General features: G+C 54.0%; 1 protein-coding gene across 2 annotated transcripts; it reads right to left on the reverse strand.

Moving 5' to 3' along the window:
* Positions 1–8,075: 8,075 nt before the first annotated feature.
* On the reverse strand, positions 8,076–73,755 carry NCS1 (neuronal calcium sensor 1). Of its 2 annotated transcripts, none has more exons than XM_028834722.2 (8): positions 73,432–73,755; positions 44,588–44,612; positions 26,762–26,900; positions 24,896–24,974; positions 22,312–22,400; positions 21,895–21,972; positions 19,047–19,162; positions 8,076–11,724 (listed from the first exon to the last, which is right to left on the reverse strand). In XM_028834722.2, exons 1-7 carry the CDS (start codon positions 73,493–73,495, stop codon positions 19,064–19,066), a joined length of 573 nt encoding a protein of 190 aa, XP_028690555.1. In that variant the 5' UTR covers positions 73,496–73,755; the 3' UTR covers positions 8,076–11,724; positions 19,047–19,063. The 2 variants fall into 2 exon arrangements, with proteins under 2 accessions (XP_028690555.1, XP_077824033.1); XM_077967907.1 differs by lacking the exon at positions 73,432–73,755 and adding an exon at positions 44,954–45,157.
* Positions 73,756–103,242: the final 29,487 nt, after the last annotated feature.

Here is a 103,242-nt window from a genome sequence, read left to right on the forward strand (position 1 = left end):
GTAAGAGGAACAGCACAGGGGAGCGGTGGTGGCAGAGCCAGGGGCCAGGAGGGGCTGAGAGCCGGCCGTGAGCATGGCAGTGACCACAGCGGTGGCAGCAGCAGCGCGCAAACCATGGGTCCGGGTACAATCTGCCAGGTAACGCCGTGCACAGGGAGTCCCACGGGTGCCCCCCCCACTGCAGCTCCGGGTGTGCCCAGGGTGAGGGGTGCCTGAGACCCTGCCTACCCACACTTGCCCTCTCCATTCCTGTGCCCTGGGGACCTCTGCCTGGGGCACACCGCATCCTGCCCCCAGACTCAGCACCCCCAGCCTTTGCCCACAGTCCATACCTGAGTAGCCACCCCCCTGGGAATGGGGGGGCACTCTCGGGATCCAGTGCCCCCAGTGCCTGGCAGGCTGTGGAAGGGACCTCCTTCCTGGGCCCAGACCCCTGCCCCTGCCTCAGTCTCACTGCCTCCCTCAACCCACCTCCGAGCCGCTTCTCCCTCCAGACACGGGGCCCCCAGCTGAGGGATCTCAGTGGGGCATGCGCCTTCCCCTGCAGACCTCGCCTCCCCACGCGACAGGCATCTGGGAGGGACCAGGGCAATAAGCCGCTGCCGGATCTGAACTGAACAGAAGCAGTCTCCCCAAACTCCCTGTGTCTGACCAAAGACAATGTCGTCGGAGCCTGGAAGACCCTCACGGACAGTCAGACTGGAGTAGCCCCTTCACCCTGGGCCTCAGCGACCTCTTCTGCAAAATGTGGGATGATAATACCAGCACCGGCCTCAAGGGGCGCTGCTGCAAGGATTAAATGCGATAATGCGGGTGAACCCTACACACTGCAAGCACTCCGCTTCCGTTGCTATAATCATGCTCGTTCCTGTTATCACTTTGCTAATCATTAAAATGGGCGGAGTTACAGAGAACAGCCGTTCTGCGGGGCTTCCCAAGAAGCACAGAAAGGCGGGCCTCGGTGCTATGTGCTCAGAGCGCCCAGACCTGTGCCAGTCAGCGTCGATTCTTAAAAGGTGACCTCGTGCCTCTTCTTTCTGTGTGGCTTCATCCACTGGAAAAATCTACTGTCTTGTCTCATTGCCATGGAAGCACCTGCCGTTAACTCCTTTGCATTCCTCTCTTCCGCTGTGTCGATTTCCTGCAATCCTTCCTCTGCACCTTTGCACCTACTGTTCACTGCCTGGAATGCCCTTCCCTTTCCTCCTTGCCCATCTAGATCCTGCCATCCTTTAAGGGCAGCTCAAGTTTCCCCTTGTCCAGGGAGGCCCGTGGGGACTTAGGTAGGGAGAACAGCCCAATCCCCACCCCACAGTGCATCACTGGCCTGGCACTGCCCATCTGTGGCTGGTGTCCATAACCTTCCTGTGTGTGCTGCTGCTGCTGTTGCTTTTTTTTTTTTTTTTTTTTTTAATTTTTCTGAGACAGAGCCTGGCTCTGTCACCCGGGCTGGAGTGCAGTGGCCGGATCTCAGCTCACTGCAAGCTCCGCCTCCCGGGTTTACGCCATTCTCCTGCCTCAGCCTCCCGAGTAGCTGGGACTACAGGCACCCGTCACCTCGCCCAGCTAGATTTTTTGTATTTTTTAGTAGAGACGGGGTTTCACCATGTTAGCCAGGATGGTCTCGATCTCCTGACCTCGTGATCCGCCCGTCTCGGCCTCCCAAAGTGCTGGGATTACAGGCTTGAGCCACCGCGCCCGGCTTTTTTTTTTTTTTTTTTTTAAGACAGGGTCTCACTCTCTGTCACCCAGGCTGGAGTGCAGTGGCACTATCACGGCTCACTGCAGTCTCGACCTCACTATGCTCAAGCAATTCTCTCATCTCAGCCTCCTGAGTAGCTGGGACTGGAGGTGAGTGTCACCACGCCTGGCTACTTTTTTTGTACTTTATAGAGATGGTGTTTCACCATGTTGCTCAGGCTGGTGTCGAACTCCTGACCTCATGATCCACCTGCCTCGGCCTCCCAAAGAGCAGGGATTGCAGGCATGAGCCACCATGCCCAGCCTTCCTTCTTGAACCAGGTTACGCATTCGTCGCAGGCTGTGGCAGAAGCCTGGCACTGTGGCTGCCCAGCATATACACTCCGGGCTCTCATTCGTCCCTGTAGAAATGGGTGAAGGACTCTGGTTAGCTTTAGTCTTCTGCCTAGAAATCACTTAAGCAGCAACCAGCGTTGTGTTAGTTGGAGTCTTGTTCTGTCACCCAGGCTGGAGTGCAGTGGTGTGATCTCGGCTCACTGCAGCCTCCACCTCCTGGGTTCAAGCGATTCTCCTGCCTCAGCCTCCCGACTACCTGGGATTACAGGCACACACCACCATGCCCAGCTAATTTTTGTATTTTTGGTAGAGACGGGGTTTCATCATGTTGGCCAGGGTGGTCTCGAGCTCCTGGCTTCAAGTGATCCACCCGTCTTAGCCTCCCAAAGTGCTGGGATTACAGGCGTGAGCCACCATGCGCGGCTTGGGAGCTCCGTTTCTCCCTCCTTCCAGACCAGCCCTTGCACCTTCACCTGCAGGTCCCAGCTCTGGCCTCTGGCATTGCACAGACCTGCCCCATCTAAGGGGGATGCCCAACATTCATATGTTGATGCCCAACATATGAATTGGGTCTTCAGAATCCTCGAAGAATAAAGTGGGCCCTCCACAATATCACAGACTTCCCCTCACCTCTGGAGCAACCAACAGTCCAGTGACTAAAATGGGACCTGCTCTTAGTCACCTGACGATGATACCATAGGGACTCTTCCCACCCTTTTCCCTGACTCTCTGAAAAAAAGCTGTTTTACTCTTTATCATACTTTTTTACCCCCAAGATCTGCTCATGTGGATGGCTTATTTCAGGTTTCTGGGAGGAAGGGAGCAATTTCTGAGGCAGGGGATTATAGAGACAAGAAAAGGTCTAGTCCCCAAGTCTTGAGGCCCCTGCCAGAATCCCTCCTGAGCTCAATCCAAGGCTAGCCTGCCCATTCCCCTTCCTGTGGTTACCCAGTGAAAACCCAACTGGCCCGGTCCTCAGGGGCTGCCCTGGGTTCCCCAATAACCTAGAGCCTCTAGGTCCCTAGTCCTTCTGCAAAATAAAGTCTTTCCCAGAGGAGTCCCTCTGGCTGGGACCCTCAGTCCCCTGAGCCCTTGGAGGAGGAAGGCATAGTGGGACAGGAAGAGGGAAAAGGCAGAAGATGGGGTGGAAAGGCATGAGCAAGCAGTAGTTACACCAGCACATGGCACTGTACAGTTGTTTATTAAATCACTTTGGCAAACATTGAGAGTTTAGATGCAAACATTTGCAGGTGGCATCAGGTCATTGAAAGCGACCCAGCAGATCACTGGGTACATTAGGGAGTACCTAAATTGGGCTGTTGACACAGAGACCCAGGATGGCTTAATCAAGATAAAGGTGTGTCTCTCTTCCTCCTAAGAGCCCCAGCATAAATGGTCCAAAGCTGGTGTGGCAGCTCCATGGGGTCAAAAACCCAGTTCTCGGAATGCTTGTTTCAGAGTCCTCCATCCAGCCAGCCGGAAGAGGGAAGAGAGGGAAAGTTATGCTCATCATTCTCATCCTGTTGGATAGAACTGGGTCACATGGCCACACTCAGCCACAAGGGAGGCTGGGAAATGTAGTCCTTTGTTCCACATGGCCTTGTGCCCAGCTAAAGAGAGATAAGGGGAACAAGTAGAAAGCTTTTCCATACTTACACAAGCTCATTTTACCTAAACTCAGGGGGCCTTCCCAGTCCCTTTCCATGCCCACTGTCCTGAACCAGTTCCTCCAGACCGATGAACCTGGAGGGTAAGTTTCTGCCTCTGTACTACCTGGGCAGGAAGATGGCAGGGAGGAGGGGGCCACTGTAGGGCAGGGATCCACACTGCATTCCCACTCCCAGCCCAACCCCCTACTCTTCTCCCTGTCATCTCCTCTCTATGCCTGGGGATGCCCCGAGCTGGGCTTTGGGGAGTACAACTTAGGGAGATAGTTTCTAACACGCAGGTATGAGTTTGGGGCTTGGGAGGGTCAGTGGGGACAGGGTGGAAGGCCCAAGGTGGGGAGAAATGGGACCTCTAGGATGGTCCCTCTAGGAGGACTCACCAGCGCTGTCACACCCAGGGAATAGCAGCCAGTCTGAGCCATCCTGGTAAAGCAGGTGGCCAGGTCTGTGCCTCTACTGAGCCTCAGCCCACAGTAAGCCATCCAGTGCAGGCTGGCCTGGGGGTGAGTCAGCACAGGCTTTAGCCTGACCCAGAGTGGAGCAAGGAACCATGACCCAGCATGTGCCCTCAGCAACATGGTTTCTGAACCATGTCCCTGCAGACACCGCAGCCAAGGCTGCTGGAAAAGACCTGAGCTTCCTCCACCAACAGCTCACCCCCATTCAAGCTCGCCCTTTGCTGAAACATTGCCCCTGCTACCCTCACAATGACCCTGAACCAGAGGTTGGTATTTCCAAAGAAAGGTGCCCATGCACAGATTTACTTTCAATGCTTCGGTGGAAACAGGACGTTGTGTGGGCTTTTAAATTACCTCCGATCTCTGCCTCAGGGAGAGCCCCCAAGTGTGTGAAACAGTCTAGTCAGGAATCAGCCCTCCAGAGGGTGTCACATTAGCATTTTAAATATGTACTTTTATTAAAATCTGCACCACAGAGTTTGTCCACACAAAGGATGTTAGAAGTCCCTTTTTATAGGAGAAGTATAATGTGGTGAAGACACATGCTTGGCTAGAAGGATTCTCGGAGCTCAGCCCTGTACACCACGAGGGAAGACTGGCAGCCTGCTGCTTCAGGACTGTGCTGAGGGGTAGGACCTGGGGTCCTGGGGCCCCCACCCCCTGGATGGACAGGTACAGGAGCCTGTCTTTGTATCTACCTACTAGTGAATATCTGGACTTCTGGCAGAATTTTATCTAATACCTGCCTTCACTGCAACATTCCACCTCTGGCGAGGTTGTAGGGCAGGGGCTGTCAAGTCATCACCTGCCTGTCATTGAGGGTCCATGGTTTTTTTTTTTTTTTTTAGATGGAGTCTCGCTCTGTTGCCCAGGCTGGAGTGCAGTGGTGCGATCTCGGCTCCCTGCAAGCTCCGCCTCCCGGGTTCACGCCATTCTCCTGCCTCAGCCTCCCAAGTAGCTGGGACTACAGGCACCCACCACCACGCCCGGCTAATTTTTTGTATTTTTAGTAGAGACGGACTTTCACCATGTTAGCCAGGATGGTCTCGATCTCCTGACCTCGTGATCCGCCTGCCTTGGCCTCCCAAAGTGCTGGGATTATACGCGTGAGCCACTGCGCCTGGCCGAGGGTCCACATTTTTACCAGAAGAGCCTGTCCGTTAGAACACACACCCAGCGTCAAGTGGTAGAGCCTGGCTGGGAACCAGCTCTGATTCTGCGTCTGTGGCCCCAACCACCGTCCCACACTGCCTTTCCACGCTGCCTTTGGAACCCTCTTGAGGGTCTGGGGAGTTCTGGTATCTTCACTCTAGGACCCGCCAGAGCAAGGCACAATGCTGGATGCCCGGCATGGCCACAGAGGGTGACATCGCTGCATCCACTTCTCAATGGTTGCTTCAACCCCGAAGCGGAAGTCACGTCGGGCCTCCGGCTTTGCCTGGAAGGTGGTGGCGATCTGATGGTTCCTTTCACTCTGAAACGTGTCTGAAACGTGGCCTGTGTTTGCAGGCGGTGTGGTTCATTCTAACATGGGCTGCTTGATCTCATCAATCTACACGCTTCCTGCGTCTTTCAAGAGCTTTTGGCCAAGAGCAATGAATTCTAACTGGCAGTGACGCTCCTGAGTCCACGCTGGCTTTTATTGCTCTGTGAATTCGTGTTCCTTTAACAAGCTATGACAGGGAAAACCACCACCTCTTCGGATCCGCCTCTCCCCAGCACGGCACGGCCTATGCACACTGAGCAAACACGGGGAAACTTGACCACAGCGGGGAGAGGAGGGCTCTCCTCGACCCCAGGTTCCAGGCCAAGGGTGACTCAGGGCGGAGGGGGCAGCCACACAGACTGCCACCTCTCGGGGTGCCTGCCAGGAGCTTACACAAGAGTTCCTCATCTCCCCACCTTCCCTCCCGACGCAACCCTCCATGTGGCCAGCAACCAACCTCTAGGCCCTCCACGCCTGGCCCATCACAGGTGCAAAAGTCACATGGGGTGAATGAATCATTAGCCTGAATCCCTGAGCCAATGGAGGTAGGACCCAACCGGACACACTGCAGTGCACACATCTCCCAGGGGTCCTCAAAGTGTGATTCCCAGACCCGCAGCAGCAGCGCAGCCCAGGAACTTGTCAGGAATGCAGATTTCCAGGCCCCTGCCCAGACCCTCCTAATCAGAAACTTGGGGGCTGGGCTGGCAAGCTGGGTTTGAAACAGCCTCCAATCCCGGTGATTCTGAGACACACTTGACCTTGAGAGCCACTGGTCTAGGCCAATGGTTTTTAGACATTTTTAAAGCAGCAGCCAGCCTCTCCAGATGAAACAGGCAGGACAGGGGATGTCGCGGGTGAGGCAATGGGCGGGACCTCACCCTGCCCAACTCTTGGCCTCACAGAAACACCCCTGCAGATTTTTCTGGTTTAAAAGTATACCCGGCCGGGCACGGTGGCTCAAGCCTGTAATCCCAGCACTTTGGGAGGCCGAGACGGGCGGATCACGAGGTCAGGAGGTCGAGACCACCCTGGCTAACACAGTGAAACTCCGTCTCTACTTAAAAATACAAAAAACTAGCCGGGCGAGGTGGCGGGCGCCTGTAGTCCCAGCTACTCAGGAGGCTGAGGCAGGAGAATGGCATGAACCCGGGAGGTGGATCTTGCAGTGAGCTGAGATCCGGCCACTGCACTCCAGCCTGGGCGACAGAGCGAGACTCCGTCTCAAAAAAAAAGAAAAAAAAAAAAAAAAAATATATATATATATATAGACCCAAGGTTCTCACTCTGCACATTCTTTCCCTCTCTCTCTCCCTCTCTCTCTCTTTTTTTTTTTTGAGATGGAGTCTCGCTCTTGTCACCCAGGCTGAAGTACAATGGTGCGGTCTCAGCTCACTCCAACCTCCACCTCCTGGGTTCAAGCGATTCTCCTGCCTCAGCCTCCCAAGTAGGTGGGATTACAGGCACCTGCCACCACACCCAGCTAATTTTTGTATTTTAGTAGAGACAGGGTTTCACCATGTTGGCCAGGCTGGTCTTGAACTCCAGACCTCAGGTGATCCGCCCAACTTGGCTTCCCAAAGTGCTGGGATTACAGGCGTGAGCCACCACGCCCAGCCTACACATTCTTTCTCTTCAGGAAACAGGGAAGACAACACCCAAAGCCAGAGAAAGGGTGCTGCAAGGGGAAGAAACCTAAAACGAAACGGAAAAGAAAGAATGGAAACAGACAAAGCAACAGGCCCACACAGGGAGGCGAGGACGAGTCCAGGAAGCGTGTTTAATTGGCGTGACATGGACGACATACAGTAGGAACTCGGGGAGGCCGGGGCATGCTACACGGCCCCTGTCCACCCCTAGGCCTTGCCTTGACCTGGCCCCAGAGACACACACCGGCAGGTTCAGACAGGACAGCACCCCAAAAAGAGACTCAAAGGGGGCTGGGAAGGCAAGCAGGAAAGAAAATAACCACAGCCAGAAGACACTGCCTTTTGTTTGTTTTTGCAAGCATTACACCAATTTCTCTCCCAAGTGGCAGGCTCCGGGTGGGAGGCAGCAGCAGTCCAAACCGCTACCCCTGGGCACGAGCCTCTGCCTTTTCGACGGGCTTTGATGATGACACTCACATTCGGGTCTCACCAGGCCCCTGTGAGGCAGGCCCAGCAGAAACTCTTGCTCCCATCCAAGGGATGGGGAAACTGAGACCCAATGAGCAGAAGTGACTTGTGCAAAGTCCCGGAGGAAGCCGGCCACTGAGTCAGACTGGGAGTGAGGTGGGCCTCCCTCGGGCCGGGGACCACTGCAGAAACAGGGACAACGGGGGACTGTGCAGGCTGGGGAGGACGACCCAGGGCTACACCATCCTGGAGAAGGGGCAGAGCCTGAGCCTGGATGCTAAGATGCCAAGACAGAAGATGGGACCAGCTGTTTATTCAACAAAAGCCTTTTATTCATTCAAAAATTAACCATTGGGTTTATTCCGCAGATATTAAAAAAAAAAAAAAAAAGAGGGGGGGGCAAGGCTTCCCATCACAGTGCCCTTAAGTTAATTCACTTGCTATCCAGGGATGGCCTAGCAGAGGGGTGTCTGGGAAACGCTGCCAGAAATGTGGTGGCCCACGGCCTCTGAGGACTCACAGCTCCCTCCTCACCTCCCCACTCCAGCCTCCCTCCGGACCACCCGTCCAGTGGGGTTGCAGCCCCAGGTGCGTTGGCGGCTTACCAGCACCAGGGGGCGCGCCGCGCTTCCTTAGATCTCTTAAAATCAAACGCTGAAACCGCGCTGGGGACACGGTGACTTTCTGCCTGGCGGGTGGGCAATGGAGGCTTTTTCCAGAGAGAAGCTGACTCTCCAGGAAGGGATCCCAGGCATCCTGACCTCCCCACCAACCCCCTCCCAAAAGAGACAAAGTTCCTGAAACCCCAGGTGCACTTGTCTAGGAAATGGGCTGTCAAATTGAAAAGCATTTCAGGGGAAGAGATGTCAGTACAGAGGATGACACGTACGCTTGCCTTGATGTTATTTTAAACGTGGCCTGCTTAGATCATGGAAAATCGGAACATTCTTCTAAGTCAGCATCAACACAAAGTGAGGAACAGACGCTACGAGGAAGACGCCAGGCCGTGGTCGACTGGCTGCCTGGGGCTGGTGCCTGCCCTGGCCCCAGTGTGAGGCTCTGCAGAGGGACTACGGGCGTGCCCTCTGCATCAGAGCATCTGAAGGGAGCCGCATTGGGTGGCAAACGCCGCTGTGGAGAGGCACACGGGCTGCTCAGGAGGCACCTGGCTTAGGATTCTGCAGCATCACTGCAGCTAGAGGCCTGGGGAGAGGAAGGGGCAGAGATCGGTCCCTGCCGGGCAACCTCCAGTGAAAATGGCCAGTGTCCAGCACCCTGCCAGGGCCGGGAAGGGTGGCCCTTCCGGCAGTTCTGGGCTGGCTCGGGGTGGGGACCCACCAGCACGCTGGGCTGCGGTTGGCAAGGATACTGTCTGCTAAGCTCAGAAGCCACACTTGTGGCTTCAAACCAAAAGGCCAAAGGGCAGGATGATGGAGGAAGGCCGGACACACCGAAGGGGTCCACATGCTTAACCCCAGACACCCTCAGCCACAGGCCAAGCTGTACAACAGTGTCAGTCCCATTGGACCAGAGAGGCAAATCAAGCCTCAGGCAGAGGCCAAAGAAAAGTAATTTGACCTGGGAAAGTCCTCCTTCATCCTCTCAGCCCCGAATCACCATGTTCATCCCCTGCCCCAGACCCCAGGTCAGAGCCTGGCTGAGAAACTTCAGCCATTGGTGCTGAGTCCCAGGTAGCCCAGGCCAGTGGCTGAGCAGGGAGCCGACCGGCAGGGGCCTCAAAGAATCCACCCTTCAAAGTGGCCTGTGAAGGTGGAAGCACTGACCCCATCCCTGCAGGATGTTGGTGGGGGAGGGGGGTTACGGTGGAGCCAGCATGCAGCCCTAGAGGGCTGCCAATAAATGCCTCAGGGGTGATGCTGGGGTTGGCTGAATGCTCCAGCCAAGGGGAACAGCCACGCAGCCCCACATAGCAATGTCGCTCCAGCAGAGGCCTTCCTCGGGCTGGAGACCTGCTTGCTGAGGGTGGGAACCGAGGACCAAAGTGTCCCCTCTAAAACATGGGATGATAGGCTGTTGACTTTGCAAAGCAGCAGCAAGAATTCTAGACCCAGGCCTGGCCCTGACAGTCTGAGAAGCTGCTTCTCACCTCAAGCCTTCCCTGGGCAAGGACTCCTTCTGGGCCCAAAGGGAGCTCAAGGGCCGGCGGGGGGGTGGGGGTGGACCAGGAAATGCTGCGGGAAGGGACAAGGTGTGCCATATGACACATTCATCTGTTGGAACAGACCCCACACACCAGTAGCCATGCAATAGGGGCTACGCTGTGACTCAGACAGTCCCTGAGGCTGTTGGGGTCGAGCAAACTTAACCACACAATCACCAGCCACGGGAAACTGAACCCCAGGCCTAGAATTACACCATGTCAGCATGGAAAAGGGCCTTCAAGACCAACCAGCCCAGGCCTCCTCGCTCTGCAGATGGGGCAACTGAGACCCAGAGAGGGCAGGAGGCTGCCCACAATCAAAGAGCAAAGGCTGGACCTCGGGCTCCTACCTCTGACCCAGGGTGGCCTCACATTCCTGGTGATGGTCCTGGGAACGCGCCTGCCTCAGTGGCAGGCAGAGCTGGAAGCCTCCGTGAAGACGTGTGGGCCACAGCCCCAGGAGTAGGGACTACCTTGATGGGATTGCCTAGAACTCTTCTCTCCTTTCCTCCCTCCCAGCCTTTGAGCCAAGAGAGGGCCAGGGAAGGACGCCATGCAGTTTACTGGAAAAAGCAGATAGGAAGGCGGGAAGGCAGAGCAGGAGAGAGTCATGAACTATCTTCAAATCCCTCCCCAGCCCAGGTAGGCGGGCGTCCCCTTTATTTCTGCTAACTTGACTTCGAAGACCACCTCTCCCGACTCTGCCTGGGTACCCAATGCCCCTTCTTCTGGCTCCCAGCCTTAGGCGCTCTGTTTTCCATGCTGCAGCAAACACCAAAGCAAGAGTTGAAAAACCTAAAGATGTCCCCTGTTCATCCTCGGAAAAAGTGTTATGGACCCAGAGGAGAACAGGGATGGGGGGATGGAGGCAAAGGGGTTCGGCAGGAGGCATTCGGGCTGGAGGGAACAGTGCATTAGCCATTTAGGAATTTCCACCTCTCCCCTCTCCAAAAATCAAACACAGTATCTGAAAAAAAAAAAATTTTTTTTGGCTTCTTGGCCGCTGCAGGCCACCATCCTCCCAAGTCAGCGTGGGCAGGTGGGTCAGGGCGTGCACATGTAAACGGTGGGCCTGCAGCCCTGGGGAGCTGAGGACACACCAGGCAGCAGCAACAGTTAACAACCAATAAATAAAAGATATCAATTATATATGTATATATATAAAAAAAAAAAAACCTCACTTTCCCCACAAAAAGCACAATACTGTTATCACAAAAAAATCATCATCCTCATAATTAATCATCCTACCCACAGAGGTGGTTTTGCTGCTAAAAGATGGGACGACAAATAACGTTGACCAGGCAGAACCCCCAGACACCCTCAGCCCACCTACAGCCTCTCCGGCTGCCGAAGGACGAGGGACGAGGGCAAGGCAGAGTTCTCTGAGGTCCCCAGGCCTTCGCCCCATCTGTCAGTCTGTGTCTTCTACGACAGAAGGTAGTTGTTTTTTTTCTTTTAAAACGTCTGTTCGAAATAAAAAACAAAAGCACACACGCAAGAGAGCAGGAGGAACGGAGAGGCTGCCTGCAAGGCAGCCAAGTCCTTGGTTTTGCAGAGGGCTGTAGCCTTTTCCGTTTTGTGTTGTCGTTTTCCGGACAAGCAGAGGTTGCTGGCAATTGGAGCCGGTGGCTTCAGGCGGGGGATGGGTGCAGGACAGGGGAGAGGAGAGCCGGCGCCTCCCGGGTCAAGGGCAGCCGGCTGTGTGTGGACACGGAAGAAGGCTGGGTGGACGCACGGGGTTGGTATCGGGGCTGAGGTGGCCTCATGGCACAGAAGGAGGTGAGTGGTTCCCAGGCATCTGGAAGGCACAAGGAGGCAAGATGGGTTAAGATCCAGCCACAGGGGATACGAGTTAAGGTCTGGCCACAGAGGATAGGCACACACAGCTGGCAGGAAGGTCGATAGAGGGCAAGGTGGCATTCTATGTCAGAAGTCCTAAAAATGTGCATAACATCTGAGGCACCCATTGGGTTCTTCTTTTTTTTTTTTTTGAGTTGGAGTCTCGCTCTGTCACCCAGGCTGGAGTGCAGTGGCACAATCTCGGCTCACTGCAAACTCTGCCTCCCGGGTTCAAGTGATTCCCCTGCCTCAGCCTTCCAAGTAGCTGGGATTACAGGCGCCTGCCACCATGCCTGGCTAATTTTTTTTTTTTCTGTATTTTTTAGTAGAGACAGGGTTTCACCATCTTGGCCAGGCTGGTCTCGAACTCCTGACCTCATGATCCACCTGCCTCAGCTTCCCAAAGTGCTGGGATTACAGGCGTGAGGCACTGTGCCCACTCTATATTTATCCTTAATAAATAAATGTTTACCACTGCATTATCTGTAATAGCAGAAAACAGTAAACAAAAATGGAAGCAGAAAAAACAATCTAAGTGTCCAGTATCAGGGGAGTGGTGGAATACATTAGGACATACCCATAGGATAAAACAGTTTACAAGCCATTAAAAACAACGCATAGAACAGTCAATAAACACATGAAAAGATGTCCAACATCCCTAGTCATTAGGGAAACACACATCAAAACCACAAGGAGAGCCAGGAGCAGTGGCTCAAACCTGTAAATCCAGCACTTTGAGAGGCCAAGGCAGGAGGATTGCTTGAGACCAGGAGTTGAGGACCAGCCTGGCCAACACAGTGAAACCCGGTCTCTACCAAAAATACAAAAATTAGCCGGGTATAGTGGCACGCATCTGTAATTCCAGCTGCTTGGGAGGCTCAGGCAGGAGAATGACTTGAACCTGGGAGGCGGAGGTTGCAGTGAGCCAAGATTGCATCACTGTACTCCAGCCTGGGAGACAGAGTGGGACCCTGTCTCAAAAAACAAAAACAACAACAACAACAACAACAAAAACCACAGTAAGGCAACCACTTCACACCCACTAGGATGGCTATCTTTTTTTTTTTTTCATGGAAAATAACAAGTGTTGGCAAGGATGTGGGGAAACTTGAACCTCTGTCCATTGCTGGTGGGAATGCAAAACGCTGTCACTACTTTGGAGCTCAGTTTGGTGGTTCCTCAAAAAGTTACACATAGAGTTAACCATATGACCCAGCAGCTCCACTCCTAGGTATATACCCAAAGAACCCAAAATCGATACTCAGGCCAGGTGAGGTGGCTCACGCCTGTAATCCCAACCCTTTGGGAAGCCAAGGTAGGCAGATCACCTGAGTTCAAGAGTTCGAGACTAGCCTGGCCAACATGGTGAAACCCCGTGTCTACTAAAAATACAAAAATTAGCTGGGCGTGGTGGTGCGTGCTTGTAGTCCCAGCTACTCAGGAGGCTGAGGCGGGAGAATCGCTTGAATCTGGGAGGCAGAGGTTGCTGTGAGCCGAGATCACACCATTCACTCCAGCCTGGGCAGCAAGAGTGAGACTCCATCTCAAAATAAATAAATAATAAACAAAATTTAAAAGGCTTTTTTTCTGAGATAAAATCTCACTTTGTCACCCAGGCTGGAGTGCAATGGTACAATCTCAGCTTACTGCAGCCTCAATCTCCCTGGTTCAAGCAATCCTGCTGCCTCAGCACCCCTGAGTAAGTGGGACTACAGGCATGTGCCACCACACCCAGCTCATTTTTGTACTTTTGGTAGAGACAGGGTTTCACCATGTTGCCGAGGCTGGTCTTGAACTCTTGGGCTCAAGTGATCCACATGCCTTGACCTCCCAAAGCGCTGAGATTACAGGTGTCAGCCATTGCACATAGCCTAAATAAATTTAAGAGACCTATCAACCAATTGCAATGGGTAGACTTTATTCTGAGTCTGATTTCAGTTTAAAAAAAAAAAAAGGGTGAGATAACAGAAAACTAGAATAGCAACTAGAGATCAGAGGATATTAAGGAATTATCGATTTTTTGCTTTATGAATTTTTTAAAGAATCTTTATCTTTTAGAAATACACTTTGAAATGGATTGAGTATGAAGATGTCTTGAATTTGCTTCAAAATAACAGGAGTGGGGGTGGGAGGGGGAGGGCACAGATGGTACAAGATTGGCAGGGAACTGGGGATTCGGAAGCTGAGTGATGGGTACAAAACATTACACTTTTTTTTTTTTTTTAAAGAGATAAATTCTCACACTGTCACCTAGGCAGGAGTGTAATGGTACAATCCTAGTTCACTGTAGCCTTTAACTCCTGGGCTCAAGCTTCCTGAGTAGCTGGGACTACAGGCATGTGCCACCACACCTGGCTAATTTTTATACTTTTTGTAGAGACAGTCTCTCTGTGTTGCCTAGGCTGGACTCGAACTTCTGGCCTAAAGCAATCCTCCCACTTTGACCTCCCAAAGCACGGGGATTATAGGTGTAAGTGACCACTTGCACCTGGCCAGCATTACACTATTCTCTCTACCACTGTGTATGAATGTTTCCATAATAGATAATTTGTTTTGTTTTTCAGACAGAGTCTTACTCTGTCGCCCAGGCTGGAGTGCAGTGGAATGATTTTGGCTCACTGCAACCTCTGCCTCCCAGGTTCAAACAATTCTCCTGCCTCAGCCTCCCAAATAGCTGAGATTACAGGTGCCCACCACCACATCTGGCTGATTTTTATATTTTTTGTGGAGATGGGGTTTCACCATGTTGCCCAGGCTGGTCTTGAACTCCTAACCTCAAGTGATCCATTTGCCTCAGCCTCCTAAAGTGCTGGGGTTACAGGCATGAGCCACTGTGCCTGGCCCATAATAGATAATTTTTTAATATCTTCTCCAAATTCCCAACAACCTGAGTGTCCAACATGGTGGAACTGGTTAAATTATGGCCCAGCCATGTGATGGAGCATTACACAGCTATGAAAAATGATGGCTCAACATTTAATGATGTGGAAATAAACCTCATCTCAGTTTCTGAATAAGTCAATGACTTACATAACTGCAAGTGATCTAGGAACTATGAGCTATCAGGAACCTGAGGAGGCAAATAAATCATTAAAATGATAGAACACAAATTGGATATAATTACTACAGCGTAGGCACAAGGAACAGCCCTATAGAAGAAAGAAGGCCATTTCCCAGCAGAGCTAATAGAAAGGGGGATCACATCATGGGAAGGCTCTTGTCACTTTGACAAGCTTGTCATGGAAATAACATGACGTGGTGATTTGCAAAAGGGGACTGTGAAAAATTAGACAATGGATCAGCATTTACCATGGGATGTGTCAAGGTACACGTCAAGCATTTATATGATGGAAATATTGGCCGGGCACAGTGGCCCATGCCTGTAATCCCAGGACTTTGAGAGGCCAAGGCGGGTGGATCACCAGGTCAGGAGTTCGAGACCAGCCTGTCCAACATGGTGAAACCCCATCTCTACTAAAAGTACAAAAATGTGCCAGGCGTGGTGGCGAGCACCTGTAATCCCAGCTACTTGGGAGGCTGAGGCACAAGAATTGTTTGAACCCAGGAGACAGAGGTTGCAGTGAGCTGAGATCACGCCACTGCACTCCAGCCTGGGAGACTCCATCTTGGAAAAAAAAAAAAAAGAAAGAAATATTAATAACAGTGATAGTTCGTTTATAAATTGGTTTTAATTATATGTTTCTGTGTGACTCAGTTTACTGCGTGTGAAGTTTTGTAAGTGTTCAATTATTTTAAAATCACTCTGGACACTAAAATGCTCACTGTGATTATATCTGAGTCATATATAAGGTATTTTTTGAAAATAAACTTTTTAATTGAGGTTTTCTCATAAAGCATATTTTCTAATGTCTCTTCAGTGAAAAAGGATTTCTTGTGAAAAATAATAATAATAATAATAGACGCTTCAAAACAGTGTAGGCCTGGCCAGGCATGGTGGCTCATGCCTGTAGTTCCAGCACTTTGGGAGGCTGAGGTGGGTGGATCACCTAAGGTCAGGAGTTCAAGACCAGCCTGGCCAACTTGATGACCCCATCTTTACTAAAAATACAAAAAGTAGCCAGGCGTTGTGGTGGCAGGCGCCTATAGTCCCAGCTACTTGGGAAGCTGAGGGAGAATTGATTGAACCCAGGAGGCAGAGGCTGCACTGAGCCGAGATCCCATCACTGCACTCCAGCCTGGGTGATGGAGTGAGACCCTGTCTCAAAAAAAAAAAAAGAAAAAGAAACAAAAAAGCCGGGCGCGGTGGCTCACGCCTGTAATCCCAGCACTTTGGGAGGCCGAGGCGGGCGGATCACAAGGTCAGGAGATCGAGACCACGGTGAAACCCCGTCTCTACTAAAAATACAAAAAATTAGCCGGGCGCGGTGGTGGGCGCCTGTAGTCCCAGCTACTCAGGAGGCTGAGGCAGGAGAATGGCGTGAACCCGGGAGGCGGAGCTTGCAGTGAGCCAAGATCGCACCACTGCACTCCAGCCTGGGCGACAGAGCGAGACTCTATCTCAAAAAAAAAAAAAAAAAAAAAAAAGAAACAAAAAAAACAGTGTAGACCTCCTAAACAAAATGCCAACAAATCAAACTTTAAGATACATAAAAAGATAACACATCATGGCAAAGTGGAGTTTATTCTAAGAATGCAAGGTGATTTAGCACTCAAAAACCAATCTATGGCTGGGTGCAGTGGCTCACACATGTAATCTCAGCACTTTGGGAGGCCGAGGTAGGAGGATCACTTGAGGTCAAGAGTTCAAGACCAGCCTGAGCAACGCGGTGAGACTCTAGCTCTACACTACAAAAAAAAAAAAAAAAAAAAAAAAAAACCCCACATTTTTAAAAAATTAGCCAGACATGGTGGCAAATGCCTGTAGTCCCAGCTACTTGGAAAGCTGAGGGCTAAGATGGGAGGCTCGTTTGAGTCTGGGAGGTTGAGGCTGCAGTGAGCCATGACCTGGTGACTGGGTGACAGAGTGAGACCTGGTCGCAGGGAAAAAAAAGAAAGAAACAAAAAGAAAAAGTGATGGATGTCACTTCCAAGATTATGCTATAAAAAGATAGTGGCTTTTATCCTGGCTCTTTCTCTTTTTCTCTCTTGGAAAGCTCTGAGGGAAGCTGGCAGCCATATTGTGAGGCAGCCCTGTGCAGGTGTCTACATGGCAAGGGAACAAGGCTACCAAACCACATGAGTGATCTTGGAAGCAGGTCGCTGCCAGCCAAACCTTCAGATGAGACCACTGCCCTGGCCAATGGCTGACAAGTATCCCAATTTTCCCAGGACTGAGGAGTTTCCTAGAACGTGGAACTTGTGCTGCTAAATCCAGGATAGACCCAGGCAAACCCTAATGACAGGTGAGTTGCATACTCCTGAGAGTCCTTGAGCCAGAGGCACCCAGCTTAACTGTGCCAAATTCCTGTTTGTTCTTAAGCTGCTGTTTGTGATAATGTCATATGTAGCAACGGATAACTAACCTAGCACGTCACAAATGAGCACATTAAAACGGGTGATACACTTATAATAAGGCATTCAATGTCACTGCTCATCAGAGAAATGCAAAGTAAACTTAGAACAAGTTATTAGTCCATACTCACAAAAATGGCTAAAATTTGAAAAGACAGAAAATACCCAATGTTGGGGAGGATGTGGAGCAACTGGAACTCTCATACACTACTAGTGGGACTGTAAAACAGCACAACCACTTTGGAAACTGTTGGCTAGTAACTACCAAAGCTAAATATTACACACACCCTATGTCCCCGCAATTCTACCCTAACATATATACCAACAGCAGGCATCCACTGGCTCACCAGGACGTGGACAAGAACGTTGATCTCTGGACAAGACCTTGGACGTTATTCACACCCACTCTCTGCAGACAACATTGAACACTCCACAAACAATACGCAGGAAAAGAGGGGAGAGGGGAGGAGAAGGCAAGAAGGGAGACAGCTCTCTACCAGCAACAGGGTCCTCTGCCAGGTGTGCTATCATTCTGTGACAGCTAGGAGCTTAGGTCTTCGACTGGCTGCTCAGAGAGGGATAAGAAATTGCTCTCCCAGGCCCTTGGCCCTGGTTGGGAACTGATTCAAAGTGTCTTCCACCCAGGACACTTATTTTCTTTTTCTTTTTTTTTTTTTTTGAGACGGAGTCTCGCTCTGTCGCCCAGGCTGGAGTGCAGTGGCCGGATCTCAGCTCACTGCAAGCTCTGCCTCCTGGGTTTACGGCATTCTCCTGCCTCAGCCTCCCGAGTAGCTGGGACTACAGGCACCCGTCACCTCGCCCGGCTAGTTTTTTTGTATTTTTTAGTAGAGATGGGGTTTCACCATGTTAGCCAGGATGGTCTTGATCTCCTGACCTCGTGATCCACCCATCTTGGCTTCCCAAAGTGCTGGGATTACAGGCGTGAGCCACCGTGCCTGGCTTCTTTTTTTTTTTTTTTTTTTTGAGATGGAGTCTCACTCTGTCACCCAGACTGGAGTGCAGTGGCACAATCTTGGCTCACTACAACCTCCACCTCCTGGGTTCAAGCGATTCTCCTGCCTCAGCCTCCCAAGTAGCTGAGATTACAGGTGTGCACCACCACGCCCGGCTGATTTTTGTATTTTTAGTAGAGATGGGGTTTCACCATGTTAGTCAGGCTGGTCTTGAACTCCTGACCTGGTCATCCACCTGCTTCAGCCTCCCAAAGTGCTGGGATTACAGGCGTGAGTCACTGTGCCTGGCCCACCCAGAAAAATTCTGTTCAAGCAAACTCACAGGCTGATCTGGGTCTATAAAAATGATCCAGGCCAGGCGCGGTGGCTCACACCTGTAATCCCAGCATTTTGGGAGGCCGAGGCGGGCGGATCACGAGGTCAGGAGATCGAGACCATGGTGAAACCCCATCTCCATTAAAAATACAAAAAAATTAGCCGGGCATGGTGGCGGGTGCCTGTAGTCCCAGCTACTCGGGAGGCTGAGGCAGGAGAATGGCGTGAACCAGGGAGGCGGAGCTTGCAGTGAGCCGAGATCACGCCACTGCACTCCAGCCTGGGCGACAGAGCGAGACTCTGTCTCAAAAAAAAAAAAAAAAAAGATGATCCAAACATTGGAGCTCTGACCAATTTGAAGGCCCCCCTTCCAGCCTCCTCCTCCCAGCTATGTCCTCACTGGGTTGCCCCAACACCCCCAGAGACCCAGGTAATTACCTGCCAAACCTAGGTGTCCTGCTGCTGGCTTTTCACCCCTGACCCATCCCAGACCCACCCCAGGCCCCAAGTCCGTACTCACCCAGCTCCGGCCCGGGACTATACCAGCCCGTCGTAGAGGGACAGCGCCTGCACTATGGACGGGTCTGCCTTGGACCCCTCCTGGAACTCCTGCAGGGTCAGCTTCCCATCGGCATTCTGTGAGCAGAGAGAGGTGGCTGAGGGTGCAGAGCCTCCCAGGAGAGGGCTCTGGACAAGCCCAGACAAGGGCCGGTCCCAAGAGCCCTTCCAAGGTTAGATCAGGAGGGAGGCAACGTGGCTCAGGGCCTACAAGCAGCCAACACCAGACAGACCTCGGCACTCAGGGCAGGGTAGCCTTGGGCCGTGGCCCACCTCTCTGGGCATGTTTCTTCACCTGGGGATGGTGGGTAATTACCTGGCTTCCTCCAGGCACTGGGGTGACAGCTCTGTGCTTGACCAACTGGAAGTACCCCGTAACTCCACACACGTCATGGTTAATGCTATTAACCTCCATCAGTGTGAGTAATCGACAAGGCTGAGAGCCTCATGCAGTTCTCTGGGGTCTCTCTTGGGAGGGCATTTAAACTGCCCCTGGAACAGCCCACATTGGACCCTGGGAGACCCGGCAGGGGCTGGACATGGCTCAGAAGGAGGAATTTTAGTGGGTCTCTTGGGGAGGGGACGGTTTGGGCCAGAATCCCTTCCCAGGACCATCTCTCAAGGAAGCCCGTGAGACCACAAGAAAAAGGCCACGGAGACCTCCTACTCGACCCCGGGTTTCCAGAGAGGGCAAGCGCCGACCACAGTGCGGACGAGCACAGCCCAGCCATGCTTGGGGATCGCTGGCTGCGTACACGACACACACCAAGCACAGCGCAATCCTCAGTGCATGGAACCCTGATGGCCAAGCCAAGAGGAGGGTGCTGCTCTCATCCCCATTTACCAGGGAGGAAGCTGAGGCTCCGTCACCTACCCAGGCCCCAGGGCTGGGAAATGGGGAAGTCAGATTCACACGCCAGTCAGTGTGACCACAGGGTCTGTGCTGTTTCCCAAAATGAGGGAGGTGCAGACAGGGGGACGGTAATGAGTGCGTGGCCTTGGCCTTAACCACGTGGAAGCACACCACGAGAAACTTATTATTCTGTGCTCCACACACTGCTGATAAATCTTTTTTTTTTTTTTTTTTTTTTGAGACGGAGCCTGTCACCCTGGCTGGAGTGCAGTGGCTCGATCTCGGCTCACTGCAGCCTTGGCTTCCCAGGCTCCAGCCATCCTCCCACTTCAGCCTCCCGAGTAGCTGGGACCACAGGTGCACACCACCATACCCAGCTAATTTTTGTATTTTTTGTAGAGACGGGATTTCATCACGTTGTCCAGGCTGGTCTCAAACTCATGAGTTCAAGTGATCCACTTGTCTTGGCCTCCCAAAGTGCTGGGATGACAGGCGTGAGCCACCACGCCCGGCCATTTTATATTATTTTGCTGAAGGCATGTAACACCTGGATTTCCCTAATGTCATTATTTCAAATTTACATTTAAGTTATTTTAGTTTTAAAAAAGTTTGATTTAAAGACGGATTCCTTACTTTTTTGGAGTCCCTTTTTTTAGGTTTTTATTTTAGGCTCAAGGATCCATGTGCAGGTTTGTTATATAGGTTAATCCTGTGTTGTGGGGGGTTTGCCATACGGACTATTTCGTTACCCATGTGATAAGCACAGTACCTGATAATAGGAGGGTTTCCAGCCTCACCCTCCTCTCACCCTTCACCCTCAAGTAGGCCCCAGTGTCTATCGTTCCTTTTTTTTTGTTTTTTTTAATTTTTTTGAGACAGAATCTCGCTCTTGTTGCCCAGGCTGGAGTGCAGTGGCATGATCTCTGCTCACTGCAACCTCCGCCTCCCAGGTTCAAGCTATTCTCCTGCCTCAGCCTCCCGAGTAGCTGGGATTACAGGCATGTGCCATCACACCCGGCTAACTTTTGTGGTTTGTTGGTTTGAGACTGCGTCTCGCTCTGTTGCCCAGGCCGGCATGCAATGGCGCGACCTCCGCTCACTGCAATCTCCGCCTCCTGGATTTTTTTTTAAGTAGAGACAGGGATTCACCATGTTGGCCAAGCTGGTCTTAAACTCCTGACCTCAGGTGATTCACCCGCCTCGGCCTCCCAAAGTGCTGGGATTACAGGTGTGAGCCACCACACCTGGCCTTTGGTTCCCTTTAAAGATGGGTTTCTTAACCTTGAGCCTGTGAATAGAAGTCAGCAGGTCTGTGAACTTGGGGGAAAAAAAAATCAGTCTTTCTTTTCACTAACCTCTAACTGAAATGTAGGTTTTCCTTTGATGGAAACCTAGGTGACGGTCCCCAACAGGACCTGCAGTGCCTGTGATCTGTCGACAGTAGGGGTCACAGGTCTTTTCATAACACACCCCAGTTGCTGCAGATACGACAGCTCGCAATTTCGGGGGTTGTTGGACTCACCACCACATCTTAGTGAATGCATTAAGAAAGCAGCTCACAGAATGCTACATCACAGATTCTTTTTTAAAAATACTCTGACAGCTGTTTTCTAAAATAATCAGCTTCCTTTTTGATCTTATGGATTTTATTTTATGCACTTAAAGCCATTATTCTGAGAAGTCTGTAGGCTTCTCCAGAATGCCAAAGGGGTCCACGGCAAACAAACGAAAAAAAGGCTAAGGACTTTGGTTGATTAAAGAAAACATGCTGAGCAAACTGACTTAAGACTCTGGACACTGGATAGGGCTAGCTGCTGAGCCTGGATATGACACATACCACCTGCCGTGAACCATGGAAGGGGCTGGCAGCAAAGCCAGGCCCAGGCTGCAGGGACTCCAATTCCTGCCATCGACACCTTGCCTCCCTGGTCCAGGACCAGCCCCGCCCCCACCTCACCTTGTCCATCATGGCAAAGATCCGGTCCACCCTCTTCTCAGGAGTGTTCTCCTCCTCTGGGAGCTCCACAGTATTCCCCTGCAGGGATGGACAAGGCGGGGCTGGGCCCTGGCACTCTGGGCTTTGGGCTCTTGGCCACACATTTGACCCCAGACCTGGCAGTTTCCAGATGAGGGCCGCCCCCCTCTTCTTTCCCCTCCCCATCCCTGCCATTCTGCCCTGGAACGTCCCACACCCCAGCCCCACTATCTGCCGGCTCCTGCCTGCCTGCCCAGGCAGATACATACAGAACGGCTCAGCCAGTGACCCCTGCTTCCACCTGGGCAGAAGCATGGCTGCACAGCTGCTCGCTCTCTCTCTCTCTCACTGGCTTTGCCCCTCTTGCCACCCCTAACCACACGGGACCCAGCCTCTCACCACCATCTGGTAAATGGCGTCCACAATGTCCAGCATCTCGTTCCTGGTGATGTAGCCATCGTTGTCCAAGTCGTAGAGCTTGAAGGCCCCTGTAAGCAAGTGGCAGTACTGAGTGATCCTGGGCTGGGGCAGTGGGGAGGGGCCTTCAACTCGCCCCTCCTCTCCGCACGCCAACATGAAGTCAGTGACTGAATGGCCCATTCCTAATGATGTAACTAATATTTACATCAGGATAGACGGGGACAGACACACACACACACACACACACACACACACACACACACACCATTGCAACTAGGCTGGGCACGGTGGCTCACACCTGTAATCCCAGCACTTTGGGAGGCTGAGGTGGGTGGACTGCTTGAGCCCAGGAGTTCGAGACCAGCCTGGACAACATGGCAAAACCCCGTCTCTACAAAAATACAAAAATTAGCCAGGTATGGTGGTGCATGCCTGTAGTTCCAGCTACTTGGGAGGCTGAGGTGGGAGGATGGCTTGAACCCAGGAGGCGAAAGTTGCAATAAGCTGAGATCAAGCCACGGCACTCCAGCCTGGGTGACAAAGCAATTCTCTCTCTCTCTTTTTCTATCTATAGTATATATAATATATATTATATATTTTATATATATATATATATATATTTAAAAATAACAGGGCCAGGCACAGTGACTCACCCCTGTAATCCCAGCACTTTGCGAGGCCGAGGCAGGAGGATCACCTGAGGTCAGGAGTTCGAGAACAGCCTGGCCAACATGGTGAAACCCTGTCTCTACTAAAAATACAAAAATTAGCCGGATGTGGTGGCAGGTGCCTGTAGTTCCAGATACTTGGGAGGCTGAGGTGGGAGGATGGCTTGAGTCCAGGAGGCGCAGGCTGCAATAAGCCGAGATCAAACTACTGCATTCCAGCCTGGGTGACAGAGCAAGACTTTCTCTCTCTCTCTCTCTCTCTCTCTCGCACGCTCTCTCTCTCTTTCTCTCTGTGTGTATATATATATAATTATATATATATAATATATATATATTAAATATATAAATATATAAATATATATATAAAAATTTAAAATAACAGGACCAGGCACGGGGGCTCACACCTGTAATCCCAGCACTTTGGGAGGCCGAGGCGGGTGGATCATCTGAGGTCAGGAGTTCAAGACCAGCCTGGCCAACATGGCGAAACCCCATCTCTACTAAAAATACAAAAATTAGCTAGGTGTGATAGTGCGTGCCTCTAATCCCAGCTACTTGGGAGGCTGAAGCAGGAGAATTGCTTGAACCCGGGAGGCGGAGATTGCAGTGAGCTGAGATCATGTCATTGCATTCCAGCCTGGGTGACAGAGTGAGACGCTGTCCATAAATAAATAAATAAAATAAAATAAAGGGATGGGGCATTGGGCTTCCAGGGCTGAGGCCTCAGTGGCTGGAGCTGAGTGCGTGGGAGAGTCGGGGGCCTGGGATGTGGCCCAGAGGAGCTCCCCTCTCCTTTCCCCGACTCCAGTCCCCGCCTCCTCCCCACAGTCCACTCTGATCCCACAATTATGGTGTGGCCCGCTACAGTCAACATTAGAAAATAAAATAGTGCATCGGGAGGAGGAGCTTTTGCTTTTATTTCTTTTAAAAAAAAAAAAGAAAGAAAGAAAGAAAAAGAAACTGCAGGGTCTTCTCCCTGCCGATGGAATGAAGTGTGAAAGTCTTACCCAGCAGGGAGCTCTGGCCAGCTGGTTTCCATCTTCCCTCCCCTCCATGCACCCTGCGTTCCTGCTAATGCCGCCAGGGGCATGCACAACTTCCCCTCCCATCTCCCTCTCAGCCTCCCTCCACCGGGCCTCGCACACGCGGGCCCCCTGACTGGAGCCTTACACCCCCTCCCCAGCTCCTCTCATCCCCAGCTCCACGCCTGCCAGGCAGGTCCTCTCCTGCTCATGACTCCCTCTCTCCTCCTCACCTGCAGTTGCCTGAGTTTTTTTGTTTTTGTTTTTGTTTTTTTTTAAATCCTGCTGCCACTGTAGACTGATCGCCCTGAGAGCAGGGACCCGTCTATATTGTCTATCTTATCCCCCAGTGGATCCCTGGTACCAACACGTGGCTGTGTTCAGACGTTATTTGGTGAATGAACGAGTGAGTAAGTGAATGAGTGTAAGCAAGAATCCAAGCAATGGCTACGAAAGAGGTGGGTCCGGCACTGAACCTGGGTCTTGGGTCCTCACTGCCCCTCCTGCTGCCCAGGTCTGCACCTGCCCGAGTGCAGCCAAGGCTCCTGCCAGCCTCTGCCCCCAGCCCGCCCTGCCCACCTGCCTCAGCGAGCCTCCTTCTGCTGCCGGTCGCCTCCAGGAAACCCTCCCACTGGAAGCACAGATGTCTGTGCTGCTCTCTGAACCCTGGACAGTCGGCCTGGCCTATTATGTGGCTATGTGAGGGCCACCTGCCCACGGCCCAGGCCTGCCCTCTGCAGACGCAACTGGGATGCCATCTGTGGTCACTACGGTGGGTGTCTGGCACCCCTGCCTGGTGAGGGCCGAGGGCTGCCTCCCTCTGACCTGGGCCCTCCAGCTGCTGCCCCACAGGGCCAAGGGGGCAGGACTTACATCGCAGCTTCTCATCCAGGGTTCCCCGCGAGGTCACCGACAGCGCCTGGATGAACTCGGAGAACTCGATTCGCCCGTCCTGACCAGAGAGAGAGGGGATGGCCTCGGTCAGTGCCAGCCAGGCCACTGGGTCAGGCTGTATCTCGGGGACGGGCGAGGGGAAGTCGCAGGCTCCAGACATCGTGGCCAACGGACAGTCAGGTGGAGAGCACAGGCTTGAAGGAATGGGGGGCGAGAGGCGAGGAGAGGGTAGGGAGCAGAGGCTGGGGGACTGTGTCGGGGGTTAGAAGTGGGAGAGGCCAGGCAGGAGGCACAGGAAGAAGGGCTGAGGCTGAACGGAGAGGCTAACTCCACTCCTGATGGGAGAAGGTGCCCGAAGCACCAACGCCTGCGCTCCTCTCAGCAACAGCCTGGAAGCCCCTCGGCCTAGAGCTGTGGGCTCACGGGCTTTTGCAGAGGGCAGGCCGCTGCAGGCTGTTTAATTCCACCTCTTATTTGCAAATGAAGAAACTGAGGCCCAAGAAGGGAAGAGCCCTTCCCAGGGTCAGGAATGTGACTCCCAGCCTGGGGGTACCTGGGAGAAGCTGGGGGTGGGATAAAATAGAAACCTCCGTGGTGCCAGCAGCAGGGGGTACAGAGACAAGTGACAGTAAATCCACCCTCAAATGCTACTGCAGGACAAATCAGGGTCAACGCAGACAACCCAACAGCTGTGGGTGCAGCCGCTGCCCGGAGATGACACAAGCTACCACATGGTAAGTCTTGAAAACATGATGCTGGGTGGAAAAAGCCAGGAACAAAAGATCCTATAGCTTACGATTCTCAGAGCCTCAGTTTCCGGACCTACAAAATGGGTATTAAAATACCCAGCTCCCAGGTGCTTGTAAGATCTCATTAAAAATAATCCATGTATGGCCGGACACGGTGGCTCACACCTATAATCCCAGCACTTTGGGAGGCCAAGGCGGGTGGATCATCTGAGGTCAGGAGTTCGAGACCAGCCTGGGCAATACGGTGAAACCCCATCTCTACTAAAAATAAAAAAAATTAGCCAGGTGTGGTGACGGGCGCCTGTAATCCCAGCTACTCAGGAGGCTGAGGCAGAGGAATCGCTTGAACCCGGGAGGTGGAGGTTGCAGTGAATCGAGATTACAACATTGCACTCCGGTCTGGGTGACACAGTGACACTCTGTCTTAAAAAAAAAAAAAAAAAAAAAAAATCCATGCAAACAGCTTACACATAGTAAATGTTCAGGAAATATTTCTTATTATTATTAATCCTGTTATCATGGGAGTTACTTGCATTTTATGCTTGTAAGAGAAATGTCAGGGTGTACATGTGTATACATGCATGTGTGTGCACTGTATACATATGCATGTGTGTATATGTCTCTCTGTGTGTACACGTGTGTGCACCTGCAAGTCCATGCATTGTGTGCATATGTGTGTGTGTGCACTGTATGAATACACAGGTGTGTTCGCATGTGTGGCTGCATCTCCATGTATGTGTGCTCACATGTGTGCATGGTATTCATCTGCATGTGCATATACACATCTGTGTGAGAGCTTGGATGTGCATGTCAGTACATGTGTGGGTGTACATATGTGTGAACACGTGTGCATGCATTTGGATGCATCTGTGTTTATTGTGTGTGTGCCTGCATGTGTACATGTGCATGTATTTATGTGCGGCTGTGTATCTGTGCATGTCAGCATGAACTTGTGTGTGTGTTCCTTCTCTAGAAGGGAACATCGGCAGGAGAGAGTGGGCGTGGAGGCGCTGCGGGTACCCACAGGAGCTGAGCCAGCTGCCGCAGGAGGGAAAAGGCTCTGGGTTGACGCAGGCCCCATCAATCCCCAGCTCACCTTGTTTTCATCAAAGACGTTGAAAACAAACGTGGCAAACTTGGTGGGGTCTCCAAATGGAAAGAATTGCTTGTAGATCTTCTGGAAGCCCGCCGCATCCAGCTGCCCACTGGGGCAGTCCTTGATGAAGCCTTTGTACCTGGAGGCAGCAGACCAGGCCAGAGAGGGTAAAGGAGATGCCAACATCACCCACCCACCAACATCGCCCAGGAAAGGAAAGCTGTGGCTCCTTGTCCAAAGAGATGGTGCCACCTGGGGCCGTGGGCACAGACCTGGACTTGATAGGCACAGGCGCAGTCTCACCTCTGCCTCTCACTAGCGGAGTGACCTTGGATACAGACTTCACCTCTCCTAGCCTCGTCTGCATAAGGGGGTTACGAACTGACAAAGGAATTAACCCAGATACTGCACACAGAGTGAGCACTTGGCCACCCAACCCTGCGCTCCACCCGAGGGGGCTAAAACGAGAGTCACATGAACGGCCTCCCCGAAGCCGCAGGCCTGCACGAGACCCTCCCACCTCCCCAGCTTCTCCGCTGAGCCCCTCCTGGCATCAGGCTGGGCGGGCCGCTGCTGGTGCTGGTGGGTAGACCACCATATGGAGCCGGCAGGTGGCTCCTCCCACATGCCCACACCCCACCCCTCAGCCTCTGTTCCCAGGGAACTTAGTAAACAGCATGGGGGACCCTGGCTGTTCCAACTGGACTTGTCCACCCTGCAGCCCTGGTGCCCAGCACAAAACCCTCCAGATTCCTAGGCGGCTGATGCTGGAAAGGCTTTGCACTCCCAATCCCAGGCCAAATCTCTGCCATTCACTCACTGTACAGCCTCGAGCAAATGCCCTCGCCCGTCTGAGCCTCAGTTTCCTCATCCATAAAAAGGGGTGGTTCTCACACCCCTCTTGTTGGTATCAGGGGACACGGTGCATGTAACCACAGGCTCAGCACAAAAACGAGGCAAGAGTGTGATCTTTAGAACTGCGAACTTAAAATATGTGTTGTTCTAAACCAATTCACAAGCTGGGTCCTGTAGGCAGTTTAACCGCCCCTCCCACCCCACCTCCAGGGAAACACGCACTCCTCCGAGGACGACTGCTTCCACAACAGCAAGCCAGAGAGAGGTCAGCTGTCAGCAGCACCAGCTATTACCTTTGCAGGGCCTGACCCGACTGGGAACTCTGCACACGTTATTCTCCTAGAATGGCCCTAACAGCCCTATGAGAAGGTACTATGAGGAAGCTTTTTTTTTTTTTTTTTTGAGATAGAGTCTCACTCTGTCACCAAGGCTGGAGGGCAGTGGCAGGATCTCGGCTCACTGGAACCTCCACCTCCTGGGCTCAACGATTCTTTGGCCTCAGCCTCCCGAGCAGCGGGGATTACAGGCATGCACCACGACACCCAGCTAATTTTTGTAGTTTTAGTAGAGACAGGGTTTTGCCATGGTGGCCAGGCTGGTCTCAAACCCCTGACCTCAGGAGATCTGCCCACCTCAGCCTCCCAAAGTGCTGGAATTACAGGTGTGAGCCACAGTGCCCGGCCGAGGAAGCCCATTTTACAGCTGAAGAAACAGGCTCAGAGAGAGGAAGACATTTGCAAGTCCTCGAGCCCAGACGACAGCTGAGGTGGGATCGAAGGTGAATGCCAAAGGGACCGATGCTCAGAGAAGCCAGATCACCGAGACTTTCACACAGTCCCACTGTCCCCCATTTTAATGTGACTCACACAAAGCCTCCACCCTTCCTTCAGACATTGGAGAGGGTTCTGGGAGAACCGTGCATGGTGTGTGCGGCGCTGTGATTAGGGCCCATACAGAGAGGATGCACATGGAAAAGCCACCGTCCACCTCCCCAGTGAAGAGGAATCTAAGGGACTGGAATGGACCCTGGGCACACGAGGACCTGAAGGGACATGTGGGGCACCCAGGGGTGGCACCCTGAAAATTCTGCGGCCTGAATGGTGAAGCTCAGGTACCCAACCTCCTGCCAGTACTGTGGCTGCTGCTGCCGGAGTGAAGGCGGTTGAGGGGAGGAGGAGGATGGGGGAGGGCAGAGAAGATGGAGCAGGATGTGGGAGGAAGGGCAGTTGTTCTTGAGTCAGACCACAGCAGGCTCATGACCATCCCAACAGCGCCCACAGCCAGCAGGAGGCCATGGATAGGCCAGCCCTCTGCACCTTTCCCTGTCCCCACCCCAGAACACCTTGAAGGGCACTAGAGGCCCAGGGTGGTAGGTCCTGGCTCAGGAACCACAGGCCTTTGTAAGAGCCCATGACAGCAGCCCAAACCCCGGCACTGTGCTGACAGGGTGGTTCCCTTGGCAGGTTGGCCCAACCATCCCATTTCACAGATACGGGCACTGAGGCACAAAGAGATCAGGTCCACAGCAACGCGTGAGACTCGGAGCCCACCCCGCCTGTCCTGTCCTCTGCCCTGCCGGCCGGTGTGCGGCCCCAGCATCCATCCCTCCCATGCATGTGATGTCCGCAGGCCCACCCCGAATGCCTGCAGCCTGGCAGGACTCTCGGGGTCTACCGGCCTCTGCTCAGCCCTAAGGTCTGTTCTGAGCCCCTGCTTGGATCGGCCAAGCAAGAAGGAAGCAAAGCACATGGATCTCAAGTCCCTTCCCACAGCAGGAGGAAGGGACACAGCCACCCCGCTCCTGGCCCTTAAAGTTGCCTTCTCCCTGCTTCTTTTGAGTTTCTTCTGTTTCAGCCTGGCCCATGACCCCAGACCCCCAGGCCGAGATGGGCCCCTGGGCAGTGGAGGGAACATGCCTGGCACCAGGACTTAATGACCCATGTGGGGGCACACCCAGCTGTCAACAGACCTCTCTGGATGCCAGGTGGTTCCTTCCGCTTCGTGCAAACCTTCTAACTTATCCACAATGACTCTGTGTTACTTGAGTGATTCTAAAAGGTTATTAGAAACAATAAAGACGAAACAAAAGGCACCCAAAAGCCTCCCTGCGGATGGCTCACAAGGGACTGCTCTAAGGAGACGGAGGCTGTGCACAGCGCCAGCACAGTGAGCAGCTGTGGAAGGCTGGCAGTGAACGTCTTTGCAGAGGGAAACCGGCTTCAGTGGGGAGCCTTTGGGGGCCTATCCGGTTACCCCTGCAGAGGTTATCACTGTGGGGCCCCAGCTCCCTTCTGTGCCATTAGCAGGGGCCCCAAGAAGCCCCCCACGAGGCAATGCCCATGAGAGGGTGCCCAGCCTAATGTTCCAGCTTCCTCCTTCCAAACACCCCATACTCCGCACCCGGACTTCAGACAGGCTCCTCTGTCTCCTTGACAGGAAGAGAAGTCCTTCTCTTCTCACTTGGCCTCGACCTGTCCCCTGGCCCCTGCCTGCCTGGCCCAGCTGTAGCAAGAATCCTAAGTCGGTGTAGCCAGAATCCCCACCCCCACAATACCTGATCAAGTTCCTCGTCCCCGCTTCATGTGTGAGTCCTCGTCCCGCCTCCAGCATCAGCCTGACCAGTCAGTTCAGCAGGAATCGGCTGCCCTGGAGGCCTCCTCTTAGTTTCCATCCGCTGACCCCTCACCTGTTCATTGGCTGTGAAGCCTCACTTTTCCTCGCATTTGGAGCTGAGTCCACTCTCTCCCAGGTTGTGATAGTCCTGACACCTATTGCGAGAGTCCCGAACGAAGCCTTCCTGGCCATTTTAAGAAGCGTCGGAATCTCGCTTTCTTTAACATGGGCCCATCCGCTGTCCCGCCAGGCCCCAGCTTAGATGCTGCTTCTTTCAGAAAGACGGCCCAGCCCCAGGTCTGAGGCCTCGGGACCTCTTCTGCACCCCTGCCCGCTCGTCCGTCCCAGCAGAGCGTGGACCACGCTCTACCATATGTGCCTCCAGGTCAGTCGCCCACCGGAACGTAGGCCCCCTGACACCGCCGTGCCCTGATGACCCCCATGAGGCCTGGCACGAAACATGGACCTGGGGCATGTTTGTCTGGTGAGGTGAATGAATAAACACACAAACTGCCAGGCAGGGGCGGAGGGAGCAAGAGCCCAGTTGGTGTCTGGCTCCTTCTTCCGGAGACCCATGGAACAGGGACATCCAGAGACCCTGGCAGAGACCTAAGAGCTCTGTGGGCACAGTTAGAAAACCACTGATGTGTGGCCAGGCGTGGTGGCTCATGCCTGTAATCCCACCACTTTGGGAGGCAGCGGTGGGCAGATCATTTGAGGTCAGGAATTTGAGACCAGCCTGGACAACATGGTGAAATCCCATCTCTAATAAATATACAAAAATTAGCCAGGCCTGATGGCAGATGTCTGCTGTAATCCCAGCTACTCGGGAGGCTGAGGCAGGAGAATCACTTGAACCCGGGAGGCGGAGGTTGCAGTGAGCCGAGATCACGCCACTGTACTCCAGCCTGGGCGATAAAATGAGACTCCATCTCAAGAAAAGAAAAGAAAGTCAGTGATGTGCTCCCACCCTCTGTGTATGGAGATAGGCCCAGAGAGGGAGAGAGACAGGTTGAAAGTCACACAGCAAGTCACCAGCAGAAACAAGGCTCAGACCCAGGGCTCCTGCCTCCCAGGCTCCCGCCCTGCCTCACCCACCCCTCCGGCAAGCCAGGCTGCACCGCCCCCGTATAAGCGCATGGGTAAAGCGACTGCTACCCAAACATTACGTAACCCCCTCTTCATCATCAGAAGGTGGAGGAGGGAGCCTGCCTCAACTGGAGCAGAGAGACGGGATGGGGGGGTCTGAACCTTCCCAGACACCCCAGACGCCCCCAGGCCTCTACCACCCTGCAAATCACAGCTCTGAGGCTGGGATTTCATGCCATGGTCCCAGCCTGACGTGCCACCCATCTGCCACCGGCTGGCTGAGTCAGGACCCCCTGAAGCAGCCGCACAGCCCCTCTTGCAGTGAGCACCCGAGTGAGATGCTGGCTTATGATGAAGATCATGCCCAAGAATTCTGTCCCCCGGATGCCTGAGATATGTGACTGTATCCCCCACCCCTGGTCCAGGGTCAGATTCCCACAGGCCCGGGCCTCCTCCCTCCCCTCCTGCCAGTCCCTCCCTCTCTCTTTCAGACAGGCTGCCGCCAGGCCTGCTCTGGTGCTGGGACACGGGCCTGTGCCCCTGGCCTGGCCCTAAGCTGTCATGCTGGGGGAGGACCCTAAGCAAACTCCTTCCCCACAGCACCCCTCAGTTTCCCTGTGAGTAAAGTAAATGGCTCATACCAGATCAGGGTTCCCCACCCCAGCACTCCTGACATTCAGGGCCAGGTCATTGTTGTGGAGGCCTGTCGTGTGCATGGTAGACGTTTAGCAGCATCTCCAGCCTCTACCGGACAGATGGCAGTAGCACCCCCTGCCCAAGTTAGGACAATCCCAAGTGTCTCCAGACATTGCCAAATATCCCCTCGAGGGCAGAACCATTCAGGTTGAGAACCACTGGACCGGATGGTCTCTGGGGACGCCCACGAGCTCCGGGGATCCGCCATAAGCATCTGTGATTCTAACAGCTATTCAGGAGACCTGAGAGCCAGGCACCGGGCTGTGTGCTTTCCAGGCATGATTCTGTCCCATCGTCCCATCGTCTAGGAGGCGAGGCCAATCCCGCCCACTTTACCAATGGAGAAACTAAGGTTTCTAGAGGTGAAGGCCCCTCCTGGCTCAGGGTGTCCATGCGGATGCCTTCCGCGTGGTCTGCTCCTCCCCCTCCTCCTCGCCTGCCTGACTCCGCTCACCGCTTCCTTCTCAGCACCACAGCATCTCCCTGAGAGAAGCCCCCTCTGACGACCCCAGGCTGAGTCACACTCCAGGACACACTCCCAGCACCCCATCCCCTGGCTGGGCCTTGGTGGCACCTCGAGCAGCTGTGCCTCAGGAATGATTTGAGTGACTTGTGTAGTGACAGGCCAGTGCCTCGTATGGGCCGTTGAGGCAGGAACCCTATCTTCTAGTTCACCTCCAAACCTGCACCACCCACTTCTGTGCCTGGCAAACATAGTAGCTGCTCCGTTAATGTCAGAGTCACACAGCTAGCCAACGAGGTGGCCGGGACCAGAGCCCAGACTCCAGAATGGAAGCTGCCTCTGAGCTTGGTATCAGGAAGGGGAGAGAGCGGTCGGCTCTCCTGGCCCTGCCCACCTCTCTGACAGCTCAGTGGAGGCCGAAAGTCCTCCTCAGGCCTGTTTTCTTCCATATCTTCTGCTTGATTCCAGACCCACAGTGGAAGGGACAGGAGTCCCAGCATCATTGCTGGCTCAGGCCAGGCTGGGGCAGGGGAGTAGAGATGGCACCAGGAGCAACCTGTTATCCTGAGTCTCCCTGCAGACTGGTGACTCAAGGTGCTCAGCACGGTCAGGGGTTCAGGGCAGGATCTCGGAGACCAGCCCCAGCATCTCCAGGCTCCAGAGGATGGATGGCTCTGAGGGTCCACCATGCAGGCCCCCAACTTCAGACAGGTGCTTCATGTGTGCAGGAGACAGGGGTGGCAGAGGGGTCCCTATGACTATCATTATGATTGGGAATCTCCGTGATTATTTTCACTGGTGGTATGGGGCATGCAGGAACTCTGTAATATAAAACAGGAGGTCGGGTGCGGTGGCTCACACCTGGAATCCCAGCACTTTGGGAGACCGAAGCGGGAGGATCACTTGAGCTCAGGAATTTGAGACCAGCCCGGCAACAAAGCAAGACCCCATCTCCACACACACACACACACACACACACAAAATTAGTGGAGCCTGGCACAGTGGCTTGTATTTGTCCTCCTAGCTGCTTGGGAGGCTGAGGGAGGACGGTCCCTTGAGCCCAAAAGTCTGAGGTTGAGGTGAACTATGATTACACCACTACACTCCAGCCTGGGCAACAAAAGGAAGGAAGGAAGGAAGGAAGGAAGGAAGGAAGGAAGGAAGGAAGGAAGGAAGGAAGGAAGGAAGGAAGGAAGGAAGGAAGGAAGGAAGGAAGGAAGGAAGGAAGGGAGGGAGGGAGGGAGGGAGGGAGGGAGGGAGGGAGGGAGGGAGGGAGGAAGGAAAGGAAGGAAGGAAGGAAGGAAGGAAGGAAGGAAGGAAGGAAGGAAGGAAGGAAGGAAGGAAGGAAGGAAGGAAGGAGAGAGGTGTTTAATTTTTTTTTTTTTTTAAGTTTAAGAAACTGAAAAAGAAGGGCTCAAGCTTCAGTCCTGGCTTGATCCTGCCCCACTCCTGACCTGTGTGTGACCTGGGGCAGGTGACGATTCCCCTCAGAGCCTTGATTTCCTCATCTGTGAGGTGACAGCCAACCTCACACCTTTCTTTCAGGCCCCTGAGTAGGCCTGGACCAATAAGCTGAGACTGTTAACACCACAGGATGTCCTGAGCACTGGCCATGCCCCAAGCCCTGATCTATGATCTTCCGCAACACCAGAGCCAGCAGCCGAGGACAGCCCAACCCCTGTTACCTCGTCCCACCAGCTGTCCCAAGGGGAAGGTTCCACCATACCCTCCCGAGTCCCCCACTCTGGCCCCATGGGAAGTCCTTCCGTTTTCCAAGACGGAGTCTCACTCTGTCGCCTAGGCTGGAGTGCAGGGGTGCAATCTTGACTCACTGCAACTTCCACCTCCTGGGTTCAAGCAATTCTCCTGCCTCAGCCGCCCGAGTAGCTGGGACTACAGACACCCACCACCACCACGCCCAGCTAAGTTTTGTATTTTCAGTAGAGACGGGGTTTCATCATGTTGGCCAGGCTGGTCTTGAATTCCTGACCTCATGATCTGGCCTCCTCGACCTCCCAAAGTGCTGGGATTACAGGCATGAGCCACCGCGCCCGGCCAGGAAGTCGTTTCTAATACCCAATCTCCTAGTACATGGGCAGAGAAGTACCAAGATACGTCATTGCCCCTCCCCACCCAGTAACTCAGTCCGAGATGCGTATGCAGAGGTCACACCTCACACAACCTTGTTCATGAACAAGGTCTTAACTCTTTGGGGTTCAGAGATCCCCTTTGGGGATTAGAGAAGAGCCATGGCGCCAGGCCTCAGAGGCAGGCCCAGGCTGTGAAGAACGGGGCCTGCGATCCCCAGCCACAGGAAGCCGAGGTTTCTGATACAGTTGACTGTGTTTGGGAACCAGCTCTTCAAGACAGGGTAGAGATGAGAAAAGAAAATCCTAGATTTAACAACGGCGTTCTTACACTTCTTTAAAAGGGAAGGGGGAAGGGAAGAAAAGAAATCTGTCATTTCATAAAAATCCTGAAAGCTGACTGCCACGTGCAAAACAGTTCCCACTCCAGCACTGGGGCTCCTCCCACACCTCCCACCTTCTCTTCCCCACCACAGCGCCAGGCTGGGTGACTGCCCTCGTCCACCAGGAGACTCCAAGCACCTCGCCCCCCTCCGTCCCTGATGCCCCCCAGCAACCAGCACTGGCCTGGCATAAAGTAGGTGCTCAGTAAAGATGTCCTGAATGGATCAGTGAACAAATGAATGAATGATTGAATGCTCCCAGAACACACGGGTCCAACTCCAGTTTGGCTTCTAGTTCTCTGAGGGCCTGAGCAAGCCCCCCCCACTGCCAGACCTCAGTCTCCCAAAAGCCCTGGTCCTCTAGGACTTCCCCTGAATTCGCCACTCTCAGCTCCTGCAGGTTCGTGTCCTCTGGGATCCTGCTGGGAGGCCAGCCCTGCATCTCCTGCCATGCTGATGATACTGCGGCAGCTGCTCTCTGCAGTGCAAAAGGTGGGACAGAGATTGCTAGACAGATAAATCATAAAGCATAACTCCAAGCTGCAATCAGCCAGGCGCAGCAGGGACGGGCGCAGCGGCAGGCTCGGCAAATTATTCTCCCATTATCTCTTCAAACAACTCCCTCCAGGGGCATGCCCCTCCCCGCACTCCCTCGAGACCTGGAGGAGGGTCCCAAACAGCCATGAGATGGTTCCTCTTCCTTTCCCTTCCCCCCAGTAGCCTCCGGTTTTACGGGTTTCCCAGAGCAAGAAAGCAAGAAGCCGGCAGGTCTAAGCCCCAGTATTCGGGACCACGGAGGCAGAGCGAGCTGGACCGAGACTCCACACACACACACAGAGCTGTGTGACCTGGGCAAGGGTCTCCACCCTTCAGAGCCTCAGTCTCTTCATCTGTAAAATGGGGCTGCTCCTCGGATTTCCACACGGCCCCGTTCCATCAGCACAGTGCCTGCCCGCAGGAAAGCCCCCAGTGTGTTGCTGAGAGTCTGTCTCCACGCCCACACTGCCTGGGGCAGCCCAGAATCAACAGCTTGCCCTGTTGATGTGAGTACACCATTCCTCTGGCTTCCACCCACTACTTTTGCTATCATATTGCTAGGATATTTGGTTATTATAAAAGTAATAAAAGCCATTGCAGAGCCAGGCACGGTGGCTCACGCCCGTAATCCCAGCACTTTGGGAGGCTGAGGCGGGCAGATTTCCTGATGTCAGAAGTTCGAGACCAGCCTGGCCAACATGGTGAAACCCTGTCTCTACTAAAAATACAAAACTTAGCCAGGCGTGGTGGTGGGCGCCTGTAATCCCAGCTACTCGGGAGGCTGAGGTAGGAGAACCGTTTGAACCCAGGAGGCGGAGGTTGCAGTGAGCCGAGATTGCACCACTGCACTCCAGCCTGGGCAACCAAGTGAGACTCTGTCTCAAAAAAAAAAAAAAAAAAGTTGCAGAAAATTTGGAAAATAGGACACATAATCCACCAGAGGACACCCGCCCCCCCACCTCACACACCCACGACCAGCCTCAGCCTGCGTCCATCCCATCTTTCTTCTCTGCCTACATTTTTTCCATCACGGACTGGTGCCCGATGATGGTGTGTACCCTGCTCTCTCCACTCAGGATAACGTCCTCATCACTTTCCAGGTGATTACAGAGCTCACAGTCACCTTTAGAGGCCTGGGACCTGCCATTTCTTAAGCAGCCCTCATTGTGGTTCCTGATGTCCCACCATGGTGAATTGGGCTCAAGTGAGCCGGAACTAAGATAAAGAACAAGGGATGGGGAAGCGGGGGATACCGGGCTGACTGCAGACCCGGAAGCTGGCTGTGGACACCAATGCTGGCTCTACCTCTCAAAGCCTCCAGCTTCCTCCCTCTGCCAAATACAGACAACGGCACCAGCAGCTCAGAGCTGGGAGGCACCGAGGAGCTGGCACCATGGGACGCCCAGTACAGAGCCTGGTGCAGGGTAAGCGTGCCCAGTTGGCCTGGCCCGGGCCTCCTATTGCTGTGCCCTGGCCTGTGCTCTCCTGGGGGACTTGTGAGCCGACTGGCACTGGACCCCGAGTTCTAGTCCAGGCTCTGCTTCTACTGACTTCGCAGCCCAAGACAAATCACAGAATCACTTAAGGCTCTGTATGGGGCCGGGCACGGTGGCTCAAGCCTGTAATCCCAGCACTTTGGGAGGCCGAGACGGGCGGATCACGAGGTCAGGAGATCGAGACCATCCTGGCTAACACGGTGAAACCCCGTGTCTACTAAAAATAACACAAAAAAAAAAACTAGCCGGGCGAGGTGGCGGCGCCTGTAGTCCCAGCTACTCGGGAGGCTGAGGCAGGAGAATGGCGTGAACCCAGGAGGCGGAGCTTGCAGTGAGCTGAGATCCGGCCACTGCAGTCCAGCCTGGGCGACAGAGTGAGACTCCGTCTCAAAAAAAAAAAAAAAAAAGACCCTGTATGGCAGCTGCTATATGTCAGCACAAACCCAGATGACCCTAGATCGTACAGGAAAGACAGGGACCTCCTCTCTGAGCAGCTGACTAGGGGTGAAGGTATGACTATCAAGACAGAATGAGCCATGCTGAGACTGGAGGCCAGTCTCCTTAGCAAAAGAAACGGTAGGCACAGAGGCTCTGAGGCGGGATGAGCTTGGCACAGGTGAGGGACAGCAAGTGTGGTCAGTGCACGGCGACCCAGGGGAAAAGTTGAGGTCAGAGACCTCAGGGAGCCTTGTGGGCCACGCAACATGCTGGGGCTTTATTCCAAGTGCAGTGGGAAGTCACAAAGGGGCGGTCCCAGTTTCCAAAGCTCTAGCAGAGGCTGTACGGGGCCAAGAACAGCAGAGCCACCATAGGCAGGCAGCAGCCCCGCGAGGCCAAGGCCGTGGCACCACTGCAGACCAGGGGCTCAGACCCGTGTGGCCAGGGGCTGGGATCAGATTCAGGATCTGCTGTCTAGGGGAGGCAGGCTGGCCAGGCTAAGGAGTTGGACATGAGGCAAGGGAACAAGAGGGCTAGTAACGTGTGCAGAGAAAAAGGGAGCCACACACAAGTGATGAAGGAAGAGAGACAGGAGGCCATCGAAGCCGCTTCCCCGGCTGAAGCTGCCCCAGCGCTTCAAGTGGGAGAGGAAAACCATGTCCACTGTGGCCCACTGCTCCCTAAATGTCCCTCCCTCCTGCTGCCGCTCCCACCCCAGATGGCTGGGCCCTGCACTGCTTGTTGCCCTGAAAGCCTGGGCTCAGGAATCCCGAGTTTTCCCAAAAGAGAGGCAGGCATGGGTAGAGAGTCTCTGGCTGTCGGGTGTCCTGAGAGTTGTTCAGAACAAGAATGGGGCCGGGCGTGGTGGCTCACACCTGTAATCCCAGCACTTTGGGAGGCTGAGGCGGGTAGATCACCTGAGGTCAGGAGTTCAAGACCAGCCTGGCCAACATGGTGAAACCCCTATCTCTATTAAAAATACAAAAATTAGTTGGGCATGGTGGTGGGGGCCTATAATCCCAACTACTCGGGAGGCTGAGGCAAGAGAATAACTTGAACCCAGGAGGCAGAGATTGCAGTGAGCCGAGATCATGCCACTGCACTCCAGCCTGGGCAACCGAATGAGACTCCATCTCAAAAAAAAAGAAAGAAAACAAGAACAAGAATGGTGCCAGCGGGAGGCCGTGCTGAAAAAGGGCCCTCTGAAAATGGGCCAGGGTGTTTAGGATGCAGGTGGTCACCTCATTTGCCTTCTGTGCAAAGGACAGAGGGGACAGTGGGCCCAGTGGATCTAGCCTGTGAGTAGGCAGGCTCATGCTTCGGTCCCGGGTTCACCAGTAAGGTTTAGGACAATCGAAGAATAGCAAATTGGTTTATTTTGTGCGGTAACAGCAGTTCCGCTGGCTCCCAGAGCACAGAGCAACATACTCTGTGATCCATTACTGATGTCTGCCATGGGCACAGGAGGGCAGAGTGTCACTGTCTGACCATCCCCGGTCTAGCATCGCCCCAAGGGGATGGGACCATTCTGGAATACAACAGTGAGGTGGGTGGTGGGCTGACTTAGGAGAGCCAGAGAAAGGCATTGGTTCAACCATTTCCTAGCCTTGAAGGTACTGCCAAAATGAACCATAGGATATTTACTCGAGACACACAGAAATTTTCTCTGCCAGAAGGCAGAGAAAATACCACCTATTTTCTTTTTTTTTTTTTTTTTCTTTTTTAGGACAGGGTCTCACTCTCTCACCCAAGCTGGAGTATAGTAGCACAATCAGAGCTCACTGCAGCCTTGATCTCTGGGGCCCAAACGATCTTCCCACCTCAGCCAAGTAGCTGGGACCATAGGCATGCGCCACCATGTACAGCTTTTTTTTTTTTTTTTTGTAGAGACAAGGCCACCTTATATGCCCAGGCTGGTCTCAAACTCCTGGGCTCAAATGATCCTCCTGCCTTGGCCTCCCAAAGTGTTGGGATTAAACGTGTGGGCCACCGTGCCCAGGCTTTTTGTTTGTTTGTTTGTTTGTTTTTTGAGGCAGAGTCTCGCTCTCACCCAGGCTGGAGTGCAGTGGCGCGATCCCAGCTCACTGCAAGCTCCTCCTCCTGGGTTCACGCCGTTCTCCTGCCTCAGCCTCCTGAGTAGCTGGGACCACAGGCACTCGCCACCACGCCCGGCTAATTTTTTGTATTTTTAGTAGAGATGGGGTTTCACCGTATTAGCCAGGATGGTCTCGATCTCCTGACCTCGTGATCCGCCCACCTCGGCCTCCCAAAGTGCTGGGATTACAGGCGTGAGCCACTGCGCCCAACTGTTTTGTTTTGTTTTTAAGAGACGAGGTCTCACTCTATTGCCTGCAGTGGGGCAATCATAGCTCACTGCAGCCTCGACCTCCTGGGCTCAAGCCATCCTCCTACCTCGGCCTCCTGCATAGCTGGGACTACAGGTGCATCCCTAAAGCAGGTTGCTTTTTTCTTTGTGAGCTCTTTAGGGGAAGTGCCCCCACAGTGAGGACTGGGCCTCACACAGCTGAGGGTCCCTGTTTTGCTGTGAGAGCCTCCACACTGCCCCCTCAGGCCAGCCTCCTTGGCTCCCTGCTGGTCCTCTAATTCGCCAGGCTCATGTCCCCCTCCCAGCCCTTGTCCTCGCTGTTTTCTATGCCTGGGTGGATATGACCCAGGTTCCACCACCGAGTCCTTATTGTCTAGGTTGCAGCTCAAATGTCAGAATCCCAGAGCAGCCTCACCTGACCTCTCCCTCCTAACGAGGCCCCTACCCCGCCGTGCTCAAATCTTCAATTCCCCACAGGACATTTCTCAGCCCACAGTGACCCTGCTCTATACTCATGTGTATATCGGGGCCTGGGGTTTTATCCAGTTCGTGGTATGTCCCCAGGGTGTGGGACAGTGTGTGGCACAGGGAGCACACTCTATTGATGCTTGATGAGTAAACAAAAGTCACTCACCGCCCTGGACCTCAGTTTCCTCATCCACCTAATGCGGAGAAAGTCCTCAATCTCAGGGCTCAGTGGGTTTCACTGATGATCTCAGGACCATGATTACTACCATTACTGACACCAGCAGAGAGAATGTTTCCTAGGCTCTGTTCCAAACGTCTTCTATGAATTAGCATATTTATTCTTCACACTACTCCTAGAAAGCTTTACTATGATCACCCTCCTTTTCCAGATGGGGAAACTGAGGTCCTAAGAAGTCTAGTCATTTGTCCAAGGTCACTCAGCCAGGAAGTGGGCAAGGCAGGAAGTCAAGCCCACAGCCGGTTGCAGTGGCTCGCACCTGCGGTCTCAGCTACTCGGGAGGCTGAGTCAGGAGGATTGCTTGAGGCCAGAAACTCAAGATAAGCTTGGGCAATATAGTGAGGCCCCCAGCTCTACAAAATTTTTTTTTTTAATAATTAGCCAGCCATGGTGGTAAGTGCCTGTAGTCCCAGTTAATCAGGAGGCTGAGTTAGGAGGATCTCTTGAGCCCAGGAGGTCAAGGCTGCAGTGAGCTTTGATAGCACCACCACACTCCAGCCTGGGCGACAGGGCAACACCCTGTCTCTGAAAGAATAATATTAATAATAATTTAAATATATGTAATCCCAGCACTTTGGGAGGCCGAGGAGGGCAGATCACTTGAGGTCAGGAGTTCAAGACCAGCCGGTCCAACAGGGTGAAACCCCATCTCCCCTTTAAAAATACAAAAATATTAGCCAGGCTGGGCACCTGTAATCCCAGATACTTGAGAGGCTAAGGCAGGAGATTTGCTTGAATCCGGGAGGCAGAGGTTGCAGTGAGCTGAGATGACACCAGTGCACTCCAGCCTGAGCAACAGGGCAATACTCTGTCTCAAAAAAAATTAAAGAAAAAAAAATTTTTTTAATTAAAAAAAAAGGATTCGGCCGGGCGCGGTGGCTCAAGCCTGTAATCCCAGCACTTTGGGAGGCCGAGACGGGCGGATCACGAGGTCGGGAGATCGAGACCATCCTGGCTAACATGTTGAAACCCCGTCTCTACTAAAAAATACAAAAAACTAGCCGGGCGAGGTGGCGGGCGCCTGTAGTCCCAGCTACTCGGGAGGCTGAGGCAGGAGAATGGCGTAAACCCGGGAGGCGGAGCTTGCAGTGAGCTGAGATCCGGCCACTGCACTCCAGCCTGGGCGGCAGAGTGAGACTCCGTCTCAAAAAAAAAAAAAAAAAAAAGGATTCAAGTTCAGCCTGCCCGGTTCTGGAGCCCAAGATCTCAGCCACTCTGCCGCCTGCGGCTCCAGGAGAAGGCCCAGGTGTGGGCAGGGGAGGACGCCGGGGAATCTCAGGCAGGTCTCCGTGTCTTCATCTGTGATACGCCGAGGGGCCACGATGGAGTCGTCTCCTCTGGGTCATTGTGAGAATGAAATGAACGAGGCTGTATCTGAGAGCCTGCCTGGCTCCCAGCGGTGCTTGGGAAGCATCCCCATCTCTCAAAGACAAATCTCGTCCTCTTCCCTGCCTGGAAGAGGCCCAAGCAGACAGCTCCTGGTGTCCCCTCCTCAGCTCCCAGGCCCCTGAGACCCCTGGGGAGGTGCCTTGGTTATGAGCTGCCACAACTGGGGCCAGGGCAATGGGAGGGGGGGCGGACAGCTGCTCACGTCTGTCCCTTATCGGCCAACCAGCAACTCTAACTACTGCCCTCCCCTGCCCTCGCCCTCCTTGGGAGATGCTGAGTTTTCTCATGGTCCCCAGAAGACTCCTTGTTACCCACTCACTCATCCCTCATCCAGATATTCACACTGGAGGCTGGGCACAGTGGCTCATGCCTGTAATGCCAGCATTTTGCGAGGCCAAGGCTTCAGCCCAGGAGTTCGAGACCAGCCTGGCCAACATGGTGAAACCCCGTCTCTACAAAACAGAGAAAAATTAGCCAGGTAGCAGGTGGGCACCTGTAGTTCCAGCTACTTGAGAGGCTGAGGCAGGAGAATCGCTGTAACTGAGCTGAGATGGCACCACTGCACTCCAGCCTGAGCAACAGAGCAGAGAGACTCTGTCTCAAGGGAAAAAAAAAAAAAAAATATATATATATATATGTGCGTGTGTGTGTGTGTATGTATATATACACACACATATTTACCCTGGAGGCAAAAGTTCAGTTTCTGGAGTCTAGATGCCTATGGTTCATCCCAACCCTGCCACCTCCCAAATGGACTTTCTCTGAGCCTCAGTTTCCTCATCTGCCACATGGAGTGATGAGCTCTGTCAATCCCCAGTACTGCTCCCAGAAGTCAATGGCAGGCCGGGTGCAGTGGCTCACTCCTGTTTAATCCCACCACTTTGGGAGGCTGAGGCAGGTGGATCACTGAGGTCAGGAGCTCAAGACCAGCCTAGCCAACATGGTGAAACCCCAGCTCTACTAAAAATACAAAAATTAGCGGGGCGTGGTAGAGCACACCTGTAATCCCAGCTACTCGGGAGGCCGAGACAAGAGAATCGCTTGACTCCAGGAGGCAGAGGTTGCAGTGAGCTGAGATCATGCCACTGTACTCCAGCCTGGGTGACAGAGGGAGGCTCTGTCTCAAAAAAAAAAAAAACAAAAAACAAAAAACAAAAAAAACACATGGATTTGAAGCACCAAGGGCGAGCCTGTTGGGGGCCGAGCACCCACCGTGGCCAGGCCCTAGGGACACGGCCATGAACAAGGCCAAGCCAGCGAGTCCTCAGAGCCCCGGTGGGACACAGAGAGGGACGAAATGCTTACCTGCTGCATTTCATCCATCATTGGCTGTCCCAGGGAGGCACAGGGCAGGGGAACCCAGATGGGGGGGGCGGGTTTCAGTGGGGGAGGGGGAGGGGCGAGGAGATAACAGCCCAGCAGGCAGGGGGAGCAGCCTGGGCAAACATCAGGAAGCCCCCGAGACAAAGGTGAGTTCAAGGAACAAACAGCAGTTCAGGCTGGCCAGAGGGTAAAGGCCAAAGGTCAAAGGGCAGACGACGCCAGACTGCAGGGGTCAGCAGGGCCAGACTGAACCAGGCCTCGTAAGCACATAACTATATCAAGGATGAGGACTTCACCCCAAGGTCCAGGGGGGGTTTAGCTGACGCCTGGCATGGTCAGGTTTTTGTTCAACAAAGATCCCTTTGGCTAGCGTGTGTGAAGGCAGGGAGAACATGTACGGATGGGGAATCAAGGGAGGCTTCATGGAGGAGGTGACTTGGGCTGAGCCTTGGGAGGGGCAGAGTTCAGATGGCCCAGCAAGGAAGGCAGGCATTCCAGGAAGCAGAGCCACAGGGGTGAAGACCTAGAAGGAGGGCGTTTCTGGGACACTCACCCAGGGAAGTGTAGAAGTGGAAAGTGAGAGCGGAAACTCAGCCGCAGGATGGGGCACCTCCCATCGAGGGCTCAGCAGAGCCAGGCGAGCCAGCATAGCTCTGCCCCATCTGCAGCTTGGACTTGAGGCAGGGAGGTGTAGGGAGTGGCCCTGGAGGCTCCTGGGGGTGCCTGGCCCTGCCAGCCTTGACTGGAAGGTCTCCAGGCTCACCGCCTCATGTCCCTACCTGCCGCCCCTGCAGCTCAGCCACCTTACAGGGTGAGCCTCCTGTCAGCTCCACATTCCACAACAACAGACTACGCCGCCCTCCTCCCCCAGGCCCAGCCCAGGCACCACTCATCCATTACAGGCCCCACTGATCCCTCACTGCCACTTTTCCATTTGCTTCATGACGTACGGCCTCGGAATCCTTATCACGGCCCTCCAGGCAGCTACGACTGATGAGAGCTGGCATCCAAGAGCAAACCCATTTGCCATCCCTGATCCAATCGAATCGATCATTTCATAGAAGGGGCGATGGAGCCCCAGCGAGGGGAAAGGACCTCTCAAGGTCACAGAAGGACTTTCCTATCCAAACCCTTCTCTTTGGTGAGCAGGGCCTGGAATCAATCCTTCAGGCCTTGGTGGTCCCTAAAGACGCAACTCAAAGTAAGGACCACCACCAACAAACACCCCAGCGCCACCCCCAACCCAGTTCCACTGAAACCACGTCAGTCCCGCAAGGACAAGGGCCACTGAACAAAGGCTGTCCAGATCCCATGCTCAGGGGCCCCTCCAAGTGCCCCCGTCCTGGGCAGCTGGACTGATGTCCCCATCAGCACAAAGCCCACACCCCCAGCCCCTCCACGGTTTGAGAAAAAGCAGCTACTCACCACTGCTGGACCTCCTTCTCGGTAACTGCAAGAGAAAAGAGAAAAGCAGGCTTTTAGCTCAGGGAAGGTGTCCCAGGAGATGGGCACACATTCACTGGGGGGCCTCCCCTCCAGCCCTCCCTTCCCCATGGGCCATGTCCCTGGGCACCGGCCTGCTCTGGATGAAAAAATGCTCCCTTGGTGAGCAGTCCCAGCCAGGGGCTCTGCACCCACCACCCCAGCAGGGGACACTGGCCCCACCCCTTCCCAGTGCCCACGTGCTGCCTGCCACTGCCACTGCTGGGAGAGCCCCCAGGAACGCCCTGTGGCATTCAAGGGTTCGCTTCTCCCACAGCCCTTGCTTCCAGGCCAATATCTAAGACTTACTCTTTCCCATCTCTCAATCCCTGGGGACGGGATGTCAGGGAAGGCCCCGGCTTCCCCAGGCACTCAGCTGCCCCGCCTGTATGTGGGGGGGGGGGGGGCGGGGAGGGGCTGAAAACGGGCAGCTCTCAGCAGAACGGTGGACCACCCTCCCCTACATTCCCTCTCCGTGGTCAGCCCGGGCTCTTTCCCTGGGAAGACACGAACAGAGACGTGAAGCAAAAGCTGAAAGAGGCCACACAGAGCGGCTGAGCCTGGAACCAAGCCCACGTACCCATTCTTTACTGAGCCGTGAAACAAACAAAAATGGTTTTTCTGAAAAGCACAGAATCGTTTCAAGTTGGAACCAAATCAATGTTCTCTCTAAAGTCACCGAACAAGAACATCAAACCACCACCAAGGCCACCCTTGCTCCCCGCCTGTGTGAGCGCGGGACGGCTCCTCCTGCACTCCCTGCCTCGGGCGCCTCATCTGTAAAGTGGGCATCATAGTATCAGCGCCTGCCCCACACAGACTTCTTGTGGGGACTCGCTCATAAAGGCACGGAAGCTACTGGATCCCTGGGGATGCCAGACACCTGGAAAAGCCAGGCCTGGCATCAAAGAATGCAATTTTCCAAGAGAAAGTTTTGGCACAGGGTATGGGGTAGGGCCCTCAAATGTGCTCGATACTGACTTGTGAAATGAATGAATGAATGAATGAATGAATGAATGAACACATGAACAGACAGGAAAGGGGTGTCAGGTGGAGTTCAGATGAGTAAAGGAACTGGAATCTATTCCCAGGGAAGTGGGAAGGAAGCCCAAAGAGGTGTCTCTGAATTGTTTGTGCCTGACCAGACTTGAGGAAGCCGCTTTTCAAAAACCACTCAAAGCAAGCTCGCAACAGCTGCCAAATACCAAGAGCCTGCCGCAAGCCCGAATCTGCGCCCAGGGCGGGCCTCTGTGCTTTGGCTCAGCGGCTCTTATGACAGCATGGAGGGAGGATGGCGCGACTCTGCCCTGGCTCCAAATGTGGAAACTGAGGCACAAAGAGATCAGGAAGTGGCAAGGCAAGGGTCTGACCTTAGGTCTGTGGCTCAGAACCTGGCAGCCAGGTTCCTGGGCAGGTTAGACGCCTCCACCCCCATGCTGGTCAGCCCTCTCCTCCCACAAGCCCAAATCAGAGATGGAGGAAGAGACCTGTCTGCAAGCAGGCCCCGGATAACAAGAGAAGAGGCAGGCCGGGCGCGGTGGCTCACGCCTGTAATCCCAGCACTTTGGGAGGCCGAGGCAGGCAGATCACAAGGTCAGGAGATCGAGACCATCCTGGCTAACACAGTGAAAGCCCGTCTCTACTAAAAATAAAAAACATTAGCCGGGCATGGTGGCATGTGCCTATAGTCCCAGCTACTCGAGAGGCTGAGGCAGGAGAATCGCTTGAATCCAGGAGGCAGAGCTTGCAGTGAGCCAAGATCGCTCCATTGCACTCCAGCCTGGGTGACAGAGCGAGACTGTCTCAAAAAAGAGAGAGAGAGAGAGAAGGCAACAGTGGGAGATGCCGGTTACCCAGAGGGCCTGGACTCAAAGAAAGCAATTTTCTGAGATAAAGTTTTGGCAAAGGGTATGGGGCAGAAAGGGGTTCAGGATTCGGCATGGGGGTGGAGAGGGAAGGTGTCCTTGGTCTGATCCAGGCTGGTTGCCTGGACCTCCCCCACACCCGCTATGATGGCAGCTGTGGCCGTGGGGCGGATGCTGGAAGCTCAAACCTGGATATACAGGCAACCCATCACAGTACCACCAGGAGCTCAGGGCCACAGGTGCTGAAGCCAGACCAGACCGCCTGGGTTCAAATCCGGCCCCACAGGGCACTGTGTGTCCTTGGGCAAATTGCTTCCCCTCTCTGAGCCTCAGTTTTCTCATCTGTGAAATGGGGCTGTTGGGGAAATTGAAGTGCTTGCCACTCCTCAGCTTCACAAAAACCCCACAGGGAGGTGTGACCCCGTTTTCCCAATGAGGAATGGAAGTTTCGACGGGTCTGCTTATTTGTCTGGGATCACCTGAGGTCCCTTTGCAGGAAACAGCAGAGCCGGGACTATGCCCCTAGAGATCAGGATGGAGGCCCAATTGGGTAAACCCCCTTGAGTCTGCATGACCTTGTGTGACCTTGGCAAGGGGTGGCAGCATTCGACATAAAGAGCAGGAGCTGGGTGGCATGGCCACTGCTGACCTCAGGCAGCCCTCACAGCGCTAGAGAGGGGCTTCCCTGGACCCCCAGCTCAGAAGTCCCACTCTCCCTTGACACCCCCCACCCATGTCTCCCAGCAGCCCTCCCCCAGGGTTCTGCCTCAGCCTCCGCGTCCTTCCTCACCCCCAACTATGCTCCCAGGAAGCGGCAGGGAGGTGGGAGGAGGGCACATGACTTGGGCTCCCCCCATTAGAAAGGTCCCCTCACAGAACCCTGGGTGATCAGCAGGCGGCCGAGCCCCAGGGAACCGGAGCTAGGGTGGGGAAGAGAAGCCCTGCCCATGGTTTAAGCAGCGAATTGACCTTCAGGAAACAGTTGAGGCTGGCAGGTGTCCCCTGGCACCCAGCCAGGGCCCAGCAATCCTAACTGCTTCACTGCCTGGGGCCTTGGAGGGTCTTTTTTTTTTTTTTTTCTTGAGACAAAGTATTGCTCTGTCACCCAGGCTGGAGTGCAATGGCGCAATCTTGGCTCACTGCAACCTCCGCCTCCTGGGTTCAAGTGATCCTCGTGCCTCAGCCTCCCAAGCAGCTGGAACTACAGGCACACACAGCATCATGCCCAGCTAAGTTTTGTATTTTTAGTAGAGGCAGCGTTTCACATGTTGGCCAGGCTGGTCTCAAACTCCTGATCTCAAGTGATCAATCTGCCTTGGCCTCCCAAAGTGCTGGGATGACAGGCATGAGCCACCGCGCCCAGCCGTGGAGGGTCTTGAAGGACAGCAGGCAGGGGCACGTCTCTGGGGTCCTGGCCACCTGCCCCCAGCCCTCCCGCCAGCCAGGGAGTTCTGGCACGGGTCAGGCTGTCCTTTGTCCAAACCCCAGCCCGCTACTGAGCAGCTACCACCCCAACCTGGAGAGGAAGCTGAGCTGGGGGAGGTGACTGGAGGAATGCGCCCATGGTCACGCCCTCAGTCTGGGTTTGCCCATCACTAAGGCCTGTGTTCTCAACCATTCTGTCTGGGCTTCCAGAAGCTCGACTCTTCCAAGATCACCTTCGAGATCTTTCTCTGTCCAGCTATCCAGTGATTCACTCAGGATTTTTCTTGAAATCATCTCAATTTGCTTTTACTTAGCTGCTTAATCTAGCTTCAGCCTAAGCAATAATATCCACAAAGTTACCAGTAACTCTGCTGGTCATACCTTTTCTAATACACAACAAAAAAAATATAACAAATTCATTGGCCAGGCACGGTGGCTCATGCCTGTAATCCCAGCACTTTGGGAGGCCGAGGCGGGCGGATCACGAGGTCAGGAGATCGCGACCATCCTGGCTAACACGGTGAAACCCCGTCTCTACTAAAAATACAAAAAATTAGCCGGGTGTGGTGGCGGGCGCCTGTAGTTCCAGCTACTCTGGAGGCTGAGGCAGGAGAATGGCGTGAACCCGGGAGGCGGAGCTTGCAGTGAGCCGAGATCGAGCCACTGCACTCCAGCCTGGGTGACAGAGCGAGACTCCGTCTCAAAAAATAAATAAATAAATAAAATAAAATAAAAATTATATATATATATCAAATTCAAATAAAAAGCCACCGTCCTTGATCAAACCTGCCCTGCCTCCTTCGATTGAGAAACAGCCCAATATCGTGTACCCCTTAATTTGATGCAGTGGAAGGGCACGTTATCCGTGGCGGTCTCCCGCCAAAAACAATTAACCTGAGTCTAACCACAAGGACATAATCAGACAAATCCAGGCTGTGGGACGTTCTACAAGACAACTGACCAGGACACTTCGAGTCAGGGCCAGGAAAGGCAAAGCAAGTCGGAGGATTGTTCCAGAGAGAGTCTAAACAGACGAGGCAACCAAATGTAACTCAAGATGCCTGGATCAGGTCCAGATGGGCAGGAAAAAACAGTTATCATGGCTGTCACTGGGCCATCTGGGAAGCCACCGCACTGTGGACTGGCGGACTGGCAATTAGGTGCTGCCATGGGGATGAGGCGAGGGGTGGTAACAGCACTGAGACTAATGCCCTTTCTCTTTTCTTTTTTTTTTTTTTTTTTTTTTGAGGAGTCTCCCTCTGTCACCCAGGCTGGAGTGCAATGGTTGATCTTGGTTCACTGCAACCTCCACCTCCAGGGTTCAAGCGATTCTCCTGCCTCAGCCTCCCGAGTAGCTAAGATTACAGGCACCTGTTACCATGCCTGGCTAATTTTTGTATTTTTGGTAGAGACGGGGTTTCACCATGTTGGTCAGGCTGGTCCCAAACTCCTGACCTCAAGTGATCCATCTGCCTCGGCCTCCCAAAGTGCTGGGATTACAGGCATGAGACACTGCGCCCAGCTGTGGAGATGTGCCCTGAGCTATTCAGGGGTGAGGGTCAGGACGCCTGCAGCCTCTTGTGACATGGTTTAGAAATATACACACTCACATATATAGAAAGAGAGGGGACAGAGGCAGCAGAGCTGGGGACTCGAGGACACAGAGGCATTCCTACACCACCACATCAATGTTCCTCTTGACTTTTCAAAATAAAAAGTTGAGGGAAATGTTTGTCCTCTTCACCCCACAACCACTGTGCCTACCTCCCCTCCCCACTGCACAATGCCAGGAGTTGGGGGGGGCCTGCCCAAAGTCCAGTGCCCCCAGCAGTTCCGACCAAGACAGGCACTGGGAGGGAAGGAGATGGGGGACAGTTTGGGGGTTCAGCTTCCCTTTGCCTCATCCTCCACCCAGATGCCAGAGTGACCTTCCCAGGCTCCGGCTCCCAGTCTGGCCCATTTTCCCCTCCTCCCAGAGCCTCCAACCGCATGTGAAATAAACAGGGCCTCTGCCTCTGCCTCCCTCGGTGGGTCTGGGCTCCAGGCTCCAGGCTCAAGGCTCAGGGCTCAGGGCAGGGTAGGAACACAGGCAGTCCTTGCACAGCTTATTCCCTGGGTCCCTGGCCCGCATCCTGACCCCACTGGGGTTCCTCTGACTGTTCCGGTCTCCAGGCCTTCGTGCTCTGCCTGGGACACTTCCTCACCTCACCTCTTCTGCCCAGGGAACCCCTATCCATCTTTCAAAGCCTAGCTGGGCCGGAGCGCGGTGGCTTATGCCTGTAAACCCAGCACTTTGGGAGGCCAAGGTGGGCAGATTACTCGAGGCCAGGAGTTTGAGACCAGCCTGGCCAACACGGCGAAACCCCGTCTCTACTAAAAATACAAAAATTAGAAGGGTGTGGTGGCGCACGCCTATAATCCCAGCCACTAAGGAGGCTGAAGCATGAGAATTGCTGGAACCCAGGAGGTAGAGGTTGTAGTGAGCTGAGATCACCACTGCACTGCACTCCAGCCTGGGTGACAGAGACTGTCTCAAAAAAAAAAAAAAAAAGCCCAGCTGGGGTGCCCCTCTTCTAGGAGGCCCTCCTGACCCTGCCTTGGCCCCTTGAGAGCCCCGTTCACATGAGGTCTATCTTCTCATGGGTTCCACAACAGAGGGCCAACGGGGGTCTGACTAAGGGGGTACCGGCTGGGCTGGGGGGGCAGTGGTGAAGTAGAGTGGTCCAGAGAGGGCCTTGGCCAGCCCGGCGAGCACTTCAGGCCAGGGTTCCCTCTGATCTGTGGTCTTGGATGAGTGACCCCGCATCTCTGAGCCTTGGTTTGCTCATCTGTAAAATGGGACTCAAGCGTCTAGGAGGAAGAGGAGGAACTTGTGCTCGGCCCAGTGTGTGTGAGATAGAAGCACTTCTCCCCCTCATCTTCCCAGCTGGACGCTGAGCCCGCAGAGGCCCGGGCACTTCTCCTGGCCTATTCTAGCGTCACCCTCAGAGCCCAGCCCAGCACCCTGCACGCAGGGGACAGAGAATAACCCCTGCTGATTCCTCCATTGTCATCCAGCCACTGGGCTGGGTTTAGAACACGTCCTCAAATGTGTTTCTCACGCGTGGACCTTCACAATTTCATCTGATTTTGGCCAGTTTTTAAAACGAACTTTCTCCATCACACTCTGCCTCCAGGCCTGCAGGCCCAGGCTCATACCAAAACCAGGATTTGAAACTGGCAACGCGCCATGCTCACCACGGGGCCAGACAGTGAGACGCTCTGGGCTGGCATCCTGTCGGGGCCACTTGAAGGCTGGGTGATTCCAAACAAGTTTCTTAACCCCTCCGAACCTCCAAGTCCTCACCTGTAGGATGGGGTATAAACTCCTACCAGGCAGAGCCATTGTCAAGGTTGTCGAGGAGTGGATGGAGAAGTCACAGCCGACACAGGGCCCTGGGAGAGGGGGAGCTGGGCATCCACTCTACTCCCCTTCACCGACCCCCCAGAGAGCCAGGGCTGCAGAAGGGGAGGGCAGCTGCAGGCTCAGAGCAGGGAGTGGCTCTTAGCCTTCGCCCCATCCCCACGCTCACAGACTCCAGGCCCATACCCCACAGCCAGGAAGCACCCTCAGCGCCCACAGCCTCCTTTCCACCCCAGCAGCGCTCCTGAGGTCCCCAGCTCCCCTACTCCAGCTCCTCCTCCCTTCCACACAGCTCTCATCTGCCAGGAACGAACACGAGAGCCAGTCCCAGGAGCCCAGGAGGATGTTGAGTCTGATTTTGATTTCCCTAAAGCAAAACACCTCTCTCCTGATTGAAGCTCAGCTCAAACATGGTGGGAGCAAAAGGCAGGGGCTGGCAGCCCCCTCCCGGCACCGGCTGCAGCTAGAGGCATGGAGGGCAGCCGGCCAGCCAATCCAGCCTCTTCCGCCATCCCTCCTGGGGCGGACCTGGCCCTGGATCCATCTCCAGGGACAAGGGCTTCCCGCGTGTCTCTGTACCTGCCCCCCAGCCCTCCACCACGGCTGAGGGAAAAACCACATCAGCAAGGGGGACTCTGGGTTTGAGCAGCACAAAAGCCGAAAGCAGGGCCTGGCCACGAATGACCCATCTTACTAAATCAGACAGTCCCCTCGGTCCTGACAGCTTTGATCACTGACTGTCCTCCTTCCAGAAGTGCAGCTGGCCTCAGAAGCTCCTCCCAGGCCCACGCCTCTCCTGTGCTCAACCTCCCAGCACCAGGGCCCCTCCAAGCGCCCAGCTCACACGCTCTCTGGGGGCAGCTCTGCTCCCCGCACCCCTCACTCCCAGTCTCCTCCCAGCTGGCCCCTCCTGCAGCTCAGCCCCCCGTCCAAGCTCCTCACCGATGGGGCCCAGGGGCCCCTCAGGCTCCACGTGGCCCAAAGGGATCCCCTGGGCCTCCTCCCAGGTATCCATCCTAAGATTTCCCTACAGGCAGTCCCGCACCAACTGCAGACAAGTCCCACCCAACCTGGCTGCCTCAAAAACACGAGAAAGCCTCCACTGTCCAGGGCTGGCTGGATGTTGCCCCTACACCACCCCAGCTGCTGCGCCAGCCTCTTCTCAGTCCCCACCCCATCCCATTCTCCCATCCAGTCCCCACCCACAGCTGCCAGCATCCCTAATGTGGTCACATCCCTCCCCTCCTAGAACCCTCCTCCAGAGCCCCCAGTGCGTCTCCAGCCTCTCCAGCCTCACCCCTGCCCCTCCTCACAGCACCCTGAAGCTGTGTTCTCCCAGCAGCACCTGAGAAGCCCCTCGGTACCATCTCCTGAGAATGGGGGGCTCTGCCCCAAGCCCTCCCAGGGCAGCAACAGCACAGCTAAGTAAGACAGCGGAGGGAGTGTGCCGCCGGCCGCACCCTCCTGCCCCGGAGCTGGGCCCACCCCTGGGGAGGGGGCAGTTCCTCATAGCGAAGACGGTGGTGGTCTCTTGTGGGACCTGGACTCCAGGGATCTGACACTCCCTTGCTGTATGACCGTTTTTTTCCCCAGTTTGGGCCTCAGTTTCCCCATCTGTGAAAGGGGACATTACTGGCTGTGTCAACCATGGAGTTCTACACACTCGGAGTGGGGGAGGACAGAAAAGGGAGTGAAACACTTACCTGTGGGGTTCCCACCCGGGGTCCTGCTACACTCAAGGGCTGAGGAGCAGCCACCTGCTGCTCCAATCTTCCAGGTACCCCAAGCACCCAAAGCCTCAGGTCACTCCCCGCTCCCGCTGCAGCACCGGCTCCCGGGGGTCACAGCACCTCCCCGGAGTCACACGGCAGCATCGGGGATATATGCTGGTGTTCCTGGGACAGGCAGGGAGCCCTGGCTGCCCAACTTTGCTCCTGACCCAATGCGTGAACGTGGCCACGCACCCTCCCCTCTCTGTCCCATGAAAGAGCTCAACTCCTGAGACCTCCAGGCCCCCCAGCTCCCACGCTCCTCAAAGTGACCTTCAGGCAACAAGTAAATGAGGGGCTAGAGCGCCTCATCTCCCACGGATGACAGGCACCGTGTCCAGGAACAGCAGCCCCTGAGAGGGCTGGAGTGAGAACAGGAAGATGGGCACAGGCTCTGGGCCAGACAACGTGGTCGGGTCCCAGACTCATTAACCCTGGACCTTGGACAAGGGCGGCAGCCTCTCTTCTAAAATGGAGTGCTCGGCAGCGCTGCCTCCAAGCTCAGAGTAACGTGACAGCAGACGCAGGAGCTGCCTGGCACGAGGCAGTCAGCATGATCATCACTGCTGTTGTACTTATTGCTCGATGCCCCTGCCAGGGTGAGAAGAGAGACCACCCCCTACTCCCAATCCCATACCTGTTTGCCACCACTGCCTGGCTAACGGGCGGCTGGGCCCCAGCACCGGGCCTGAGCTACCCCAGAAAGGAGGCCTGGCCTGCTGCCCAGAGCTCCCGGGCACTCCTGGCTGAGCAAAGCCACTGCTGCAGCCCCTCGCCCTGACCCACTCGCCGCACATTCCCCAGCCCTTCTGCCCTCCCCTCTGGGCTCCAGCCCCCTATCCTGTGTCCCCACTGTGGGAGTGGCGATTCAGCCTCCTTGGCAGTCACTGTCTCCACCCCAGTTCACCGAGTGCCGGCCAGGACTGGTCCAGCACTGGGCTGGGGCACACAGCGGCCGGCAGGAAAGGTAGGCAGGCCCTGTCTACTCTGCTGCCCCTTCTGAGCAGGCCGCCCGCCAGGGCCATCAGACTGCCATGCGCGGCGGTGAGCAGCTGTGACGGCCGCTGTCGCCATCGGGTGCTGACTGTGATCTGCCCGGCACCAGCCCGAACCCTCATTTCATTAAAGTCTCACACAGCCCAGGGGGCCACGGGCTGTTGCTGTGTCTGTCTCAGGATGAGGCACCTGGGTTCATCAGGGGAGCCCCATGCCCACAGCCATCCAGATGACCAGGCTCTGACCACCCCCCACTGGCCCCCACCTCCCTACCTTACATCCCCACGGCTGCCTCGCCTCCACGTAAGAGAGGCCGGAGCCTCCGGGCTGGCGGGAGGAAGGCTGAGCACTCGAGTGGGGGGTATTTCACCTGCTGGGGGATCTCCCGGCCCACAAGGCCTGTCTTCAGGAATGGCGAGTAGATGGCAGGTCCCTGGCCCCAGAGGGCAGACTTGGGCCAGGGCCAGGTGACCTTCTGGCCCAGCTCCTGGGACTTGCTCTTCACCGCTCTGTGCCCAGGCCTGGCTCCCCTGCCCGAGGACCCCTAAAGCCAGGCTCTCGGCTTGGGACACACAGTTCAGCAGGGATCACCCAGAGCCTTTGCACAGACGGGTCTATCCAGTCGCTGCGTGGCCTGGGTCAGCACGCTCCCTACCCCGCTGTCAGGGGCCAAAGAGAGGATACAGGTCACAAGCACCAAGCCCAGCACATGGTGGGCGCCCTAGAGATGCTGTGCTGATGAGGAGTCGTGGGGTCTGAATAAAAAGTCAGAGGGCAGCCAGGCGCGGTGGCTCACGCCTGTAATCCCAGCACTTTGGGAGGCCGAGGAGGGCAGATCACGAGGTCAGGAGATCAAGACCATTCTGGCTAACACGGTGAAACCCCATCTCTACTAAAAAATACAAAAAATTAGCTGGGCGAGGTGGCGGGCGCCTGTAGTCCCAGCTACTCGGGAAGCTGAGGCAGGAGAATGGCGTGAACCTGGGAGGCGGAGCTTGCAGTGAGCCCAGATCGCACCACTGCACTCCAGCTTGGGCGACAGAGCGAGACTCCGTCTCAAAAAAATATAATAATAATAAATAAAAAGTCAGAGGGCCAGGCTTTGGGCCAGACACCAAGATGGGAAACTGTTGCCACTACTGCAGGAAGGGGAGCCAGGCAGGAGGCTGCTGAGAGCCGCTCAGATTCAAAATCAAAGCCCCGTTTCCCTCTCAGTCCCTCGGGATCCTCCCCGAGGCCCTGTGCTGACAGGTGGGGGTCCCTGCCAGCCCACTTCGAAGAAACTGAGGTTTCACAGAGAGGCAAAGCACTTGACCGAGATCACACAGTCAGGGGTGGAGGAGTGGAGATGGAGGCCAGGTTTATAGAGTCCAGAGTCCGGGCTCAGGAAGGCTTTAGCCGGGAGACACCATCCCCAAGGATGATCCTGCTCATCCCCCAACACGCTCTCAAAGGATGATCCTGCCCACCTCCCGCCCGATCTCAAAGAGTTACTGAATCTTTGGCATCTCTGACGCCCCAACAAAGTGCCGTTGGTGCTGCCAGGCAAAGGTCCTCAGTACCTGCTGATCTGTTAACTTGCTTTGACCAGCTGAGGGACGCAGATCAAGTCACACTGACATAGGTTCAAATCCCAGTTCCACCACATTCCAGCTGTGTGACATTGGACAAGTCGGTTAACCTCTCTGAGCCTTGGTTTTCCCATCAGAAAACTAAGGGCGATAAAACCTACCATAGTTACATACGTAGAAAAAAATGGAAAAGAACCAGGTGAAAATGCACACGGTGGCCTCAGAGGAGCTGTATCAGAAACGGTTTTGTTCTCTCTCTGTGAGTGCCTGCTTTTGTCCGATTTTGACCTTCCCCAACGGCTGGGTGCTCCACGGGGCAGGATCTATGTCTGCCTAAGTTGCAGCCAAATGGTAGCATCTGGCATGTAGTAGGTGCTCAGTGTATGTGTGTTCTCACAGAATGCATGTTCTTGTTTTAGGTGGGTAAGTTGGAAAGTAGACAGGGCTACTTTTATTTTCTGAAACCCAAAGTGATTCCTGGCTAGTAAAGGAACTTGTTCCAGTGACCACACATATTCTCTCTCTCTTTTGCATAAACATACAAGAACTGCCCCTTGGCTCAAGCCATCTTTCCCGCCAGAGTCAGCTCAGAATCTTCCAAAACGGAGTCAGCCACATCTTCTGCCTCTTCGGGGTCTTCGAGACCTTGGGAAGGTCTTTTTTTTTTTTTTTTTTTTTTTTTTAGACACAGTCTATCTTCTAACTCTGTCACCCAGGCTGGAGCGCAGTGGCACGATCTCAGGTCACAGCAACCTCCACCTTCTGGGTTCAAGCAGGTTCAATGAATTATCCTGCCTCAGCCTCCCGAGTAGCTGGAATTACAGGCACGTACCACCACACCCGGCTAATTTTTGTATTTTTAGTAGAGACGGGGTTTCACCATGTTGACTAGGCTGGTCTCGAACTACTGACCTCAAGTGATCCGCCCACCTCGGTCTCTCAAAATCCTGGGATTATAGGCGTGAGCCACTGTGGCTGGCCAAGACCCTGGGGAAATCTTTGTGTGTGGAGTTTTCTCAAGATTCCCGGTGGGGACCCTCTCAAACATTTCAGAGCTGAGTCCAGCACTCAGGGATTCCGATCAGTCCCATTCTACAAGCATTTCCCAAACACTGCCAAGGTCAGACATTATGGAAGGCACTGACGCAACTGACCTACTCAACAGAAAGGGTCTCTGTCTAAACTGACTCATTCTTTAGCCCCTGTGTGACCTTGGGCAGCTAAATTCACCTCTCTGAGCCTCAGTTTCCTTAGCTGTAAAATGGGAATAGTGGTGGTCACAATACCTTTCTTGCAGGGTGGTTAAAGGAACAAACAGGATTTTCACCCCTTCCTTCATCCAGCAATTAATTTCTGAGCATTCTCAATGGCTCAGAACCTGAGACAGGCTCCAGGGACACAGCAATGACCTAGACACAGGTTCCTGTCCTCTGAGTCCCTGATACAACAGGGGAGACACACCCTGTTAGCACACACCCACACAGCTGTCTATCTGTCATAATAAGAAAGGAAAGCTCAGCTAGGCCCAGTGGCTCATGCCTGTAATTCCAGTACTTTGGGAGACCAAGAAGGGCGGATCACCAGAGGTCAGGAGTTTGAGACCAGCCTGGTCAACATGGCAAAACCAGGCACGGTGGAGGGCGCCTGTAATCCCAGCTACTCGGGAGGCTGAGGCAGGAGGATCGCTTGAACCCGGGAGGTGGAGGTTGCAGTGAGCCAAGATTGCACCACCATGCTCCAGCTTGGGTGACAAAGTGAGACCCTGTCTCAAAAAAAATTAAAAAGGAAAGAGGCCAGGTACAGTGGCTCACCCCTGTAATCCCAGCACTTTGGGAGGCCAAGAAGGCGGGCGAATCACCTGAGGTTGGGAATTCGAGACCAGCCTGACCAACATGGAGAAACCCCGTCTCTACTAAAAATACAAAATTAGGGCAAGGTGGTGCATGCCTGTAATTCCAGCTACTCAGGGGGCTGAGGCAGGAGAATCACTTGAACCCAGGAGACAGAGGTTGCAGTGAGCTGAGATCGAGCCATGGCACTCCAGCCGGGGCAACAACAGCAAAACTCCGTCTTAAAAAAAAAAAAAAAAAAAAAAAAGGAAAGTTCAGGGTTAATGAAAATGTGAAGCAGGAACCCAAGCTAGCCTAGGGGGTCAGGCGTGCTCCCCGAGGAAAGGGCTGGTGTGTAGGCCTTAGCCAGGCAAAGAGGAAAAGCAGCACTTTCCAGGAGAGGCTGCAGGTCCAAGGCTCAGAGGCCATCCAGAGCCTGGTGAGTTCAGGAACCACAAGAAGCCACATCGCACTAGAACAAAGCCTTATCCAGAGGGCAGCGTGGTGTGGTCCAGGAGGAGAGAACACAGCAAGTATCCCAAAATGTTAACAATTGCCACTCTCATAAATACAGGTGTCACAGCACCCAAAGACAAGGCCAGATGGCCAGGGCCAATAACAGGGGCACCCCGCAGGGGCAGGGCCTGCAAGAAGCCGAGCGGGCCATCACCCCCCATCCCCCCACTTAGGATCACGTGGCATCTGCCTCCCCGATCCTAGTCCCCACATTCCTGCTTCAGTCCTAGCCCTCCAGGGCTCCCCACCCCAGCCCCAGGAAGGGGTGGGAGACACACAGGTGGTCTCCATCACATGTCAGGCAGAAGCCAAATTGGTCACAGAAGCCACACGGTCACACCTAATGTCACAGCCAGTAGAGCAGGGAGCCCTCTGGATGGAAGCACTGAGAGGCTCCCAAGATGGAACAGAGGTGAGAGGTGAAGAGAGACCCCAGGGAAGGTGCAAGCCCCCCACACAGGGAGAGATGGAGACGGCAGTAGCAGGGATGGCAGGGACGCAGAGACTGGGCGGCGGTGGCACACAGGGGTGGCACCAGCGTGTCGGCGACCGCCGCACCTCCCCTCCCAGAATGCTGTGGATCTGCTCCTGGAACACCACCGAGGTCTGGCCCCTGAGCTGCGCTGGGGCAGAGCGGCTCCTGCAGGGACCACGGGAGGTTCTAGGGCATGCGTTCCAGGGCGACTGGCCGGGAGGGTTGGCGAGGGCTGCTGCTGGAGCCCAGGCAGCCCCAGCCAGCAGCAGACAGCAGCCCTGACTCCAGCTCTGGCCCTTTAAGAGCGGAGGGCGGAGGCTCGGCCCTGACCTGCCCTCCTGGAGGAGGCACAGAGTGACTCATCAGGGTCCTTGTCACGGTGCTCAGAGAGCAGGAGGACTCGGGGATGGCGGCGATGGGGCACAGAGAGGCGCAGACGTGGGCCCATCAGCCTGGCCGGAGCTCACTGGAGGCCGGACCGTGACCTTGACTGGGATGCCTGCCGGTGCGTCCCTGGGCAAGGCCCCTCGTCTCCTGGGTGTGCCATGTGGCCTCACATTGCTCCCCTGCTTTCCGAGACACCCCTCCTGCGGAGCCCCTGCCCTGCTGGGTCAGCCAACAGCTCTGAGGGGCCAACCCACTGCCTGCCCCACCTCTCCGCCTCTCCAGGTACCTCCTAAAGCAGGGGCCACCAGCAACCCCCCTCCACAACGAGGAAACCACAGCTTGGAGAGGCCAAGGGACTTCCACGGATCTGCTCCTAGCCACATAAGCTCATCTCTGAGCTGCCCAATCGCTTGAGTGCCCCTCATGCTTGGAGCCAGCCTAAGCATAGCATGGGCCCTCCCGCCATCAGGGCACTCTTGCCATCAGCGCCTCACGGCCTCAGGCCCTCTATGCTGCAGTCACCGTGCAATTTCACGTTCCCAGAGTTGCCAAACCTTGACAGCTCCTTGGGACCCTCTCAGAGTTTCCATCCAGAGGGCTCCCTGCTCTACTGGCTGTGACATTAGGTGTGACCATGTGGTTTCTGTGACCAGTTTGGCTTCTGCCTGAGCTGTGATAGAGAACAGCTCTGTGTTCCCCACCCCTTCCTGGGCTGGGGGTTGGGGAGTCCTGGAAGGTGAGGACTGACCTGAAACATGCTGTTCCTGCTGCCTGAAGCACTCTCATTGTCCCCCACAAAAACCCTCCCTGCAAACTTCTCATCTCCCTAAAGCAGTACTGTCAAATTCAACAAACAAAAACACAGGTACCCTGTTAAGTTCACATATCAGATAAACAGGAAATCATTTTTTAGTATGTCTGGCAACCCTAGCCCTGGGTCTCAACTACAATATTACCTCCTCCAGGAAGCCCTCCCAGATGCACCCCAGACCAGGGAGATTCCCAGTCCATTGTGCAAAGCCCTGTCTTGACGCTTATCCTAGCCTGACATCTGCCTCCCCGCCAAACTGTGAATGCCAGCAGGGCCAGAAATCCAGCCAGCCAGCCTGCCCTGTGTCCCCAGCATCCACAGGGCCTAACACGAGGCAGCTGCTCCAGAAACACTCTCTGAATCAAGGAGTCAGGGCTGGCAAGGTGGCCCAGGAACCGCTTTGGCCAGACACACCCCCTACAGGACCCAGGGCCTCCCCTCTGCTCCCTGCTGGCTGGGTCTCCTTCCCTGAGAGGCACCTAGATCTCTTCTCAAGGCCGTCCCCAGCTCCACAGAACCGGAGCCGGGGAGTCATAGCTGGGGCACCTAGGCAGGCTCCGCTCAGCAATCCTGACAGCTGCTCTTTGTTTTAATTGAGATCATGTTCTGCTCCGGCGCAGCAAAGGCCTCATCACAGGAAGCCTGAAGGCAATAACGGCCCGGCAAGGCCGTGTGGGCTGCTGGGCGCGCAGGGGGTGGTGGGACCACCGGCTGAGGGGCAGAAACCCGGCCAGTGCAGGCTTTGAGCTCTGGAGCTCCTCCTGTGCCCAGCACACACACCATATATTTTTGAACAGAAGGAAAGCATTCGCTCTTTCCCCCACAGTGCCAAAAATAGCCCCAGCTCCTGCCTTTGAACAGGAATCTTTTGGTTCCTACAAAGAGGCAGGAGCAGGGCCGGGAGGAGGGGCCTTGCTGGCTGGCTGGCGGCTTGGACCCCTCCTCAACTCCCCAAGCCCAGCAGGTGAGAGGGGTCTGGGGTCTTCACGAGGTCTGGCCAGCTGGGGCCCAGCCTCCCCACACCCCACTTCTCAGGATCCCCCAGCTGCGAAGGAAAACCCCCCTCCCCCAGCCCAGGAGGTAGGAGGGGGCTGGACAGAAACAGAAAGCAAAGCCCAAGATGGATCAGAAGGAACTTCATTCATTGGCTTTTGCTCGTTTCTGTACTTGTTTTCTCATTCATTCCAACAATATGCGCAGGCTCCGTTCTAGGAGCGGGGGCTACTCCGGCAACCACGCAATGAGATGCAGTCATGCAATAAGATGCAGTCGGTCCTCACAGCTCCCAGCTGAATCAAGGGGGACGGTGAAGCATGTCCTCACCGCCAGGACTGAGGAGGAGGCCGGGCCCAGGGACACCTCCCCTGGAAGTAACCTTGGGCTTTGGTAGGAGTGTGGACAAGGATGGGTCCCACCCATGGCCAATGGGAGGAGGCAGAGGGCTGGGTCCGATGAAAAGGTGCCTGCCTCTGGGATGGCCGGGTGCAGTGGCTCACGCCTGTAATCCCAGCACTTTAGGAGGCCGAGGCAGGCGGATCAAGGTCAGGAGATCAAGACCACCCTGGCCAACATGGTGAAACCCCATCTCTACTGAAATACAAAAAAAAAAAATCAGCCGGGTGAGGTGGCAGGCGTCTGGAATCCCAGCTACTCGGGAGGCTGAGGCAAGAGAATTGCTTGAACCTGGGAGGCAGAGGTTGTAGTGAGCTGAGATCGCACCATTGCACTCCAGCCTGGGTGACAGAGTGAGACTCTGTCTCAAAATAAAAAAAGAAAAAGAAAGAAAAGGTGCCTCTGGGCTGCCGCAGCACCCTGCATGGCTCCCTTATCCAACGTGGCAAAGGCATTGTCTTCCTGTTTTATAGGTGAAGGCACTGGGACGCATCAGGAGGGATTAAAAGCCTGGGATGTGCCGTGCCAGGCCCTGTCACCAATGTTTTCGCATGAATCCCACCCATAATCCTGGCAGACATCTGCCCATTTCACAGATGAAGTCTGAGGGCTCAGTGGGAAAGGCCGGACCAAGGTCCCAGAGCTAACGAGTAGAGGAGATGGGATTTGAATCCAGGCCCGTGGATTCCCTGAGAGGAGCTCCGGACACCAGACCACCAGAAAAGCCATCTTGGCTCAGCATCCCTCTCCCAATTCTGCAGAGATTCAGCGAAGGAAGTGGTCACAGGGCTAGAAGTGGAGATCGAAAGATTTGAACCCAACTCTGTTTGGTTCCAGGTCTAGGGCTCTTTCTGTTTCCCATAGCAGAAGAAAGAAAAGAAAAGAGGCCGGGCATGGTGGCTCACACCTGTAATCCTAGCACTTTGGGAGGCTGAGGCGGGAGGATCACGAGGTCAGGAGACCATCCTGGCTAACACGGTGAAACCCTGTCTCTACTAAAAAATACAAAAAAAATTAGCCGGGCGAGGTGGCGGGCACCTGTAGTCCCAGCTACTCAGGAGGGTGAGGCAGGAGAATGGCGTGAACCCAGGAGGCAGAGCTTGCAGTGAGCCAAGATTGAGCCACTGCACTCCAGCCTGGGTGACAGAGCGAGACTCTGTCTCAAAAAAAAAAAAAAGAAGAAGAAGAAGGAGGAAGGTAAAAAGAAAAGGAAAGGAGAAAAGAAAAGGAAGGAAGGAAAAGAAAGAAAGAAAAGGAAGGAAGAGAAAGAAAAGAAAGAAAGAAAAGAAAGAAAAAGAAAGAAAGAAAGAAAATAAAAGAAAAGAAAAGAAAAGAAAAGAAAAGAAAAGAAAAGAAAAGAAAAGGAAGGAGGGAAGGAAGGAAAGAAGGAAGGAAGGAAGGACTTTCCATCCCCAAAGGCCAGGGCTGTGGGGGAGCCAGGGTGGCCATGGCCCCACAGCTGGGGAGAGAGAAAGGCACGCTGAACCCACTTCCCTGCTGAAAACTCCAGCCTGAAATCAAAAGGCAGAGTGTGCTATTTCTGCCTTGGGTTAAACATTCCTCAAAGCCACATTCCTCCCGCCCTCCCCCTGCTCCCCTGCCAGGGAATTCAGAGCACAGTGGCCTGGACGCCTCCCCAGCTTCCTGGGGCCCCCTCGGTGGCTCAGAAGTACCAAAGCCAGCAGCTGCCCTGCACCCCCTCCTGGGCAAGGAGTTCCTCCCCCCGGCCGCATGGTCAGGGCACCTGGAGCTGAGAAATGGTGACATCACATCTCACAGAGAGTGGAACAGATGGGGAGACTGCAGCCCTGAGAGGGGCAGCCAGAGGCCACATCAAGCCAGGCTGGAACCAGGACCCGACTCTCAACTCCCTGGTTGTCCCCCTTCCCCAACAGACTGCAGGTCAGGAGCACAAGCAGGTCCTATCCTGGTCACCAGGGAGAGCAAACCACAGCACTGTAGGGAAAAACTCTTCGGGAAGATCCCAGCCTTCTGCAGAGGCGAGGACACCCTGGGCCACACACCCCACGGACACCAAAGACCACAAGATGTGGCCCAGACCTCAAGGAGCTACAAGTCACAGGGGTCCCCTTGGCCACCATGCCCCCAAGCCCACACTGCACCCGTGAGGACTTGGCCTCTTTCTCTGTCGGACAGATACCTCCGAAGGCACCTGGGTTGAGCCAGGCACAGGGCAGGGCAGGATGGCCAGGGGCACTCAGTCCTCACCACCTTGTCCGGGACAAGGCTTCCCAGGAGCAGGGATGGTGCCAGTGCCGTAAGATGGGGGTACGTTGCTCCTGAGTTCCCAGGGCGGGAGGATCACCGTTGAGACCAGCCCAGCGCCCACACATGGTCAGCACCTGAACCTCCACTAGGATGCGTGGAGGCTGAGGAAGGCGTTGAGGCCAGGGCACCGCTGCACCACACACTCCTATCAGCACCTCTCCTCCCGCTGCCTTTCCACAAGGCCTCAGCTCTGCCTTCTTCCTGGAGGATGCCAAGGCCGAGGCTGCTCCAAATCCCCCGCAGGAGGCAGAACCTCTGGAACCAGTGGGAAGGATCCCATTCACCACAAACGTCACACCCAGCCCAGGAGTCCAGGATGCCTGGCCAGTGTCTGATGCTCCAGCAGCGGCTTGGATGCTCCCAGGGACGGGGTGCTCCCTCCCCTTGGCAGGGAACTCTAAGGTTTTGAGACTCACAGAGACGGCGGCAGGCGGGCGCCTGGTGGGAAGGGCGTGGCTCTGGCAACATAATGATCTAAGCCTGAACCCCGACTGGCCATCCACTGGCTGGCTGGGGGGACTTGGGCGTGTCCCTGAACTTGCCTGGGGCTCCCTTTCTTCATCTGTAAAATGGGTATAAGAGTCCTTACTCCCAGGGCTTTGGTGAGAGGGCAGCACTCAGCACTCCTGGCCCCGAGTGCCCATTGGGTAAACGGTGGTTGTCATTGCTGTCATCTCCCCCCAACCACAATACTCCCCCACTACCTCAGGGAGTGGAAGCTTATCACCTGGTCCCAGACCTGGCAGCTGAGCACCCAGCCTTTGGTGCAGCTCCCGGCCTGTCTGTGCCTCCCTCCCCAGCGCCCCCCACCTCCAGGCACACCTACATTTACAACCTGTACAGCACTGCCCTCACACACCACCACACGCGTGCGCACAGGCGTGCCCGGCTCACCCACTCCTGACACACGCCGTGACCCCGTCACTCACGCTCGGAGCGTGCCCACGTGAATTGGGACTTGCCCACGTGCCCCGCAGCACCCGCCCTGCCTGCAACACCCACACCAGGCACCCAGGCCTGCTCACGCTCACCTGCACACCTCCGTGGCGGCTCCCTGGCACCTCCACCAAGCAGGGACCCCTCACCGCGGCCCAGGGCTTCAGTGTGAGGACTCCAGGCTGAGAGGGGACGGGGGTCAGACCCCAATGGCACCACTCTCCAGCCGTGGGACCATGAGCCAGCTCTCGTCCACTCTGAGCCTCTATTTCCTCATCTGCAAAACGGGAACCCCACAGGGCTCCTGGGTGGAGTTGGTGAGGAACACACATGAACACCAAGGACGGGCCTGGGTCACACAGAACGTGCCTAATACCAGACTCTCACCATAGCGACAGCCCCTGACCGTCCCGCGCTGTGGCTCGCAGATCCTCCACCACCACCATGAGCAAAGGGAGTGCCGAGATGAGCCACCAAGTTCAACGTCTGTTATTCCTAACCCCACACACAGCTCTCCGTAGTAGAAGCCCCCATCCCCAACTCCCAGATAAGAAAACTAAGGCATCGAGAGACTAAGAACCATGCCTGAGGCTGAGAAGATCCAGGGGCCTGGGTCTTGAACACCAGAGCCCAAGCACACTCCATCCCTGGGGCCCTGACATACCTTCTCCACTGGGTCTCACTAGCTGGCAATTTGAACATTGTACAGAAAGGGAAACTGAGTCCCAGAGGGAACCAGTGACTCCAAAGCCACTGTCCAGGCCATGATGGTCCTAGGACTGAAGCCCAGGCAGGCTGCTGTCCATCCTCTGAGCCCCTGGGCACAAAGGAGCCTACAAGTCAGTCTGCCACAACCACCTCTCCCTCCCCAAGTCACCAAGCCAGGAGCCGGACACAGAACAATCCAGCCACCAACACAGCCGGACCACCACAGAGGCCCTCCACGTTTGCCACTCAATCCCAATTCAGCCAAGAGCCTGTGACAGCTCACTCTGTGACTGCCCAGCGGAGTGGCCAAGAACAGCTGTCCCTGACACGGCCGGTCCAGCAGCCTCCTCCCTGGGAGAGCATTTACTGAGCACTTACTATGTGCAGATCCCTGTGCGTCCATCCCTGTCTCATGCACAAGGGACCTCAGAGCTCAGAGACATAAGGAGCTGGCCAGGATCGCCCAGCCAGGAAACAGAACTGACCTTCAAGCCCTCAGCACCTGCTGTTCTGCCCTCGGTCAGAATATGACCCCAATCTCAAGTTCCCTAGAAACGCTGCAAGGTAATCTCTGACACTCTCTGCCCTGGAAAACAGATCACACACGGAATGTGAAAATGGATTCATCTTGTTATGACCATAATGACGATGTGCTTTTTAATTTATATTGGGTTTTTTTTTTCTTACCAGAGTGCTAGAGATATTTGGGGCAAGATGAACCCCAGCAGAAGACTTCGATGAAGAAGTCAAGACATCCCTAGGCCAGGCGTGGTGGCTCAGGCCTGTAATCCCAGCACTTTGGGAGGCCAAGGTGGGTGGACCACTTGAGGCCCGGAGTTTGAGACCAACCTGGCCAAAATGTCAAAACCCTGTCTCTACTAAAAATACAAAAATTAGCCGGGTGTGGTGGTGCATGTTGTAATACCAGCTACTCAGGAGGCTGAGGCAGGACAGCTCGAACCCAGGAGGTGGCAGTTGCAGTGAGCTGAGATCGCACCACTGCACTCCAGCCTGGGTGACAGAAGTGAGACTCCATCTCAATAAACAGATAAGTAAGTAAGTAAGTAAATAAATAAATAAATAGAAAGAAGGCAAGACATCCCTATTCTAAACCCCAACAGCCAACCCACCTGGGCACAGTGGGAGGTGCCCTGACAGGAACAAATCGGTTCCTGCCACATATTTGCTGTGTGACCTTGGGGAAGACACTTCACCTTGCTGGCACTTAATTTGCCTACTCGTAAAATGAGGGCATTGAACTACTTGGCCCCATGAGTCTCCTCCAGCTGAAAGATTCTAGGATTATATTTCATAGTAATCAAAGAAATAAACATTGAGACAGTGAGCCACCTCTTTTCCTCCCCGTAAAATTGGCAAGAATTAAGGAAAACAGTAATACCCAGTGCTGGCAAGAATGCAGAGAAATAGGCACTCTCTCATCTACTTTTGCTGAAAACGTAAATTGGAACAGCCTTTCTGGAGAGCAATTCAGCAATTTTTAATCAAAAGCCTTTCAAAACTTCCCCAGCCTTTTAACTCCATAACCCCATTCTGGGTTATTTATCTTCAAGTAAAGATAAGTGCAAAGATTTAGTGCAAAGACACTCATGCAAAGATTTGGTACAAAGACATTCCTACAAAGATTTAGTGCAAAGAGGTTCATGACAGCATTTTTAATATGGGAGGAGGAACCTAACTGTCCAATGACAGGGGATTAAATAAAATATGTTCTGTTCATATGATACACCATGAAAAAAAGAATCATGCTCTAAAAGCATAGTTCATGACACGGGCAAACATTCAGAACTATCAGGTTTTTTTAAGTCAGAAAGTTATCTACTTTTTAGTAGATAATCCCAAATTTACAAGGTAATGAAAACTATGAGGTCAGGGACAGTGGCTCACGCCTGTAAATCCCAGCACTTTGAGAGACCAAGGCGGGTCGATCACCTGAGGTCAGGAGTTCGAGACCAGCCTGACCAATATGGTGAAACCCCGTCTCTACTAAAAATACAAAAATTAGCTGGGTGTGGTGGCGGGTGCCTGTAATCCCAACTACTTGGGAGGCTGATACAGAAGAATTGCTTGAACCCAGGAAGCGGAAGTTGCAGTGAGCCAAGATCATGCCACTGCACTCCAGCCTGGGTGACAGAGTAAGACTCCCTCTCAAAAAAAAGAGGAGGGGAGGGGAGGGGAGAGCAGGGGAAGGGAGGGGAGGGGAGAGCAGGGGAAGGGAGAGGAGGGGAGAGCAGGGGAAGGGAGGGGAGGGGAGAGCAGGGGAAGGGAGGGGAGGGGAGAGCAGGGGAGGGTAGGGCAGGGCATGGGAGGGGAGGGAAGGGGAGGGGAGGGGACCAAGTCCTACTGAGTCTTCCTCCTAAATATATCTGGAATCTGTCTTTCAAGTCATCCCCACCGATACCCCAGTTCATCACCATGATCACCTTCGGTCTCATTACCACCCCTCTTCCCCACCAGTCCATTCTGTGGACTACAGCCAACAACAATCTTTCTAAACCCAAATCTAATGTGTCTCCATCACCTCCCTTCCACGGCTCCCTACGGATCTGGGATAATGTCCAAATTCCTTCCTGTGGCCTCCCAGAGGGTGACACAGACCCGGACCACTCGACAGGACAGTCCCCCACTGCCCATGCCTTGCCCCAAAGGGGCTCGAGACAGGCCTAGGGAGCGGCAGGAGCTGGGTCCGATCCCAAGGCCTCTGCCGGGGGAAAGGGCTTTCCCCTGACACGGGGAGACGGGAGAACCCTGCGGGGTGATGTAGGGAAGGGAGAAGCTGTGTCCCATTTAACCTGGAACCCAAGGAGACAGAAAGGGCAAAAAGAGGCTGTGAGGAGGAGGCTGGGCGCTGGGGCCTGGGTGAGTCCCTGCCATTCACCAGCTGCCCCTTCCCTCTCTGTACAAGGGGGCAGCCACAGGCCCCCTTGGCCGTCCTGCCCTGGACGCGGAAGACTTGCACCCCGAGGACCAGCTGCTGCCAGGAGAGCTTTAAAAGGTTCCTCTCATGGCCGGGCACAGCGGCTCATGCCTGTAATCCCAGCATTTCGGGAGGCAGAGATGGGAGGAGATTGCTTGAGGCCAGAAGTTCGAGACTAGCCTGGCCAGCACAGCGAGACCCCATCTCTATAAAAATAAAAATTTAAATAAATAAAGGTTCCCCTCAGAACCAGCACCAGGTTAAATCCTTCATATATGCCCCGAATCCTTCCCAGCGGTGAGGCCTTCCAAAACCACCCATTTTCCAGAGGGTGAAAGTAAAGCCCGTGAGAGGAGGTTTGCCCGAGGAAGGGGCCAGAACCGCGGCACTCGTCCCTGAGCTCTCCTTCCCTTCCAGGGACTCTCCTACCAAACAACCCCTTCGTCTTTAGGGCCCGCTCCCCAGACTGCAAAGCTTCTGTTTAGATCCATGGAGTTGGTAGGCGGGTCTGACGGATGAGCAAACTGGTGCTCAGAGAGGCCAAGGGACTTCCCCAAGGTCACCAAGCCCGAGTGAGGACCCAGCCCCGCACCCCAGGGGATCGAGTCCTCTCCTAATAACACAGGTGATGGTTCTTGCCCAGATGCCCATCCCGATGCTGAGAGTCCACTTCAGTCTTCCCTGCTGCTGCTCTGCTCAACTGTCAGAGAAAGGAAAGGCCTCCTTGGTTCACGCCCACGCACACGGGATGTACAGGGACTGCAGAAGCGCTCGTGTCGGTCCTTTCCTCTCCTTGTGGCTCACCCTGTGCCTGGCTGTGGGCCCTCTGTGTCCCCACACAGCCATCACACAACTCCCAGCCCTGTCCCAAGATGGGCTCCAGTGACGGCCTCCCGAAGGCAGCAGCTTGCCCCACCCTAGTTGAGCAGAGTCGGGTGGGGGGTGATGATCGGAGAATATTCCTCACCCTAGAGGAAGGGACCCTCATGGGCCCCAGGACAGTCCACAGCCAGAGACACCCAAGAGCCCAACTGCTGACCCCAACCTGGAGCCAGGGACCCATCCTCTGCTCGGGGTCAAGAGGCGTCAGCCGCGGGCTCCTGCCCTCCACAGGCTCCTGTGTGCCCGGCACCATTCTGGGCATCAGGGAAAAGGCAGAAGAGAGTCAAGGTTAACAGGCAAGGTCAAGGCAGAGCCTAGGCTGACCAAGAGGAACAGGGAGGAGCTGGCCACCCCTGAGTCCCAGACCGAGGGTCCCTGGGAAGTGCCGGCAAACATCATGGGGAGAAGGAGAAGGAGAAGGGGGGGAGGGTAGAGGTTCTGTCTCTTGGGCCTGGCTGGCTTGGGCCTGCAGCGGCCTTAGAAGTCTTTAAGGGGATGCAGCTCAGACCACCACAAATGGCTTACACCCCCATGCCCGAGTTTTCAGATAACCCAGCTGCTTTCCTCCTGAGGCCAGGGATTCTATGTCTCTCGTCCACTCCTCTGCCTCCACGCCTGGCACACAGTGAGCACTAAATCAACAGGCCAGGGCGGCTTCACAATTCACAAGTGGGGCTGGGGAGGCCGCTACATGTAAGAGCAGGCCCCTGCTGGGATTCGGGCCCAGCAGTCCTAGATGTCATCTTCTGCGTGCCAGGCACAAAAAAACAGGGTCGTAGGAAGATTCCTCTGTGGAGAGAAGAAATTTGCCCACAAAATACACATAAGCCCAGTTCAAAAGGAAGCTGTATTGTACGGTCAAAATGATATATATTAAGGCCGGGTGCAGAGGCTCAGGCCTGTGATCTCAGAACTTTGGCTGGCCAAGGCAGGAGGATTGCTTGAGGCCAAGAGTTTGAGCCAGCCCAGGCAACAGGGCAAGACCCTAACTCTACAAAAAGAAAATTTTTAATTAGCCAGGTGTGGTATAAATATCATGGCCGTGGTCCCAGCTACTGGGGAGACTGAGGCAGGAGGATTGCTTGGGCCCAGGAGGTCAAGGTTTAAGTGAGCCATGATTGCACCATTGCACTCCAGTCAGGTCAACACAGCCAGACCCTGTCTCCAAAACAACAACAAATAAGCATTAATACGATCACTGGCATTTACTGGCATTTACTGACCACATACCCCACGCCACATATCAGGTCCCACGCTGCACATGACCCCGTTGACTTCTCACATCCTCTCAGTTCAGGTACCATGAGCACATCTATTTTGCAGATGAGGAAACTGAGGCTCAGGTAGGTGAGGGGACCGGCCCATCCCACAGCCAGGACACACAGGGATGCCAACAGCCTCATCAGCAGATTGGAAGAGAGTGGGCCAGACCTCAGAGGAAGTGGGCCGCCCACAATGCTGACTGCCACTGTCTGTCTTGGCTGCAGGGTGACCCCCGTCCACCTCTCCCTAACCTATTGCTGGTGGAAGGCTGAGGATTGGGTTAGGGTTTGGGTTACGATTTGAGCCAGGTGGAATCCCAGTGTGTCCAGTGAGGGCCACACTGTTGGGGCCTTTAGACACTCCTGCTTCCTCACACACACAGACCACCACAGACAGAGTCAGAGACGCCCACCAAGGACACCGCTGAGCACCGACTCGGACGTGGACCCATGGCTCCCCTCTAGGCCCCCCGGCACTGTGGCCAGCTATGCACGAGGTGGGCTAGGACCCCCAGCATACACCAGAACTGTGGTCTTCAATCGGGGCTCCCCAGGACCACAGTTTGCAACACAAACACGCATCAAGGATGCAAATTCCTGGGCCCCAGCCAGACCCAAAGAATCGGAAATCTGGGAGGACAGCCCAGGTACCTTCATGTTTATTAATCAACCAGGAAATTCTGACATTTGAGAGTCCTTCCTGGGGCGCTTCTCTTGACCTCATACACAGAATCCCCCAGAACAAAGAGCAGATGGCTCCACTCCCCATTAGAAGGAAGCCCATCTGGGGCCGGAGAACAAGCTGGAGGCTTTCTCTGCTTGCTGTGTTGGGAGACTTTTCATTCTGTGGACCTACTAAAGCCCAACAAACGGGGAGAACACAGCTGTGAGCTCCACACACAAGGGCCTGCACCAGGGAGCTGACGTCAGCGCAGGAGGCAGACCGGAGGCCAACGAACCCACCGCCACCTCCAACAGCCCACCCCTAATAAGGGCTTCTACAGAGGAAAAGTCCCCAGGCCAACTCTCTCCCTGCCCAAAACTGTTCCACGTCTCCGAAGGCCTTTAAAAATAGCCCAGCCTAGCACCACAAGGGCCAGTTCCTAACAAAGCTTTGTTGACTCAACTTCTCTCAAAGTTGACAGATCTGCCCAGAGGAGGGGGCCGGACAGAATGATCACCCCAGGCCCTTCTCATTTAGAATCCACCATCATGGGCTTCTAACAAAAGCCAGAAAAAGACACATCCAGAAGAGCTTTTTTTTTTTTTTTTTTGGAGATGGAGGTTCCCTCTTGGAGCAATCTCGCCTCACCACAACCTCCGCCTCCCGGGTTCAAGTGATTCTCCTGCCTCAGCCTCCCGAGTAGCTGGGATTACAGGCATGCGCCACCATGCCCAGCTAATTGTGTATTTTTAGTAGAGTCAGGGGTTTCCCCTTGTTGTTCAGGCTGGTCCACCCGCCTCAGCCTCCCAAAGTGCTGGGATTACAGGCGTGAGCCACTGTGCCTGGCCCAGAAGAGCTCTTGGCATGAGCTCTGAGGTCTCTCACTAGCCTTGGAGCAGGACAGACCGGAATTTGAGTCCTGGCACTGTCTGGTCACTAGCTGTGGGATCATGGGAATGCCACTTTGCCCCTCTGAGCCTTAGTTTCCCCATCTGTAAATAGAGATCGCAGCAGCACCCAGCCTGGTAGAGCAGTTGTGGCGGAGTCGAGGTGCTAACGATGCCAAGAGCTTGGCAAGTGACATGCTCCATGAGCAGGAAACCTGGCTTCACTCCCCTGTCCCACCACGATGGAGGCATCCCATGCAGCCCATGCCCACCACTCCCGATGACGCCCACTGTGTCCTCACTCTCCCCCGGCACAGGGACCCAGGAAGTCCACCTGCTGGCAGCTGTGGGCCACATCTGGACTTAGCTTGAAGGAGGCCCCAGCGAATATCACAAAACAGCAGCCAGACTGGAATGGGCCACCCACCTGCCCACCTTGGAGAGAGGGTGACAGCAGCCCCTGTGCCCAGGGGCTTCACCCCTTCCAGGTAGCAGCTCCTGGGATGTGAGCTCCATGCTGCAGCATTCCACAGGAGAAGGGCCAGCACCTCGCAGCAGACTAGCACCCGTTCTGGAAAGCCCCCTTTGTTCCAAGCACGAGGGGTGAGGGGCATGGAGCTGAAGCGTGGGCTTGGACAGACCTGCAAACGTGCCCAGAAGACCGATGGAGTTGGGGGGAAGCGGGGAGCAGAGGTTGTGCAATGCACCACCAGGAGCTGCCTCCCCAGCCTCCATCAACACATGGGGCTGGCGGTCAAGCTGCTGCCTCCAGGGGTGGTGCAGAGGGCCTGGGCCCACGCAGCTGCCCGGGGATGGGTTCTGAATTCCAACCCAAGCCCAGAGCCACTGTCCCCTTCCAAGTCAAACACCCAGGCAGAGGTCCTTCCAGGCCCCGATGCGGAAGCCTTCCCTCTCAGCATCCCCTGGGTGGTCTGGACCCATTGCCATTAACCCCTGGTATGCCAGGGCACCTCCGGAGATGCTGCAGGGAAGGGGGAAGCCTGATATGGAGAAATTGGGGCTGCAAGGGGACTGCAGAGTTGTGAAGTTGGGCAAGTGGAGGGAGACACACTGAGACTGATCTGGAGACGTCCAGAAAGGACAGGCCCTCCTCCTCCGGGCAGCCCGCGACAGCTAATGATCACACACGGCCCAGATCGCCCGGGCTGTAGAAACCCATTTCCCGGTCTGGCAGACAGAGATGGAGCCAGGGAGAATCCAGCCTGTAAGTGCTGCAACCCACAGGGTGCCGGGGACCCTTCGCCGCCGTCACCGCTCGACAGGCGCTGTGCCAAGTCTCGCCACCCCCCACACACGAACGGGGCCAGGGAGGGGGCGACAGGCCAATCTCGCAGCAGCAGCGGCGGCGGCATCGTGATGCATGAATCACCAGCCCCGCGCACTAGTGCCAGTCGGCTCCGCGCAGCCGGGCGCCCCCTCCCGGGACCACCGCCCCGCCCTCACAACAGCCCCTGCCTGTTGGGACAGCTCTGCGGAGAGGGGGCCGCCAGGAGGCTGGGGTTGCCCCTCCGGACCTGGGGGTGGCGCCGCGCACGCCGACCGGCGCGCACTCCCCGGGCTGGGGGTGCCAGAACAATGGGGCCGGGCGGGGGGCAGGGGCGCGGCCCGGGAGCCTCCGAGAGGCCCACGGCGGAGGCCGGGCTGGGAGGACCGAGCGGAGGCGGCGGCGCGGAGCGGGTAGCGCGCGGGTCCGGGGGGCGGGGGCGGCGGGCGTGGGGGTGACCGGGAGGCGCGGGGCACGGGCCAGGGACCCGGAGCACTCACAGTAGGTCTTCCTGGTCAGCTCCTCCACAACTTCGGGCTTCAACTTGCTGTTGGATTTCCCCATCCTCGGCGGCCGCGGCCCCCGCCCCCCCGGGCCGGACCCGGTTGGGGCGCCCAGCGGGAGCGGCTGGGCCGGGCGGGCCGGGCCGGGGCCGCGCCTTTGTCTGCGGCGCCCGCGCTGCGCTGCGCGGCTGTCGGCGCCGGGGCGCTCGGGGCGTGGGGCGGCCGCTGGGCAGGCCCGGGCGGTCCGGGCGCCGCGGCGCGGGGCTGCCTGGGCTGGGCGCCGGCGCCGGCGCGGTGTGGCCGCGGTCGTCCCTGGTTACTGGGCTCCGCGGCACATGCTCGCTGCTGCCTCCCGCCAGCCGCCGCCCCTGCGCTCCCCGCCTCCCGCCTCCCGCCTCCCGCCCGCACCCGCGCGCCAGGGGTGGACCCGGAGCCGCCACTCAGCGCCCGGCGCCACCTCCCGCCCCGCACCCACCTGGCCGCGGCCTCCGCCAGCGGGACCCCGGCCCCGCCAGCCCGCCGGAGGGGCGTCCCCTCAGCTCAACGCGGCCCCAGGGAGGGGCAGCCACCCCCTCCCCGAATCCAGCCCTGGCGCTCCGGCCCCCGCCGCGGCGGGAGGGCCCGGAAGATTGGATGTGGATGAGGCCAAGTCCCGGCCCGGAGACATTCATTCATTCCACACGGATTCATGGGGTGCCGAGGACACGGCGGCCCACGGGACAGGAGCGCCTCAGCTCTCGCAGGGCGGGCAGGGCTGTGCAGGGTGCCGCAGGTAGCGGTGGGGGCACCTACTCTCGGCCTGGGGCAGGTGACCTCCAAGCCCAGGGTCAGGAAGGGAGGGGGGATGGAGAAGCGTTCTGGCCCAGGCAACCTGGAGAGGCGGGGAGGCCTGCACGCCCGAGGGACAGCTCCCCGGCTTATGGGCTTGCGCACCAATGCGGGCACAGGGGGCCTGGGAGAAGGGCAGGGCCCACGGGGCAGGCCCGGAAAGGCCCCTCGCCGAGGAGCTGGGCCCCTGCCCACCAGCGCCCATGAAGGGACTTCAGCAGAGTGATGGGTCAGAGCTGCTGGAGTGACAGGTCAGAGCTGCTCGGAGCTGTTTCTCTGAGCCAAGGCTGGAGTGACAGGCTCCACCTGAATGGACAGAGGCCCGTGGGTTAGCGTTGGGGGGTGGTCCAGAGGGTAAGTCCAGCACGGCCTTCCCGGGCCACCTCATCCAACGTATCACCACCTCTTGAGACCTCTCCCATCCTCCTTTCCAGCTTTAGTTTCTCTCCTTCGCATCCGTCACAAACGTCACCTATGTTTTCTGCCTCCTGTTTGTCTCTTCCATGGGAGAACACCCTCCCAGAGGGCAGAGGCGTCTCCATAACCTACAAGACCGCCTGAGGTGTGGTAGTTACCCAGCAAATCTCTGTGAGTGAGTGAAGGATGGAGGAAGGAATGACACGCGGTGCTGGGGCCCTGGGGTAGAGGAAAGAGCAGGGAGGATGAGGCAGCCCTCCCCCCGGGGCCAGCAGGGATGAGGCAGGAGTGGGGTCTCTTTTTCTTCTTTCTTTCCACAGTGTTCTAACCTCGGAGGGCCCGGAAAGCTCAGAGGAACCCTGAGCAGGGCCGAGTGCCTTCCAGCTCCCAAATCTCTCTCTTGCCTCTAAGCATACTCCATCCACTCCTGCTTTCTCCTGAAGCCCCTGCCCAGGCTGAGCCCTGGGCCCCAGGAAGTCTTCAGATGAGGATGGACTTGCTGGCTTGGGGAGCTCATTCTGCAGAGGAGGTGGGCACAGTTGGAGGGAACTTGTGTAGACTTGGGAGCAGAATGTCCCAACCTTGAGGACCAATTCAGAGTGGACAGCAGTGAGGGGCCCATAGTGGGCGGCTCAGAGTTGACCAGACTGTGCTGAGCATCCTGCTTGGGAGGAGGGAGAGCCAGCGCAGGGACCAGGGCCTGGCTGGATGACAGCGGTAGTAGTTAAAGCCCTACAGAAACCCAGGTGCTCAGGCTGGGTGCAGTGGCTCATGCCGGTAATCCCAGCACTTTGAGAGGCTGAGGTGGAAGGATTACTTGAGCTCAGGAGTTCAAGACCAGCCTGGGTAACATAGGGAGACCTCATCTCTACAAAAAATGTTAAATGTTAGCTGGGCTTGGTGACACATACCTAAGTCCCTGTTACTCGGGTGGCTGAGGTGGAAGGATCGCTTGAACCCAGCAGGTCCAGGCTGCAGTGAGCATCATTGTGCCACTGCATTCCAGCCTGGGTGACAGAGAGAGACCCTGACTCTCTCTCTGTCACACACACACACCTGAGAAAAGAGAACAGAGGAAGGAAGGAAGGGCCAGGCATGGTGGCTTATACCTGTAATCGCAGCACTTTGGGAGGACAAGGCAGGTGGATGGTTCGAGCTCAGGAGTTCAAGACCAGCCTGGACAACATGGCAAAACCCCGTTCCTACAAAAAATACAAAAAAAAAAAAATTAACTGTGCATGGTGGCACATGCCTGTAGTCTCAGCTACTCGGGAGGCTGAGGCAGGAGGATTGCTTGAGCCTAGGAGGTGGAGGCTGAAGGAAGCCCTGTTTGCACCATTGCACTCCACCCTAGGTGATGAGACCCTGTCTCAACACACACACACACACTCACACACACACGCATTCACACACGCACACAAAAGAAACCTGGGTGCTCATCCTGTGAGTATTTCTTGCTCACTGCCCCTGTGTCAGGTGCCGTGCTGGACACTGAGACCAACACGGGAGCTTACGGATCTGATCCGACCTGCTGCACAGTGATCACAAAATCACGCTGGCAACAAACACCGTGCAAGGAATGGAGAGGGTGGGGGAACATACATGGGAACACCTGCCAGGAAACTCAGGGACTTCATAGACTCATCCCATCATTTGGGACATGTTTACTAAGCACCTACTATGTGCCAGGGCCCTGGGGACATACACCAGATCCCTGTCATCGGGGACCTTACACTTTAGTGAGGGGACAGTGGTATAATCAATAAACAATATGCATAAATGCAGCATAGAAACCAGAAACACAGGGGTGCAGAGGCTTATGCCTGTAATCCCAGCACTTTGGGAGGCCAAGGTGGGCAGATCATGAGGTCAGGAGTTCAAGACCACCCTGGCCAGCGTAGTGAAACCCCATCTCTATTGAAAATACAAAAATTAGCTGGGCGTGGTGGTGGGCCTGTGTAGTCCCAGCTACTCGGGAGGCTGAGGCAGGAGAATCACTTGAACCTGGGAGGCAGGGATTGTGGTGACCTGAGATCGCACCATTGTATTCCAGCCTGAATGCAGGAAAAAAAAAAAGAAAAAGAAAAACCATAAATACGCTGCATGAGTAGAATGTATCTCACAGGTGAAAGAAGAAAAATGAGGCAGGGAGGAAAATGGGAAGGGCTGAGGGCAGGAGGTGTGTGGTTTTTGTTGGAGAAGGAGCCTCATTGAGAGTGGAGAGGAGCATCGCCCGGGCCCTGTGGCAGAGCCCAGGTGGAGCCCAGCGGGCCCATGTGCAGCCTTGTGTGTGGCCTTGCAGGGGTGCAGTAAGGCGGGTTTTAAAGGGCAAGGCGCAGAGTGGGGAGGTGAGGTCAGAATCCCAACTCAAGGGACCTGATGTGCTTAGCCGGTCCCTGGGCTGCTCCAGGCACAGACGGGTAGGAATGAGGGCCTGCCAGAGGTCACTGTATCATCAGCCACGAGGTGGTGGTGGCCAGGTGTAGTGTGGCCGTGGAGGACATGGAGAGAACTGGCTAGACTTGGTGACATTTCGAGGGTAGTGAGAGCAGGATTCCCTCACTGCTGTCTACTCTGAGTTGGTCCTCAAGGTTGGGAGACATTCTGCCCCCAAGTCTACACCAGATCCCTTCAGCTGGGGCCCATCCCACCTCCTCTGCAGAATGGGCTCCTCCAGACCAGCAAGTCCATCCCCATCTGAAGACTTCCCGGGGCCCGGGGCTCAGCCTGGGCAGGGGCTTCAGGGGAAAGCAGGAGTGGATGGAGTATGCTTAGAGGCAAGAGAGAGATTTGGGGCTGGAAGGTGTGAGACGGACAGAGGAGACTCAAGGACAAGGCCGGGGTTTCTGAGCTGAGCATATGGAAGAGTGGGGTTTCTATTTGCTAAGATGGGGAGTAGATAGGTTTGGACAGGAAGAGCTGGAATCTTACTGCAGACAGGTGAAGTGTGAAATGCTTACTAGATGTCCAAGTGGTGACGGGAGAAAGCAGGTGGCACAGGCGTCTGGAGTTCAGGGACAGGTCCAGGCTGCAGGTAGGCATTGGGAGCCATCCTGGCAGAGATGCCCTTTAAAGTCTTGAGACAGTATGAGGTCACCGAGGGAGGGAGTGTAGGCTGAGAAGGTCAGGTCAGGGAGACAGCAGGGGTGTCGGCAGGGAGGTAGGAAGACCACCAGGAGGTAGTCCTGGAAGCCGGGGAAGAATGTGTTTTAGGAAGGAGGGAGAAGCATGGGAACTGCTTGGGGAAGGGTGGGGGGAGTGTTTCGGACCCCTGTGGTGCGGGGACAGCATGTAGGAAAGTGCTGGGCCTTGGGACCAGCCGTCCCTCTTCCTGATCTGGTTTTCAGCTGAAAAGGTCCCTGCCCACATCAGCTGAAAATGCTGAGCCTGAGCCACCAGATGAAGGACTCAGATAGGCTCTCTGATGCCCTGGTCGCAATCCAAGAAGCAGAGGTTCCAGGTCTTTCTGCTACGGGACTTTGACGTTTAAGTGAAAAAAACATGCAGCCCAGGCTGGGCACAGTGGCTCATGCCTGTAATCCCAGCACTTTTGGAGGCCGAGACGGGCAGATCACCTGAGGTCGGGAGATCGAGACCAGCCTGGCCAACATGGTGAAACCCTGTCTTTACTAAAAATACAAAAATTAGCCGGGCACGGTGGCACGTGCCTGTAATCCCAGCTACTCGGGAGGCTGAGGCAGGAGAATTGCTTAACCTGGGAGGTGGAGGTTGCAGTGAGCCAAGATCGCACCACTGCACTCCAGCCTGGAGAACGAGAGTGAAACTCCATCTCAAAAAATAATAATAATGATAACCAAACGAAAAATGTGCAGCCCATCTTCCAGTTGGGGTGTCATGGCCAATTCACAGGTTAAGGGATCCTTCTGGCTGCTGTGCAGATTGGAGCAGGCAGGGTAAAGGCAGAGACGCACCATTGAGGACCTGGGAAATTGAGTGGCCATTGATTAGATGTGGGTTGGAGGGACAAGAGAGGAAGGCATGACCATGGATCTCTGGGTTGGGGAGAGAAGCCCCACAGGAGAGAGGGGCATCAGAGTGGCCCCCTGGTGGTGTCCAGGAGCACCTGAGGGACAGATGCATTTCTCAAAATGGGGTCACCAGAGGAGGACCAGGTTCAAAGAGGGGGTGATGATCTCAGAGATGGACCTGAGATGTCTGTGAAACACCCAAGGAGGATGTTGAGGTCTGTGTTCAAAAAAACAAAACCAGGCCAGGTGCGGTGACTCACGCCTGTAATCCCAGCACTTTGGGAGGCCGAGGTGGGCAGATCACCTGAGGTCAGGAGTTCGAGACCAGCCTGGTCAACGTGGTGAAACGCCGTCTGTACTAGAAATACAAAAATTAGCCGGGCGTGGTGGTGCACTGCCTGTAGTCCCAGCTACTCGGGAGGCTCAGACATGAGAATCGCTTGAACCCGGAAGGCAGAGGTTGCAGTAAGCCAAGATTGCACCTGCATTCTAGCTGGGGCAACAGAGTGAGACTCTGTATCAAAATAAATAAATAAATAAAAGTAAATAATTTTAAAAACCCAGGTTATAAACCACTGTGTATAGAATAATGAAAATAACTGCCCCCGTGTAGGAAGCCGTCTGAAGGACAGACTGCCAGGGGGTTCTATCAGTTGTTAGTATAGGTAGATTACATGTCTCTTTTATTTTTTCTCTCATCTGCATTTTTTCCTTGCACTTTTTTCTTGTGATATAATTCACATAAATTTCATCATTTTAAATTAGCACACAATTCAGCCATTTTAGTATATTTGCTATGTTGTGTAACCATCACCACTAATTTCAGAATCTCATCTGTATTTTATTGTATTTATTTGTTTTTGCTTTGAGATGGAGTCTCACTCTGTTGCCCAGGCTGGAGTGCAATGGCGCGATCTCGGCTCACTGCAACCTCAGCCTCCAGGGTTCAAGTGATTCTCTTGCCTCAGCCTCCCAAGTTGAGAGGCTGAGCACGGTGGCTCACAGATGAGGCTCACAGATGAGGCTGAGCACAGTGGCTCACGCCTGTAATCCCAACACTTTGGGAGGCCAAGGTGGGCGGATCATCTGAGGTCAGGAGTTTGAGACCAGCCTGACCAACATGGAGAAACCCCGTCTCTACTAGAAATACAAAAATTAGCCGGGTGTGGTGGCACATGCCTCTAATCCCAGCTACTCAGGAGGCTGAGGCAGGAGAATCACTTGAACCCAGGAAGCAGAGGTTGCGGTGAGCCGAGATCGGGCCATTGCACTCCAACCTTGGCAACAAGAGGGAAACTCAACCTCAAAAAAAAAAAAAAAGCCCTTAAGGCTGGACAATTTTCTGCACCTCCACCACAGTCAGTGGTATCCCACCACCACTCTCTCTCCAAGCCATCAAAGCGATTTCCACAGCATCTTTCTTGCTCCTTCTCAAATCCCCATATCACAGCCAGAGTGAGACTTCCTAGTATGAGTCTTCCACATCCATCCCCCCAGCGAAGTTTCTCTTTGCTCTCAGGGGAAAGCCTCTACAAGGCTTACGAGGCCCTGCCTGCCTCATCTCTGTTCCTCTAACAAACCAAACCATGGCATCCAAACCCTCACAGATGTCTACTCCCCTATCACAGCAAACGCCTAGAAGACCTGTGATGTCCAACAGGGAGGCCCCCCAGCTACATGTGGCCACTGGGTACCTGAAATGTGGGCAGTCCAAATTGAGATGCTCCGTGAGCACAGAATACACACCGATTCCAAAGGTTCACGTACAAGGAAAAGAATATAAACCACCTAATTAACATATTTTTATTTTCATTATATATTGAATTGATAAATGTTTCAGATGTAATGGGCTAAATATATAGTATTAAAATTAATTTCACCTTTTAAAATGTTTTGTTAATGTGCCAACTAGGAAGTTTAAAGTTTCAGATGTGCACTTTGGGAGGCTGAGGCGGGTGGATCAACCTGAGGTCAGGAGTTCAAGACCAGCCTGGCCAACATGGAGAAACCCCATCCCTACTAAAAATACAAAATATTAGCCAGGTGGTAGTGGCACATGCCTGTAATCCCAGGTACTCAGGAGGCTGAGGCAGAAGAATGGCTTGAGCCTGGGAGGCAGAGGTTGCAGTGAGCCAAGATCTCACCACCGCACTCCAGTCTGGGTGACAGAGTGAAACCCTGTCTCAAAAAAAAAAGAATTAAAAAAAAAAAAATACCAGGCACAGTGGCTTATGCCTGTAATCCTAACACTTTGGGAGGCCAAGGCAGGTAGATCACCTGAGGTCAGGAGTTTGAGACCAGCCTGGCCAACATGGTGAAATCCCTTCTCTACAAAAAAATACAAAATTAGCCAGGTGTGGTGGCGCGAGCCTGTAATCCCAGCTACTCAGGAGGCTAAGGCAAGAGAATCGCTTGAACCCAGGAGGCGGAGGTTGCAGTGAGCCGAGATCGCGCCATTCACTCCAGCCTGGGCCAAAAGAGCGAAGCTCCATCTCAGAAAACAAAAACAAACGAACAAACAAATAAAAAACGGCCAGGCTCAGTGGCTCACGCCTACAATCCCAGCTACTCGGGAGGCTGAGTCATGAAAATCACTTGAACCTGGGAGATGGAGGCTGCAGTGAGCCAGAACGCACCACTACACTCCTGCCCGGGTGACCGAGTTGAAAAACTTCAGATGTGCTTAGATTATGTTTCTTTCCTCTTTCTTTTTTTTTTTCTTTTTTCTTTTTTCTTTTTTTTTTTTTTTGAGATATGATCTCACTCTTGTTGCCCAGGCTATGGTGCAGTACAATCACAGTTCACTGCAGCCTTGACTTCCCAGGCTCAAGTGATTCTCCCGCCTCAGCCTCCTGAGTAACTGGGACTACAGACACATGCCACCATGCCCGGCTAATTTTTTGTATTTTTAGTAGAGATGGGGTTTCGCCATCTTATCCAGGCTGGTCTCAAACTCCTAGGTTCAAGCAATCCTCCCACCTTGGCCTCCCAATGTGTTAGGATTACAGGCATGAGCCACCTCGTCCAGCCTTTCTGTCCTTTTTTAAAATTGAGGCAGGGTCTCTGTATGTTGTCCAGGATGGTCTCAAACTCCTAGGCTCAAGCAATCTTCCTGTCTCAGCCTCCCGAGTAGATGGGATTTATAGACACCTGCCACCGTGTTTGTCACATCATACTTCTTTTTTTTTTTTTTTTTTGAGATGGAGTCTGGCTCTGTCGCCCAGGCTGGAGTGCAGTGGCGTGATCTCGGCTCACTGCAAGCTCCGCCTCCCAGGTTCTGGCCATTCTCCTGCCTCAGCCTCCCTAGCAGCTGGGACTACAGGCGCCCGCCACCACGCCTGGATAATTTTTTTGTATTTTTAGTAGAGACGGGATTTCACCGTGTTAGCCAGAATGGTCTCTATCTCCTGACCTCGAGATCTGCCCACCTTGGCCTCCCAAAGTGCTGGGATTACAGGTGTGAGCCACTGTGCCTGGCCTTTATTTTGTTTTTTAAGAGTCAGGGTCTCACTATGTTGCCCAGGCTCGTCTTGACCTAAACTCAAGCAATCCACCCAACTCAGCCTCCCAAAGTGCTGGGATGACAGGCATGAGCCACTGCACCTGGCCAACACTGTATTTTATTAATAATTAAGTTGTTTTAGATCATATTTTGTTCTCCAAATTTAAAAGAAAGATTGTCAAAAGTATATAATCCAGTATCTTCCGAAGAAAAACCAGTTTCTGTGGTATACATTCAAGGGAATTTGTGGAAACAAATTCCCTTGTCAAATGTTTTTAGGGACCATCCCATACTATAAGCACCCTCTTGACCAGTCACAATGCACATTAGCATAGTAAATGCTCTGAGAAGTCCTGCAGGAAAGAAATCTGTGTTATTTAATGAAGTATTTTCCACACTTACTTGGGTAGGACATTCTTTTAAAACTCCTTTTAGCATACCGAAGAACCCCAACATCCTATGGAATAAATAACCATGAGGAGAGCCAGGCTCAGTGGCTCACACCTATCATCCCAGTGACTCAGGAGGCTGAGTCAGGAGGATCACTGAGGCCAGAAGTTTAAGGCCAAAGAATCATAAGTCATGATTGCACCACTGGCCTCCAGCCTGGGCCACAGCACAAGACCTCATCTCTCAATAGTTTTTAAAAATTAGCCAGGTTTTGGCTGGGCATGGTGGCTCACGCCTGTAATCCCAGCACTTTGGGAGGCCGAGACAGGCAGATCACAAGGTCAGGAGATCGAGACCATCCTGGCTAACACAGTGAAACCCCATCTCTACTAAAAATACAAAAAAAAATTAGCTGGGCGTAGTGGTGGGCACCTGTAGTTCCAGCTACTCGGGAGGCTGAGGCAGGAGAATGGTGTGAACCCGGGAGGCAGAGCTGGCAGTGAGCTGAGATCGTGCCACTGCACTCCAGCCTGGGTGACAGAGAGAGACTCTGTCTCAAAAAAAAACAATTAGCCGGGTTTGGTGGTGTGCCTGTAGTCCCAGCTATTCAGGAGGCTGAGGCAGGAGGGTTGCTTGACCTTGGGAGTTCAAAGAGGCTGCTGTGAGCCACGATCACACCGCTGCACTCCAGCCTGGGTGACAGAGATCCCAACTCTAAAAAAATAAGAAGAACCATGAGGAGCCCGTTGTTGTATGAGTCCCTGCTCCCCTGGGAGAAGACATTGTGGAGTGAGGAGCGTATTTCCTGCAGGTGAGTGGAGCGACATTAAACCCTGGCGGGAGGCTCAGGTGAAGGGAGTCAAACACTCAGCCTCCCGAGTAGGTGCTATGGAATGTACCTGATATGGTTTGGCTGTGTCCCCACCCAAATCTCACCTTGAATTGTAGTTCCCACAATTCCCATGTGTTGTGGGAGGGAGCCGGTGGGAGATAATTTAATCATGGAGGTGGTTCCCCCCATACTGTTCCTGTGGTAGTAAGTCTCACGAGATCTGATGTTTTTATAAGGGGTTTCCCTTTTCGCTTAGCTCATTCTCTCTTCCCTGACACCGTGTAAAACGTGCCTTTCGCTGTCTACCATGATTGTGAGGCCTCCCCAGCCACGGTGAAACTGTGAATCCATTATACCTCTTTCCTTTATAAATTACCCAGTCTCGGGTATGTCTTTATCAGCAGCACAAGAACAGACTAATACAGTGCTGAAATTCACAGGATGGACAGTGCTGGAGACAGCCCACCCAGCCGCCAGCTCCTTCAGCATCTGACGTCACATCAGCAGGTGGCCAGCCCATAGCAGGAGCTCAGTTACCACGCACTGGCTCCAGCTGAGCTGGTTCTCAGTTGACCCCACCATCCTCTTCAGCAGGCTGCCAACTCCAGCCCATGGATAGCGGCTGCTGGACCATTATGTCGGGAGGAATGGGAGGCAGGACAGACTCAGCTGGAGGGAGAGGCTTGATCCCTTATGCTGTCAATCATAGTCACTGGGGAGGAGGAGTCAGCTGGGGCACAGGTATCTCTGTGCTCCCTTAGGAAGAATTCTACAGTCTCTCCCACCTCCCCTGCCCAGTGGCAGGCTGACTTCACCTGGAGTACATCACTCCCCACTCAGGCCAAATGGCAATTTGCAAGGCTGTATTCAGACAGGACCAGGAGATGGGCATCCCTGCACATCAGAGCTGTCTACCACGGTGGTCACACTCTTACTGGGCCCCCTGGCCAGTCCTTGTTTTTTTTTTTTTTTTTTTTTGCTGTGCAAGAGAAAAACAGGGTGGAACACTGGTTAGTTAGCGCAGGCCCTGGAGCCGGACTGCACTTACAGGTTGTGTGGTCTTAGGTAAGTCGCTTAAACTCCTTAAGCCTCAGTTTTCTCATCTGGAAAGTGGGGATAATAAAAAATACCACCTCCCCTCAGGGTTGTTATGAGAATTAACTGATGTGTGTAGAATGCTTAGCACTGTTCAGTAAAACCTGGCTATTATTATTACTGACAATAATATATTTGTTTTAGCAATATTATTATAATACTTATTATTGACAAAGAAAAAAAGAAAGAAATCATGTCACTAAACTTCCTGTGGAAAGGTCCCCACACCAGCAGTCTGAGTGCTATAGTCCCGGCTGTGGGGGCTGGGGCCGGGCATGTGGCCTCTGAGCCTCAGTTTCCTCCGTGGGAAGTGGGGATGGAGGTGTCCCGGGTGCCGGCTGCCTCACAGGCTGTTTGTGGACCTTGAAGCTGGCCTCTCCTGCATGGGAGAAGCAGTCATTACATGGAGCCACTGAGCCGAGTGCATTTGTGAATGAACACGCAGCCTGCTTGTTGAGAGACAGATGCAAAGCCCACCTGGGTGGGGACAAAGGCCTCCCTCCTCAGTTTTCTTTTTCTTTCTTTCTTTCTTTCTTTCTTTCTTTCTTTCTTTCTTTCTTTCTTTCTTTCTTTTTCTTTCTTTCTTTCTTTCCTTCTTTCCTTTCCTTCTTTCCTTCTTTCTTTCTTTCTTTCTTTTTCTTTCTTTCTTTCTTTCCTTCTTTCCTTTCCTTCTTTCCTTCTTTCTTTCTTTCTTTCTTTCTTTCTTTCTTTCTTTCTTTCTTTCTTTCTTTCTTTCTTTCTTTCTTTTTCTTTCTTTCTTTCTTTCCTTCTTTCCTTTCCTTCTTTCTTTCTTTCTTTCTTTCTTTCTTTCTTTCTTTCTTTCTTTCTTTCTTTCTTTCTTTCTTTCTTTCTCTGTCTCTCTCTCTCTGTCTCTCCCTCCCTCCCTCTCTTTCTTTCTTTCTTTTCCTTCCTTCCTTCCTTCCTTCTTTCTTTCTTTTTTCTTTCTTTTTTTAGACAGTGTCTTGTTCTGTCACCAGGCTGGAGTACAGTGGTGCAAACTTGTGTGGTATGAGGCTATGTGATCCCTGATGTCACTGTCTCCTAGGTCACCAGGGGTGCCCACCCCACGCTGGGGAAACCCTGACCTGGGGGCACCCCTAAGCCAGTGAACCAGGGGATGGGGCTCCTTGCCAGGTGAGGACCAGATGGCATTTAACGCTGATAGGCGCTATCATGACCTCCTGGGCATGAAACAGGTACCTCCCGGGTCCTTATTCCAGAAGAGGATGCAGAAGGCCCCTGGACAAGCCTGGCTCGTGTCCTCCTGCTGCAGCAGGCTGACCACAGCCCTCGGCCCTCTGCGCCCGGCATGGCCCCTCTGGAGTAGCTGGGATTACAGAGCTGCACCACCATGCCTGGCTAATTTTTGTATTTTTAGTAGAGACAGGGTTTTGCCATGTTGGCCAGGCTGGACTTGAACTCCTGACCTCAGGTGATTTGCCCACTTCAGCCTCCCAACGTGTTGGGATTACAGGCATGAGCCACCGTGCCCAGCCCCTCCTCGGTTTTCTTAGGTGCCTTGCATGTGAGAAGAGACCTGTTCGCTCTCTTTCCAGGGAGCCGTCAGGCCATCAGGCAGTGTGTTCCGGTCCTCGAAGCCTCTTGCTGCCTGGGGAAGACGTGCCCTCTCTGAACTTCACCTTCCCCAGTGAGTATCGAGGCTTTGGTGAGGATCCAAGTGACGCTTTTCTCACTCTGGGCAGCTGGCCATGGCCTCCTGGTATCCCAGCATGGGGCAATGGTGGGCTGAACTGTACAGCCTCTCCTGGGGGCCAGGGGAGCTGGCTGCGTTCCCCAGTGCCTGCCATTTTCTCACTCACGGCTTTCATCTGTGTCTGAAGGAAGGTCAGGGAATCTTTGTTTGCAAGGCTAGAAGCTCCCAAGCCAGTGAAGCAAAAAGGGGACCTTACAGAAAGGCAGGAGAGCCAGCCAGGGCACCCACAGTGACGACAGCCACTGGGAGGGAGCTGGTTCCTCTTTCCAACCACCCGGGCTCTAGGGTGGCCTGCAACAGAGACCAAAGGTGGCAGCAGAATTGGCAACATGCGTGTGGAAGTGCTCAGGGGAGGAGGAGGGGCAGGGCCTGGGAATCTGCAGGATCTGAGGTGGACACAGCAGGAACGGGCAGCACGGGATCTCCAGGCTGCCAGTTCAGGACACAGCCATCAGCCCAGGACACAGCCATCAGCCCAGGACGCAGCCATCAGCCCTGGACGCAGCCATCAGCCCTGGACGCAGCCATGAGCCCTGGCCGTTCTCCTCCCTCTGTGGAGCCGTTTGCTCAAAATTCAATCCTAGGAGGCCAGGCACAGTGGCTCACACCTGTAATCCCAACACTTTAGGAGGCCGAGGCGGGTGGATCACTTGAGGTTGGGAGTTTGAGACCAGCCTGGCCAACGTGGTGAAATCCCATCTCTACTAAAAACACAAAAATTAGCCGGGCATGGTGGTGCACGCCTGTAATCCCAGCTACTCGGGAGGCTGAGGCACGAGAATCGCTTGAACCCAGGAGGCAGAGGTTGCAGTGAGCCAAGATCCCACCACTGCACTCCAGCCTGGGCGACAAAGCGAGACTCCATCTCAAAATAAATAAATAAATAAGTCCCAGGAGAAGCTATGCAGGGGTCACAGAACCACACCGGACAGGAGGTAAGCAGGGTAGCTTGCTGGACAGTTTCGCCAAGGCTGCTCCCAGTAGGCAGGGGTGTGGCTGGAGAGGTGCCTCAAAGTAACTTAGGTGCTTTGTCTGCAAGTATGGGGAATGAACGGTGGGGAGAGGCTAAAGGAAAAGTTCCAGGAGCCCAGCTATCAGGGCAGTTTCTGTCTCTGTAGACAGCTTTCCCTGAGCCTCTGCACCCGCCTGGATCTCACCTTCCCCCCAGCTCACCTGCCCAACAGACTGATGGCTGAGTCACAGCACCCGAATCTGGGAGGGAGGATCTGAATGGCCCACATGAGCCAGGTGTTTGGCACAGTCTAATCAGCTGTGGCCAATGAGGGTGGGATCATGTCACTATGGCTCCAGAGGTCTACCCTCAGGAAAGGGGGTGCTGGGCAGACACCCCAAATACCATCTCTTACAGGATTTGAGAACCTTCAAAGCTGTGAGGGACACTTCAAAGACCACCAGGTCCAATGTGCTCATGTTTCAGATGGGAGAAGGTGACCCGGGGCTTTGCTTCTCCTGGTGTGGGGTGGATGATTTGACCAGGTTCATAGTTGAGCCTCCAAGCAGCGGGCTCTCCCAGGGCCAAGCTCAGAGACGCTCAGACCATGAGCTGGGAGGAGAAGCCAGGCACCGCAGCCCCTCTGCACTCTGGTGCCAGGGAGCTCCCCACCATCTGGCCTATCCCAGCACCGCTCATTAGGGTGACACCTGCTGGTTTCCCAAGCCAGGCCTGAGACATGGACTCCCTGAGACAGATCCAAGGGACAGGTCCTGGCCCAGCCCTCCCAGGGTCTCAGCCCCCATACATGAGTTGTATGTGGGTCAATCCAGGAGCCCCACCCCATGAGGGCGGGGCTGTGTGTGTCTTGTCACTGCTGCCTGCCCCATGCCCAACTGAGAGTGAAGCCACAACAACACTGCTGAATGGGTGGACGTGGCCTCTTAGGTCCCCTACCCCTAGCTGCCCTTTGGCAATGACATGAAGTCCATCCTCAAGGTCAGCCACACATGGAATCCAATAATGCCCAGGCGACTGTCTGGGCTCCAAGCCCACGAACCTCTGGTGCACACTGAGACCATCGCTGTCACTCTCTGGGCCTCGGTTTCCCTGTCTGTACAATGAGGGGCTTTAAGGTTCTTTCCAGATGAGACGCTGTGTGCTATTTAACAGTTCTAAGTTCCAGCCTGACCAACATGGGGAAATCCCATCTCTACTACAAATACAAAAATTAACTGGGCGTGGTGGCGGGCACCTGTAATCCCAGCTACGCAGGAGGCAGAGGCAGGAGAACCGCTTGAACCCGGGAGGCGGAGGTTGCAGTAAACCGAGATTACACCACTGCACTCCAGCCTGGGCAACAGGGTGAGACTCCATCTCAAAACAAACAAAACAGTTCTAAGTTGGGGGCCAGTCTTGAGGCATCAGAATTGACCAGGGGAGAAAGCAGGACATGCTGCCTTCTCTGGAGTCCTTTAGTGGCTCTTGCTTTTAGACTTGAACTTGGCGTAGCCTTGGTAATTAGTAAGTCCAGTGGCAAAAATGGCAGCTACCGCTTACTGCGCCTGGTTGTGTGCCAGACAGGGCACCAGGTCCTTCTGTGCATCAGCTCGCTGAGCCTTTGCAGGATCCTGTGGGTTAGGCAGCGAGGCCCAGAGAGGTTGAGGAGCTGGCGACCAGGTCACACAGCTGGTAACCAGCCATAAAGGATTCAGGTCAGGCTTATATCTGAGCCCCTCTCTGTGCATGCTGGGCTCACTATGTGGTACAAAAAGCCTGTAATTGCTGAGCACAGTGACTCACGCCTGTAATCCCAGCACTCTGGGAGGCCAAGGTGCATGGATCACCTGAGGTCAGGAGTTCGAGACCAGCCTGGCCAACATGGCAAAATCCCGTCTCCACTAAAAATACAAAAATTAGCCAGAGGTGGTCGTGGGCACCTATAATCCCAGCTACTCAGGAGGCTGAGGCAGGAGAATTGCTTGAACCTGGGAGGTGGAGGTTGCAGTAAGCCGAGATCGTACCATGGTACTCTAGCCTGGGCAACAGAGTGAGACTCAGTCTCAAAAAACAAACAAACAAACAAAATCTAGCTACAAAGAGAAGTGTGTTCTGCTGTGACCCACCATGTTACTCTGCCCAGTTTTGTGAGCACCTTGCTGGGGTTGGCAGAAGGCAGAGGGGTCCCAGTGTTTAGGGATACCAAGCGCTTGCTGTGTGGGTAAGTCAGCCTCCCTTTACCAGCCCTCCACCCCCATAGCCTCTTCCTTCAAGCAGCTGTAGGAGGGCCTGGGGGGGACCCCACCAGCAAGGCTCCTGAGGTTCCACAGATGGAGCTTGATATCCCCTTCCTGGGGTCCAGACACCGGCGAACACCTGTCATTTGTAGGTGCCCTTCATCCTCAATTGCCTCGAGACCTCATTCATTGGCTGCTGTGCCGATGGTGGTGCCTGGCTCCCGCCCGCCCTGCCTGAGACTCCACGTTCAGCCCAGGATTCCTGACTGGCCTTTGAAGACTGACCCTCTGCAGGTGGTCAGACAGGACTTTGTGTGGATTTCGAGGAACAGAGAGGAAGAATGTTTCAAATTAGGCCTCATGCCTGTAATCCCAGCATTCAGGCCAAGGCAGGTAGATTGCTTGAGTTCAGGAGTTCAAGACCAGCCTGGGCAACATAGCAAAACCCGTCTCTACTAAAAATACAAAAAAATTAGCCAGGCATGGTGGCACATGCCTGTAGTCTCAGCTACTCAGGAGGCTGAGGTGGGGGAATCACCCAAGTCCAGGAGGTCAAGGCTGTAGTGAGCTGAGATCACGCCACTGCACTCCAGCCTGAGCAACCAGAGTGAGACCCTGTCTCCAAAAAAAAAAAAAAAAGGCCGAGCACGTTGGCTTACACCTGTAATCCCAGCACTTTGGGAGGCTGAGGTGGGCAGATCATCTGAGGTCAGGAGTTCAACAGCAGCCTGGCCACCATGGTGAAACCCTGTCTCTACTAAAAATACAAAAATTAGCCGGTGGCTCATGCCTGTAATCCCTGTACTTTGGGAGGCCAAGGCGGGTGATCACGAGGTCAGGAGATCAAGATCATCCTGGCCAACATGGTAAAACCCTGTCTCTACTAAAATACAAAAAAAAATTAGTCAGGCATGTTGGCATGTGTCTGTAGTCCCAGCTACTCGGGAGGCTGAGGCAGGGGAATCGCTTGAATCCAGGAGGCAGAGGTTGCGGTGAGCCGAGATCACACCACCGCACTCCAACTTGGTGACACAGCGAGACTCCGTCTCAAAAAATAAAATAAAATAAAATAAGGCATAGTGGTGCCTATAATCCCAGCTACTCAGGAGACTGAGGCAGGAGAATCACTTGAACCTGGGAGGTGGGGTTGCAGTGAGCCGAGATCATGCCACTGCACTCCAGCCTGGGCAACAGAGCGAGACTCTGTCTCAAAAAAAAAAGGATGTAGGAAAAGCCCCTCAGGTGAGGGCACAGGGCTGAGAGTTGAGAGGCCTAGGTGAAGTTCTGGAACACTCTCTAGGACTTGCAGCAAGGCAGGAGGTCTGGGACAGCCCCCTACCTCCCTGGGCTTCATTTGCAAAACAATGGTATCTGCTCCCTGGGCTCTGAAATGCACCTAACTTAGTGACCTAGCCGCTCCTCCTGCTCTCCCAACAGGTGAAATATGGAGACAGGGGAGTGGAGCAGCTCCTCAGCCCTCATTCCTGCCCAGCAACAACAGCAATACCCAATTGCCTTTGCCCAGAGCTGGGTTCCAGGTCAGGGGCAGGAAGTGGAAGAAGAGGTAAAAATGCGGGGCAGTCCATGGAGGTTGACCTTTCTCTACCTCCTGACCACCCAGCTTCTCCCACTCCTCGTGGTCCTCAGCCCTGCTCCACTGGAAGGAAATATGCTGTGATGGACTGAATATTTGTGTTCCCCTAAAATTCCTTTTCTTTTTTTTTCATTTGAGACTGAGTCTCACTCTCTGTCACCCAGGCTGGAGTACAGTGGCACAATCTTGGCTCGCTGCAACCTCCACCTCCCAGGTTCAAGCGATTCTTCTGCCTCAGCCTTCTGAGTAGCTGGGACTACAGGCGTGTGCCACCACGCCCAGCTAATTTTTTGTATTTTTAGTAGAGAAGGGGTTTCACCATGTTGGCCAGCCTGGTTTCAATCTCTTTACCTTGTGATCTGCCCGCCTCGGCCTCCCAAAGGGCTGGGTAGGCGTGAGCCACCGTGCCCAGACTCTTTTTTTTTTTAAACATATAGAGACAGGGTCTCATTATGTTGTCCATGCTGGTCTTGAACTCCTGGGCTCAAGCTATCATCCCGCCTCTTCCTCCCAAAGTGTTGGGATTACAGGCATGAGCCACCACACTGGCCTCCCCTAAATTCCTTTGTTGAAATACTGACTCCCAAGATGATGCTGTGAGGAGTTGGGGCCTTTGGGAAGTGATCAGGTCATGAGGATGGAGCTGTCATGAATGGGATTTGTGCCCTTAAAAAGAGGTCCCAGCCGGGTGCTCATACCTGTAATCCCAGCACTTTGGAAGGCTGAGGTGGGTGGATCATCTGAGGTCAGGAGTTCGAGACCAGCCTGATCAATATGGTAAAACCCTGTCTCTACTAAAAATACAAAAAATAGACGTGGTGGCATGTGCCTGTAGTCCTAGCTACTCAGGAGGCTGAGACAGGAAAATTACTTGAACCCAGGAGGCAGAGGTTGCAGTGAGCTGAGATCATGCCACTGTACTGTAGCCTGGGTAACAGAGTGAGACTCTGTCCCAAAAAACAAATAAGAGGCCCCAAGGAAATCTTGCCATGTGAGATTACAGTGAGAAGATGGCAATGAGGAAGAGGTCCTCACCAGACATGGAATCTGCAGACACGTTGGTCTTGGACTTCCCAGCCTCCAGAACCGTGAGTAATAAGTTTCTGTTGTTTATAAGCCACTCAGTCTATGGTATTTTACCATAGCAGACCACACAGACTAAGATACCTGTCAACACCAAGCTGGTGACAGGGTCTTGCTGGCCACTGGGTGGACAGAATGAAAACAGACTAGAGAGAAGGGAATATGTAGATTTAAGCATCTTCCACATGGGCTCGTGGCTTGGGGGTGACTTAAGCGCCAGTCGTTACCAACTGTCTCTGATCATCTACAGGGTGAGGTTCAGCCCTTAGCCTGGAAGGTCCTGCATCAATTGGGCCCTTTGCCTCCTGAGTGGCCCTAGACACTTGCCTGCTTTTCCGCATGGACAGGGCTCCCAGCAGGCCCCTCCAGGGGAGTAATGCAGCGTTGTTCATAATTCTGTCTGAATCGCCCAGTGCAAGACGCTCTGGATGCCTGATGCTCAAAGCAGTTCCAAAGGGTCCAGAGAGACTCATTCTACAGAGGTAAAACATGATTAAAAATCAATGCAGCCACCCACTGATGGATTTTATGAGGACTGGACAGTAAAAAGGCAGGAAAAAGAGGCAAACTCACCGAAAAACAGGGAGGGCAAAGGAGCCCTCCAGAATGGGAACTGTAGATGAGGCAAAGGAGCTTTTCCCCAAAAACAACAAAATCAGCCTTATCCCGGGCTCAGGCCTGGAAGGTTTGCTTCCGGCCAAAACCCAGAGTGGTAGCTGGAAAGGACTTGGCCCAGGAAACAGCACACCCAGACTCCCCAGCCAGGGTTCCTGGGTGATCCCCTCGGACCTCACCGTAGAATAAGACAAGAAGTGCTGGGTACGGTGGCTCACGCTTGTAATCCTGGCACTTTGGGAGGCCAAGGCAGGCAGATCACCTGAGGTTAGGAGTTCGAGAGCAGCCTGGCCAACATGGTGAAACCCGGTCTCTACTAAAAATACAAAAATTAGCCAGGCATGGTGGCGTGTGCCTGTAATCCCAGCTACTCAGGAGGGTGAGGCAGGAGAATCGCTTGAACGCAGGAGGCAGAGACTGCAGTGAGCCGAGATCGTGCCACTGCACTCCAGCAATGACAGAGCGAGACTCCATCTCAGAATAAAAAAGAGCAAGATGGGAGGATGAGCTAATCTGGGGGCAGAGCCAACTCAGCCCCCTCTTACGCCCTCGGTGTTGGCTTGGGGTTGGGGCCCTCGCTAATGCGTCCCACCTGGCTGCCTGCCTGCCTGCAGGGCTCTCTTAGGCCGCTGCTGATGAATGAATTCCTCTGCAGATTCGCAGGAGGGACACTTTGTCTCAATCCTCCCTGTGACAGCGCTGCCCTTCCTTCCCTGATTACTCCCTACTCCTCTTTCAGAATTCTGCCCCAACATTATCTGGGGAGCCCTCCCAGATGCTCCAGAGAGACTGTAAAGAACCTCAGGCTCCCCAATGCCTCGTGTGTTCCTTCTGTCAGGGCGTTTGAACCAGAGCAACTCCATTTTGAATAGGGGCTGGGTAAAGTAAGGCTGAGACCTACTGGGCTGCATTCCCAGACGGTGAAGGCATTCTGAGTCACAGGATGACATAGGAGGTCAGCACAAGATACAGGTCATAAAGACCTTGCTGATAAAACAGGTTGCAGTAAAGAAGGCAGCCAAAACCCACCAAAACCAAGATGGCGACGAGAGTGACCTCTGGCCATCCTCACTGCTACACTCCTACCAGCACCATGGCAGTTTACAAATGCCATGGCAACGTCAAGAAGTTATCCTGTAGGGTTTAAAAGGGGGAGGCATGAATAATCCACCGTTTGTTTGACATATCATCAAGGAATAACCATAAAAATGGGCAACCAGACTGGGCGCCATGGTTCACTCCTGTAATCCCAGCGCTTTGGGAGGTCAAGGTGCGCAGATCAACTGAGGTCAGGAGATCGAGACCAGCCTAGCCAACATGGTGAAACCCTGCCTCTACTAAAACTACAAAAATTAGCTGGGCGTGGTGGCACATGCCTGTAGTCCCCACTACTGCTGAGGCAGGAGAATCGCTTGAACCTGGGAGGTGGAGGTTGCAGTGAGCCAAGATCACGCCATTGCACTTCAGCCTAAGCAACAGAGCAAGACTCCGTCTCAAAAAAAAAAAAAAAAAAAAAAAAGCAACCAGGTGCCCCCTTGGGGCTGTTCTGTCTATGGAGTAGCCTTTCTTTATTCCTTTACCTACTTAATAAACCTGCTTTCACTTTTTGGACTCACCCCGAATTCTTTCTTGTGCAAGATCCAAGAACCCCCTCTAGGGGTCTGGATCTGGACCCCTTTCCAGTAACAGTCACCTGCAAAAGTACTTTACAGCGACAGAAAACCTGACCCAAACTGGCTAAAGCAAAAAGGGAATTTTTTGACTCGTGAAACTTGAGTCCAGCAACAATGCCTTCAGGTAAGGCTTGATCCAGGGCTCACAGGCTGTAAAGAGAATCTGGTTTTCCTCTCTGCGTGTCTGGCTCTGCTTCCTTGGTAGTGGAGCCATTCCCAGGAAGGCACTCTGCTTGGCTGAAGGCAGCAGCTTAGGGCTTCTACTCAGTGTTCCTATCTTGCTGAAAAAAACCCACTTCTTCCCCACCCCGACCCTGCCAATCAAGTCTTAGGAACTGGGTCTCACTGGCCCAGATTGGCCTGAAGGGGGTCGTTTGTCTATTCTTGAACCAATTAACACAAGGGGCAGGGAGGAGAGAAAAGGGGTGTGTTAAGCGTCAGCTAATCAAGGCCCAAGCTTAGGGCTAGGAGTAGGGGTCAGTCCCACCTAAACCACAAGCCTGAAGAATCTGAGGTCCAGTCTAGAACAGGGAAGAAAGGGCTGGGCGCAGTGGCTCACACCTGTAATCCCAGCACGTTGGGAGGCCGAGGCTGTGGATCACTTGAGGTTAGGAGTTCAAGACCAGTCTGGGCAACATGGTGAAACCCCACCTCTACAAAAATTTAAAAAAAAAAAAAAAAAGCCAGGCATGGTGATGCACACCTGTAATCCCAGCTACTCAGGAGGCTGAGGCACAAGAATCACTTGAACCTAGGAGGCAGAGGTTGCAGTGACCCGAGATCACACCATTGCACTCTAGCCTGGGTGATAGAGTGAGACTCTGTCTCAAAAAATAAATAAATAAAAAATAAGGGATAAAGGCCAGAGAGGCAGCCAGGAAAGGTCCCCCACAGCACTCTCTCACGACCAGCCCTAGCACATGCTGTTCCCCCTGTGTGAACACCTCCCCACCACCATCCACTTTATCAAGCTAATTCATCCTACACGGGAGAGTTTGGCTAGTACCTCCTCCAGGCAGCCCTCCTTGAACACACCTAGCCAGGGCTGAGTACATGACGCTGTGCCCCCACAGGCACCTCTCAACTCAAATAATGGTATATCTTGTCTTTTTTTTTTTTTTTTTTTTTTTTTGAGATAGAGTTTCACTTTTGTTGCCCAGACTGGGTGCAGTGATGCGATGTCGGCTCACCGCAAACTCCGCCTCCCAGGCTCAAGCGATTCTCCTGCCTCAGCCTCCAGAGTAGCTGAGATTACAGGCATAAGCCACCAGGCATGGCTAATTTTGTATTTTTAGTAGAGACAGGGTTTCTCCATGTTGGTCAGGCTGGTCTTGAACTCCCGACCTCAGGTGATCTGCCTGCCTCGGCCTCCCAAAGTGCTGGGATTACAAAAATTAGCCAGAGGTGGTGGTGGGTGCTTATAATCCCAGGTACTCGGGAGGCTGAGGCAGGAGAATTGCTTAAACCTGGGAGGTGGAGGTTGCAGTGAGCCAAGATCGTGCCATTGCACTCCAGCCTGGGCAACAGAGTGATACTCGGCGTGAGCCACCACTCCAGGCCCTATCTTGTTTATTTTTTAAACAGCTTTAAAGAGATATAATTCACATACCATATAATTTGCCTATTGAAACTGTACGGTTCTGGCAGAGCATGGTGGCTCATGTCTGTAATCCCAGCACTTTGGGAGGCCAAGGGAGGATCACTTGACCCCAGGAGTTTGACACCAGCTTGGGCAACATAGGGAGACCTCCTGCCTATAAACAATACAAACATTAGCTGGTCATGGTGGCTTGCACCTGTTGTCCTAGCTGCTTGGGGAGCTGAGAGGGGAAGATTGCTTGAGCCCAGGAGATGGAGGCTGCAGTGAGCCTTGATGGTACCACTGCACTCCAACCTGGGTGACAGAGCAAGACCCTCTCTCTCAAAAGAAAAAAAGTGTACATTGTAGTGACTTTTAGTCTATTCGCAGAGCTGCGCAACCAGCACCACACACCACATTTCATCACCCCCCCAAAAGAACCTCCTGCCCAGTAGCATTCACTCCCCACAATCTTCCTTCCCCTACCCCTAAGCAACCACGAATCCACTTGCTATAGACCTATTCTGGACACATCTAAAATTGGATTTTGTATGGAAAGTGGAAATTGGACCCTGTATGGAAACAGTCACACAACCTGTGGCCTTTGTGTCTTTCTCTGAGCATTGCATTCTCAAGTTTCCTCCATGCTGCAGCATGGATAAGGACTTTTTTCCTTTTCACTGATGAATAATATCCCATGGGGTGGCTGTACCGCATTTCATTGATCCATTTATCAGTTGACGGACAGCTGAGGTGTTTCCACTTTTTGACTATTATGAGTAATGCTGCTATGGACATTTGTAGACAAGTTTTCGTATGGAGATTGGTTTTCGTTTCTTTTTTTTCCCTTCCTTCCTTCCTTCCTTCCTTCCTTTTTTTTTTTTTTTTTTTTTCCTTGAGACGGAGTCTCGCTCTGTCGCCCAGGCTGGAGTGCAGTGGCCGGATCTCAGCTCACTGCAAGCTCCGCCTCCCAGGTTTATGCCATTCTCCTGCCTCAGCCTCCCGAGTAGCTGGGACTACAGGCGCCCGCCACCTTGCCTGGCTAGTTTTTTTGTATTTTTTAGTAGAAACGGGGTTTCACCGGGTTAGCCAGGATGGTCTCGATCTCCTGACCTCGTGATCCGCCCGTCTCGGCCTCCCAAAGTGCTGGGATTACAGGCTTGAGCCACCGCACCCGGCCCCTCCCTCCCTCCCTCCCTCCCTGCCTCCCTCCCTGCCTCCCTCCCTCCCTTCCTTCCTTCCTTCCTTCTCCTTCCTTCCTTCCTTCCTTCCTTCCTTCCTTCCTTCCTTCCTTCCTTCCTTCCTTCCTTCCTTCCTTCCTTCCTTCCTTCCTTCCTTCCTTCCTTCCTTCCTTTCTTTCTTGACAGAGTCTCTGTCTCTCTCTCATCCAGGCTGGAGTACAGTGGCGCAATCTTGGTTCACTCCAACCTCCACATCACGGTTCAAGTGATTCCCCTGCCTCAGCCTCCTGAGTAGCTGGGATTACAGGTGCACACCACCACGCCTGACTAATTTTTGTATGATTAGTAGAGACGGGGTTTCACCATATTGGCCAGGCTGATCTCGAACTCCTGACCTCACGTGATCCACCCACCTTGGGCTCCCAAAGTGCTGGGATTATGTGTGTGAGCCACTGCGCCCAGCCTCGTTTTTATTTCTTTTGTCTCAAAAATAAAAAAAAGAAAAACATGGGCCGGGCGCGGTGGCTCAAGCCTGTAATCCCAGCACTTTGGGAGGCCGAGATGGGCGGATCGAGGTCAGGAGATCGAGACCATCCTGGCTAACAGGGTGAAACCCCGTCTCTACTAAAAAATACAAAAAAAAAAAAAAAAACTAGCCGGGCGAGGTGGTGGGCGCCTGTAGTCCCAGCTACTCGGGAGGCTGAGGCAGGAGAATGGCGTGAACCCGGGAGGCGGAGCTTGCAGTGAGCTGAGATCCGGCCACTGCACTCCAGCCTGGGCAACAGAGCGAGACTCCGTCTCAAAAAAAAAAAAAGAAAAAAAGAAAAACATTTTACCCTTTGTCTCTCGGGGTAGAATTATTGGGTCATATGGTAGCTCTACACTTACTCTTTTGAGGAACTGTCAAACTTTTCCAGGGCAGGTGCCCCCTTTTCCATTCCCACCAGCGGTGTATGTGGGTGCCAGTTTCTTCATGTCCTCACCAACACTTGTCATCATCTGTCTTTCTGATTACAGTCACCCTGGTAGGTGTGAAGTGAATCTCACTGTGATTTTCATTTACACTCCCTGGATGGCTAATGATGCTGAGCATCTGTTCGCATGCTGGCTGGCTGTGTACCTTCTTTGGAGAAATGGAAAAAGGACAGTTTTTTCAAACAGTGGTTTCTGGGAAAACTGGGTATCTGCATGCACAAGAATGACGTTGGACCTTTGTCTTACACTATACACAAAAATAAAATAGATCAAAGCTCTAATAGAAAAGCTAAAAATATAAAACTCTTAGAAGAAAACATAGAGGAAATCTTCGTGATATTGGATTTGCCAGTTATTTCTTGGATATCGTTGGATGCTGAAAGCATAGGCAACAAATAAACTGGACTTCATCAAAATTAAAAATGTTTGTGCATCAAAGGACGCTATAAAAAAATGTGACAAGACACCCACAGAATGAAAGAAATTATTTGTAAACCATATATTTGAAAATGGATTAATAGAAGATATAAAGAATTTCTGGGAGGCTGAGGTGAGAGGATCATTTAAGTCCAGGAGTTCCAGACCAGCCTGGTCAATATAGTGAGACCCTATCTCTGCACAAAATAAAATGATTAGCCAGGCATGGTGGTGCATGCCTGTAGTCCCAGCTACTAGGGAGGCTGAGGTGGGAGGATTGCTTGAGCCCAGGAGGTCGAGGCTGCTGTGAGCCTTGACTATGCCACTGACTCCAACCTGGGTGACAGGGGGAGACCTTGTCTCAAAAAAAACAAAAAACAGAAATAAGCAAAGAGCAACCTTGAGGACATTATGCTAAGAGAAATAAGTCAGTCACAAAAAGGTAAATACTATATGATTCCAGATATAGAAATCTCTAGAGTAGTCAGATTCACAAAGACAGCAGAACTGTGGTTGGCAAGGGGTGGAGGTAAGGAGCTGGAAGAAATAGCGAGTTGTGGAATAGGTATAGAGTATCCATTTTTGCAAGATGAAGAATTCTGGAGATCGGTGAATGTACTTAACATGACTGGACTATACATGTGAAAGATGGTAAATTTTGGCCAGGCGCAGTGGCTCATACCTGTAAATGTCAGCACTCTGGGAGGCTGAGGCGGGTGGATCACCTGAGGTCAGGAGTTCGAGACCAGCCTGGCCAACCTTTACTAAAAATACAAAAATTAGCCAGGCATGGTGGCACATGCCTGTAGTCCCAGCTACTTGGGAGGCTGAGGCAGGAGAATCACTTCAACCAGGGAGTCAGAGGTTGCAGTGAGCCAAGACTGTGCCACTGCACTCCAGCCTGGCGACAGAGCGAGACTCCATCTCAAAAAAACGAAAACATTTGAGGCCAGGAGTTTGAGACCAGTCCAGGGTAGTCTCAACAAAAACAACAACAACAAAAAACAAAACAAACAAAAAAACGAGCTGTGTGTGGTGGCACGAGCCTGTAGTCCCGGCTACTCAGGAAACAGGAGGATGGCTTGAGCCCAGAAGTTTGAGGCTGCAATGAGCTATGCTCATGCCTGTAAATAGCCACTGCACTCCAGCCTGGGCAACTCTTTCATACTCTGTTATGTTTTATTGATCTACATAGCTATACTTCTGCCAGTACTACACTCTCTTGATTACTGTAGCTTTGCAGTAAATTTTAACACTGAGAAGTGGCCAGGCGTGGCGGCTCATACCAGTAATCCCAGCACTTTGGGAGGGCAGATAACCTGAGGTCAGGAGTTCGAGACCAGCCTAGCCAACATGGTGAAACCCCGTCTCTACTAAAAATACAAAAATTAGCCAGGCATGGTGGCACATGCCTGTAATCCCAGCTACTTGGGAGGCTGAGGCAGGAGAATCACTTGAACCTAGGAGGCAGAGGTTGCAGTGAGCCAAGATTGCACCACTGCACTCCAGCCTGAGCAACAGAGCAAGACTCTGTCTCAAAACAAACAAACAAAAAAACTCACTGAGGCCGGGCGCGGTGGCTCAAGCCTGTAATCCCAGCACTTTGGGAGGCCGAGACGGGCGGATCACGAGGTCAGGAGATCGAGACCATCCTGGCTAAAACGGTGAAACCCCGTCTCTACTAAAAAATACAAAAAACTAGCCAGGCGAGGTGGCGGGCGCCTGTAGTCCCAGCTACTCGGGAGGCTGAGGCAGGAGAATGGCGTAAACCCGGGAGGCGGAGCTTGCAGTGAGCCGAGATCCGGCCACTGCGCTCCAGCCTGGGCGACAGAGCGAGACTCTGTCTCAAAAAAAAAAAAAAAAAAAAAAAAAAAAAAAAAACTCACTGAGAAATGAGTTCATTAACTCTATCCTTTTTTCCCCCAACATTGTTTTTGCTATTCTTGATTCCTTGTATTTGCATATGAGCTTCAGCTTGTGAATTTGTGCAAAGAAGCCATCTGAGATTTTGATAGAAATGACATTGAATTTGTACATCAATTTGGGGAGTATTATCATCTTAACAATATTGTCTTTTTTTTTTTTTTGAGACAGAGTCTCGCTCTGTCGCCCAGGCTGGAGTGCAGTGGCCGGATCTCAGCTCATTGCAACCTCCGTCTCCCGGGTTCACGCCATTCTCCTGCCTCAGCCTCCCAAGTAGCTGGGACTACAGATGCCCGCCACCTTGCCCAGCTAGTTTTTTGTATTTTTTAGTAGAGACAGGGTTTCACCGTGTTAGCCAGGATGGTCTCGATCTCCTGACCTCGTGATCCGCCCATCTCGGCCTCCCAAAGTGCTGGGATTACAGGCTTCAGCCACCGCACCCGGCAACAGTATTGTCTTTTAGTCCACAAATATGGGATGTCTTTCCATTTATTTAGGTTTTAATTTCTTTCAACATTTTATAGTTTTCAGAGTACAAGTTTTGTAGCTGTTACATTTATTACTAAGTATTTCATTGTGTCGATGCTATTGTAAATGAAGTTCTTTCCTTAATTTTATTTTTGAACTGTTTATTGTGTATAGAAATATATATTTTTTAATCTTGATCTTGTACCCTCCTGGCTCACTTCTGTAATCTCTATGCTTAACACAGAGGGCAAGCACTTTTGAAGAGTCACCCTGGCTAACGCATGGCAAACAGGCTGGAAGCAGGGCAAGATTAGAGGCCTGGCTGCCAGCTGGCAGGTGGCTGGTGCTGTCATCTAGATGAGGGTGGCTGCCTGGGCAGTAGCAGTGGGGACAGAAGCGGGTGGACTTTAACCACAGGACGAGGCGGCGGTGGGGAGAGGGAAGCATCCAGGATAAGGGCCAGGTGGGTGTCTGTTTTTTTTGTTTTTTTTTTTGAGGCGGAGTCTCGCTCTGTCGCCCAGGCTGGAGTGCAGTGGCCGGATCTCAGCTCACTGCAAGCTCCGCCTCCCAGGTTTATGCCATTCTCCTGCCTCAGCCTCCCGCGTAGCTGGGACTACAGGCGCCCGCCACCTCGCCCGGTTAGTGTTTTGTATTTTTTAGTAGAGACGGGGGTTTCACCGTGTTAGCCAGGATGGTCTCGATCTTCTGACCTCGTGATCCGCCCGTCTCGGCCTCCCAAAGTGCTGGGATTACAGGCTTGAGCCACCGCACCCGGCCTGTTTTTTTTTTTTTTTTTAACCAGGATCAGGGAGGGGCGTGGTCATTCCATTTTGAAAGTATAGGCCAGGTGCAGTGGCTCACGCCTGTAATCCCAGCACTTTGGGAGGCCGAGGTGGGCAGATCATGAGGTCAGGAGATCAAGATCATCCTGGCTAACACGGTGAAACCCCGTCTCTACGAAAAATACAAAGAATTAGCCGGGCGTGGTGGCGGGCGCCTGTAGTCCCAGCTACTTGGGAGGCTGAGGCAGGAGAATGGCGTAAATCTGGGAGGCGGAGCTTGCAGTGAGCTGAGATCCGGCCACTGCACTCCAGCCTGGACGACAGAGCGAGACTCCATCTCAAAAAAAAAAAAAAAAAAAGAAGGGAAAAAAGAGAAAGTATGGCTTTTGATGTCCCTTTAAAACAGCCCAGGAGGGCGCGGTGGTTCACACCTGTAATCCCAGCGCCCTGAGGCAGGTGGATCGCTTGAGGTGAGAGTTTGAGACCACCCTGGCCAACACGGTGAAACCCCATCTCTACTAAAAATACAAAAAAATAGCTGGGCATGGTGGCAGGTGCCTGCAATCCCAGCTACCTGGGAGGCTGAGGCAGGAGAATGGCGTGAACATGGGACGCGGGGATTGCAGTGAGCTGAGATTGTGCCACTGCACTCCAGCCTGGGTGACAAAGCGAGACTCTGTCTCAAAAAAAAAAAAAAAAAAAAAAAAAAGGGACCAGCCCAGGAGGCAGCAGAATGAGCCATGAGGATCTCAGGACAGGGTTAGGCTGAAATAAACTCCTGGGTGTCAGGAAGCCAGAGTGGGAGAGACTGGGCAGGGCCAGAGCTGGGACAGAGCCCAGGACCCGGCACTAAAGGGTGGACACGAGCTGACCATGGCCACGCAGCTGGAGAGCCTGGAAAACCACAGGAAGTTGAATTTGGTCGATGGAGCGTATGAGGGGTGGTGGCAGGCATCTCAACAGGGGAAGGCTGTCCCACTGTGTTAAAAGCTGCTAAAGTCAAGGAAGACAATAGCCAAGCCCCCAGAGGTTGTGAGTCACTCTAGCCAGACTGTGGCAGGGTTGAAACCAGCCCGCAGTGCGCCGGGGTGTCTGGAAGGTGAAGCAGTGGGCCCCAGACAGCTCTGAAGGGGGACGGGGGCCTGCAGCTGTTTTTTTTTGTTGTTGTTGTTAGCTGCTTTTTGTTAAAGGAAAAACTTGAACAAGCTTGATTGCTTGATAGAAGGGGCCAGGTGACATGGAAAGGGGGAAGATGCAGAGTGAGGGGACTGATGGACAGCGAGATGGCTGCAAAGGTAGAAGGAAGCAGGGAGCGGGAAGGGAGGAGACGCGGTGCCGCCGCTCAGCTGTGCCCCATGGCTTCGCCCCGTGGCTTGCTCCCCTCCCCAGGACTGTTCTCCCGTATGGAACAGCCAGACTTACTCCTCATTTCATCTGCGGCCCTGCCCCTACCAGCATGTGCTGAATGATGTTCAGCCTCAGGCGGCGGGGGCCAACTGGAACTAGGGCTCTGAGTGACGGAGACGCAGTTATGTCTAAGGACATACACTAGAATGGCTGAT

This window comes from Macaca mulatta, chromosome 15, assembly GCF_049350105.2.
Source record: "Macaca mulatta isolate MMU2019108-1 chromosome 15, T2T-MMU8v2.0, whole genome shotgun sequence".
In the NCBI taxonomy this organism is placed as follows: Eukaryota; Metazoa; Chordata; class Mammalia; order Primates; family Cercopithecidae; genus Macaca; species Macaca mulatta.

Coding starts and splice junctions, on each gene's coding strand:
- NCS1 (XM_028834722.2), bottom strand. CDS start 73,495: ATGGGGAAATCCAACAGCAAGTTGAAGCCCGAAGTTGTGGAGGAGCTG. Junction 26,901..44,587: donor GAGAAGGAGGTCCAGCAGTG/GTGAGTAGCTGC, acceptor TGCTGCCTCCAG/GTACAAAGGCTTCATCAAGG. Junction 19,163..21,894: donor TCTTTGCCATGATGGACAAG/GTGAGGTGGGGG, acceptor CTCTGCTCACAG/AATGCCGATGGGAAGCTGAC.